The 139,157-nt window shown below is 41.1% G+C and overlaps 3 protein-coding genes across 5 annotated transcripts in view; 1 reads left to right on the top strand and 2 right to left on the bottom strand.

Annotated features, from left to right (window-relative positions):
* Positions 1–17,566: 17,566 nt before the first annotated feature.
* TAF3 (TATA-box binding protein associated factor 3) lies at positions 17,567–129,292 on the bottom strand. The gene is made up of 7 exons (XM_015629243.2): positions 129,049–129,292; positions 118,944–119,186; positions 41,418–43,234; positions 36,403–36,485; positions 23,012–23,267; positions 18,979–19,085; positions 17,567–18,209 (listed from the first exon to the last, which is right to left on the bottom strand). Exons 1-7 carry the CDS (start codon positions 129,212–129,214, stop codon positions 18,095–18,097), a joined length of 2,787 nt encoding a protein of 928 aa, XP_015484729.1. The 5' UTR covers positions 129,215–129,292; the 3' UTR covers positions 17,567–18,094.
* A 2,218-nt stretch (positions 129,293–131,510) lies between these two features.
* ATP5F1C (ATP synthase F1 subunit gamma) lies at positions 131,511–138,904 on the bottom strand. 2 transcript variants are annotated; one of them, XM_015628362.1, is made up of 10 exons: positions 138,788–138,903; positions 137,596–137,630; positions 136,536–136,667; positions 135,992–136,196; positions 135,349–135,492; positions 134,910–134,974; positions 134,138–134,293; positions 133,075–133,171; positions 132,213–132,250; positions 131,511–131,650 (listed from the first exon to the last, which is right to left on the bottom strand). In XM_015628362.1, the coding sequence occupies exons 1-9, from the start codon at positions 138,829–138,831 to the stop codon at positions 132,244–132,246; spliced, it is 885 nt and encodes a 294-aa protein (XP_015483848.1). In that variant the 5' UTR covers positions 138,832–138,903; the 3' UTR covers positions 131,511–131,650; positions 132,213–132,243. The 2 variants fall into 2 exon arrangements, with proteins under 2 accessions (XP_015483848.1, XP_015483849.1); XM_015628363.2 differs by lacking the exon at positions 132,213–132,250 and having other exon boundaries at positions 138,788–138,904.
* Positions 138,905–138,927: 23 nt separating this feature from the next.
* The window catches only part of KIN (Kin17 DNA and RNA binding protein), an 11,000-nt gene continuing 10,770 nt past the window's right edge, over positions 138,928–139,157 (top strand). For both annotated transcript variants that reach the window (XM_015628361.2, XM_015628359.3), the window contains exon 1: positions 138,928–139,111. In XM_015628361.2, coding sequence (XP_015483847.1) covers positions 138,998–139,111 — 114 coding nt within the window. In that variant the 5' untranslated portion in view covers positions 138,928–138,997. The remainder of the gene's footprint in view (positions 139,112–139,157) is intronic.

Genomic DNA, 139,157 nt, shown 5'->3' with positions numbered 1-139,157 from the left:
CAGGGACACGACACGGGGTGCCGGGCTGGGGACACGGGGTGCCGGGGACACGACACGGAGTGCCGGGCTGGGGACACGGGGTGCCGGGGACACGACACGGAGTGCCGGGCTGGGGACACGGGGTGCCGGGCTGGGGACACGGAGTGCCGGGGACACGACACGGGGTGCCGGGCTGGGGACACGGAGGGCCGGGCTGGGAACATGGGGTGCCGGGCTGGGGGTGGCAGCGTGTGCGTGTCCCCCTCCAGGCTTGGGGACCCCGGGAGGAGGAGCCCTGCCGACTTTTAGGGACGCGAGCACCAAAGTTGAGCTCTTTTCTTTTTTTCTTTTTTTTTTTTTTTGGCGTGTGGGGGGGAGGTGTGGGGAAGATGCTTTTCCTCACCCGACAACTGGGTCGGGAGGAGCCGGTACCCCCCGACCCCCGCCCCCCGGAGAACCTCGGGTGAGCAGCCCACCCCCAGGGTCACCTCCGCTCGCAGAGCCGGAGTAAAGGATGTTATCACGTCGGGAGGGTTATTAAACCGCTAATGAATGAGTGTCTGTGAGACTCTGGACGGGCTGGAGAGACTGCGGGAGGGGGGCCGAGGGGAGAGGAGGCAGAAAGGCTCGATCTTCATGCCAATCTCTGGAACAAATAGCTAACATTTAACGTTTACACCCTGCTTGGCGACGAACTGGCGCTCCACGGACCCCTGATCCAGGCTAAAATGTCCAGAAAGCCTTTGGAGAGAACAAGTTCCTAGCTATCAGGTTCTTCTGATCTCTCTCCTCCTTTCATAGGGCTTTGGTTTCAGGCTGGACTTGTCCAATGTCTGCTTTACCGCTGCGAGCTCCTAAATGAGTGTCAAGGAGGCGAATATCAAATAGCAGAGAGGTCAAGGCGATTTGGTTAACCGTTGGCTGGGCTGATGGCTTTAAACTTGTGTGGGAGGCTGGGGACGTGGCAGGGGGGAGGGAAGGGAAGGGAGGAAGGAGTGGGAATGGAGGGGAAATAAACCCAAGAGAAGTGAAAGCAAGGAGGGGGAAGGAAGAGGGTGGTGGCTTAGAGAGCCCCCAAAAAACCAGAGTCAAGGGTTTCAGCGTGGTGAAGGGCTGTGGAAAGGCTGGGTAGAGGGTTTATTGGTGGCCCTGGATACGATGGGGTGTCCCTGTCCATCAGAGCAGAGTGTGTGTGTTTGGAAGCATTTGGGAACTTTTGGGTGATGGATGAGTTTTGAGGGCATCCACATTTGGGCTTGTGCAGGCTGGATCCTGGGTGTTTTCTGTGGGAACCCCAGGGTGTGGGTGGGTGCACCTCAGATGAGTGGGTGCAGCCACAGGGGGTGGGAAACAAGGGTGATTTTGTAGTGTGTGGTTGGGGGGGGTCACACTGAGTTTGTGCTGGGGGAAAATCCACAGGTGCATCCGAGAAGGTGCTGTTGTGCAAAGGGTGAGTGAGGAGAGGGCTGAGCCTGGGTGGGGTTTGTGGTCCTGGGGGTGATGCTGGGCACGAGGGCTCTATGGACAGGTAGGACAATGCCCAGGTAGGACAATACCATCAGGGTGTTGGGGAAAAAGGGATGTACAGAAGTATTTTCCTGTGGTGATGGAATGGCAGGATGAGGCAGGAGAAGAGTCCATGCAGGGATGAAACATAAAGGGATGGTTGAAATGTGACTGTGGCTGGAGCTGTAGAGTGTGGGATGAGCTGTGCAGGGATGCAGGACCAATGTGAGGGACCAGGTGTGAGCAGGACATGCTGGGTGATGAGCACAGGGAAAACCTGGGGCTCTCAAGAGCTGGGTGGCCCAGTAATACTTTTACGGGGAAAATCCCTTCCTTGAGTGCTCTTGCACTGCCCAGCATGAGGGCACAGCAAGCAGTGAAGAAACTAAAGTGAAATTCTACTTTGCCTGCAATAATCATGTACTCAAAAATAAAATAAAAATAAAATATATATAGAGAGAGAAACTCCTGGAAGAAAAACTTTTCTATTACTGAAGTGGCCAATGAACAGAACAAATATTCAGGGCCTTTTCCAGCCACTCTCCTCAGCTCTGAGGTCACACAAGTCCTCCCTTCCCAGCAATCACATTTTGCTCCCAGCATCAGCAGAAAACTCACTCTGGTCCCAGGTAACGTGAAGCTCATCAGCTGAACCAAGGCAAACAATGGCCATAGGAAATGTGTGCACAGCCACACACGGCTGGGCAGCGCCAGCTCTTGGAACCACCACAGAGTTTGCAGTAGCTAAAACCAGGAGGGAGTTAATCGTGGGTGTAGTTCCCATGCCCTTGACCTACAAGTTGCAGAGTTCAGGAGTATGGTGCTGGCAGAAGAAATTCAGGTGATGCCACTGGGACTCTCAGGATAAAGCTGGAGTCTCCATACTGCCCTGGATTTTGCATTTTGAACATGTTATAAGGGGAGCTCTTTTCCTTCTGCCCTTCCTTTTGGAGGTAGAAAAGAGACTTCAGTGGGTTCAGCCCCTGAGCTGCCCTACAGGAACAAGGGATGCCATGACAGGCATTTCAATGAAGCCTGGTAAAGATAGGAGAGAGGATGGGGAAATTTCAGGATCAAATATGCATTGGAATATTAAAATAAATAAATAAAAAAATATTGTTATGGGTTGCATTGACTTGGCTGCTTGGGGCAGAATGAAGACCAGCAAGTGTGAGCATCACGAAAGTGTGTCCCTACAGAGAGGTGCCTCTTGTGTGTGTTTGGACACAAATGTACAGGGAATGTGTGTGCAGGGGTGCTTGGGCACGTGCACACCAGTGATCTCAGATATATTGTGTTATATATATAATATATATTTATATATAATATATTATATTTACATAAAACATCTATATCATTCCATAGGAGGCTGAGAGCCATAGGTCTCTCCATCACGCCTGCATCCATCCACACACATACACCCACCGAGGTTGCGTTTCCGGAGACATTCTCAAATAGAGCAGTGTAATTTCTCCGCTGATTTTGATTGACATGCTGTCCCTGGGATCATGTGTTAATCCCTTCTTCACTCAAGCCTTTTCATAACTCATTTCTCTCTGCTAGATGGAGACTCTGATGGTTACCGAGGCAACGATGATAGCACTAAGCCATTTCCCTCTCTGCACGGAGACCATTATTCCGCATGCATAGGCCATTTGCAACAAAGGTCGCCACAAAGTCATCCACAACACAGCACACGTTTATTAAACTTTTATTCTTTTTTTTTTTCCCTCCCCCTAACAGAGAAACTAGCCAGCATGTGTACAATATCTCTCACTTTTTTTTTTTTTTTTTGAGATCTTTGTAATATAGGTAATAATAACTGCAGCAGATATTATTGTACCCAAACTATATATCACACAGATCAGGGGCTTAGAGTTCCTGGTCTAGAAAGATCATGCTTAGATGGTGAGGTTTTGAACCAATGATTCCTATTTGTCTTTTGTTCTCCTATCAAATAGCAACTTTAATAGCAGTTGGAGGAAAAAACAGCCGACAGCAATGATATGAGAGCGGTGTGAGGTGAATATTTGAACGTAAAACCCACACAGAGCTTTGCCCTGCACAATTGAGCACCTCCCAAAACTGAATAACCATCAGCAATGACCGCCTCTTTTAATTTAATTTCTACCTGGCTCTTTACCTGCGCTTCCTGGCTCTGGGTGTAAGTTGAAGGGGGTCTTGTGGACCTGGCCCCAGGATATTAAAAGCCAGCTCTGGCTCTACAAGGACAGAGTTAAAGTGCTGCTGGAAGGGCCCCCTGCTAACCTGAGGGGTCCCTCCCCACCAGTGAGGCTTGCCCATATGGGGCCACGCTGCTGGATTTTATTTCAGCCCCATCCCTCTCCTCTGGAGACCGAACGCGATGCGACGCTTTGGGACGGCTTTTAGCGAGCAGCCCTTTCCCACAGGGAACAGCACGGATGGAGGCACAAATGCCTCTTCCTGGATTCATAGACATAGCATTGGAGTCAGCCTCAGTAATATTACAGATCTCTGGAGTCTGTGTTTCCACAGCCCCACCCCCTGCTCTGGTGGGTCTTGCAGCCTGACGGCAGCAGGGACCGGGCGGCTGCTCGGACAGTCCTGAGGCACCAGAGCTGCTGCGGATGTGAAAGAGGAGGAGAAGATGGTCCACGGTGATAAGCTCCCAGGACATTTCTATGGTGCCTCCTACTCTTCCCTGTCCAGACAGCTCCAGCTCTGCTCTGGGCTCTTATCTCTCTGTATTGCTGCACCTCTCTGGCCTCCCTCCTACAGAGTCCTGCTCAGCTTGGTGCAAACACACTCCTAATTGCACTGACCTGCCCCAAAGCCCTGATGCCATCTGCCCTCTCTGACTCCCATCACTGGCTTCACTGGTTCTAACACCAATTTCATTTAAATGCTCGATGCCGCCTCTTCAAAGCCCAGCCCTGGCTATTCCACTGCTCCTCCCTTTATTTTCAGTTTGGAAATTTAAAAAAAATTATAAACTGACAACCTTTAAATATTCAGTTTACTTTCCTGGATACATGGAGACGCTTAAACGACTCAGAAGTCCACAAGAGTCCAACCTCTGCAAGTGCATGAAGTATGTCCTGTGCTTGGAGATACACCTAAAGGAAAACACCTTCTGTGAGTAACCATCACTTGGAGGCAGCCACAGTGGTTTCCAAACCAGCCCCTGTGCTTGTTTACAACGTTTCTGTTTTGCAAGACATTCAAGCAGTCAGAGACAAACAGGAGTTGGGGTTAAACCTCCCAATCTGCCATTTATCTGGAGAATCACTTTCCCACTGAGATACAACCACACAGAGGGGGTGAAACACCACTGGTCCAGCTGACACAAGAGAGGCTGGTTTATGGTGTCAAGTGGCTCCTCTGCTGAGGTGCTGATTTAGCACAGGTATTTGAAGAAAGCAGCTGCCCTGGACCCACCACGGTTGGTGTCCAAGGCCTGTCACCTCCACCTTTGTGAGCTGATGTGGAGCCAGGGTGAGAATTGTTCCACTAGTGAGATATTTCACTGGGGGGGATCCAAGAGGGATTGATCCTGCAGGCAAGGTCCTGCTGTCAGAAGGATGCCCTGCCTCATGGCAATTTTCACTGAATTCCCAAACCATATCCAGCCATTCTGAATAAAAGCTTGTTACCAGTCAGACCCTTTTCCCCAACCCCTGCACCATCCAGAACCTTGACTACTGTTACATCACTCCTTTCATGGAAAGTCTCCAGTATATATTCCTTGATATTAAAAAAAGAGGCAAATAAAAAGGTATTTATCATGATTTCTGCTCATAATGAACTCTCCTATCTCATTCAGGGATGCCTGAGGCCAGGAATTGCACAGGCATATTTACTTGTGATGCAGCCCTGGGATGGTGCTGGGACTTTTGAGCGAAGCGTGGCAGGTATTTCCAAGCCCCCTGCACTAATTGATGGGCTCTCTATATATCATGCCAGATAAAGGGCTCTTGCACAGTAAATGCTGATGTTTAGAACATCCTGATAGTGTTTTGTTAACAAGAAGATAACAGGAGAGCAAGATACGTTTGTTTAGCTGCCTATAGATAAACCAAATAGGGTCTTTGTTAAGTTTTCATGACTGATGGCAGGTACTAAATGCGATAAATAATACCCCAGGTCCTGATTGGAGCTCCTGTAGCACAAATTCCAACCCATGGCACTGACCTGTGATGGGGGATAGAGGGGTTAAAGGCTAAAAGAGTGAAAACCTGGGGGTTTTTTTGGGTGGCAACCCTTTTTTCTGAACTGACAGTGGCCTGCTATGGCTTTTGCAACATCCCAGCAAAGTGGTACCCACCAGAAAAGCAGGGAATGAAAAAGATGTTGGTAAGAAGGTATTTATGGAAGCAGAAGGGCAGAGAAAATACAAAATTTTACAAGGAGAGGGTGGCATTGGATGGCACCAGTCTAAGATCATTGGTGCCCTGTTCTCAGAGGCTCTTCACCACCTCATCTAGGATGGGATGCCCCAAGAATCTTCGGAAATGAAGGGTGAGCAAGGCTGTGTCGCAAGATCCCATTGAGCAGATCCCAGGCATCCTTCTCCCCCCACCCCAGGAGGATGCTGAGTCAAGGCAGCACCCACCTCCCTCCCAGGTTTGCCTTCCCAGGGTGCTTATTAGCACTTCTCCCCAAACCACCTGCTAATTGCAAGGTGGGTCACTGCCAGCCCTCTTACAAAAGACAGAATTGTTATTGAGAGGTGATGGGGGGGCCCTGAGTCACTGGAGAAGAGGAGCCATGGGGTCTGCCCACGATGGTCCCCAGTGGTGTCCCAAAGGTGTCCCCATGAATGCTCCAACCTGCCAAGGCCAGTGACAGATCCCCAGCAGGGGGAGGGTTGTTCAGCCAGGCTTCCAAAACCTACAGCTGCAAAACCTGTCCAGGTTTGGAAGCCAGGCCATGAAACACCCCAACTCCTTGCAGCTGTTAAAAAGGATTATAATTACATTATCTTCAGCACCATCTTCCCTGAGAAGCCAGTAATTTGCTCTCCTTTTGTTTGTTTTCTTCTTCTTGTCTCATGTTTTGTTTCTTTCTTCTTTTGACTTTTAGGAGAGAAGCCTGCAGGAGCTGCTCTGAGCTGGTGCTAAAAGCTCCCCTGACCCTTGAGTTGGTGCCCTCCTGGCACATCCTGCTGAGGAAGGGGAGAAGGAAGGCTTCAAGCTTGACTCCATGGATGAAAACCTCTGGGATGCTGTGATTCTCAGCTCCTGTTCTGATGGAGACGAAACCAAAAAGCAGCCGTGGCACCCCCAAGCTGGTGCTGGTTTTGTACAAGAGTTTTGATGCCCAGCTGTGTGTAAATGTTTTGGCTCCCTAGGAATGGGGAATGAGGAGCTCAGTGTCCTGCTTTTCACTTAAGAATGGGATGGATCCATGAGGAGGTTGTGCAGTTTGGGTTTTGTTTTTCTATCTCAGCTGCTCACATGGGTATTTATTTGTCAGGGGTTTGTAAAACTTCTAAGGAGATGTAAAGAGCTGGAGAAGAAAGCACTGAACTACATTTGTGTGGTGTCCTGAATTATTTACAAAAATACCTGGACTAGCCCTGCTCCTTGCCCAGGGAGAGACCTAGAGCTGCTAATTTCTACTCCTACTTCATGCACTTCTCTTCCACCCAGAACTGGGGCCCTGCCAAACCCATTCCAAATCCAGAAAAATCTACAGCTCTCCCCAAGCAGAAATACTGAAAGAGGATGGAAGCTTTGCATTCAAGGCTGGACTATACACATTTAAGCACCCAAAGCTTGGAAATTGATGGATGGGGTAGAAACTCTGCCCTATAACTCATGGGGAAGATCCTAAATTTGCATTTCACAACAATAGGCAATGTGGGACTCACTCTGTGCTTCCGAGCGAGTGCTTGGCACCAGAGCTGGCCCAGAGCGATGGAGAGATGTAAATGAAAAGCTAGTGGATCTTCCTGAGACAACTTTGAACAGGCATCCAAAAAATGAATGTGTTTTCTTCTAATTAGGAGTGTTCGTTATATCTCATGGTGATCTACAAAACAAGCCACATGCCAGTTATTGCTGGTACAAGCACAACAATTCTGACTGTGGGAAAAAAGTATTTCCAGGCACGTAGGACACAAAACGTACTAAAGGCATTTTAATGACACTTTAATTAATCTCTAGGCATAGGTTAAACAGAGAATATCTAAAAAGGTGTGTATGTGTGTGGGGGGTAATAACGAAAGTTAGGACTCAAATCAAAAGATGCTTTAGTACCTGCATATGTTATTAAATATAATTATATTAATTTAAAATATCCCCACGCACAAAAAATGGTAAACTGGAACGAAGGTTGCAAGCAAATCTCAGTAAATCAAGGCTGACAGAAAAATGTATCAGAAGAATGTTATGATTATCATACGAACAAAAACAAACCTGAATAAATTTGGAGTTAAGGTGAGACTTAAGAAAAGAAATCCAAAGGCTCTAGGTGTGGAAAATTACCCAGTGGAGGCAGTTAAACCACTTCAACTCAGAGATGGGTTACAATAACTCAAAGAAAAAGCAAGTGTGGATTTAGAAACACATTATCCTCACCCAGGACCACAGAAATGGAAATGCCTTTCTCAGATATCTGTTGGCTGATAGAGTTTATTGCAACCATTTGGGAGACTCTCACTTCCAGTTTGCTCACCAGACCACAGTCCTGTCTGTGCAAACACTTGTGATAAAGCAACTGGGGTCTTTGCAGAGGTGCATCTTTTGGTTCAGGGAGAAATAAACCTGATTTTACCCCACATCACCACTTCCTACTCAATTCTTGCAAGGGTTTTGCTGAGCTCTACTTGCATCGTATCCCGGCTGTGGTTAGAGGTGCGTCAGGCAGCCTCGGGGGGAGCCCATGCACAGACATCTCCCCGTGCCTTTGGTTTGGAAGGACCTTGCAGAGGGATACAGACTTTTGCATGTCTGTTACAGGGAGATCTTGGCAGCTGAGCCCTGTTTTTGGGATAAAAACTCAACATAAACTCATGCCCCCGGTGACAGGTTCATGTAAAGGTGCCTGGAAAAGTACCTGGACAGGTACCCAAGGATGAAAGAGGCTCAAAGGTGTATTCTGCAACACATGTCACTACTAAAGCAAAAATTGGCTGCTGGAGGGGACCTCAGGCTTAGAAAGCAGAAGGAAGTTCCTCTTCTTGTACCATCAGGTGACCCCTCTACAGACACTGACCCTTCTTGGCCTCAGACATCTCCGGCACCAGTTGTCTGCTTGGCATCGATGGGAGCTCAGAGGTGCCTGTTCCCACCCTGGCTGTGCCCCTGACGTGCTCTGTGACCTGGCACAAATCACGTCACCGCCCTGCTTTGGTTTCGCTGCTCGTAACGCCAGCAGAAAACAAATCAGTCCTTGTTCGCGGAAAGTGAGTGATGCTCGCCCGGCCCCAGGATTTCTCCAGGCACATCTGATGGGAACTGCCACAGCTTTTGAGTCCCTAAGCCATTAAACAAATGCCAACGCTGAATAGTTACCTGGTTTTATTGCACTCTCCCAGCAATCACTGGGGACACCCAGCTGCCTTGCCCAAATGAATGGCGAGGTGGGATGTGCTGCACCGGGATGCGAAATTTGACTGGATATTTCAGGTTACAGAAGCATAAAATGGTTTGGGTTGGAAGAGATTTTGAACATCATCCTGTCCTAACCCTCCTGCCACAGGCAGGGACACCTTCCACTAAACCAGGTTGCTCCAAGCCCTGTCCGATCTGGCCTTGGACACTTCTAGGGATGGGGCATCAACTGCTACTCTGGGCAACATGTTCCAGTGCCTCATCAACCTCACAGTCAAGAATAATATCCTAATATCCAATCTAAATCTACCCTCTTTCAGGATAGAAAGTTTGGAAGATCCACCTCCAGAAAATGATATCAGGCACTTGTCTTGCACAGAGGGGAAATGTGGTGTCAGAAAAGTAAAAGTGAGGGACCCATTGCAAGCAGCAGGACACTTCTGATTGAGATAAAGATAACCCAAAATGGAAGTAAACAGCTAAATTACTATGTTGTTGCAGAAAATCAGAGTACCTTGGGGAAGGCAATGCCAAGAGCATGCTCAGTTCTGAAACTATTTTGCAATGTGTGCATCCAAGGCTGGATTCATACCAGGGGCCTGAGCAATGTGATTTGGCAAGTGTTAACTCCATGACCAGTGCATGCCATCCAGAAGCCAGAAGGAAAACAAAGATGTGATGCAGCTCTGCAGCCATTTAAGCATGGCTTTGGTAAACAGAGCGGGTTTAACACTCACCAGAGCCTCAGGCACGGGCTAAGGCACTGGCTCCTCCCTCCACCCACCTGCACACTCAGTGACTTGTACAAAACTTGGCCTAGTGGAGCTCTGGAAATTAATTTGGTCCCCCCTGTGTCTCTGCACCACCCTCCTTCCCTGACACCAAGCCAGCACCCTTGGTTCTGCTCATAAACACCACCAGACCACCAACCAAGACCAACTGAAAATGAGGAGCCAGGCAGGTATCCCAAGATCTGTACCCTGTTAAAATCCCAGGGAATGCTTTCCAGCGAGCTGGTGCAGCACAGCTTTGCCAACATGGGCACCTGGGTGTGGGAAGAATGCTGGCAGGGCGATGAACTCATTAAGGTGGAGCTCTGTCACCACCTCCTGCAGGAATCTGAGATGAGTCCATCGCTGCACTGTATCCTTGTGCAAGTGTGTGTAGGAAGGATCAGTCACTGGAGCTCCGCGCTCTCCGGCTCTGCACGCCAGAGCCAACCAGGAGAAATAGGAGCCCTTTCCATGTAAGCGAACTGATCCGGCTGATATCAAGTGACTCATTAAGGGCTTACAAAACTTAAGTAGACCATAGTGTTGCTCTCTAGTAGTGGGAACTTCTTGGCTTGAGAGGAGGATTTGATACCAGCCAAAAGCTCACCTTGGGCCTTGCCGGCATTAGCAACAGCAGATCTGCCCTGGGAGGTGCTTGCAGGAAGTTGCAAACTGCTCCTGTTTTTACTCTAAAGAATTAAGTTTTCCAAAGATGCAGGAAGATCTGGTCCTGCACTTGGCAAATGATGAACACCAAAGCCTGAAATGGGGGCGAAGAGGGGTGAAGGTGGAATCAAGCTGGACAACTACATCTACTCTGTGTTTTCTCAGTAGCTCAAAACATTTTACCCTCTGCTCTCCCCTTCATCCTGTTCCCATACAAGCTCTTTGAAAGAACGAAAACATCTCATGTTGATTAGATTAATTAGAGACAAATGTACACACAGATAGTGATATGACATGGCTTTAAACTAGGAGAGACTTAGATCAGTTATTAGGAAGAAAATTCTTGACTGAGCATGCTGAGGCTCTGGCACAGGTTGCCCAGAGAAGCTGTGGCTACTCCCTGGAAATGTTCAAGGTCAGGTTGGACAGGGTTTGGAGCAACCTGGAATAGTGGAAGGTGTCCCTGCACAGGGGAGTTGGAATGAGATGATTTTTAAGGTCCCTTCCAACCCAAACCCTTCTATGATTCTGTGATTCTATGATCTTCTGAATAGCTAAATAGTCATCTTAAACACATCTGTGTTGGAATCACTGTGACTTGGGTGCACAGTGCAAAACTAGCCCATCCTTACGGCCCCCACAGAAGGGTTTTTGTAGCCAAAATTTGCATATGAGAGAAACCATGGACACAGAGAATCAAATGGAGCAGGATCTGCTTCTAAAGAGTTTGGTAGGCAGATGTTTTTCCCATCTCTAAGGGACACAAGGGTTTTGCAAAATAGGTCCTTGTGATCTGATCCATGTAAGTAAACAAAGTCTTTATAAGGTTAAGTAGGTGCACAGTAATGGCTGCTTGAGCTTTGGAGGTTTGCTGTGAAACCTCCAGGTAGACTTAAAAATCACCCCAGATAGGATGGGCTTGTGGCACATGAAGTTTACGTTTAGTGAGCTTGGAAGACATTTCTCCATTGCAAGCTGTCCCCAGATTAAAGCATTTTATGTGACTCTCCCACTGGCTCAGCTCAAGGCATGGTTATACTCCCTAAACATCATCTCATGTACTAGAGAGCTATGACTCCTTCAGTGGGATCCCTAGCATGAAACTGATGAACATCCTTGCTTTGGGATTTTTTTTTTTTTTTATTTTTTTATTTTTTTTTTGTCAGAGATCCTGAAAACAAAAATTGCAGCATTTAGCCAGATACGACTGTGAGGGCTGGAGGGGTGTGGTTCCTCCTGAGCTGTGGCACTGCAAATCCAGCCTTTTAGAGAGTAGGTGGCACTGAGAGCCAATGGTCGGGCTGGGTTATTAGATACCAAGGCAAAGGCCTGGATTTTGGGCTTGACTGAGCATCTGTCTTTGCAGAAAATATAGAGAACAACAGCATCACTTCATCCACATCTTAATACATGCCAGCTCCAAGCACCAACGCAGACATTTCACAGCCCACAAGGCCCAGAGAAGGCAGCTATTGTACGAATTATGAGAGGCGTTTTTTGACGTCCCTAAAGTAATTTTAAGCAAGAAGCTGTTTCTCAGATAAACTCCACCAGATATCCCTGGAAGCAAAGAAGAGCTTGTTGGAAAATAAGGTCTTAATGTGAGCTCAGCTCCTTTCACAGAAAAGCTCAAAACCAGTGGAGAAAAGAGAGTTGGTTTCATGTTGGAAAAGTTCTTGGAAGAGGGTCAAGTAAAGCTTGCAAAGACAAAGAATCTCTCTGGTTCTGGAGGGTTGTAGATAGTCTCCAGCTCCCAACCTCAAGAAAAACACATTTTCAGCTGACGAGTGGGTTCAAGGACAGTTCTGTCACTGGGGAAGCTCCCAATAGCTCTGCAGTTTTATCCAGCCCTTGTGAAGGGTGTTATTGTCATTTAACCCATGGGAAGGTCTGGACTTCACAGAGCAGGAAACGTTATCCTCCTCCTGTGGATGGAAACTGGGACACGCTCTGATCCTGTGCCTAAACACACCACAGCACAACTGAGAACTGTGCCCAGCTTTCTTGGTAACAAGACCAATTTTCTCCATCTGAATCCATGCAATGGTGATCATGTGGACAAGAAAAACCCACAAGCAGATGTGTATCCCTATTTTACAGCATTTATCAAAAAGTGTTGTAAATTACAACTCAAAAATAAACAACTGCACATGATCTCTTGTCCTTATTTCCTAATTAATTTATGTAAAAAGAAAATAAAAATTAAATATTTTTTTCCAAATCTGGATGCCAAATTAAAAAAATTCCACTGCAGACAGTGCCCTGTCCCACACATGGGGAGGGAACAGCTTGAAGGAAGAAGGATGAAGGTCACTGGCACACAGTTAAGCAGCAGTGGCATTGGAGGCCTCAGGTGACACCAGTGCTAGTGACACACCATCACACTTGTCATTAGTCCCACAGCAAGAAAATGACAGGCACATCGAGATGCTGGCTTAGGGAGGAATTGACAGGCAAGACTTTGGAATTTGTAAACCAAATTCCTGCTCATGACAGGTGATGAAACCTAAATTTTTGTAAATGTGTTTCAAGTGTCCTTCCTCATCATCCCCTCATTTAGGCAATAAAATAACCTAATTATTTTCTGTTTGGTTTTGTAAAGCTGTTTTGAAGTCATTATGGGAGCATTCACATTGAAAACATAACAGGGAGTTGTGTTTATATGAAATTACTTTCTCATTGTGTTTTACAAATTGCATGGAAAATCTTCCATTTATCCCAGATTTACCTCACATTTTGTTTTCTGAAGAAAATTTGCCTTCTTGATCAAAGCTTGAGGGAGCAGTCACGGAATAATAGAAAGGCTTGGGTTGGAAGGGACATTAAAGATCATCTGTTTCCTAACATCTGCATCAAACCTAAACTGTGAGGATGTTTGGTGTGACCATGCTGGAATGGAAGCCCCCACTTGCTCAAGGCACCCAGCAGCTGCTGAGCTGTGCTGGCTTTGGCATGGGACACCAGACACCTGAGTAAAGAGGCCAGGACTCTGGAGCAGACAAGGACTAGAAGGAAAATTTAAGGCTGACTGCCAAGGGGAAACAGATGGTCTGGAGGTCCTCAGCTTTCCTCTCTCCCTGTGAGGAGTATCACAGGATTTAAAGTCCTGGTGCAAAAAGTCACTCCATAAGCATCTTAGAATCACAGAAACCTAGGATGACTCAGGTTGGGAGGGACCTTAAAGGTCATCTCATTCCAACCCCTCTGCCACGTGCAGGGACACCTTCCACTAGACCAGATTGCTCCAAGCCCTGTCCAACTTTGACACTGAAAGTTCCCAGGGATGGGGCATCTACCACCCCTCCAGGTAACCTGTCACAGTGTTTCACAACTGCCATCATAAAAAAACCTTCTCCTTACACTTACTCTGAACCAACCACCCTTTCGTTTTGTCCTACCGCCACAGACTCTGTTAAATAAATGTCTGACCCCCTCCTTCACCCACTGCAAACCTTGAAGAGGCTGAAGTAGCACCTTTGAGGGGAAGCACCTTTGGCTCAGCTGCCACAGCTCACAATTAATGGTTTCTGCTCACAGGAGCCAGGTACGAGCTGTTTGCTGGCTGTAAATCTCCCGTTACAGCCTCCTCTGCCATACAGCACACATGGATTAATAGCAGCTTTCTACTTTTGAGGTTACAGCTGATCCAAAAGTCCCCAGAAGAAAGGGCGACTTTCCTAAGCAGCATGACTGACAAGACGGCGAAGAGGGAGTTTATTCAGAGCATTATCTAATTCATTCCCCAGTGAAGGAAACTCATCTACTTTTGAGACTTAAAACTTCTAAAGAAAACTGCTATGATCTAAAGAGATTGGCCATAAAACTATTTGTATTGAAAACTTAGCCAGAATGCCTTTAGTGAACTTCATTCATTAACATTCTTCCTGGCAAGGTTTCCGTATCTCAGCGTTCATTTTATACTTTAATTTGGTTAGTAGGTCTTTGTTTAATCGTCCTATTGAAAGGAGAACAAAGAAGGTTTAGGTGATACAGTGAAGTAATACACTATATTTTATCTCTGTAAAGCCCAGACAAAGTCAGCAGGCTCTGATACCCTCCGATTTGGGTTCTTTTTTTATTCCCTTTCTCTTCCAGGACATTTGGAATCACAAATCAGTTGCAGAGTATAAAGATCCTCACTGTACTTAGCTGTGGACACCTTCAGAAGAGAAACACCTTGTCAAGCAGAGAAATGATGCTCTGAGCACAACATACAGCCCCAAAGGAAGATTATCTTGGGAAAAGTGCATTCCCATTACTTCAGGGATGGATGCTTTGCTTTTGTATCTATGTCCTCCAATAAAAATCAGTAGTCAAGATAGTTTCTTCAATTTCTGAGCTCTGTGCTTACTGTCTCGATATCAACATCATGTTTTTTCTGGATGCAAAACTCATTAACAAGCTGCAATTTTGCCTAATGACTAACCTGCTGTAGAGCCAGCACCGAGCATAGCGACCCACAGGCACAGGCTGCCCTGGAGGAGGATTTACAGGATAAAAAGGATAAAAAACTCTCCAAACGGAGCTGCTCCCCAGCCCAAACACTGGCTGTGTGAGTGGGCAGCTCCTGGGCTGCTGTAAACTGACACAGCTCCCACTGACTCCCAACTGACTCCAGATAAAAATCTGGCCCCAGAGTACTGGCAGGATCCTAGAAACTTTTCTCACGGAATAGTTTTTATGCTCTTTTCTTGAATATTTACGACCCATCCGCACTGTCCTGCTTAAATCCACTACACACTGTGCATCCATAAAGGAGGAAGATTGTACCTGTTTACTCTTTATAGTGCAGATGATGGTGAGCTGTCTCCTTACTGAAAACTAATTCTTCCTAAACTCTGCACCAGTTCTACTCAAACCACCCAGAGGCAGCACCCCAAACTGATGCTCCTTTTGATGAAGCTGCATTTCAAGGCAGGAAAACCATTCAGAGATTTGGATGCTCTCCCATGACATCCAGTGAGTAAACCAACCTTCAGCCCACCCACCGTGCCCCCTTCTCGTGGATGGTGGTGTCCAAAACACGAATCATAAAAGGATTCAGATGAACACAAATCCCACCCCTAAAATCAAGCAGTGACTTTAGGAAGCAGTCCCAACTGCTCCCTAATTTTCCATACACAAAATTTATGGAGTAAGGAACCTGTGAAGTTACCAGCAGCAAATACAAAGGTCTGGAGAATGAGCTTGCTCAGCACTGGGTGGGGCCAGGGTCTGTAAAGAAGGTCCAAGCCACATATCCAAGCTGCTCAGGGATAACCATTTCTGGAATGATTATTCATTTATGCCACTGATTCCTGATCCACACCAGCATAAGTGAAAGGAAGGCAGGCTCAGCACCAAGCGTGGTTTCAAACTGATGACCCAGAGGTGAAGGGCCCCTTCTCCCATTACTAATCCCCTCAGCAACACAAGCCTCCTGAAAATGATGCTTTGGTTTTATTGCCACAGGGGTCATTTATAAAATCATAAAAGCCAGGTTAACAAACCAACCCAGCAGCAGCAAGGCCAAGCATGCAGAGAAAGAGCTGAGGAGACATTGAACGGGAGAAGTTCAGCCCTCCCATGGCATCCTGAGTAATTCAGCTGATTAAACATGAGAAGTTCTGATTCATGGAGAGGAGGAGGAAATGCATAAACAACTTACCAAAAGCTAATTTCTTTATTATTGCAACCAGAAATGACCAAAGACGGTGTATTTTGTATGACTGCACATTACATGTGGAAAAACCCAAAAATCAGCATTGCAATATCCAACAATTCAAAATAAAATAGAATAAAAAAATCAAACCCAAGAACTTTCTTGACTGGTAATTAACAGGGACGGAATATAAATGAGATGGCATTGAACAAAGCAGGTAACAGTGCACTTTTAATAAACCAATTTCATCCATATCTCCACTGATTTGCAATTTAACAGTTCTATCAGCAAAGCCTCATTTCCCTAACTAGACTGGTACTTTTAAAAACATGACTAATTCACTCTCATTAATATCAATTTGGACGCATTTAAAAAATAACTCTTAATATCTGCACAACAGGCTAAAGGACAGTATTTCTCCAACATATGATGTTCTCACTGCATTGGTTTAAAATACAAATATCCCCAAATTAACCAATGCAATCTAAAATTTATTAGAAAACAAAAGGCATGAATTTTTTTTTAAGATTTATTCTTGTTTAGCTCTGAGACCCATTGCACTACAATGTCAAACACTTTTATTGCAGTTTCTCTGCACTTTCCCCTCGCATTTTCCACGGGGAATGTGACTGGGATTCAGTTTACTGCTCTTTTCAAGGGGATGCACAAAGAGAAGAATACACCTGCATCTCTTCTACCTAAATATGATGCTTTTGGCAAACTCACTAACCACTTGTTTAAAAAACCAAAAACAAAAAAAAAAAAAATAGGAGAAAAAGGGGAAAAAAAGTCCATCCCAGCTACAGATTAACAAGCTGTAGCTGCCACCAGAAGTGCAGAGCCCCCTGGCCTAAGCTCCCAATTCAGAAGGCATTTAAGCACATGTATAACCAAGTGTGGGAACAGGCTCCTTGAAGGCAATAGGATTACTCACTTCTTATGAAGTTACCACATGTTTAAGTATCTGAATCGAGGCCTAATTACGGTGCTGGCCACCTCCTCGTGCATGCACAGCTGGGGCAGAGCTCACCAATCCCTCACAGCCATGAGGACAGGCGTTTGTCACACGGGCTTTTAGTAGCTGCTAGGTTTGTACTCTTGGGCAAACGACAACAAAAATCCTCAAGCCCTAAAAAATAATTAAAAAAAATTACTTTATAAATATCAGGTATTTACACGTGTGAAAATCTTTTAATGGGAAGTGTTTTTACACACTGATGAAATGTACAAGCAATGAAAAGGAACGTTGACAAAGACTTTAAAAAAAAAAAAAACAAACCAAAAATCAAAGTATAAAATATATTACAGGTCCACCAAAAGAAATTCACACAGAAGAAAAAAACTGACACAATAGAAACTTTCTTTTTAAAAATAGAAGATATATCACAAAAGCTTGAACATGTTTATTTTATGTTAGTACTAAAAATCAAGGAAAAAAGCTTCATATATTCTCATCACAAAAATATTTACCAGCCACTTTTTATTTCCACATTATGATTATCTGGCTCAGCAAGAGTCGAGGCTGAACTGTATCCAGACTACAGAAATCATTCCAGAAGGTTGTCTCAGTTTACAACTTACTGCAATTTACATTTTCTCCTCCTCTTAGCACCTTACTGCAAAGGTTCAAGAGGGATTAATAAGAAATCGAGAAAGAAGAGGACAGATATCTGTATTTACAACATTCATCCGTGTTGCTGCCGAGCCACAGGAGCGGGAGCGGTCCCAGGAACCTCCGAAGTCTTCACAGCGCTCTGTGCAAATTCCCCTTGGCAGAGGAAAGAAATGGCATCAGAATGTACCAAAATCCAATGCCCCGGGCTCGGCTGGTCTGTGAAACCCAAGAGCCCCTGACCAAGGGCATCTCCTCGCCCCTGATTCACTGCAGAGACACAACCCTGGCAGCCGCGGGCAGGGTGGATCCCTCCTGCAGCCGAGTCGGGGCGGGAGGTGCCGCGGTGACCGCACGACTTCAGTCCCCTGCCAAGCCTTCAGTGCGCCCTGTGCTTCCTCTTCTTGTGTTTTTTATCCTTCCTTTTGTTGGCACACTTGGAGCAGAACCACTGCATCTCTTCTGGGGGTGCAGCCGTAAGCCCAACACAAGGCCTGTGAAGGACAGGAAAATATCACATCATCTCAGTGGATTAACATTGTTTTTGTTTCTTACCCCAAAAAATGCAACTTTCCAGTGGGAGACTAGATCTGGCCCTTGAATTAATACTGCAATTATCATTATCTTAATGAATATAATGATCGAAACCTAAAAAAACCTAAAAAACAATAATCAAAGCCTTGCTTTGAAACAAAAGAGAAAAATCAAAAGGATACTCAGATAAAAAAATGTTATTTCAGTAGAAATTATGAGTGCACTTTCAGGTGTAATAGACTAGACTTAAAATAATTTCAAATGCTTCTTTAATACAGCTGCAAAAACCCTTCTGATTTTATGTAGCTTTTAAAAAAAAATTCCTAAAAAGTGATTAATTTCCTCTAACCTTTTTATAAGAGCTGACATTTATATTACTGTTCGTACAATGCTTCATAATTTGAACTGTCTATCTGTATACACTGTGCTCATAATCCTGTAGTTCTCACAAAATTACCAGAATCAGCAATATTTCCCAGCAGTTTCAAAAACAACCGTTATCACCAATGCCCATTAATTAAAAAGTAACTCTCCTTCACAGCTTAAAATCTTCCTTTTCAAATTTCAGAGCAACAGAGATAAAAATATCTTCCAGATTATTAAATTGGACACAGTAAAGCTATTTAAATATTCCCAACGTCACGAACTATTAGAAAAAAAAAGGTTTTTTAATAATATAGCCCCAATCTGCCAGGCAGTGGCAGAGCAGGATGGATGAGAGGAACTTACCAGTGATACCAATCATCGCAGTCATCACAACCTATCATTGGACTGCCATCATCTGGCTTGTTACAGCCAGGACAGATCCAGATCTGGTTACCCCACTCGTCTCGGATCTGGTGCAAAGAAAAGCAAAGTTAGCTGGTTTTCAGGGCTAAGCAGGCAGGAAAATTGACATTAAAAAAAAAAAAAAACAACAACAAAAAAAAGGTTTCCTGCTTATCTGGCTAAGCCATTCAGCAGCCCCTGTTGTTATGTGTGAATTCTCTGATCATGAGAGCTCAGTGTTACGTCTTAATTGATTTTCCTACACTGCTCATGATGACAAAATCATGTATTTTCCTGCATTGTCCCATAAACCAGTAAAGCCAGTTACACCACCCGACCTAAGCATGGGCATTCACACACAGAGCCAGGGCTTAAGGACACAATTCCCTCTCTGTCTATACTTTTAAAATTCGACCCTGCTAATGGCAAGCAGGAGCCACGGCAGCCTCCTGCGTAAGATAACAGTTCTTATGTGCATGTAAAATATACAGCACTGTGTGTATATATTGCTGCATTACTTATTAGCCAAAGTCTTCAACTCCAAGGAGCTGATAAGATCAGGATATAAAAAAGTTGTTACTGAGTAACTTTCCATTCCCCTTATGACATTTATGTCACAGTACAATTTACTAAAGGGTAAATGAAACAAGAAAGGCAGATCATTTACAGTACTGGGCAGCTGCTCACCGGGTTCATCATATGCATTTTTTTAATGTTTATATCCTGCTTGACCCATTGTTTGTATTTTTAGATTTCCAGTGGTTCTTGAACAGCTCTTTGCTAAAAACATACACGCAAAATGTCACAGAATCCACCTAAAGGAGTGCAATTAACAGTTCAAAATGTCTGGGGCATTACCCTGACTCCATCACTCCTTTATGAAGATTTGCACATTATCGCTGTATCTCAAAAACAGAAACTGTTTTGTTCTCAGCTTTTGTACATTTACACGTATCTCAGGCAATAACTTTTTGCTATCTGTACAGCTTACAAAAATGATATTAAAAAGTAGCAGATAAAAAACCCCAAATGTTCTTAGTAAAAAAAAAAAAAGCCACTACACGGTGGTCTGTACATCTTACACCACTTCCTGAAAAATCAATTGGAATGTACCAGAGCTGCAACCAACACATCACTCTTCCCTGATTCCTCTTAAAGCCCTGAATGCTTCTGTGGTTTAAAACCCAAAAATACAAGTCCCAGGAATACTAACCAGGGAACAATCCCCTTCCCAACAGAGATACGGAGTAGGCACCATCATAAAATTAACTCAGTTTCCAAGCTGATTGATTGCAATAATCATTCCTATCTACCATCTAATCTCACATCTGCAAAGTAATTTTAAGTTGCTAGAGAAGCATCTGCTCCCCAGCTGAAGTGTCTGGGCTCAGAGTGAAGAGGTCCAGAGGCATTTAGGTGGGATAACCCTGCTGGAGAGTGAGGGGATGCTGTGCCATGGTGCTGCAGAGAAGGGATGCTGTGGGATGCTAGGCTGAGGGCTACAAAACCTGCCTGGACACCTGGCTGCACCCCCATCATCCCCCAGCACAGGCATCCCATTTCTGGTGCTGCCTGTTTTGGGCCTTGCCAGGCATAGGCAGCACTGACAGATGTTGCCCTATCAGAAAACAGACACCTTAACTTTTCCAAACTTAGTTTTTCAGGTATTTTTTTTCCCCCCTGCAGAATGCCTGCCTCAGGCTCTCAGGGGCTGGAGGGGGCAGGGTGGTCTATAATTACAGAAACCTCTGCCTGTTTGTTAAACAAGAACTTGGGCTGCTGAATAAGGATATTAAAAATATTGCATAACTTCTCATTCCTTAATGAGCCAAGGGTCATGCAAGGAGGGACAGAGTGGGATTGCTGACTGCTGTGCTAGTACAAACCACTGAGAACTAATGAGCAGAGCACATGGACTGAGATGCTATCCAACAGGGAGATGTGTATCCTTCCTTTTTTGAACTATAAAATCACTCTCCTCTCCTCCCCTGCAGAAGGGAGTTGTGCACCTCTGTCACACTGGCTCCACTCTTATCTCTAGAACAGCTTTCCCATGTGATCTGAGAAAAATCATTCTGTCTCCTAGATTTCCTTCATACGAGAGGCTAATAGTTATTAATCATTTTCTTCTTCCCCAACCTCTCTCTGAGCATTTTGACTTATAAACCTGTCACATCAGGTGTCTCTTTGCATGTGCACATAGTTGGGTCCTAATGCAGCAAAGCCCCGGTTTCAACTATAATGTTGTAAAATATCACTTCTCACAAGATCCTGGAGTGATAGGACAAAATGGAATGGTCTTAAGTTGAAGAGAAGTAGGTTTAGATTGTGTATTATGAAAAAAATATTTACAATAAGGGTGGCGAGGCACTGTACAGGTTGTCCAGAGAGGTGGTGGACTTCCTGTCCCTGGAACTGTTCAAGACCAGGTTGGATGGGGCTCTGAAGAACCTGATCCAGTGGAAGGTGTCCCTGCCTGTGGTAGGGGGGTTGGATCAAGATGGTCTTTAAGGCTCCTTCCAATCCAAACCATTCTGTGATGATCCATGGTTTTGTGAAAAGAAAAAATAACCTGGAGCCTCCATATCGTCTGAATTCTTCATTAAGGTGCTAAGAGTGTTATTACTGGAAGTATTCTAGGTAAAGTGCTAGGTTTATCTTTCTAAAACTAACGTAATGCCTAAATTATTTCTTTTCATAATTACAGAGGAAAATGGGATGTAGTGGAGCATTTAGGAAGTGCTTCTCTCTTAAAGGGAGCTACTGTAATAATAACAATGACAATAATAATAGTGACTGTAATAATAAGAGTGACAGTGGGTTTACACCTGTGATACCAAAAGTGAGGCTGTCCTGCACCCTAAGGATATGCAGAGCCAGTGTGACATTGTCCAGTGCTGTAACTAACTCAGGAGTGAAATGTAGCAGCTGCTTAAATAGAGACCAGTAACATGATACAGCAGTTTCAGTCCAGCAGGGAAGCACCTTTCTATTAGAAATGCAGGGTAGACTTATATTAGAAATTAATACTAAAACAAGAATCATAAAACTTAAAAAAAATAAAAATCATGCATATGTTGCAATTCAAGCACGGCAAACTCTGTAATAAAAGTAAGCTTTAGGTGTTTTAAATGGTGAGATTTTTAAACTGCAGCTAAACAAGGTGTCACCAATCAAGCTGGAATTTAGCCAGGACAGGGAAGATAACAACACTACTACCCTTGTGCTGCTTTTCAAGGATCAGGAATGCTCAGGACTTCATTTCACACAGCATCTAAAGCAGAAATTCTCAGCAGCACAGCAAGCCTTGTCCTACTCAGACATGTATCCACGTTCTTTTAGGGAATGCAGTTCCTACACCATATTACACAAGAGACTTTTCCAAAAGAATGAAGAATGCTGCCAGACAGAGGCCAAGTTCAGAGCACGTGTCAAACACACAAATCAAGTGCAGACTAATGAACAATCCACAGACTTCTGAGATGCACAAACATCTGCAATTTCTCTATGTCGAGGAAACCAGGAAAGAGATTAGTGCACCCTACACATTTCAAATGAGGGCTAAGTCAAGTTCTTGATGTTGTATGAGGGTTTTGTACTTTACCTGACTGACAGAAAAATCTATGGTGAGTCTGACATTTGAGGTTTCAATTCAGCACTTTTGAAAGCACCTATAAAAAACCTCCACCTCCAAAAATAAGTGGTCTAGCTCAGTTAGCAGAAAATATCATATGGGATAGAGCTGGACTTGTTAGAAGGAACTTAACTTTGGAATGGGAACGAATGAAAAATTCAGTCCAAGCTGTAGTGTTTAAGTTATTAACCCCTCAAAACACATGTGTGGAAACAAGGGGTAGATAAACAGAAGGTTGACAGATAGCAACATCAAGAATCCAAGAACCATCAGTCTGAGAGGATGAGCTACCCAGGAGCTCACCAATTCCAGAGAGGAATGCCCCTGGCGCTGGGACAGAGCACGGCATTTGTTACCTACCACGTAAGTACTGACGGTCTCGGTCACCACGCTCCGAACGGGAGCTTTGGAGCCTCCAGCTGCTGACACAGCTGGAGAGGGTGGTGGGATCAGGACTGGTGAGATGGTGGCCTGTGGAGGAGGAGGAGCTGGAGCTGGAGGAGGGGTGACGTGAACGGGAGCTGGCACCGGTGACGGCACAGGCGGAGGTGTTTTGGGCCGCACCGCGGGAGCGGAAGGTTTGCCCTCTGGAGCTGACACCACTTTGCTGATGACTCTGTAGGACCAACATTGACAATTGTTAGAGCTGATGGGAGAGAAAGCAAAGATCAATCACTGATGAGAGAGAGAGAGAAAATACAGAGCAGCTAATTCACGTCACCCTGGAGTCACCAAAGAGGCTGTTTGAACCCCACTGCTGCCATTGCTGCACCCATCCATTTACAGGATAAAGCACAGGGCCATTACAAAGTGAATGCCAGGACAGGCTGAGCCAGTCTGTACCTCACTGTCGTATAAATATTCTCTGTGGCTTTGCTAAACCTTGTTTCGTTAAGTTTTATTGCATTAGCTCAATTTGTGGGAAATATTAGAAAGGAAAGTTAATCAGCTGTGAACAGCACTGATTTTAATCTTCAAACTGAGAGACAATATCATCCTGTTAAGATCCTACATTAGGGGGTTCTGCAAATATTTGCTAGTTTGGTATTTCTTTCCCCAAATGTTTATGAAATCAGCAGTGGATCTAGTCAGGACAAATAAATGACGCACGCTATACACTCAGCAGTTAAAATATTGCTACTTACTGGAGTAGCTGAAGTAGACAGGATGTAGCTCTAATAAATACACTGTATAGAACAATCTTGCCCAGGAAGGGGGATACATAGAAGACCTAACATTTATTAATGACTGTTGATACACAGTGCTATTGATGTTCGTGCAATTTCACAGACAAGCCAGAAAAAGCCCTTACTATAAGGCTCTAGGTTAGAAAAATAAAGAGAAGGAAAAAGAAGTTTTAAAAAAAAACAGAACAAAAAAACTCCCAAAAAACCCCAATACCTCAAACAAAATATAGGTCTATCTTTTTTACCACATTTTGGTAAATCATTTAACTAATTTACTTATATTTGAATGGTAACTGTGGGAGTGCAATTAATTTGACAGGACTGTATAAAGAGGGTGATTTAAAGAAAGGTTAGACATTCCAGGGACAAAGATCACTTAAGAAAGTAAAAAATGCAGACATCAGTAGAGAAACCCTTACAAAAATCAAATTGCAATGACTCCTGAGAACCAGGAATGGCCAGCTCCACTGTCAACGGGAATTCTAAGTTCACCTTTAGAGTTTATTGCAACTCTGATACTCCAAAGGCAGTATCACTAGGATTAGAGACATTGTCTGAATTTCAAGTAAATAAAATTCCAAGCCATCATTTGAGAAATGGAATTGGAATTACACAGTATGTAATACCTTGCAGTGATAATGGTGTTTTTTCTCACAAGACTTGCACTACAAAATCAGAACAATAGCAAGTTATAGTAAAGCACACTTAGTAAAAGGAAACAAGAGCAAGGAGTTTGGTACTCCTGCCTAATCCCCTGCTGCAGCCTCACTTCTATGAACAAACAGGAGAAGAAAATCAAAGAGTGGAATCTAAAGGGTGATAGATGATTCTTCCATCAGCTACACTGAAGACATTCACACTACATGTCCCAGTGATTGCTAATGTGGGGCTCAGGCTCTGTATATGTGTCACTAAGGTGCCAGACTGTGAGTCAAAGCGCAGGAGTCTCAAGTTATGTTGTCTATGACTTGCAGAAGGAAGGAAGTCCTACTGTCAGGCCATCGTGGGAACAACCTACACATCAAAACCAGCCTCTTTCCCCTGTTAGTGGGGAACATCCAAAACCCCACTGTTATCCCCCACCAAAAAAGTTTTCTGTTTGGCTTATGATGTGTTTCTGGTTCAGTGAAAGTCCCAGTGTGTGGCTCCTGGGGCTCCTGCCAGACTGGCTATGCCCAACTCAGATGCTTCTTGTGTCTTCCCCATTCCACAGGCAGTGCTGGCTCCCAACACTGAATGCCTAAGACCTTGGTTGGTGCCAATACTCCCATGATTTGTGAAGTTATCCTCATGACTGAAGAGCCAACTCTCAGTAAACAAACTGTTAGCTATAATAAAAGTGATAGGGGCAGTCAGCAAAATATTGGCACAGCAGAAGTCATTTGGATGCTTTCAAACATCATTGCCCCTTCTTTCCCTGCCACCCTGTCCTACCTCCTGCAATAAACAAAGTCCTGCTAGGAGTTCTTTAGGGAGTCAACCCTCCCCAAGTCTAGACTAAGAAATCTATTAGCTAATAGGGCTTTAAACACAACTCTGCACACATTGTAAACAGTTTGAGAGAAGTATTAGCTAATACAATTTGAATAAAAGTGACCATGCCCAGCTAACATATGAAATTAAATTACAGAGTTTCTTGGTCCAAAGCCAGGTTCTCCTCCTGCACAGGGTCTTCGAAGCCACTCTGCTAATAACTGCAGAAGCTGCAAGGAACACCACATGTGAAATCTTCCAAAACTACAAATATTCATTAGTGAGCAAAACACACTCATCAATTGGCTGGCGTGCCTGATGTGTGCAATTAGGACATGTTCAGTATATAGGGCAGCTTGTTTATCTTGATTTTAGAGCTCAGTTATCAAAACAGGAGATCGGCATTTCGGAGCACGCTTGGGCCTACCACTCCCTTGGGCTAATGAAGTTCAGAGACTTTAGACTCCAGAGTGGAGAAATGAATGGTTTTGTGCTACACCATTAGAGGTGATGGAGTAATCTCAGCGAGGGTGGTTTAGCCTGTCCTGAAGAAGGGGCTGCACACATGGCAATATGGAGGTGGGGAGAAATCAAAGGGAAATAGCAGTCCCACGACTAATAATTACTGTTACTTCAGACTTGGAGAGAAACCTGATATCAAAACACTATGTAAATGATGGCAAGATTTATAAGCTCTGTTTTATAGACAGGAAAATTGAGGCACAGAGCACACTGCAAGTAGGTGGCTCTCACTGCAGCAGAGCTTCAGTCCACCTGGCACCTGAGTCCTGCTGGGATTTAAACTCTTCCTTGGGACATCACCACACATATATTGTTACCTTATTTCCCAAATGTGTTTTCATCTGTCCAAAATCATCACTTAGTCTGCAAGTACAATATTATATAAAACAAATTTTCACCTCCTTCTCCACACCAATCCCAGAACTCTAAAACTGAGGCTGAATGAGTATTTTTTTAAGAAATCAACCACCACCAAAACAATCAGAGTCCTGAGACAAAAACTCCATTTCTCTGCAGACTGCTTGCCTGGCAATGTAGCACAAACAGATTCTACACTGAAAGATAAAAGGTCAATTAAAAGTTGTTTTTGAATCAAAACAGTTCCTCCAGAATAAAGGGGTGTGAGAAAACCTTTGGAATAGATGTGGTAATAAGAGCCTCCATAAATTGTGACTACAGGTTACCACTCCCTTTGAAAAAAAACCAGAATTAATGTAAATACTGTGTATTTGGTTGTGTCCAATCTAAATTCACTTTATATTTCTTTCTAAATGCCAGCAGGAGCTGTCCTGCTCACAGAACCTCAGTGTATTTATCACTGAACACATGTATTGATTTGTCACAGAGTGCCCGGTAGTAAGCAAGAAAACATATCTAAAAGTAATAAAAAGGGGAAAAAACTAAGGGATGTGAAATTTAAAGTGGAAGGACAGAAGGACAGAGAAATCATCAAATACCATGATTACCAATTATTTTTCCATGTTGTTTTTTAATAACCCCTTTGCTGAAAGAGCAGAGCATAAAGCTTCCTGACAAAGGTAATTTTAAGTTATTTTTCTTCCTCAGAATCCGTTCCAGTGCAAACAGCATTTCAACCCAATATGAAAACTTAATGAGATCATCCATTGCCATTTCTGCTCAGCTACACCAAGGCTGTGCTGGGCCAAGACAGTAGTGTGTAATATCTGAATCTCAGTTGAGGAGTCAGATCTCATGGAATCAAAGAATGGTTGGGTTGGAAGGGACCTCAAAGATCTTCAAATCCCAACCCCTCTGCCATGGGCAGGGACATCTTCCTCTAGACCAGGTTTTTCAGAGCCCATCAAGACTGACCTTGAACACTTCCAGGGATAGGGAGTCCACCACCTCCCTGATCAACCTGTGCCAGTGTCTCACCACCCTTACAGTAAAGAGTCAGTGCTTATCTACTGGTTTAAAACTGTGTCCAACACTGCTCCAAGGGAAGGAAGAAAATAAAACTTCAGTTAAGTTTTTCTGTTTCTCAGTAGGGTAGAGTGAATGAAAACCCTTTTTAATCATCACTCCAGGGCAATCACCTTGTTCACAGCTGTAGCTCCAAACCCAAACAGGATGAACACCAAGTGTCAGCTTGCAGGCAAAGTGCAAATTCTACCAAGATTTAAAGTGTTGCAACAGGTCAGTTGGTTTCTAATCGGCTCTAAGTGGCAGAAGCTGTAACATGCTACATCTGGAGCAAAATGAAGCTCCAAGGTGTGAAATGGTTTCCTATCTTTGGAAGTAATTTATTTGATTTCATTCTGATCCTTACGGCTGAAAGCCCCATTGACTGCTTCACCTGAACACAGGGGAAAGACGTGCAGCAAAAGGAAATGGCTTTTCAAAAACAGGATATGGGCCACAGGACAGAATGATTGCTATGGGCAATGAGCTCCAAAAAATGATGTATCAATACTTTGAAAGGTCTAGTAAAAAAATCACAGTAATCTTTGTTTCTCAGAGGCAGAGCTCCCAAGAAGCTGTCTTTCTGCCCAGAGGAAAAAAGCAACATTTGAGAAGTCCTAATTATTTTCCAAACCCATGACTCATTATTAAGCAAGGAGAAGGAGCTAAATGGGTCTCTATGTGTAGGAAAATGACACTATTAACTGCACTGACATAACTGAAACTGGTGCAATTCACTTGGGTTATCAATCACCATATTATCTATTAGCTTTGACATTCTCTTATTGATATAATTCCTTGATGCTAGAAAGTGATGCAACTATTTTGTTACTGAAAAATCTCACACCTGGAACTGAGATTGTTGTACCAGAAAAAACCTAAACACTCTAAGGTCTGTGGCTAAGAGTGTAAAAACACCCACGGAAATCAGGAAATTTCCATATGGTTTGGATTCTTCAAAGATAAGAGGTGATTCTGAAAATTTTATTCCAGCCCTGGAGGAGAATCAGTGTGATTTAAGCTCTGATATGTAGGCTAATTCCCATATTACTTTTAGAAAGAAAATTTATTTGCTGTTTCATGCCCTGCTGTATATTTTATTCTGTGCAAACAGGTCATATTGGCAAAGAAGCTCCACAAGCACACACTGTAACCAACTTGAGAGTTTGTAGAGTGCCAGAATGCACCAAACCTCCAATGGAACCCCAAGCAATTTTGCAAGTGAAAATACTTCAGCACTTCAACCACCTGCTGTGTGGAATTCTTCTCTATCAAGGAAACTGAACTTCGAGCATTTATTCCAAGATAACATCCACTTTTTTAGGTGCCTGCCTCTTCCACATAAAGAGTGTTGACCTTCAATGGTGCATATGGAGATCAAGAGCTCATTCTCCATTTCAATGGAGCTGGGGAAGGGTCTGGAGCACCAGGAGCAGCTGAGGGAGCTGGGGGGCTCAGCCTGGAGAAAAGGAGGCTCAGGGGAGGACCTTATCACTTTCTAGAACTCCCTGACAGGAAGTGCAGGCAGGTGGGGGTAGGTCTTTTCTGCCAAGTAACAAGTGAAAGCACAAGAGGAAAGAGCCTCTAGTTGAGCTTGAGGAGGTTCAGATTGGATATCAGGGAAAATGACTTAATGAAAAGGGTTGTGAAGCAGTGGAACAGACAGCTGCCCATGGCAGTGGTAAAGTCACCTATCCCTGGAGAGATTTAAAAGACATATAGCTGTGTCACTTGTGCACACAGTTTAGTGATGGACTTTGCAGTGCTGGGTTAATGGTTGGCTTTGATGATCTAAGACATCTTTTACAACCTAAATTATTCTATGATTCTACTATTCTAATATTATGGCAAAGCCCTACAAACATCTGGACATTCAGTCCAGCTGACATTTCCAGCTAACTCCTTTGCTTTATGGACACATGCACTGCTAAAACTGAATTACAGGTTTTCTACTGTTTATCTTCCCATTACTTTAAGTGAAACAGAGTTCTGCCCTTGGCCTTCACCAGCTGTATCTGTTACACCCAGAGTATTTCTCCCAACAACCACAAGCACCTTTCTGTTGATGACTCCTAAATCTCCCTCCCATTTTCTCACCATTCTGACTTACACCTCTGGATGGTTCATTCTGACAAAACAAAACTGAGCTGGTAGCGTGGCGTCTTGGTATCTTTCATCTTTTTTTTTTTTTCTCTTATCATCAATAACAAACATCTTCAATGTTAAAACCACCTGGCACCAGCCCCTTCTGCTGAGTTCTCAAGAGCAAAACCAGAACCTGGTAAAACATGTTTATGTCAATGAGCTCTCTGCAAACTTTCTCTCCTATGTTCCCAGCAAACTGCCTTTCATTGCCATATGTATTGGGAAATGTTATGGGATGCATGGCCTAGGAGCTTGCCCATAAACCAGTCCTATATCCACCCTTTTTGGTGGGGACTGGTATAGAACATGAATTATATTAACTACCAGAATGTTGTACCAGTATGGGTTAAGAAAATCTCTAAAGCTGGAATTTTCAGCTTGTTACCAAGCTTGCTTTTGAAAGAAGGTCCTGGACTTGGAGACTCTGTACAGCTAAAGATCAATTGCTAAGGACAACTTCACTAAATTCAGGTAGGACCACCTGTTCTTTTGTGGCTGTTTCTTTATGGTCTTTTTGTCCACATCCAGCTCCCAGGAACCATCCCCCAAATTTTTGGGTCAATGGAGTTTCCTCACTTTTGTTTTAATACCTCAATAAAAGAGTGAATAAAATGAAGCACCTCTGTCAAAGACAAGAACAAATCAGTATCTTTCTCTTGCAGTCATCCTCTATGGAAAGTTTATTTTTGAAACAAATACCCATCTACCTTTCTAATCTTTCACACGTTTGATCAGTTTCTGTTGTGCTTCGTAAGGGCAGCTGCTCATGGCCATTTACACAAGCAATTCCCTCATGTGTCTAAACCTGCCTGAAGTATTTTTTTTTTTTTAAAATTGTGGTATATAGTATAATTTATTTTTTTTTACTCTTGAGCAATAAGCAGAAAAATCAAAGAATCTCACAGTAAGTTGTTTTGTTTTCTAATGACTCAAACCTTTTTATGGATTCACTTTTGGAGTCATCACCCAATGTGGTCAGCAGCAAAATGAAAATAATTTGCCACAGACTACTACCTACCATAAACAGGATGAATAATTAGCTGGGGTGACTTCAGTAATTAAAAAAAAATGAAGAAGAAACTTAAGGACTACATCTGAAGTTGTAAATTTAATTCATGCTCAAGGAAGAAAAAGCTAAATCACCTCTAGAAATATAAACAAAAATGATAATTTACTTGGTTTGGTAAAAGGGATATGGTATTCTTCACTTTTTTTTTTTTCCATGTAAAAGCTGCAATCCTGCAGCAAGGGAGAGGCTGGGGAACCTCCACCAAAGTGAAGGAGCCTTTTGGATGGATACAGGACCACACATGTGGATTTTACAGCAGGATTTGGGCCAATATGTTACACTAAAAAAGAACAATTGGGAAAGGGATATGAATCATAGCTGAGACAGTATCTTCATTAAAATACATTCAGCATTTAAAAAGGCACCAAAAATCAGTCCTCCAGCTCTTATAATTTAAAAGACCACAGAACAGAGAAATGTGGGTATGTCAGTAAATACACTCACAAAGATTGATGAAAGCTGTAAAGATCACTGGAATTCCTGCAGCACACCTTGGAGAGGAGCAAGATCATTTTTCATTACTTTGCCTCCTCACTTAGGTGGTCTATTGATCATATCAAAAATGATTTCACCATTACATGCTCTTTTACAGCAGAAGTTGGATTGACACCCAGAGCAGTAGTTCTGTCAACACACAGTTAACATGGCCTTTCCCTGCTAAAATAATTGGGATACCCATTAGCACAGCAATAAACACAGACTTTTACTGCTTGCGCTCTATTGTTTAATTTTCCCAAACAGTGGTTAGCCCTTCTCCATTTTTCTCCCTGAAGTATCACTTTTTTTTCCCCCTCCTCTTTAATTCCTCAATGAATTCTCCTCTGGAGCTTTCCCTTGAATAAGGAACGTCTGGCAGAGTAACCAACACCGCCCACAGCTGTGTCCCACAATAGCCCCATGCTGTGCCACTCTGTCTGTCCAAGGGTTTGGTCACGGTGCCTTAACTGCTCCAAACACTGCCCTTATTCATCAAAACGTGCAGAAGGAGGGGCTTCCAGCAGGATTCCTTTACCTGTTTCCCCACCACAAAACAGTGCAATAAATGGAATGGGTCATGAGCTACTTGGCTGGTAATGCAAACCTAAGGCTTGACAAGTCAATAAAAAGCCAATCCTTCCCTCCCCAGCCACACGTCAGGAGCCAAGGCTGGAGGCAAACAATTTGGATATGCCTGTACAGGGAGCTTAATGAACCCCATTATTCAGCTTTTGTGGGCAAACACTATGAAGACAATAATGTAAATTATCAAAGTCTGACAAGCGCAAAAGTTTCTTCACACCCTCTGATTTATCTGTATGAGAACAACCTAGTTAAAAACTGAGGCTCCTGAATATACACCAAAGATGATTCTGTAACAGTCAGGTGCATTCTTGGAAACTGTACAGGGCAGGATTCTAGTTTAACCCAAACCAGCAGCAAAGTCTTGGATATCCAGTTTTCCACAACTCACATAGAGCTTGAATAGTTTTAAAATAACACACATTTATGTTACAGCAGCAACTCAGATCCCCAGTGAGTTTTGGGGAGCACCAACACAGTTCTTGTCTAATTTCTTTCTTCAATAAGAAATTGTCAATAAGAAACATATGGATGTATTTGTTAAAACCTTCTTCTTCTCTCCTCCCTTGGTGCCATGACCTTTTAAAGTCTCATTGTGTATGTGTGTGTGCAGTTTTCCCAAGAAAATTCAATCTCTGGAGAGTTTGCAACTCAACTCTTTTGTAAATTAAGCTTGTTGTAGATAGAAGATCCATCATTAAGGCATCTCTTTTTTGGTGAGCATGCACTTGGTGGCACTCTGCATGCTGCAAGTGAAGTTATGAAATTATGTAGTTCTGTGGGATTTCAAAAAGTATGAGTGAAGAACTGATTTGCTGCAATTTTGTGTTGCACTTAAAATAACCAATTCTTCAGCAAATAGAACTGAAAGAGAGCAGGGTTAGATTGGATATTGGGAAAAAATTCTTCCCTGTGAGGGTTGTGGAACTTCTTACATGGATAATCAAGAAACTTGGTGTAATAAACTAGGTTCTCCTGTCCTCCCAGTCCCAAAAATATTCTTCTGGGTCACTGATATTTCAAAGAGAGGTCACATCTATGATCACAAGATAATTCCTTCATCTTGACCCTTGGTTTTGAGATCCTCTACACAGGATGTCAGGTGGTTCTGCTCATGGCTTTTGTCATGGGGGTATCATGAATGAGCCTCCACACATAAATAAGTTGGCTTTAGACTGATATTATCCTACCAAGTAATAAAGATTTTTAGTAGGGACAATTAAATATCTGGGTAACAAAATTTTTTTCATCCCTTAATCTTTTTAGGAATTTATCTTACAATCCATAGGTTGTTTATTATACATTTTTATAGGCACATACACATACATATCTAAGCATGTGTGTGATCTGTTTTTGGAGAAAGTCACGTACCTACTCACTTAAAAAGTATAGAAGACAAGGGGAAATTTCATTAGAGCAGCAGGTCAGGTTTACCAGTTAAACATTGTTAAAATGCCTGTCTTTCCCTTTCTTCCTGTCTGCTTTCCAGGTTCCCTGCTGATGGCAGAGTTATGATATGGGTCTGGAGCAAAAGTCTGAAATTTTAAGGTAAATTTGGAGACCTGATTTCACAAAAAACATATATCCTGCTTCCAGGACACAGAAACACTGAGACAGCACCCAGTGAGTAGTACTGTGCTTTGTGGTCTGGCATTAGTGTCAACACCATGTGTTTTTTCTTAAAAGCTGTATTTAAATGTAGAATAAATTTATCAGAAGTATCAAACATTACAGCATGTACTTTTGCTGAAGTTTATCTCAGTTGTAGTAGTAGCTGTAATGTCAACACCTTATCAATAGATATGATTTAAAAAAACTTTTATGTATGAAAAATGATAGTTCTTAAGAAAAATAACAAGACCAAAAAAAGCCATGATGTAATTGAGTAAAAGTATTAAACCCTACACATCATTTGCAGTTCATTTAAAATTTAAAAGTCTGTGTTTTTTATTTTGCTTGTTTTGTTTTGAAAAAAAGATAGCATCTCTAGTTCCTTCCTATACTAACTCAGTTAGCAATCTACCTTGATAACACTGGAATGGAAAAAAAAAAAAAAGTGAAAAACCCTTCCAACATATCATTCAAATCATATCTAAAAAGGTGGTCATAAATATTTTAGAACCCAAGCAAACCAATAAGAGCAAGGCCCATTAAGGATAAGATCTTTTACAACAAATTAAATAAAACAATTTATTGAAGCCTGGACTTGAGATAAACTAGATTTACTAGCTGACCTTTTATTCATTTAAAGAACAAAATTAGCTCTAATTGCATTAGAATGGAATCCAGTAAATTTCTTCTAATGTGGCATCCATGCAAGTATTGCTGTAATTGTTTACAACTAAGATGGAAATGCTTTGATAATAATCTACTTTCTTCTTGTTTAACTGTGCAGTTAAAACACTTGCAAAAAAACTCTTAAGTAGGACAGTTTTTCCAATATTGGTTTGTCCATCCTTCAGCAATAATACATTTTCATGTCTATTAACCCAATGTTGTAAATGGCCACTTCTTTTGAGCTGATGTGTGTTGTAAGAACATTTGCACTCCAAACAAGCCTGAATGCAGGTATTACTTTAAATCTGAGAGAAATATGTACTGTTATTCACAACCAAACACAAGAGAAAAGACTTCCCTGCTGCTGCCATCACTGCTTTGAACACTGGTCCAAGCAGAGGAGCCAAGAAGTCAAAATTACAAAATCACAGAATGACTTGGGTTAGAAGGGACCTTAAAGATCATCCAGCTCTAATCCCCTGCCATGGGCAGGGACACCTCCCACTATCCCAGGTTGCTCCAAGCCCTGTGCAACCTGGCCTTGGACACTTCCAGGGATGGGACAGCCACAGCTTCTCTGGACATCCTGTGCCAGGGCCTCCCCACCCTCGCAGGGAAGAATTTCTTCCTCATATCCCATGTAACCCTGCCCTCTGTCATTTTGAAGCCACTTCCCCCTACCCTGTCACTCCATGGCACTTTGTGCAGTCCCTCTGCAGTTTTTTTTGGAGCCCCTCAGGCACTGGAAGGGGCTCGAAGATCTCTCCACGGCCTTCACTTCTCCAGGCTGAAGAGCCCCAGCTGCACTGCAGAGGGATTTTGCTTCTCCATTTAGTTTCTGCTCATATAAAATTCTAGTAATCCTTAAAAATTTTCCTTGCACCTTTCCATGGAGATTCATGTATCTTCAAACAATCCCATGCCAGTAAACTCCAGAGACAGGCTAATTGAAACACAACATTTTTGTATGATAATTGCCAGGTATTTAGAATATCATTACTGACACAGATGAAACGTAAGTTTAACTTTCCCTTACTATAACACATCAAAAAGCTTTTCTTTCTGCCTGTTGAAATCCTTGATCTTGGATCCTTGGATCTCTTGAAATTATGAGATCCTCAGATGGGGGCCAAGGTGCCACTAAAGATGCAAAAATGAATTTGAAATAAAAGTGAGTTTCACAAAAGCACATGGAACAAGATGTCAGTATCTCAGACCCACTGAGGGCTGGCAGGGATGACAATGATGCACTCACATGACCTGTAGCAAACAGATGGAGTCTGAAGTCCCCTCTCAAAACATGTGTGGGTATGAGAAACAGCGTGGTGAGATAAGGTTGGAAGATAACTGGTGCTAGAATATGGCTTCAGAACTTTAATTCAGAAGTTCTGCATTGAAAATATGAGTTAATTTCCCCCATATAAACACTCTACAACCCATGAAAAAGCAGAATTTTAAAGTATCCATGGCTCCTCAAGAAGGAAAATGGATTTGTGGGCTTTCAAGGGACAGTATGTCCAGCCATGCACATTCAAATCATGCTCAGCAGGACAGACAAGTATTCTGAGAAAGCTGGAACTTTGTACAGCAACCTGAGGCACAGAAATTTTAGATCACACTCAAATACTTTGAAAGGAAGAAAGCAAAAATGGTTAATAATTGGGGTGTGGGTGTCCCTTAAAAACCAAGGAATGACTGAAGTCCCTTAGCAGCTTCAAACCAGTAAAAGTCATGGTTACTACTGGGGAGAAAAAGGAATCAGTGAAAAAGAAAATAATCATCAAAATCCCATTTAATTTCTAGAGCAGAAAAATTAGTGATTAGGGAGTTTAGTTCCTAATGGCTCCATAAGAGAAACAATTGCATTAGCAGTATTTAATGCAAGGAATGGAAATAAAACATCTGTGTGGTGCTCATATTTACCACTGGACATGAAAGTGTGCTTTGTGCCATGAAATCAACACAAAAAACCTGATTAAAAGAAACCCTTCACATACAACACAGGACCAGCCTAAGAAGCCTGGTGACGCATTGTTTCCCCAGCCTCTCCAGCCTCCTGTTTATGCTGGATGATCTCAGGATAGGGATCACCCTATTTATGCTCATCCAGTACAAAGTAACTATTATTTGTACAACAGCACCCAATAATTAGAGAGCTAATGAACCAGCACTTGAAATGCGTTAGGTACACTCATGAATAATCATCAACAGTTACAATAAAACAGATGTGTATAAAGGAATTCCAACTGTTATGTTTTAAAGCATAAAACAACTGTTAGCTGGGGAGTGTTGTGAAACTTAGCTGTAGGTTACACTCAGGATAAGCATCCATTACAGAAACCACACTAAATGTCACTGGAGGCATTGTGCCAGCCTAGATGGAGTCCTGTAATCCATGCCCTAGAAAGACATGGAATGGGACACACAGTAGGATGGATGGAAGGTGATGGATCTCACTTGGAGAATACACTTTGCTGTATAAATGTAATTTACCACTAATTTTTAAGCTTTTCCCACTGAAAAGAAGAGCTCCCACAAGTGCCAGAGGATGGACTGGGGTGAGCATACACCTCACAGATGGATTTATTTGTACTTACATCTTGTCTTGGCCTGCGCCCACTCTTAAAGTCAGCCGAGGAATAACCGGTGATGGAGCTGGAACAACTGGTTCCACCTTTATCTGTACAGGGGAATACAATCATCAATCAAAGACTGCAAGCAGATTCTCAAAATACATTAATTACATGAAAGGACTGATGGAGTTAACCAGAGTATATCAGCTTAATGAGACTAATCACTATTCTCTCACACTTCATCCCATGGCATGGATGGGTCTCAGTCTGCAGAGAGTCCCAGCCACAGCAATTCACAAATACAAACTTTAAGCTAAAAACATCAACTTGAGATTTTGCTGTATTTGTACCTCCTGATACAATTTGTTTGCAAATCTTCCTAACTAAGTACTTTTCTAGAGACACAAAACTTCACAGTTTGTTTCTAAACAATGACATGAAATGCTTTGATCTTAGTACTCAAACTTGTCAGACACCTATTGGTGTTTGCACATTTTTCTGATATTTAAATTCAATTATTTCCCAGGTTCATCACAAAAATATACCATGACTCTCTTGAATCAAAAAGAGAGACAAAGGAAGCAAATAAACTCCAAGCTGAATTTGCCAACAATGAATACTTTATGAAAGTTCTTATCCACACTGGCGTAACAGCCACTGCATTTTACTGCAATTAGGCGGAGGTTTTTAATGACTATTTTTGAGTGGCCTGGGATTCCAATCTTGGTATCTGATGGAGTTTAGACCACTTGAATATGTCCTTGAACTTATGGAACCAGTATATGCCAAAATTACCAGCTCCCACTGAGCTACTGGTTTGCAAAACCTGTACAGAATGAGCACAGATGCTACAGCTGACACTGTAATGATTCTCCAGGCATTCATTACTCAGCTTAGATCCATATATGAAAAGTGTATATACATTATATGTGTGTGTATATATATGAAGAGAGATGGAGACTAATCTCATTTTGAGTATGTGTGTCACCATATTTAATAAAACAACCACTTGGCTGAATCTGCTCCAGGAACTCAAGAGACAAAACTAATATGCATACATTAAATGGAAATCTGATCAAATCTCCAGTTTCATAAAGCTTTCACAGAAAAAGGGAGAGCAAACAATCAATGCAAAGCACAGAAAGCAGTGTGGGAAACAGCAGGCCAAAGTGGGAGGGCTCAAGTGGGACTTATTTTGAGAAAGGTAATAACAAAATCTCGTGCCAAGCATTTTGGCAAAAGAATTGGAGCTGCTCTCTAGGAGATGTCTAGGCCAGAGAGAGGAGAGCAGCCTGAGTGGTGCTCCTGCTCTGACAGAGTGAACTGTACTTTGCAATACAGCTCTCCATGGATATGGATTAACTGATTTCACAGGCCTCTCTCCACTCTTTGTTTATGTAGAAACATTTTTTGTTACGTCATTCCCCTGGAGTGTTGCAAGAGATTTTTTCCTCTGAAGCTTCTAATGCCTGCAACAATTTCACTGCCATCTTCCACAGATGAGTCTTTTCTGTTTCCCCAGCATCTTAACCTGTAACATCACCCACTGCTTACAGACTGAAACTGAGCCCTGGGTACTGGAGGCTCAGGACTATGGCTTTGCACAGGCTATTTTGCCTCTTCTCCTGCAGTTTCTCCTTCTTCTTTAGTGCCTGTTTTGAATACAGAATGTCTCAGGACAGGCACAGCTGCTGCAGCTTCCAGCACACAGCACAGAGAGATGCTCATGTCATTTATAAAGGTCCTTGGTTCTATTCTAAACAATGGTGGTGTGGGCTCACAGGGCAGAAGAAAAGCACATAAACCACTTTATGCTCAGATACCAACACCACAGTCTTCTGGGAGAAGAAAACAGGCCTCCACCACAATGCTAAATCTTACCCTTTGATACAAGAGGAGAGGAAGCATCTTTCTGCAACGTGGGTTTGTGTGTAGGGTTTACATCATCAGACCAGGGAGAAAACTAAGGAGCATTCACAGTTCCATCCTGCAGAGCTTGGTCTTCCTCTACACTGATGATGGGATTTTTATAGAGGAGCAAGGGCAGCTTACTTTGGGGCAGCTCTGGTGAGCCCTGCCCTGACGCAAGGATGTTTCCATTTCTCATGAAGCAGTTCCTCAACTACTTTAGTTTCCAGCTCAGCTTATTAAGGTTAGCTGAAACTGGGTCAGCAGCTGCTCCCTGAGCTGCTCAGTCACTCCTACAGCATGCCTGGTAATCTCTGGAGTAAAGTGGGGAGTAACTTCTCCATGTGTTTGCTTTTCATTTGGTGGAGCCTGCAAGGCAGTGCCCCAGAGCTCCTTTTCTGGCTCCGAGGGCAGCACCCAACACCACTGCAGGGCACGGAGCTGCAGGCAAGCCCTGAGACAAAGCTCCTCCTTCTTGGTGCCACCACCAAACACCCCCAGCATGAAGCCTTTTAGCTTCTGTTTTCTGCCATTTATACAGTGTTCTGTTTGCTGCTCTGTACCTTTCAGCTGCCTAGGGCAAAATTCCAGGAAAAATTCGATAAAAAGCCTCAATCACCCAACAGGATGGGATGTGCACTTAGACAGTAACTAGAAAAAGGCTCAAAAATGGGAATATTACAGCTGAGTCTGTCTTTTGTTTAACTACAGCAATATTGGAAATGGGACTCTGATATTTTCTCCTGGCCATCAGGAGATGAAACTGCAGCGAGCCCACGAACTCATCTCCCAGGCTGTGCTTACACCTCCAAGGCAGACGCGCTGTGGCAGATTAAACATCCAAACTGTAACTTGATCATTTGCTCTTGCAGCACAACTGCTGGCTAAATAAGTCATTGTGTGATCTAAAAGCTAAATTAAGGAAACATGTACTTTTAGGGGTTAAAACGAAAGAGCAGCATTCTGGAGTAATACTGGGAATTGGGGCCAGCAGAAGAGCATTTACAGTGGATTACTAAGCTTCCCAAATCACCAAAGAGGTAAAGTCCAGCAATATAAGACTCCTTTGTAGCTAACTAAAAATACATTGTCAGTGGATTTGTCCAGTTTTATGTATAAGCAATACTTCTTTCACCTGAACTAATACTAGTAGTCATATAAGCCCCTTATTGCCATGTGCTGCATTTTTTTTGCTAATCTTCAAGGATTTAGCTTCTTTGCCACATACCTCAGGGCACCAACTGATAAAGCTCTAACTCTCCATTTTTCCAGGACACCAGCAGTGCGGCCTTGCAAAAAATGAAAATCGCTCAAGAGATTTAAAGGGGAAATTTATTTTTAAAATCCTGACTTGCAGCAAAGAGGTGGATTTAAAAAAAGCTTATCTCTCAAGAATCAGTTTAAATTTTAATTCTATCTGGGGACTCTTTCATGCATTCTAGCTTTAAAGTTTATCTTTTGACAGGGACTTTTTGCCAAGGTAATGGGCAGCTTTGTCAATTTAATTTGTCCAAGTTTTTATTAGTGTTGAACTCCTTTTCCTAATATATATATATATATATTATGGTGAGTCTATACTGAAGCTTTACCAGTTTGTATTTGTTTATGTGTCTGTTTATCACTCTAAAGTAAACTTGACAGAGACAACTGCAGAAGAAATGCAAAACTGAACATATGCAATGAGGTAAAACAATTGCCTCTATTTTACACACACCCATATTTAATTTAAAAAATAAATCTCAGCAGAAATTCTCAACTAAATACTGCCAAAACAGCTCAGACACAAGGGGCAGACAGATAAAATGGGGAATCTCTGAAAATATTGCTGCAGTCTAAGAGCTGACATGAAATTATCATGGACAACTGGGCCACCACCCCACCCATCACCAACTCATCCACAGAAGACAAACTTTAGTTCCCCACATCACCCAGATTCTGCATGGACCATTTGTAAACTTTAAAAATATAGCACATTTTGAAAGCAGCACTTTGTTGCAAGTCCAGCAAGTAATGTAAGAGTGGCAAGAAAAGGAGAGTGAGGAATATCCCAAATCCAAGCGTGTACAAACCGAGTATTATTACACTCAAAGCAGGATGTAAAGAGCATCTTGGTAAAACTGGAACTCACACAGTGCTTCCTAAGGCTAAGGACAGAGATTTAGGAACTCTTGTATCCAAGGTTATCACATAGGAAGACATTCTCTTTATTTCCTTCTTTCTTTTCAATATTAACAATTTAATGCGTATTATAAGGTGAAGTGACAAAAAAATTAGAGCAAATCCTGAATTAGGGTAGCTGCTTCTAATGGGATTTCAAATCTGATAACATGCAAATATGCTGGTTTCATTTCTTAAATATTAAATATATTCTCGAGATTAGGTGATATTGGAAAGAAGAAATTATCTTTGGCTGATGTGAATCAGTAAGAGTTACAGGAATGCGAGGAACTCAAACCCCTTGAAAATTAGCTCTCCCCTTCAGTCTCTAAAGCACAAGACTCAGAACGAAAGGTGACATTTGAACACTTAGACCATAATTGGAAAATTATTTTCTTACTTCAAACAAATTGGTGCAGGGGGGCAGATTTGCTAAGAGAAGACTCAGCAGCTCTTTTGAGCATGTGAGATAATACTTATTTGAAGGCAGACTGCTTCTCATTTCTGTCCACCTGGGAATTTCCAGGCTTCTACAAACTTTGAAACAGCAGACTTTTAGAAGCAAAACGTAAAGTTTATATGAAAGGCATAATAAGAATAATAATAATGCTGCCCTTCTAGTGGAAAGCTACAGAACAAACTTGCTGCATCACAACACTGCATCCCTTTGCTGTGTGTGTTGCTGTTGACTCTGAGCTGAAGCTTTTCCAAGTGAAAAGAGAGTTGAGAAAAGCCAGGACAATCTCACATTTCAAATTCACAGAACTAGATTTCCACTGTTTTGTTTTCCAAAGAGGTGGACACTCTCTGAAGCTCTTGGTGGACACCTTCCTTGGAGCTGTTATTATTAAGAAACACCAAACCTGTAACCACACTTCTCCTCAAAGCTCTTGGACAATGCTCAGCAGCAAACATAGGAATCCATGTGAATTTTTCAAGCAAGTGTGCCATCTCAACTCATCCAACCAGCTTACCTTTTCATGTTTGTGTTTCTCCTTTTCTTTCTCCTTCTTTTCTCTTTCTTTCCTCTCCTTTTCCTTCTCCTTCTTTTCCTTTTCTTTGTCCTTCTCCCTTTCTTTCTTTTTCTTCTTCTCTTTTTTGTCCTTCTTCTTCTCTTTTGGTTTCTCTTTGTCCTCAAATAGTTTCTCAGGTAGCATGGGAGACAAGGAAGGTAACATGCTGGGAAGCCTCATGGCACATGGTGTGCTGAACAAGGGCATAGACATTTCTTTGGGAGGTAACACAAGAGGTGCTGATGGCACCTTTATCTTATCTTCCTTACTCTTATCTTTGAGTTTCTCTTTGTCTTTTTTATCCTTGTCCTTTTTGCCTTTCTCTTTCTCTTTCTTTTTATCTTTATGTTTTTCTCTCTCTTTTTTGGTATTGCCATCTTTCAACTTTACTTTTGTGTCAGCATCCTCAAAGTCCTTTAGTTTGAATTTATACGGATCAGGATCATCCTCTTTGAGTAGTTCCTTCCACTGAAACTTTGCTTCCTTGTTTCCTTCCTTGTCTTTATCTTTCTCCTTGTTCTTTTCCTTCTCCTTATTTTTCTCCTTGTTCTTCTCTTTATCTTTTTCTTTTTGTTTTTCTTTCTTCTTCATTTTAGTTTTCAGCTCTTTTTTCAATTTCTTTTTCACTTCTGTCGATGAAGCCAACTTGGTTTTCTCCTCATAGACTTTGAGAAGAGGCTCTGGAGTTGGAGGTGAAGCAGAAGGAGAGGAGAAATAAGTGAAGTTGGTAGGTGGATTAGAAGGTGTCCCCATGTTTGCCTTCCGAATGACCTCATCAATGGAGTCATCCATTGTCCATGAAATGTCTGAACTTGAAGTCCCACCTGAGGCAGGTATTGGAGTTCCTCCTGCCTTATTTGCATTATTGGCAGGAACAGAAGGTTTAGGAGTTGTAGACTCAGATATAGAAAGTCTTTTAGGACTGGTAAAAATTTCCCCTTCTGATTCTGACCCGGAGGAAAACTCGAAGGGATCCGGTTCCCGTTCTGCACACGCACGAGCAATCACAGCATCGATCGAATCATCAATAGTCTTGTCCATGACAGGGACTTTCTTCACCTGGTTGTCCATATTTGGCTTGGGGGCAGGCTCAGGTGGTGTCTGTCCCTGTTTCACTTGAATATTTTCCTTTCCTATCTTCTCACTCAATGCAGCCAGAGGGGTTTTACTTGGTGTTTCAGGCTTCACAGGTGGTTGTGGAACATGAGCAGGAACCTTTGGACTTTTGGGACTTTTTGGGCTCTTGGCGCGACCTGGTGACTTTTTCTCTTTGGATCCAGTTTTTGGTGAACGAATGGGACTCCCAGCTACCACTGGTGAGGGTGTAGTTTTCGGTGATTTTGTCTTTTGTCCTGGAGAACTTGTTTTGGACTTTGTTTTGGGTACAAACGGCTTTGCCTCTGAAGTTTTGGGGGTCGGCACTTGGGATTTTGCAATGGGAGCCAACATAGGTGGTTCTGGAGAAGGGGGGGCTAAGTCTGTACTGTCCTGAACGTGAACTGGAGAAAGCATTGGTGGTACTTTTTGTGTATTTATTGAGCTAAGGGGCTCACGTGGTTCCACAGTTCCGTCCAAGGGGTCCCCTTTGGAAACAGACAGTTTTGGCCTTTTCACAGGTGGGAATTCCTCAGCATCAGGACTTTCTAATGGTCTCTTGCTTAAGTAGTTCTCATCATTAATTGTCTCATCCTCTTCCATATCTCCTTCTTCTTCCAGTGGGACCTGCATGGCCTCTGCAGATGTACCTCCATCGGTAGGAACCTGCTCCTCTTCCTCTTCTGTAACAAAAAACATTTAGAAAAGCATTAGGATAACTGAAACAAACAAGCACCAGAGCAAATATTCATGTGCAGACAACTGGACACATAAGAGCTTCTTACTGGTCTGTGTGGAAGGAACAGGTGGCACCTCCTGTCTCACATCAGCCCCTGCTGGAACTGGGGGTGCCCTCACTGCAGTAACACTGAACCCATGAGCAAAGGAGAGGAGGGTAGAGCTCACCAATGGCAGAGCTTTCAGAACAGGTCCAAAGTGTCAGTTCTACCCAAAACCACCCAACTTCTACCACCTAACTTCTTCATTCATTTTTAAATGAAGGCAAAGAGGTTGAGGTGAAACATTTTTTGGTCTAATACAGTGTCAAGCAAAGTGTCAAAGTAAAATTAATCAGAACTGTCTTGCCTATATATCACACAGTTTTGACTACAGATTAACTACTAGGAAAACATCTTCTTAAACCTAGTTTATTCTTCCTGAAGCAGCACAGTCTGAAGGTTAAAGAAGAGGACTAAGCCCCATTCAACCTGCCAGGTTCTGTGTCTGATACCATCTTAAGAGCTGCTGCAGGTGGACATTATCTGTCATGACTATATGGGAATGCTCCAGCATCGTGTGTGTGTGTGTTGGTTCAGATTAGGAACTTGCCTTTGAAACTCATTTCCCCATCATCTCCCTTACTGTTGTTTTGTTTGCATCGTGGGACAATCCTGGAGTGCATAAACTGGTATGATATGCATATGCTGCATTCCTGCAGCAGTGAAACCAAAATGAAGGAGAAATCCACCTAAAACACTCCAGAGCAAATGGGCATTCAAAAACCAAAAATCAGCTTCTGAAAGCAAGATAAGCCTGAAATCTACACAGTGTAGGCACCAGACATCAACTATTCCGAACCACTGTGGCTACCACCTGTGTGATTGCGCTGTTTTTTTGTTTAATAACAATTTCTTTTTTTCCCTACATAAACCACCATCTTCACACCCACATGTGACACTATGGTGCAGAGAAAGGAGAAAATTCACTTGAGATCTCCCAACAAATCCACAGTAGATTTAAAAAGAGAACCTCTGATCTCCACAACCACAGCCAAGCACTTTATCCTCTTGGATACACTTCCTCACTTTCAAAATGGAATTATCTGAGCAGGAAAAAGGATTCCTAGTCCTGAATAAGAATGTCTACACAGGCATTAATGTGACACATTTGTATTTGCAGTAATTACATCATTACACTTCTGCTGGTTAACATTCCTACACAGACAACCTCATTTCACTTTACCCCAAGTTTCTGTTTACCTACCTGCAAAAACTCAAGACATTTTGTCTAGTAGGGTTTCTGAGGAAAGATATCCTGTGCCTCAAGATTCTCACATGAAATATGTAGTAAAAAACATTTATGAGGACAGTGGTTAAAACCCAATTTCTTAATGAGCAAGTGGATTTAACGAAGAAAGCACCAAGAAACTTGAAACATTCCACTAAATGCTATTTACAACTCAGTAAGACAGCATTTTTCTGAAATATCTATTTTCAAGGAGTTTATTTTCAGGTTTTCTGTGCTGGTGTTTCTCTACTGTAATGTGTCAATGCTCTGATTTAGGAGAGTTGAGTCAAGAGCCCTGGGCTGCAGCACAAATCTTGCCAGCATCACAAATTAAGTAAAATGAGCTAGCAAGTCTGGCTTTCACCAGGGCCCAGAGGATTTACAGCAGCCAGCCCAGAGAGGAGACTTTGCCTGAGGATAAAGTCTTAGCCTTCCGTGAAAAACAGAAATGTTAGGGAGTTAGGTTTTGCCTGGCTGGGCACTGACATTAAATTTTTTAAACTGCAAAGTTAGAGTATAACTGAGAAATCACTGTGGACTGAGCCTGCACCTGCTATGGGGAAAAAAATCTGCTTCCCCCATCATGGAAGTAATTTCAATCTCTGTTTAAGCTGCTGCAGAAATCAGCTGCCTTCAACCACTCAGAAGGTTTTGGGGATGAAGAATCAGCATTCATCAGATGTCACACAGCACTGGTTGCTACTGAGCAATTCCCTCCCAACCCCATTCCACCTACTTCAGCATTGAGAGTTTGTTTTCATTTAAAAGTAGGAGATAAAATTTAAAACAAACATCATATTTTAAAATTGGGATTTAGAGAAATCTTTTGCCTCAGCCACAAGACGAAAAGTATAGCCAAATTAAAATATTAGGAAAGATAGTGTTTTATGATACAGACTTTAGAGATAGGAACATTAACCATTTTAATGCAAGAAACATGGGAATAAAAAGAGTCAGTAAAGTGGAAAATAAACTACTGCAACAGTAAAAAATTTACATTTACTAGAAAAATCAGAATATTTATTTGCTAAAGATTTTTACCCAGTGTCCATTTAAACAGCCCCCCTCTTAAACTGTATCTGAGGGAAGGACGCTGCAATATTTCATATTTTTATAACTCCTTCCCATCCCAAGGTGCTTCTCATGTTTTACCTACTTAGGATTGCAGAATACCAGCAGCTGCTGGATCAAAGGCAAAAAAACAATTTCAGAGGAGCTCTGGAGAACAGGGACCGGAGTTCTGTACAATAAAAAAAGAGCAATGCTTATTTTTTTTTAAATAAGGCCAAGTAAAGTTTGCAGCGGGCCCACGAAGTTTCTGTGATCTTGTGTGGAGGTGCCAGGGAAGGGCAGAAAGGTTAAAGTGCAGTTTGTAGAGGTGAGACAAGAAATCGGGGTGTCTTGGCTCCAGCTTTCATGCACATTCCTGCAAGCCACAAAGACAACTTAGTAAGGAAGCAGAAGCATTACCATCCCTTTTATATGGACTTGGATTCCCCAAAACATCTGGAAAAAATTGCCTGGGTCAGTCCTGAACAATCCAGGGACTAAGGAAGTTCATGAGCACTTAACTCCTGACACACATTCACCACTTTTCAGACATGCTCAGATGACAATCTGGAATCCTATCATGGTCAAATGAAATCCAAATTTCTCTTGGAACAAGGCCACAGTCTGATCCTTAGCAAGGACTGGTTTTCTGCCAGGCAGCGCCTTTCAAACCTGAGCCACCACAGCTGTGGCAGAAAACAATGAAGCACTTTTTTTTTCCTTTTTTTCTTGTGACAGTGGAGGGGGGTAGTTAATTAGGGAAAGTGAAATTTCTATCTTGAGTTCAAGACCTACGTCTCTTTTTCCTCCCAAAGGATTAACACCAGAGCAAGAACTAAATATGGAAAAACTTCAGCTTTTAAGTGTTTGCTGCCTGACTTGGTGATGAGCATTTACAGCCACACAGCCACTTTCTCACCTTTGTCCATCCCATTTGCCACCTGGCACTTCTGGATGCACCATCCTTTGTGCACAGGATTGCTTTTTAACTCTCTTTACTGCCATTTCTCCCTATCTCCGGCCACCTTATTAATGATCCAGCCCGAGTTAGCATCTATAGGTCAAATGGATATCACCTCAGCCATCTGCCCTCATAACTCTCCCCTGTAATGAAAGGAGACTGGAGCTGTTTGGGAGGTTTCTCAAGATAACAGATACATTTTTTTTTGGTCGTTAGAGAAGTCAGTGCTGGATCAATATTAATGCTCACATTACTAAAGCTATAGAGAGCAATTGTTTATTATGTCAGCAGGCCCCCTGTGCAGAGCCTGGGTTACAGGAGGGATGAGTTCAGCCATCGCAGCAATGAATTTGTCCATCACTGAAATAAAACAAGCTGAGAGCTGTCAGCATTCTGACCATGAGACATCTGGTTGGAAAGGCAGCATTTCTTACCTGAGAAAGAGCTGGCTGTGCCAGGGAAGTGGTGGAATCACTGTTCCTGGAACTGTTCAAAAACCATGTGGATGTGTCACTTGGGGACATGGATATAGTGGGGACTTGGCAGTGCTGGGTTAATGGACTTGATGATCTGAGAGGGCTTTTGCAACCTAAATGATTCAATGGGTAACAATATCACCTGTGTCTATGTCAGAAGGCAAATTCACTTTCATGAAAGGATGATCTTGAAGTTAAGGGAGGAAAGAATCCACTTGTCTATTGACACAGGTCTGCAGGGTGATTTGGGGCAGGTCACTCCACATCCTGCTACCTTTCCATCTGACAATGATGATTCCATCTCACAGAGGTGCTGTAAAAGCTGAACTTGATAAATATCATCAGAACCCCAAATGCAAACCATGGGGATCTGTCACCACTTCAAATGCTGGAAAAATTCTTAAGCTCAATAATTCAGGCAAGAAACTGAAACTCCTGCACCTTTTTTAAGGAAAAACCACTAAAGAAGCTCAAACTCTACTTGGTACATCATGTTCCTGTGGCACAGCAGGGACCCCAGATCTAAGGGTTATTGAATATATATTTTCTTAATTTGGCCACAGCTCAGTTTCAGGACAGCAGTAGTCAACACTTCAGTAATTAATTTCCAGGTTTACAAAAACTGAGGGACTATTTGTCCCTGAACCTGACACAAGGGTATAAAGGAACAGAAATTCCGCCTTTTTGCAGAAAAAGAAGTGCCATCACCTGTACCACATTATCATGCTCACCTGGCTGCCTTGTCAGAGGAGGCAGCACAACGGGTGAGATAAAAGTGAAGGCAGGAAAAACAGATGCAAACCTCATCTGATTGAGTAGAAATGCACTTATGTATGGGCATTCTTCAAGCAAGAAAATCTATCACATCAATAAAATTAAAATTTTCATCATCTTAGTCATCACCAGACTTTTTACTTGGTAACATCAATGAGAAAACATAAGCACTGACAGCTAAATGGGTGTCCTAGAGGACATGGCACAGATTGGGACAGACAAAAATCTCTGCTCAGCTCCTGACCCTGCCAAAAACTTACCCTGTCTGTTGGCTGGCATTTAATTTAAGTAAAGTTCCAGTCTCTCTTCTGAAAACTGGATTAACATTTTGCTCTGTCACAGGGTGGTGACAGGATAAAACCATCTGGGTAAGACATGCAGATTTAAGAATAAATGAATATTTCTTATGTACAAGATGAAGCAGAGTCAGACATGCTGGCCTAAAGCTGGACACCACTTGCTGAAGAAACAGTAACTTGGTTTTAGTAACAGCAGCTCTTACCTCCTATGCTACATCTAATGTATTAATTGCATAAAGCTCTGGGAGGTAACAGTTCCTGTGGAAGCCAACTCTTGTTATTACAATAATGTAAGATTTAGGCATTTGGCATTTGATACTAACTGCAGTATGCCAGATAAACAGGATCAGCTATCAGAGTAAACCCATTATGGATACAATTCTCAAAAAGCAGATGTTTCCATGCAACTCATACATGCCTATTTTCAACTATTGAATTTCTTCCATAATAATTTTCTTTTTAAAAAGAACTTGAACATTTTTTTTTTCCTACGAGAATGCAAAATGACCAAGTAAGATCTATCAGTAGATCACAGAATTCTTTCACACATAGTTCTGTTCAGATCATCCTCTCCACTCATTTGCACTGCATGGTAACAAGTACCTGAGAATGGAAGCTGGAAGCATCAGGGCTTTTAAGGAAAATTAGGATTTTGGCAAGGAAGTGATCTGGCAGTGCCTGCACTAAAATCTCCAATCCATCTTTGTTTCCATGAATATCCTCCTTAGGACCACATGGATATCAAGGCTGATGGTTTCACACAGCCAGCTCAGCCTCTCAAATGCAAGGAAGGAAGGGATTGTTCCACCCAACATATGAAACATTTTAGTGAGAAAAAAAAAAATAGAAAAAAAAACTTCCTGCAGACTTCCAGAATAATTTTCCTATTGTCTAGTTAAAGCATGAGATGAAGCCAAAGATAAGTTTTTAGAAATTTTAAGTCATTAAGTCAAGAGCTTACATCCCTATCATATCCTAATAAGCAGAAGCTTTTGATTTCTGTTAAAACTGAAGCCTTTTTCTTGTGCCATGATATGTTTTATCTCTTTAACTTGTAATAACAATGGCCTTTTCCCAAAACAAACTGAAAGTGTGCTTGTAGTCCATAAAGGAAATTAATGGAAGAGGGACAAAATTCAATCCTGATATCCTACAGGCCAATATCCTGATACCTTAATGCAAAATGAACACACTGAGATACCTGTGACATGTGGGGCTTAGAACACTGGATTTCATATAGATGCTTGTGTATATGTTACATATATACATATATATATTTATAATTGTATATATAATTTTTCTGCTGTATGAACACAACTGACCACTGTTGTGACCTGTTTAACAAACCCTGACATTTCCCAGTTGATACTTTCTATGTGAAGAGAGCTGGGAAGAGCACCACCAAGGAATTCATCTTCCATGATGATCTCATGTCTCACATTTTTCCACTGACAGTGTCAGCAAGTTCATTGCTGTCCTTTCTCAGTATGTTATCAAATGTAAAACCCACCAATACATGAAAAAAAAAAAAAAAAGACAAAAAGAAAAAAAAAATGCTTTCAGGTATGGGAAGTGATTTTGCATGTAAGGAAAATGTGAACGGTGCTTGAAGTTAAACATCTCTACTTGTTAATCACACTGGAAAATGTTGCCCCAAATGGCTGGGTGGTGCCTTCAGTCCTTACTATTAGCCAGCACTGAACTTTGAGGTGTTCAGCAGGACCAAGACTTGGTGTATTAATTTATCAATCATTCCAGAAGCCCTTATTGACCTGTCCAAGAACCAATAAGAGGTCAATAAAACAGCCCTCCATCCCTAATGACAAAATACATCCAACCATCTGGAAATATGGATGATAGCAATGATCTGGTTCTGGAATCAAAAATTTCCAGGTTGATTCAGTTACCTCTCCATCCTCTCCATCTTGGTATGAAATCATTGGAGATGAACTACTGAGCACCAGTATGAGAAGAGAGTATTGATAGTTTGCTAGAAATAAACCATAATTCCTAAACCTGTAGTTCTACATTTAAATGGAAACTGTCCCATCCTTTCTTTTGCCTTGGTTCAAGCATTTGTGCAGGAGAATGAGGAACTAATCGAGGCTAAAATAAGAAAGATTATCTGCTAGTTTGGGCTAGAAGTGACCTAATGGGATAACTCAAATGGAAATATATCTGAGGGTCAAAGAGAAGTATTTTTATGCCCAGCTGGCAAAGTAAAAAACCCACTTCAAGGTAACACAAGCTAAAGGGAGTGGGGAAAAAGAGAGCTGTGAGGAGCATCACTCTGAGCATAAGATCTTGGCTTAGGATATAATGAGAGATTTTGGCTTCCACTGCTGCTTTAGGATATCAGATGCAATGAGAGTAACACCTCTTAGTAGTTACCAGTGGCTGCCCTCATTCTAATATTTTTAAAAATATGGAATTTTATGAAGCCAAATTACACAGGGTTCTTAAAATGACACATCCAGTTCCCTGCTGAAGACAGAATTGGCAGATTGTTATCTGTTACATCCACAATCTCTCTCTGACCTGGCAAAATATTACTCCAGAATTTGTGCTGCTACAGTAAGCAAAAACATGTTTCTGTCTAAATACAGCAAGGGAGACTTTATTTTTTCTTTGACTTTTAAGCAGTGGCTCAACATTTTCTGTAGCTCATGCACACACACAAACACACAGCAGTGCTGGGCTAATGGGTCTGGAGACTACAAACAGCCCCAGAAGCATCTTTAGGAAGTGATGGAATGAGAAATGTGTGAGATCCAGCTAGCTCCCTGTCAGCAGGGCAGCCTTGGCTCAGTCACTTTGGTGTTGCTCTGAATTATTTGGGATTGAGTCTCTCCCCTGAACTGTGCAGAGTGTAATGTGAAAACCACTGCAGTTAGATCAAAACATAGAGCCAGGGACAGAAAACCTCTACAACAAAATTTGTCTCCATGCTTTTTATTTCACTTTTTACTCTCTCTGGGGTGTATGATCCTTAAAAGAAGCAAGAACTTGTCCCAGAGTATGTGGGCAGGAAAAGAGGTTTTCTCTTTAAAGGAACATTTTGACTTCTAAAAAATAAAATTATTAGCAAAGACAAGGTAATTAGGCAATGACAATTCATAGAGTACAACCAATCAATAACAGAGTACATTAGCAAGACTGACAGAGGTGTGAAGCTGATACTTTATAAATGGCTCTATACTGACCTGTAAAAATGCAGCGTTTCCCTAACATTCGGCACAATAAAAAAACTAAAATGCTATATAAGCAAGCCAACCTGAAATGACACCTAGTATTATAAATGGCCTAATCTATATGTTAATACTGTTGTATCACATAACTGCAGCAAGACTAAGATAACAATATGACTTTGGGGTTTCTATGGCTACATCCTGGGCTAACGTGCCTGAAAGGGCTTGCTGCTGACACCACACAAGCTTTCTGAGTGCTTCTCTTTGGTTATTTATGATATGATTTATGATAACGACAACATCTCCTATTTTCTCCCCTCGTCAGATACAATAAATTGCCATCGTTAATCACCGTTCTTGCTTCAGCTATGATTACAATAGTATAATAGGGCCTAGCTATGGTAATACTGTGTATTAAGGTGTTTTTTCCCCCCCTTTAAAGAAATATGCATAAGTAGATCTTTGTAGCCAATGTCAGTACCTGTAGTATTTTAATAATCTTCCCAGGAGTATTGCTGGATGAGAATTTCAGTTACAACTGAGATTCAGCACTATTCCTCTTGTAAAGATCAAATTTACCATCTAAAGACTCAAAATCCACATAGTATTATCTGTATCTAATAATTTTCAAATATAATAAGAGGGGTTTATACGTATTTTTCTTGAGAAAAGGAAAGCAGGCCATCAGTCTTTTCACTTTGCACCTCTGTATCTAATCTTCCCAGCTGAGCTTTCCAAACCAGCTTTTCAAGTATCACAAATCTTAATAAAAACAAAAACACTGAACCTATATAAACATCTGGAAGGATTTTTACAGTGCTTTTCCTTTTCTATACTATGGTCTTGTATAAGAAAATATACTGTTCTACCTTCAATAAAATCCTAGGCTGAAAATCCCTAGGCTTTTACAAATATTTTAGGAAGCAACTATTTGTACCTCCTGGCAAAGGAACAGACTGAGTATTTATTGCACTAGGGTACCTGTATTTCTTCTATATTAATAATTTTTTTACCTGGCATTGCAGAATTTTACTCCTTCATGGATTTGCAGCCTGTATGTATATTTGGGTACTTGGATTCAGCAGTGAGAAAATACTGTGATTATTTAATGTCTTATTTTGCAATTGAGCTAAAGAACTCCAGAAACAGAAAGGCATAACCGTCCCATAGATACCACGTATTTCTTTCACTATATTACTTCAGATCCCATTCTTTCTCCCAGAAGTTCAAAATTTAACCCCCAAAAAGGTTGGGGTTTTTTGTGTAATGCACCTGTGAGAGCAGAAATGTGGTTTAAGCCTTATAGTTAGAACTGAAGAGTCCCACTTCTCATCCTCAAGAGTCCCAGAGACAGCAAGAGGCAGACATGATGGCATGATGGGCTATTTTAGATTGTACTAACAAGCATATTTGTATTTATAATGCTGCTAAAAATAGCTAGGGTGTCCTCCAGCCCGGAGTGACCCAACTCGTTACTGGTTTTGTGGCAAGGGTAGAGGAGATGGGAGGGAAGATCATGGCAATTCTGATCAATGGTCTCCTATTAAATAATGAGCTCATCTCCAAGTTCACAGGATAAACACAGACACTGCCAGGTGGGGCACAAAATCCACATGGAGAGAGAATTCCTCTGGCAATAAAAGTTTGTGATCAGCTACAATGACCTGTGTCTACCTTTGACTTGCTTTACTCCCTCAAAAGTAGACCTGGGATATTTTGGGTCCTAATCTCTTATTCACATGAGGGACCTCCTGCAAAAATCATTCTGCAAAAATGCAGAAGGAAGTCTTGGCTCAACTCAGCTTCGAGACCATCATCACTCTGGCTATGCAGGACAAAGATGCAATTCTGCTGTCTTAAAAAAGGCTCTGAGTGTTTAAATCACCTTCAAATAACTTTTTAGTTCAACAACTCATTTGGCCATTAATTGCCTTTCCTCTCCTCCTCCTCTTGTGCATCACTTGCAATTGCAAGGGCATGTTTGAATCCCAATGATAAGCTGCTCAGGGCAAGAACCGTATCTGTGTTTTCCAAAGTGCTTTGGTTACTTCTGGCACTATAAGAAAAACAAACAGAGCATGTATTTAAGAGATTCTTCCACTCATCTTTTTGTCTTCATTGGGTAAGAAAGGGAAATTCAGTATTTTCTCAACAATTCAAAAATATTTTCTGAAAAAGAGAAAGACTGGGATAGGGAGAAGTTTATTTTCAATAGATGAATTGAGAGATATAAAAAAAAAGCTAGCCAGGTCCTGTACTCTAGAATAAATTGGAAAAGCTCTGTCTACCCTGTTAGGTGAAATCCTAATCTGTGGTATTGATCCATAGTGGCACAACTTAAGAGATGCCACAGAAATTAAATTAAAAATAAATAAATAAAAAGGCTCTGCAATTGGCTGCAAAACTCTCACTAATGTAAATGGAATTACTTAAGAGTGAAAAAAAGGCACATGTTCACCTCCTCCCTTAATACATGTATACACACCATACCTAGAAGTGTTTACCAAATATTCCAGCTGTTGGGAATGGGTTGAGAGTATTTCTGATGCTGGGAATCCATTTCTTTAATGATACCAGGAGCAAATATGAATGTTTTTGCCATGTAGAGCAATGAATTTATACTCACAGTTGCTAACTCAGAAACACAAAGGCAGTGACAGCTTCCAACTCTGTCTAAATAGCACCCAAAGCCTTGAGGAAGATGTGCTGACCACACTTATCCTGGGACTTCAGTGCTCTGAACTGGCACCGGTGTGTCCTGGTACATCCCCCTTCTCCTTTGCTGGGATGAATTCTGACCCACAACACGAATCCCATAACAAATACAATCTTCTTGATCTAGCAGAGGAGGAAATCACTGATGATAAGGTTTTAATAAAGCTTGACAAGGCTCAAAATTAAATTTGCTGGGAAGGGTTCACCCCCGAAACAGATACTTTCAGGCGGTTTTCACGAAAGAAGCCACGGAGACTTAAAGAGAGGAAAATGTTTACTTAAAGAGTTTTTTTTCTTACAGCTACAAATCCAATTAGTGACTCTCTTTGTCTTCCAGCCTCTCTGCTTTATTCTGTACAGGAGCACATGTGTGTCCAGGCTCTCCCTGTAACCCTGCCCTGCAAAAGGTGCCCATGGGCAGAGAGAAAACTAATCAGGGCAGTGTGATCACCTAGCCAGCAGCGCTTCCCCGGCGACACTCCACAGCCATTTGAAACCAGATCGGGCGGCCTGACACCACAGAGGGTTCAAAATGCTGCTGTCAGCACCACGGGGAAAAAAGTGCTCTGAGAGCATGGGGTGACAGTGCTGAGCAATAATTCTGTGGGCAGCTTCCCACTCCAGCAAGGAGCCCGATTCAGGAGGCCGTAGGAAAATTTAAACCACATCCAATTTAAAACCTCTGGGTTTTTTCCAGTGACCTTATAATTTTTCAGGGACAACTGCTAAAATCTATTGCTTCTTTCTGTAGGATCTCATGGATCACTGCAACATCTTCAAATAAATCTCACTTTCAAGGGAGCTCAGGGGCTGAAAACACAGCACAGGAGTCAGTTACATTCTCTCACTGTACAAGAGCTTTTTTGGGAGACAACTGGAAAGATCTTGTGGGCTTTTACAAGGCCACAGCCACAAAACAATCCTGCTCTTCTGAGGTTGCTGCAAGGCTTTGTAGGACAATTAAGCTAAGCAAAAAGCAGTGACAATGATAATGAAAAAATAAAGGGGAGATTCAGAGATATCAGAGTCCTGCATTTGCAAAAGTAAAGGTGGGCATGGATGTGAAATGACTTGATACACTTCTCATGGTGTCACTTGCAAAGGACACACAGTAAGATACTCCCTTACAAGAGTATGTAGTGATAGAACAAGGGGGAAAAACTTCAAACTGACAGAGAGCAGGTTTGGATTAGATATTGGGCAGAAAGCGTTGTGAGGTTGGCTCTAGCACAGTTTGTCCAGGAAAGTTGATGCCCCATCCCTGGAAGTGTCCAAGGCCAGGCTGGATGGGGCTTGGAGCAACCTGAGATAGCAGAAGGTGTCCCTGCCCATGGGACAGGGAGTGGTGCACAGTGAGCTTTAGGGTCCCTTCCAACCCAAATCATTCTCTGATTCTATGACTTTTGTGAAAGCATTAAGCAAGTTTTAGAATATTGCCTCTGTTTAAAAACATTCCAACTTTTTTTTTTAAGATAAAAACTCACAGTTCTGACAAGGATCTCAAGGCACACATTTGTGTATTGCACAAAATTCAGCTCAAAATTCTAAATGCTGCTCTTTAGATTCAACTCCCCCTTTATGCTGCAGCCTTCATTTGGATGCAAGGGCTGCCCCTGTGCTCCCAATGACCTTGGCAAAATTCTTAAAACAAAACAAAAACAAAACAGAAAAAAAACCACACTAAAAAACCTTCAGGACCTCAGGCTCTAAAGCTATTTTAGAATTAGCTTTGAATAATTGTCCCACAATAGGAGTTTTCTTGATTAATTGCTTAAGATAAGGCCTCCTTTTCCTTGCTGGCCTCCAGTGACTCCCTCAACTTCCCATAATCACTTTTGTCTCAGTCTCCTGTTCACTGGGAACAGCTAAGAGAAAAATCAGAGATACACCAACTCCATTACCTGAGGATTAGCCAGGAGATAACCCTATGTATTCCATTACTGACCATTATTTGAGTAATTATTCAATCAAGTTTAGGCCATGTGAAAGATGCACTAATTGTTTTGCAGAGCTTGCCCAAGCTGTTTATCTAAGGGATGCAACTTGTGTCCTTTAACAAAACAAAAATGATGTGCTGATTGCAAAGGAAAATGAGAAGTGGCTTTGTATTGAACTCTGTATCGTAATTAGGCTTAACCAGGAGTTAAGGATCTATTTTGATCAAGTTTCCGCACGAGCTGGATTGGTTGCATACTTGATTACAGAAATTCTGCAGGATATTGCTTTTCCATCTGAATTATTTAAAAAATGGTACATGGCCATTATTTTTCTAGCAGTTTATGAGATAAGCATCCTGAATATAGGGAAAGCAGGGATAGTGGAGAAACAAACAAGCCAGTAGCCAGCAGGCTTAATTTAAACAAGAAACGTGCACACATCAGTACTAGACTCAGAGGGCTCGATACTCTGATTTAAACTGAATTAATGCCTTTTAGCTAAGTAATATTTTTCTTGGACACACAGAAGGAATGAAAAAAATCCAACAAAAACAAATTTAGTGAAGGAATTGGCTTCAGTAGGCAGTTTTACGTAACATTAACTTTCCACTCAGACATAAAAAAATACAAAACCCCTTCATTTCAGAGTTGTCAGATTCCCATGTAACCTTCCTGTTTCATGGACCTCAGGCTGGTTCACTACCAGGTGACTCCCTGCTGAGAGGGAACTGCAATTCCCAGGGACACCAGCTGATGATCCACAAAGACCCCAAAGAAGGCTCAGACTGAAGACAACTTCTTCATCTCGAGGTACAAAACTTCCCTTACTCGTGAAAAGCTGCAAAAGCATTTGTAGCTGACGCAGTTCATCTGTAACTTTATTTGCTCTGCTGCTTGTTGCCTCTCTTTCTAACCCCCTGTTCCATAAACTCCAGCCTTTACCACCTCTGTCTTCGTGAGTTTTGGAGAGTGGAGGGGAGATTTATCTTCAGGAGTGAGCACAAACTGTTGGTATTCTTGGGATTGAGGCAGAACGAAGCGCGCTCAGCCGTGGCAATGGAGCTCCTTCCAAGCCAGGATTAAAGCCAGCAGTGGGGAAACTCGAGTTTTAATGGATAAATTGTTGCAGAATACGCTCAGCCAAACATCTCTGCTGATGAAGAGGACTCGGAATTGGGTGGGGAGGGGATTACCATCCTGCTGTGCCATGTCATTTTTGAGAACACCTCCCTCTTAATTTAGTTACGTGCCAAACAGTGAGCAGCAGTTTGACCCAAATCCTATTAGCAACAACAATCTGCCATTCCCTCCTCTCCCCAAAATGGAATATGCTCTGGGATGCGTTACAGAGAAATAAATTGAAATGAGGGAGGTTTTCCCCATTAATTTCTCCCACTTCCCATTTCAAGCTGTAAATTCATGGGAGAGGGACCTGAATCAGATTTGTAAAGCAGGGACTTCACCCACACTGCTGCCTCGATAATCCGGAACACAAAACACTCAAGTTTTTCTTTCACACTTTTTGCTTTTCGTTCTGATTTTCTCTTTTCTTTCATCCTTGTATTTTTCTCTTTTCTGTGTCTTCATTGCAGGTGGCTCTGCCCATGGCAAGGGGTTGGAACTAGACAATCTTTAAGATACTTTCCAACCCAAACCATTCCAGGATTCTGTGATTTTACAATTCATTAACTGCTCCTTCCAAAACCCAGAAAATCACAGGATTTCTGTATTACAGAATTTTTCTGCTTTTTCTTCTCCCTCACTCTGAGCTTTCCTGAGCTTTCTCTTTGTCTAGCATTTAGCAGGAAGATAAAAACTAGAAGAAAGAACGCATTTGCTTTTTGCATCACTCAGGATTTTTTCATGAAGGAAACTGATGGCCAAAGGCCAGACTGAAGCAAAAGGTAAAGGACAAAACACTCAAAAAGCCCATGAAACATGGAACTATAAGACACAGTAAGAAGAGGAAGAAGAGGTAAAGAGGAGTTATACTAAATAAACATTTCTAGACCAAAATAAGGAAGAAGGGACAAGCAGATATGTTGTGGACACATGCTAAATGTGGGACAAGCCAGAATGTAAATGGACAGCTATTGTTTGCTGGTTTGTTTTTTTCCATCACATGATGATAAATGTTGCAAGTTTTGGCCCTCAGGATCTTGTTTAGGCAGAATCTCTTCCCTCCTGAGTTTTTCCATCTCACACCTGCCACTGTAGCTATTGGGGCTTCATTTCTTGTGCACATCCAGAAAAATATAAAAAATGCCTTAGCATACTCCTAGATAAAAACTACTCAGATATGACATAGCTCAGCAATTATTAAAAAGTAGAAGACTTATTCAGATCTCTGACTTTAGAGTAAGGCAGAGGATTCTTCTTCCAGCTGGGGTAGGAGATATATTTATTTCTCTTGAATGGCATCTCTCTCTCAGCAGAGCTCATTCCTCAATTCACCTTCTAAATCTTTTTCTTTTCGAGCTGGACTTTCATGATCATTATGGGTTCCTTCCAACTCAGAATATTCTACGACACAATGATTATTTTTACACAATATTATTCCCTAATAAAGTGGGAAATGGCAAACCCTTTCCTCTCTCCCTCCCACCAAAAACTGTCACTGCTCCCAGTGGCAATAAAGACAGCAGAACTTCATATAATGCTAGAAATCTCTCTCAAATATGGAATATCACTGAAATGTACAAAAAAAGACCTGCCACCCCTTCTTCTTCTGCAGGCAGCTAAAGAGACTTTGATAAGGAATTTCAAATCCAGAAACAGATCTGAATTTGTTTCAAACTTTAAATAAGACTCTGGCAGACATCAGATTCTTGTTGTATTTTGGAGCCTCGCCCCCTTTTCCACCATTTCTGGGCTAGAGAAATATACCCAAAAGGTTGGTGTGCTCTGTGTACGCCCAGGAATTCATGAAGTTCAACTAAAATGACCTCCAGAACCCTGGGATGAAGTAATAAGGAAAATGAAGCATTAGGTATTTTAACGCAGTAACAATTTGCTTCCTTTTGCCACAATCTGCTACCACAGGATAAATATCCTACAAAAATTTGAGATTTACTAAGATTTCCTGCTTAAATCTAAGATTTTACTTATCTGAACAGAAAGCTGTTTAAAAACCCTAGATGCCTTACAGGGAGAAAGATATATAACCATAAAAAGCAAAAACAAGGACACTGTCTTAATCCTTTAAATAAAAAGGGTGTGTTGTCAGGACTTGTTTCAGTGCCTTCTGCAAATTAAAAAGGGGGAAAAAAGTCAGTGATGGTCAAAAGCATAAGGAACTGGGAGGAGAAAAGACAAGTTACAATTTTAGTCAGGATACCTGAGAAACTGAAAAGATATTATTTCCATTTTCAATACGCTACAGCACCTTGAGAGAATAATACCCTTGACATACACCAGACATGCTGAATGACAGAGTGGCCAAAAATATCATTTATCATAAGCAATATGATTAACAAGCTCTCTGACTGCTCCAGAATAGCAGGTATTTAGGGACACAAGATGTCCAATTCAGAATAAAAGACAAACTTCATTCTTACTCAGGAGTAAGATTTTTGCCAAGCCACTGTTTGGGGAATTTTTTATTACCAGGACCAGATATTTCAGTACAACTTGCTCAGGGCATGGCCACGTATTTTTACAGGCTCTTCATCCACAGATGGGAAGGAATCTGCACAGACAACCAAAATCATTGAATCATAGATTGGTTTGGGTTGGAAGGGACATTGAAGATTATCTTTTCAAATCCCTCTTCCATGGGCAGGGACACATTCCACTACACCATGGGTCTCATCTACAGAGGAAAAAACAAGCAGGGCTCAGACATGACAAACTATTGATGTGTGGTCATTATCACGTAAAATACTGATGGCAGGGATGAAAATTCAAAGTCTAGGATGAGTTTGGAAATAAAATTCTGAACCTACCAGCTCACCTGTTTATTTAGAGAAGGTGTAATCTGGCTAATCAGATATTTTGAAAATGGTCAGAAGAGAAAAGATTCCCTATCTTTCACTGCCTGGATTAGGGGAGATGCCTTGTTCATCTGCGTTATGATCCTGCATCTCTCCTTAGGAGAGGGATGCTCCTCCTGCCACTGAAACTGTTGGCTTCTCCTGGCAGAAAGAGTAGTTTAATTCCTTGTAATGCACTTACAGCTGATTTGGGAATGACCACCACTTTACAGCTGATGCCCATCCAGAAAAGGTATATTTTTTTTATTTCAAAATAAATCACAAAAGGACTGCGAGATTTTAACTTTTGGTTTTTTCACCACATCCTTCTCCTCGTCTCCATCCCTGCTTAGTGCAGATTAGGACAGGGAGAGGGATGAATTATCTCTGGAGAACTATAAAAGATAGAATTGATTTTTGGTAAGAACTCCAAGGAAGTTCTTAATACCTCCTTATCTTGGTGAGTAATACAGCAATGTTCCTCCGCTGAGTGAGCGCCTATCCTCAGAGTTATCCTTGCCAATGTTATCTCTACAGAAAAGCAGCTTTGAAGGACAGAAAATAATATATGTTCCCCATTGGTTGCAAAGGAGTTGTGTCAAAACTTGAAATACAGAGTTTAGGTTCTACACCAGGTATTTCCATAACTTAGGGAGTTCAACAAGTTCACTGCTGTGATGCCAGCATGAGGCAGAGATAAGATTTTCCCATCTCACATTGTGGAATTTAGTAAGTGGGAAACACTTCAGAGCACCTGCACAAACCTAATGATGTGACATTTCCCAAACTCGCTGTCTTGCATGTTAATATTTTTATTGCAGTGCAAATTTGTGAAGCTTCTTTAAATAAATTTTAAAAATCCAACATATTGAAGTATTTCTTGAAGAAAGGCAGCAAATAGTAGATTTATAAGAGGAAGCAATTTCCTCTTAGACTGGTAAGGAGAGAGGGAAAAAACAGTCTTAGTTTTGGATGCACAAACTATTTGCCAGGACAGAGGCTCATGTACTACTGCTTTTTTCCTGACCACAACAATTTGTCTGAGAAGAGATCCTACCTCCTCTTACAAACTAACTGATCCTGGCTGCAAAATTAACAACACAAATATTAGACTGATAATTAAATCAGGAGTTCCACTCCTGATAATTCTGGGTACTCCCCTACAACTTCTGAGTTTTAGGTCAAATGGTTGATTTTATGAGAAAGTGAAGCCTTTGATTTAAAAGTTCCTGTTTCTAAGAGAGATGAGAATGGATTAAATGTGCATGGATCTCTGCACGTCACCCCTCGTGAGTTCGGGGTTATGCTTCGGTATAATAATTTCCTTTTTATTTTCAGCCCTTGACAATTAGCAAGGAGAACACATACAGAAAGTGTCTTGCAGCTCCTCTAAAAACAATCCTCTACTGCAGCTGAACAGCCTCTCCTGAGAGAAAGAGGAACTTTTTGGTCATCTACCGAAGCCAGTAATTCTGTTCTTCAGACTCCCAGGATTTCTGCTATCTGATGGAATATTTAAGCGGAGACTTCATTCCCCCGGTGGAGCACTGACGGCTCAGCCACTCCACTCCGGTGTTCAATGAGCTCTTGTGTTCTATTACAGAATAAATGTGATTTTCTGCCCAGCTGGAAAATGATACTTCTTCCTAGTGCAGAGATTTGTACCCCACTCTAACCCGTCTAAATAGGTCACAGTCACATTTTCACAATACTACCAATATATCCCTTCAGAAAATGCAAAAGCTTGGTGCACCCAGGGCAAAGACTATCTAATGTTGAGTACTGCAGACTCTCTCCTTAGCAAAGAAAAATAAATCAAACTAAAGAACATGTTACATCTCTCTATAAACCCTCTGCATGACTCAGAGGGTTGGAGGAGCCCTCCCATATCTCCCTGTCTCATCAGCTTTCCTATTTCAAGCAGATTTGAAGGCCCTGCTCTGCCAGTGACCAGCTCGGCAGTGCTTGACAAGACACAGCTCCGTGCCTGACTCCCACCCTCTATGAAATGGGGATTATTGATATTTTCCCCAAGTGCCTTGAGCTCTCTGAGTGTACCAAGAAGTCTTATTTATTCATTTGCCTGCTCCAAATAAAACAAGTTTTGTCAATCCTACCAGCACTGCTCAACATGGTGCAAGTCTCCTAAAAATATGGAGTCTGAGGTCTAGTGAGATGACTTGAGAAAGCAAGAAGTGTGATTTGTTGTTTAATTTCTTCTTCAGCTGCCTCCTGTGCATGCTTTTCTTTTCAGCATGCAGGCTGTTTTACCAGCCAAATGGCAGTAGGATATATAATGATCTTAAAGGTCTTTTCCAACCTTAGCAACTGTATGATTCTAATAAGTAATTAAGCACTCGATAATGTGCCCTTCAAAATCACATGTTGTTTTCAGCCACTGTGGTATAACCCTAGAGTAAGCTCAAAAATAGCCAGGAGAGTTAAACCCTGCATGTGGATAGACTGAAACTTCAGTGTCAAAATACATTTGAGGTAAAATGAATCAAAATGTGGAGAAAGGAGATGCTCAGAATTGATTTTTCCAACAAGGCATTTACAGGCACTCCAGACACAATCTCCACCTCAAACATAAAATAGTCATTGTGCTGATTTGTTACAGTACAACTTGCTAACGTATTTGATTCCACATTATCTGAAACTCTGAGTTATCCAAGGTCTCATCTTCTTAATGGAAGGGAATGTACAAAAGTAGAGCACTCACTTGAACACACAATATATTATCTATACAAATTGGGACTCATTCAACAGACAAACTCAAAAACCAAATTATGGTTGACTATCAATTTGATACTCTGAAGAAGAAAGCACCACTTAGAGCCTGATGCTTTATAAAGCCTTTTAACAATACATCTTGGCATTATAAAACATCAGATCCTGACCATGTCCCAGAACTTGCTAGAAAGCTCCCATGAGAAGAAAATTCTTGCTAGTTGACTGTTGGAGCTGAGACCTTACCAAATATTAAACAAATGCAATGCTGTGGGCTAAGATATCAATATTCAAAAAATGTTTCTTGGCAGAATACCCCACTGCTGTGCCAAAAGCAGATTCCTGCTGAAGCAACAGGCTGGGTATCCCAAAGTCAATCTTGGAAGCAAAAAACTCAGGAACCCTGCCTGAGACACTGATCCAGGAGACAGTGAATTTCAACTTTTATCTTTGCTTCACTACAGCTACCTCTAAACCAAGTCATCTGCAAAATAAATTCAGATCTCTGTCTCAGTTTCCTCACTTTTAAAGGCTGAAGAAGCTACTTGAGAATGGTGAATTCAAAGTCAAACACAGAAATATAACTTGCCAAATACACATACAGAAATGCAAATTGCTTTTCCATTCAAAGTCAGGTGCTAGAGATGTCACTTTTTATTGTGATGTTTCTATGTGCTAATAAATAATATTCTCTACAGCACAGGGAATTTTTGCCTTCAGCACAGATATTTTTGAACTCATACTTTCAGCAGCATTTCATAGGATCTTTAAACTGACCTTAAAGATCAACCAGTTGCAATCCCCCTGCATGGCCAGGGCCACCTTCCACTAGATCAGACTGCTCAAAGCCATATCCAGCTTGGCCTTGAACACTTCCAGGGATGATGAGATCCACAACTTCCCTGGGCAACCTGTGCCAGGGCCTGACCACCCTCACAGTAAAGAACTTCTTCCTCATATCCAATCTAAATCTACCCTCCTGCAGCTTATGGGCATTCCCCCATGTCCTATCATTCCATGCCCCTGTGAAAAGTCCTACTCCAGCCTTCTTGCAAGCCCCCTTTATATACAACTTTGTAATATTTTTGAAAAAAGCCCAACAAACTTTAATAAATTAAGACTAAATATTCCAACAATTTTCAGCAGAAATATTATTTTTTAATTTGTACTCAGAAAAAACCAACCTTCATTTGCCAACTCCTTTAATTAAAAATTATTAAAAACTCTTACTTGCAACCAGAATTCTGTAACAAAAATAGTAACCCCCACATCTCATTCTGCAGCTTTTCATCAGGGTATGAGCCAGACTTCAGCTGTATAGCACCAGACACACTATGAACAACACAGCACAGTACAGTTCACCAAATAAAAATTCAAGTCCACAGTGCAGTGACAGATACTTGGATGCTACTGGGCAGTTCATGTTATAAACAGAGGCATTTCTCTTGAAAGTTCAATAAGGTTGAAAGCCAAAACAGTGATATGGCATCAGGGATTTATCATCTAATAATAAAAGAGTGTTTGTTCCTCTGCATCTGCTTCGAACAAGTGGAGTCTCATGCTGAAAGAGCAGGTTCAGTAGGCATGCAGCTCTTCAATTGCACTCCTTATTGTATGCTTTATATTAAAGAAAGCAATTTAACTTTTGAGGACAAGAAAATTATCTCGAAACTGAAGTCCTGCCTAAGCTCAAGGCCAAGCTAGTAAAGAACATATGAAATTATTAAAAGGTCTTCAATTATTAAGATAGCTGGGACACTTGCAACAGCTGTAATTCAGGGAGGCTACACATTTTAATTATATCCCCCAGTGTCAGCAGGTTATAGCTTTCTCTCTCTATCATGCTAAAATTTATCAGGCCTGGCCTGTCATAGACTTTAGGGAAAAAAAAGTTTAGGCCACATTGCTCACTCCTGTTCAAATCATGGCAAAGCAGAACAAAAGTTCTGCTGCCCCACTGGTGTTGAAGCAGGGATAAAAACACTTGAGCACCCTCTCTTGATGATGCTTTGGAGATTTTTGAATACTAGGTGTCACTGAATCCATTCACGTTATTTGATAAAGTATAAAATAATGTGAGAATTTAAATGACTGTCAAAGCAATGTGAAACAGAGAGGCACCATCATCCAAGAATCCTAGAATGGTTTGGGTTGGAAGGGACATTAAAGATCATCTCATTCCAAGCCCTGCCATGGGCAGGGACACTGGACCAGGCTGCTCAGAGCTCCAGCCTGGCCTTGGCTGAAGCTGTGCTGTACCAGGTACACACGTGAATTAATTGGCCCCACTTCCATAAACAAACAAGGTTTCCTACATTAAAAAGTCAAGGTTTTGGGATCTTTGCCTCACTCCTTATCAAGCGTAAGTGAACACAACTGGACTCTGCAGAAATGATCTGGGGCAGCATTTTCCAGACCTCAAACTCCTACTCTTTGCTACAGTAGTAAACCCCTTCCCCACCCATGCAAGCTTTGATGCAAGGTACAACTCTGGCCATGTACAGAAGAGACAATCTGCTTGTGTGCAGCTAAAATTAATTCTCTCTATATAGATTTCTTCTAAACATTCAACAAATTTTAAGCAAAACCATCCCAAGACAGTGACAGGGATGTCTGCTAACTCTTGAAAGACTGGAGGAACTTTGACAGTGGATGGACTCAAATGCTGATCTGCTGGTTCTCTATGTCCTTCCAGAACTGAAAAACCAATTCTGGTTCCTTCACATGACATACAATGATTACACTTTTACTATTCTTCTAAAATACTCCTCTGGACTGTAAAGTATAATGTTACTGTACATGTAAAGTAAAATATTAGAAGTAAGTAAAATTCAAGGAGACAAAAATCTCATATATGCACAAGTACCCATAAAACTACACTAAGGATCAAAGTAGATATTAGGATGTAAATACCAAGCAAAACCAATATACTGTAGTTTTGTAGATCCAGATTTGCCAAATCAAACTCCAGCAATTCACTGCTCTGAGTGCAGAACTTCATGAACCACAATTTCCTGTTTGCAGAGTTAGGATAAGTCAAATATTAATGATATGGTGCACTTGAAAAAATAAATTGTGATAGTAAGACCATCATGCAATGACATGGGAGGATTCTATGTCCAGCCTCACCTGAACATTTTTGAGTTTAACAAGTGCAACCTCATATGTGTCAATGTTTAAAAGAAGGATGTAACATAACTGAATTTATGATAGCTTTTATTAAAGAGGCATCTTGGAAACCCCAGCTAACAAAAGAACTCCGTTGTGGTAGATGCTGTCCAGACTTAACCTGAAAAGCCCTCAGTCAGAACAGTTTACAAATCAAATATGGAAGACATACCTAAGCTGAAGGACAGGAAATATTACTGTAATAATACTGATTTATGGAGGAACTGACCTACCTAAGGTCACAAAGCAAGTGTGACCCCATGTCCCGAATCCCAGTCCATTAACTGCAAACTGTTCTTTGTCTTCCTCCTGAGGTGAGGAGTTGGCACAGCAAGGAAAGCACAGCTCCAACAGTCTGTGAAGGATCTCAAACAACTTTTTAAATGAGGTACATTATCTTTCATGGTGGATTAAAAAGGTTTATTCTAACACAATTCTTAAGAACACAACTGTACTGTCCCTTCTACACCATCTGTGTGGAATGTAAAGAAATTTAGCATATACCATTGTCCTACCACCCAACAGCAAAGTCTCTCTACATAATATTCTATTAATTTGCAGGATATACTAGTGTACTAAGTACACTTTTAAAGTATTACATCACATAAGCTGTTAAAACACCCATTTCACAGGTGAACAAACTGATATTAAATGATACAAGAAACCTGTTTGCTGGATCAGCTGACGGCTTGACACAAATTCAAGGAGCTCTTGAAGTAAGATTCTATTCATAATAATAAACTTGCAAGATGTGCAGAGAAACCTGTTTAAAATTCATTTAACAGGTTCCACACAAAAGAAAACAGTCACTCCAAAGAGAGCTGTTCCAAGACCTTCAACTTACACTGGCTGAAGCTGATGAAGAACAGCAAAACAGTCATTTCTAGGCTTGTGAAGAAGCAGCTGCCCCTTCAGTGGCTCTAAACTCTCCTGGGTGCTGAGTAGAGTTTTTAAATGTTTTAAATACAACATTTGTATTTAAAATACACAATTCAAAGATACCCTAGGTCAGTCCTAGAAATTTAGGTAGAGGTTTAGTTATGGTTTCACTGGGAAGTTCTATATATTTAAGCTGGTAGTGTAAATCATCATTATGGATGGTTAAACCATAAGTATCACAATGCCCTTTCAGCAGACAAGAGTCAGAAAACACCCAGAGCCTAGGAGCTGACAGGTGTCCTTGTTCACTTATTTTTGTCTCCATCTCCCAGAAAGAAAGCAAAAATCTCCCATTTTGGGTTAGCACAGAATCAATTAAGAACCTATTTTAGCTGAGTGGAAGCCAAGCTTTCCTCCAGGGCTAGGGGCCTTGTATTCAGTGACCAGAGGAATTTCTCCCTTATGTGACTCTTCAGGAAAGTTTCCTTGTGTGCACACAGGAGCTGGAGAAGTTCAGTCAAACCTTAATTGTTAGGCCACATTTTTCTTTAAAATGATTTTAGGTACCTTTAAACTTTTAATTTAAAGAAGTAAAACCAAATAAAAGGTCAGCTCTTCAAACATGGCCCATGTAAAACAGGAGCATTTATAGGGTTACAACTAAGGAAACAAGTGCATTTATAAGGCTGCAAGAGAAAAGCAACTTGAGCTTCTGCTGGAGGTGAAAGGGGTGGGAGGGAAGGGAACATAAAGAAAGTTTCCAGCAGTTTTTGCCTGATCTGCGTATTTTGACTTCTGATTTTTCTGTCTATCAAACAGCCACACACACAGACTCAACAAGTAACTCCCAACAGGGCTTGAAACCTATGCAGGAAAAAAGTCCTCAAAGTGCAGGCTCCTGTGTTGGAGCAGCTTGACTCCAAGATGCTGAGGGAGGGAGAAGGACAGACCACCAGGGTTAGGAACCCACAGCAATAATGCCTCAGCCTCCAGCTGCAGCTGGTCTGCAAGCCCCGCAGCTCCTAAACCAGGAAAGCACCAGGATATCCTTCCTGTTACCTGGAATAAACCCCATTTCATCCAGGGCTACTACAGAACAAAACAAGGTAAAAATTACAAAAGCAAATGCATTGTTCCTGTAAAATCCACAAGAAGGAGTTTTTCCCCCCTTCTGTGCCTGCAGCCTGGCGCCAGGGAACAAAACCCAGGTCCCAAGGACGGATGCTGTCAGAGACGATCCCATTGACGACACACAGCCATGAATGCCTTCTCCTCTTACTGTAAGGAATGAGGGACGGGTGGGTGGTGTTATTGTTTTCCCCCAATTCCATCCTCGAGCCTGTCATCGGGTACAGAAGCAGCTTTTATGCTGCAGTTGTACCGTCCCAGTTCCTGGCTTCTGTCAAGCTTAACAAAACCCAAGTACTAAACACATTTTATGCCTTGGAGTATCAAATGTTCTTTGCTATCAGTGGAAATGGAGCTCTGTTAATTTTCATTATTGCTTCATATGAAAATGTTAGCTCTATTCATATTCCATATTCAAGATGTTTAACCTGGGTTCACTGTATGAAAAGTCAATCATGTGTGCATAAATTCAATATATTTTCCCCATTTACTGCAGTACAATGAATATCTTACAGAGAGTGATGTTTGTGTCCTGATTCAAAAATATTATCTCTTTCTTTTGCCCAATTTATTTTGTATTTATTTGAGGTGAGGCAGGTATACTTGGGTTAAATAAGCTTTATCATAGCTCAGGGTTTATTATGTTTAGCACAAGAAAGAAATGCGGTGTAAGAGAAGGAAATAAAAAAATCCATCTTCGAAATCATGCCAGCAAGTGGGAAGAAACACTTTTGCTGATAAACAGGAAATCTTTTATTTCTAAAGTTAACATTCTTAAGTAAAAAAACAAACACTTCAGCTAAATTTGTGGGTTTTAAAACAAACTGTGGCAAACATTAAGGGAACTAAATAGAAACCATCTTTCAAGATGGTAAAACTAGGACAACTGCAAACAGGAGGTATTAAACAAGCCACGACAACCAACACACACAACAGCCAATTTTAACACAGATTAAGCATATCTGTGATCAAAACATGGAAAAAAAAAACCTTAGAGAAATGCCAATCAAATTATTATGTAATAATATAAAGTCTTTACTATTATTTATATTTCAGGAAGTTGCATATGCTCCAACCAGTGTCCAGTGTGCTCAGTGTACCCTACAACTTCCAAAAAAAGATAAATGAAGAGAATCCTTGCTCCAGAAAATGTGGGACACAGTCCATGACTACAGAAAGTGAGGGTAGAAGGGTGAAAGAACAATTAATTGATGCAGCTCTCCTTGCAAAACCAGCCAATATTGGCAGCATTTTGGCAGGGTTCAACTCTACCTCTGCAAAAGCACCAGTTTTGTGCTGCTCAGGGGAATCTTTCTATTCTTTTCTAAATTAAAATAAAAAAGTAAAAGCAGAAAACATCAGCCTTTGACTTTCTCCCTCTTCCCCTTTCCTTTCTGCAAGTTTTCTCAGTAATTTAAATGAGAGATCTAAAGGGAGTTTGGCATCTCTGTGCCCTGTGCTGAAAGTGAAAGCTGGATTTCAGATGCTTTAATAGCAGAACTGTAAAGTTTCTTTCCAAAATGAAAAGGCAACTTTGATGTATTTTTTTAACCAAAAGAAATCAACTACACACAGAGTCTCCTTTCATCAGTCTCTCTACTCTCTCAAGTTTTTTACCTGTTGGGAAAACAGACTGAGCCCAATTAGCAGATTAACACACAACATGCAGTGACGGCAAGGACTGCCCATATCAGGCACAGGTTTCTTATGGGCAAACATGTTTTTTTCTGCACATAAAAGTAAGATTTTTAGAGTTAGTGAAATGTAACATGTGCTAGGGGATAATAAGCACCGCTCACTGATGTCCATCAGGCTGCTACCCACCAGTGCACCCACTCTGGGGATGCTGCTGGTACAGCAGTGAGTACTGGGCAGACTGGGACGCTGGGGAGATCAGTTAATGCGTGAAAAGTGCTCTGAAACTGAAAAGCAAGATGTGCTAAATATTATATCTTATTTCAGCAGCTGATCAAGCTTATGATAAATGCAATGTATCTAAAAGAAAAGGCACACAGGTAAGGAAAAGGTAGAAATTCAGCTACAATATTTCTACCTGCAAAATACTCCACACGGTGACACACATTTTAACCACCTCCTACGGTACAGGAGGAATGCAAGCACCCAAACAAGAATAAAACTTTTCTTCAAAATATTGGGGTTGAGACATCAGCTGTGTGTTTCACTTAAGCATGGAGCATTTAAAGGAACTTAATATTCCTGCAAAGAGGCGATCTGGAGGAAGCCCTGCTCTAATTTCTCTCTTCTATTTAGATTCACAAACTGATGCCAAAACGCCGACAACTAAATCAACGCCAATATTGGGCTATCAAATTATTTACCTTTGGTGGGGGGAGATAAAGAGTTTTAACAGAGTGAAAGCAAGGAAGAAAAACTCGACTTCAAAGCAGAAACTAATTATGTGTTTTACTAATTACATTTTAGAAAGATACACAGGGCATTACCAACGAACCCTGCAAAACTGAAAACACAACTGTGTCTCAGGCTGCCTTGGCCTGGAAAAGAGCTCCTGAGAATTACCAAGGGATTCCTGCTTCCCGCAAACACAGCGCCACTAATATTCTCCAGATTTGCTGGCCCTGCTACGAACCATCTCAAGAAAATGTTTACATTAAAGTCGGGTTCAGCGAGGAGGTCAGCTAACTTTAAGGCTTTAAGAAATCAGCAGCCGTCTTGTCTCCTGAGCAGTGCAGGGGGATGGGGAAACTTTTTTTTTTTTAAAGAAAATCATTAACTTGCTACATGGCCAAAACCTCAGTTTTTCAGTCTCTTTTCATTTGCTGTCAGTGATGTGAAAGTTTTGGGGTTTTGTTTGATTTTTTTCCCCCCTCCATCTTTAGGTGTCCATCAATAAACTGTCAGACACACGGTGTGATTGTTGGGGCTGACCTGTGCAGGGCCAGGAGTTGAACTCTGTTTCTTGTGGGTCCCTTCCAGCTATGGTTCTATGATTTCCAAAGTTTCTGTGCACTCCAAAGCTGCTTTTAGCCCAAGCCACACTTCACATTTTAGACCCTTAATGAAAATAACCAGCACTATCACACACAATTAGCCACAATTTTAATCCAGTTTCTGACTTTTAAAGTGCTCATGTACATCACATAAACAAGATAAGGAATTTATATTGTACTTATTCAGCTTTTATTCTTTAAAAATCACTTTGATGAGTGCTGATTGGCTGTCAGATGATTTTCTATTTCATTCTGTACCACACAAGAATCAATACAATCTGCTTTTATTTGAGCCAGGCTCCTAAGCTTACGCCTTATTTGCATCTCACTACTGATAAATGATAGCAATAAAAGTGTGGCATTCCACAGGAAGAAAGTGAGATTACACTTCATCTAATTGTTTAAAGCAGGAGAAACAGTATTCCCACTCGGAAATAAATGCCTTAAAGGCTTCCACTGGTGTAATTGTACTACAAAGTTCTAACAGCTCTACGCTGAGCGAGAATGGCTGCAAATACAATAAAAAAACAGTTTTCCCTGTTCTTTATTTTTTTTATCACTATGTATATATGTAAACATATCAGAAAAACACTGCCTTGGTTAGAGGCTCTTGTAAGTAATCAAAACCCCTCAATGGTGGTTCTATGTAAGAGATTTTGCACTGTTAAATGAAATTAGCTGCTCCTTGGCCAAGAGCATGAAAGCAACTGGTGATATTTGCTTCTCCCACAAAACACGTTTAGCAGATCACGGTTATACAGAGAGTACAAAAATCCCAGAACCAGTTCCTAACAGCACACAAACACAGGGAAGGTAAATACCTGTGCCGTGTTCTGGTTCTGTCTCATTAACTTTAATTTATCTCTGTATTAAATGCAACTACTTTACCAAGTTAAAAAGCACAAATGTGCATGTGAGAGCTACACAGGGAAAAAGTGAGGTAGAAACAGACAAGTAAAATCCAAATTAGAAATAACTGGCTACAGAAATTATTTGGTTAAGTTAAAAGTCTGAGTTAGCACTGGGATTGGTTGCAGAAAATTTTCTGAAGGGATTTGCTGCTGTCCATTTTTAACTTGGGAAGCCAGCCTTTCTGCAGGGTCTGACTCTTTCGAGCAACTCCTTTTCCTGCTCAGTGAATCCCAAAATGATTTCCAAAGCCTTCACTCATTTTGACACAAAGGATACAGGAGACTGTTTAGACTCCTAATAAGCCCGGAGCCGTTAAAGCTGCACAGTCCTGTTAAACACGGGATGGCGGCAGCCAAGAAAACAATTCCTTGGAGAGGAAAACAGCCAGCATGTGCCCTCATGTAAAAATCACATTCCAGAGGAAAAGAACTTCTTTGGGCTGGAGTGTGACGTGAATTTAAGATGCTTATTGTGCACAGAGGGGCTCCATTTCCCTGGAAAAGGGACGTTTAGTTCACGCACCCAGCCTGGTTATCATCACCTGCTGAAGAGCTCAGTGCTTGGCAAGTGCTTGTATTGCTGTCATCTGGCAATTGGTAATAAATGGCAGGGATGTATTAACACAGAATCTTCTCTGAGTTAGGTAGGAAGTTTTTGAAATTCTATGAGAAACATTCCTTTTCTTTTTTTTCCTCTTCTACCAAAAAAAGCTGGACACCCCTTGTGAGCTCCTCAGAGGTAAATATAAAAATGTAAAATCACACTTGTGTAAAGTCCAGTTATCTAAAACTATACCATAACAAGGGAAAGAGCACAACTCAGTAATTAACACATCACCACGTATTTCTTCCAATTCAGCAAATTTACAGCTGAAAACAATTCCGCAGAACCCAATTTAATTACATTAAAAATTATGCAACTTATTTTATTAAAAGGGGATTGATTGCTCTACAAAGAATTTAGATCCAACAATGACCTTCTGTGCTACTGTAAAAGGTGTTCAGAACCCAATGAACATACAATAAGGCTCTAAACCAGAAACTAATTAGCTCACACACAAAGTATTAAATCTGTTTCACAAATTATGTAAATCATATAAAAAATGAGGTATAATACCAATGGCAAACTTTATAGTGCCAAAATGGAATAAGCTGTATGTATACCTGCCTTCAAATTAACTAAAGCAATTATACTGTAAAATCATTAGCCCAAGACATAGTTTAAAGTCAAGCTTTAATAACTTAATGCTACATGTATTTTCTAACCACAGAAAAAGCATTACATACATTTACACTTCCCACTAAATTTAAAGGAGGTTATGCTGCATTAAACCAAGCAGGAAAAATAAAGTATTAAAAAGAGAAAAAAAAAAAAAAAAGAAAAAAAGAAAGGGAATGCCAAAAATGTTTACTGCAGAAAATATGCACAAAATGAAACCATCATTTCCTCTGGAGCTTTGTTTCCCCATAAAAACAATATATTATTATGTTTTTTGTAACACTAGCACATCTATTCTAACTGTTACCACCAAAAATAATTTTTAAAAATAACTCTTTCGAACGATGAGAAAATAAAGCACTGTATTATATAATCCTGGCAATACTGTGAAATGCCAATTATCTGTTCTCATGGTTCTGCATTTCCTATGGCCAAAAAACAATCTCTTACTACTTCACTTCAGAGTAGGTGGAACAGCAGCTCACGGTCCAAGAGTCTCTCTCCACAAGGAGCGCGCTGTCCCCACAATCCCAAGGGATGCGCTGAAATGTTCCATTTTTTTAGCTGGGAGGAGTGCTCAGAGACCCCTGTGTGGAATCCTAATGGGATTTCCAACCTACTTTTCACCCTTAAGATAACTGCCCTAAGGCTTGATTCATCTATGTAGGAGTGAAAGAACTGCAAAAAAGGCATAAATAAAGAAGTTTTCTTACTCTGCTCAAAAGTTACATTTGTTATTGTCATTTTCACAGCACTGAGGTGTATAAGAGAAAGTTCTTTGTGCAGGAGGACAGAGTTTAGGCCAAGTGCTGTGATCATCTACCTGTTACTTTTCAAAGGGGTGGCTCTGCTCTTTCTAGGTGTAACTTCCTTAGGTGTGACTTTTCAAATGCTTTGGGATTTCCTCAGCATAAAACCAAGATACTGCGTGCATGACATGTCTGCAAATGCCACATAAAAACCACCTGTGTATCTGTTCTCCTGGCCTGATTGAGAATGCATTTTTTTGGGTGAAATTAAAAGCTGGAGCATAACTGAGATGCTGTGTGTGTGTGTTAAGAAATAAAGGTTATACTTCAGCTTTAACAAATAAAGATTTAAACCATTTCAAATTTGTCCTAACAGTCTGTTGACACTGTCTTTTAACTGACCAAAACACTTTTTGCATTGCTACAATTTATTTTTTTATTTTCATTTAAATGAAAACAGGGGGTTTTTTTGTATCAGTGTTGTTTGATACACCATGAACTACACACAGTGAAATTTGGTGTTTCATACCCCTTCCAAATAATGTCCTGTCAGAATACACCTAAGCCTAAACACTGAAGGAATGAACATGATTTTGTTGTGTCAGAGAGTAGGAACTGGTGAAGATCTTTCAAAAATCAAGTGAGAAGGGTAAGAATTTTTCCTGTTTCCAGATTGAGTAATTAAAACACAACTTTCTGAATTTGCTACAGAACTTTTAAATACTACAAATCCAATGGGAGACTGATCAGCAGTGAGGTCAAGTGACCAGAGATGTACAAGTATTTCTATGTGTCTGCATATCTGCAATCACTAATCCCATGTAACGAATATACACAGATTCCACATTTACTAGGGGCTGCTATAATATTGTTTTAATATCACCTTCCTACACACAGTACAAAACTGATGGGCATATGCAGGGAAGAATTACTTGGGATGAAGGAGGGAAAGAGTCACAGAGGGTAGAAACTGGGAAAATCTGGGCCATATCTGTGCTAACCTGTGGTGAAAACCAGTAACATCAAAGCAGCCAAGTGAGAAAGGAGGACTGCAAGGCAGGATCGAGGACTGAATCTTCTAATAAAATGCACCTGACTGGAAAAAGAATTTCCTTGCTTCAGAGTCATATTCCCACAGTGATCACGCTATGATAGAAATTGTCCCCTAAATATCAGCTGCCTCTTGATGTTTGTTGCATGACCACCTCCTTCCCCCTCTCCCAGACAGAATGTAACCACTGTGCTAGTTACAGTGACTGATGCCATGTAAATATTTAATACAGTTTAGGTTTTGTCTTTAAAATGCGTTTTTGAAAGCAAAGTCAATCAGTCTCCAGATCTGACTCCGGAACTTATTTGTGGAGAATAATTATTGAAAAGGAGACAGTCAAGGCAAGTCAATTTGTCTGCCTGGGACTCTAAATTTAATGGAAAAAATATTTGATGCTGTAAACTGCATTTCTAGTTTGTCAAAATAATTCAAAATTAGATTTTCATCATGAAAACAGATGCAACAAAGCCAGGTCCCTGACAGTATTTAATCTGTGCCTTTCTGACTTACTGCTCGAATCCCCACACATGCCAAACGCCACAGCACTTGTGAATCACTTAATCTGCTTCCTTTGAAACCCATCATCAAATGCTCATTTCTGCACAGTTAAGGGCAGGGTCTTTGTAACCTGTTTTCTTTTTTAAATGTAAATCCAGTGTCTTGAGAAGGTTGGATTTTTTTGGTTCAGTGTGTTTGTTTTGGTTTTTTTTTAAAACAGAATCCTATGAAGTCTTGTTCCATGCTTTTAAACAGTAACATTAAGTATAACATGCTAAAGGGAAAAGATGTCATGGATTTGAAAATTCCTTAGAGTGTCATATTACTTCTTTTACACACCTGTAATATATTTTTAAATATTTTTAAAAGAACAAAATTGCATTTCTGATATTTCTATCTGTTGTTTCAGCAGCACTAAATGTCTTTTTATCATCATTGAGAAATTTTTATTTTTAAGGGAAAACAGAAACAGAGAATGAATTAATAAGTCGAGACAGAGAATGAATTAATAAGTCACAAAATATCCTAAAAACACACAACAAGAAAAACGTAATTTCAACTGCATTACAGCTCCAATTACTACTTACACCCCACTTTCCTGGGTTGGACTGTATCTCGATCAATGATATCCCAGCTGGTTTTAGTTGAAAAAGTTTCCATTTCTATCTCTACTAATGGTGCCACTGATAAAGAGGGAGAAATCCATCGCGTCTGCCGCAGAACTGAAACTCCGTCGAGGGATATATATTCATTAACACATGCAGGAACTGAAACCGTCAGGGAACATATATATTTATGAACCCTTGCCTGTACACATAACATTCCAGCAGTATAGAAATCCAAATGGGGAAGCAAAGTGCAAGAAGCATACCGGTATTAAAAAATATGCCAGGGAAAGGACGGCAGATCTGCCATCTCTAAACACTGAATAAAAGATCAGAGGGAAGCGAAGTTGCATGAGAAACTCTCAGCTTTGCCCTATCACCCTGTACTACCATATTTAATTCCCACTTTTAATTTTATTAAGAGCACACTGTCTGCAGCTACAGATACACCAGTTAGACCAAAAGAAAATAAAATATGCAAGGTTAAGCACCCTCAGAAGTCGCTGCTGTAGCTCAGCTGAACCTTGCACTGCTCCTTCCCCTTGTTTTATTGCTCTTCTGATTTACGCTGACGTGCAGGTTTAAAAATACCCTCAGAAAGGTGGCAGGAGGATATTCTCACTCCCTATTTCTGGAAAACTTTGGCAGAGAATGAAGGCATGGCAAAATCATGGCAGCCTGTTTTGAACAACCAGTTCTCTTTTCTACACGAGCTGAGAGCACAACTGAGCTGATTCCTGCCGTGCCTGGGGACGGAAAGCCCAGTCAGGGACCTGCAGCCCGACCCTGTGAGTCCCAGTATCCCATCCCCATTCCCATCTCATCCATGAGCCCACAGGGAGCTCAGCACAATTCCCCACAGGCTGCTCCAGCTGGAAATTAACTACATTGTTGCAGGGAAAAAACCTTTAATGAAAACTCATCTGAACTTCGCTCATTTTGCTTCTCCCTCTCTTGTACGGAGGGTTCTGTTCCCTTTATGTTGGGGAGGGGGCACAGGGGAAGGCTTGAAAACAGTCCATAAACCACAAAAATATCCCAACACATGCACCAAGGCTGCAAAGTTTTTGTTTTCTTACATGTTGCTCCTTCATGCTTTAAACAGAAGAAGGTAAAGCAAAGCTAAAGCTAAAAGGAGCAAAGCTAAAAGGAGTGACTGTAAAGCACAACTCCTTTGACAGGGTCCTTTTCAAATTCACATTCATCTTCCAATGAAAGCCAGTCTGGCATCAAGGATTCAACAAGTTATATCGTAACAGAGTTCTTGTGTGTTTAAAATATGTTTAAAATGTTTAAAATAAACATTTCATCTCTTTGCGTGGAAATGGCATCTCTTTTAATTTACATGTCTGGAAACAAAAGGCCCTGAAAAAGTATACAGAAAAAGCTGGAAAAACCCTATCCTAGTTTGCAAAACCAAACTAAGATATACAAAGGAAATGAACCTGTGATACTATTGCTGTAACACAAACACTCGCTGGCCACCACCACCATTTAATTCACATTAAGTGCTTTTTTTTAATCCTGGGTTCTTCAATTTAGCAATGATGAGCCACATTAAAAACAAAAACTTAAATAATTGCATTTCTGTAGATTGTGCTGTGTTTAAGGCCAAAACCATCTGCAAGACTAAGTAGGAAAAAGCCTTTTTTGTTTTAACTAATGGATTAGTATAAATGTCTGCTGGAAGAACAGGGTAGAGAAGAAAAGAGGGGAGAATCCAAGGTATTTATACAATTTTCTTTAGGCACCCAGTTTAGATATCCAGCATTTTGAATCATTTTCCTTGAGGTGTCTGCCTGTCTGTTCAATGAATTTATAGGGAACTTTAATACCTATTTGTAACAACTTGCCAAACAACCTCAGTATCTGTGTTAGCCAGTGTAAATATTCCCACATGTGTTTAAAGTGGGTCCTGCACCAAACCCCTCAATTTTGATTTTATTTTTTTAATATTTAGACATAAAAGTCAGAGCTTAAATCTGCCTCCATATTAAATTTTAAAAGCTAATGAGATTATAGCCAAGCAACCCTATAAAAGCCTGAAAATACACTTTGTAGCAGAAATTGCGTTGTTCTGGATTAGTTTTTGAGTACAATTGCAACGTGAACTCTCCTGTACTGGCAGCACATCCTCATCTATTCATTCCAAATGTTTTGTGTTCTGTGCATGGCTCTTCCACAACCAAAACCAGATTTCCAGAGTTTGGTGTACCAAAATCCATACTCATGATACAACCAAAGCACACAATTTAGTTTGTGGACATTTTATGAACTGTGGAGTCAAATTAAAAGAGCTACCAAAAATTCAAGCTCCATTTCCTTCCTCTTCTGTCTCTCTATTTCTACTGTACCATGTTAAAAATCAATTTTCCCACTGGATTTCCTCCTGTCTAAGGAAGGGACTGATCTCCTTCTGATCAGCTCTTCAGACATAATTTGACTGGGCAACATGAAATTGGAATGGAGGCACAGGCTCCTTCTGAATGTCCTCACACACTGAAACAAACACAGATTGGGGAAATTCTGGTGTGCTCAGCACTCCAAAACCATGCTCCCATTACTCTGGAGGGGAAGATCTGGAGGGCTACATGAAAAGTTATTGCTTGGTGAGGGGGGAAATAGGTATGATGAGCAGCCAGTAAATACATAGTTTAAAATTAGTGAAAAACTGGCTAAAAATTGGGAAAAGCCACTTTTTAGATCTCCAGAAAGAAGAAACCACCCCATGCCATCAAAATGCTCATGGAGAGGAAACTTTGAGGTTAATGATAAGGAAGTGGATTCCAAGTGCTCTTCTTCTGCTCTTCAAATAAAGTCTTGCTGTCTTAAAAATACATTGCAATACAGAGTTCCTCCACCACAGTGACAGAGCTACATTGCTTTGGCACAAGCCAGAAAATCACAGGCATAATGTAACAAAAATTACTTCATTTGGTGTTATCCCCAACTCCAAACTTCTGGGAATTGATGGATGCTAGTACTGCTACTGAAAAAAACCTCAAACACACAGACATATACCTCTCACCATTCAAAGTACCATGACAACCCAATTTTATGGTGTATGTGTAGCTAAGATATTTTTCCTAGGCAGGATGCTGCTCTGACCTGGCTGATGTGGAGAGCAGCCACACACCAGAGCCATTGGAGGGAAATCTGTGGCATTCCATTGCTATAGCAGCTGCCAATATCACAGAACATCAACAAAGTTGATTCATCTATCATAACTTGGATTTTTTTTTTAAAAAAAAAAAAATTAAAGTCCCTAGGAAAACACCAATTATTGTGCTCTTTAGGGTCAGGTGAGAAGAAAGGAATAAAGGCCATGCAGAGAACCCAGGTGGGGAAGAGAAAGCACAGGAGTCAACCCAGCAGTATCACAGCAGTATTTCCAAATGGAAACTGGTTTCTCCTGTCAAAAGCTTTTGCTGTATCAATGTTTGGCAAAACTCACAGTTTCCTGTTAAAAGCCAATATCATTTCCTCCTGCTTCCCCTCCTCTCTCCCCACATGTTTTTAAACATTTTAGGTTGCTGCTGCAAGTGGGACCAACAAGCACAGCTTCAGAGAGAAGGCAGGAAAGTACTGAAGCAGCTAAAGCTCTCACTAACAACCCTGGAGGCAAAAAAATAACCTGGCATACATATTTTATTTCATTTTCTTCCTCTTCTGGGTTATGGAGAGAGGATAAAACAGCAAGGACCTTTTCTAGCTTTCAATAAACCTCACATAATAGTGATAGTTTAGCATTTAGTTTCCTTAGGAGTGATGAGAAAAAAACTCTAAGTGGTCTTTGCTATCTCTGCATTTTAAAGCTGGTCAGAAAATGGTTTTATGCAAAACTCTTCCCTATGAGGGAAAAAAAAAGGAAGTTTTCTGGTCTACCAGAAATAGGTAGTTTTCTACAGAAAGCAAAAGCTGTTTCAAGGAAAGTATTAATGCAACTGAGAACTTCATTTTCTGTTCAAGAACTGACTAAAATTTTTTAATCAGCTGTTACAACTGTTCAGAATTGGCCATTGTTTACTTCTTCCTGCATTACCAAATCCAACATCTGATGCCCCAAGACTGAGGCTTTCAGGGCAAAAACTGCCTCTTTGTGTGCACAAGGCACCCAGCAAACGCTGCTGGTGCATTAATTTAGGGAACTAATGAAGTTATGGAATATGGAGGTAATGAACTTTTTCAAGTGCTATTTTAATTTTTTTTTTTGTCATACAAAACACCTATTTATGCCCTAAAACTCTACCACCTATAACTGTAAACCAAAATATTCAACTGTTAACATTTTGTCTATAATAGAAGTCAGCTATCTATAATGAAAAATACACAGAATGGTCGCCTTTACAGTGACATTTACAGTCTTCAAATTCTCACTGAAAGCTTCACCCTCTGTAGAAACACCTTCTGAAATGCCAATACAGAATATTAGTCTCTATTTTACTGACATGCCACAAGAAACACCCACACAGTGTAATCTGATACATTATCACCTCAGAAGCTAAATGTGGGATCAAATTTACTGGGCCAGTTTCAATCTGCAGGGAACTGGAACAATATTATCATTATTATTAGTAGTAGTAGTAGTAGTTGTAGTACTACTACTACTACTACTACTACTACTACTTCTTCATTTGTGGTGCAAGTTTCGAGCTTTGTGGTGTATTTAAGGTCCCTTCATACAAGCCAACAGCACATCCTTTGGAAAGGAGTCAGTGGCAGAGAGAAGGTGGCATTTTGGTGACTTTGATTCCCAGGATAAGCAAAGAGAAATGATTTAAACCCAGTGGAGTGCTGATTTCTTTGCTGAAACACCTCTGCTTCTCCTCTGAGACACTTGGCTCCATTTGGCTACCACTGCTGTTGCCCGGGCAATTCAAGGGATGTGCCAGCACAGAAAGACGATTTCATTAGTGGCAGCATTAATTTTACACCTGGATCTTCACACATGGATAAGGGAGGTGCATCAATTTACTGTCCAACCTTTTCTCCCCCTGGCAAGTGTTCTCTGTGCCCTTGAAGGGAACAGAGCAGAGGACACCATGTCCAAGCTTAGGTCACTCCTTGAAAAAGCTTCTTCTGTAAAATAAACACTTATCAACTGCAACTCCAACACATCTCAAGCTGAGAAAATAATTAGTTCATGCTACAATTGCTACAAAAATGAAGAGGGAATAAATGACCGAATACAGCTCTGCACATGCACTGCTCCAACAACTGCAATCATGAAAAACATTCCTCACACTCCTTAGTCCAGCATTAACCAGAAGAAGAAGTAAAATGACAAATATTTCAAGAAAATATACATACTGAGGAAATATGCTTCACTTCCAGTGCTGAGGTGTTCTTAAATTAATTTGATTATTTTTCTTCTTATTTGGAGTACAGAACTCTGGTCCCACTACCAGAGCATCATTTAAACATCAAATGGAAACAAAATAGTCATGAGATGGTCTCATCTTGATAAAACAGGGATGTTACGTGGATTATATATATGTATGTGTATTTCTGTAACCACATGTTTTATTTTACCATAAAAGACTGGTTACATTGTCAGCCCATCTGGGGAAAAATCCAGTTCTAGTCACTCAAGCTTCACATTTGGTATCTCAGATCCCCTGCAAACACAGCAGGGCACAGAAAGGTCTCAGTGCTGCCTGCAGCCCTGAGCACTGCTCTGCTGTTGTTTTTTAAGAAAGTAAAACAACTGGAAAGTTGTTAATTCTGTTACAATTCATTTTTAAACACCCATGAGGCCAAAGGCTTCCAAACACTAATGCAAAATGCTAAACATATCAAAGCAAAACCAAAGCAAGTTTGACTCAGACTCTTCTGCAAGCTTTTACATCAAGGAAACATCCAATGAGCAGTTCAGCCCTTGAGGTGAGACTCCTGTGACACCACACCAGGGTGGTTTTAGCAGCTCAGGATCAGCAACTGCTTGGAAACTTAGCTGGAAAATGAGATACAGAGTGGAATCACGACTGCAGATCCAAACAGCAGAGATGTGGCAGAGCAGGGAGCAGCTCCCACCTGTCCACACCATTTCACCCAGCTGAGGAAGGAACATGGTGCTGCGTTGTGTGGATCAGCTTTCTGGAGCTAAAAGGCCAAATCTTGATCGAAAACATATTTATCAAAGAGTGGGGGAATGAAGAATGCTATCTATGGGTAAGGGGCGGACGCAGAACTTGATGTATTTGGGCAAACTCATGGACCCAAGGAATGGTGCTGATGAGATCCCTGCTCTCTGAAGCAGCGTGGTGTCACTTTCAGGCTTGGAGCAGGGGCACAGCACAAAGGTGGAAAGGACCAGGAGGGGGAGAGGAGCCTTGAAGTCAGAGGAAACGAGCAAAAATGAGAAAAAGCCAAAACGCATAAGGAGTAAACCATGGAGTCACTGAAGTGCCTTCAGTGGAAGGTGATCGCCACCTTCTCCCAGCAGCACCTTTAATCATCCTTGATGCAATTTCACTAAAGCAAATTCTATTTAATTTCATTGTGCCTGACCAAGCAGTGCAATTCCTACTAGCTGGACACTTTCTAGCCTTCATCACGCTTTTGCAATAGCACTCATTCCCTTGAATTTATCAGTGCATTTATCACAGCGGTTCCAAAAGCGCCAGCTCCATGAGGCAGAACCTGGTGCTCAATACTTTATTTGTATTCAGCAGATCGACCTTTGCATTCTGTCCTGGTACGCTGATAATTTCCCCTGTTTCCAAGAGAACTCCTACTGCCCTGACACACAATCGCTCCCTCGTTTAACGAGCAGAGCACTTTCCTTCACATCAGCTTTGGCCCCTGCATATTTATACATCATTTAGCAGCTCAACCAACTAAGTTTAACTCACAGATATTTAATTTTGTTCTGCTAGAAGAACAACAAAACTCAGCTATTTAGTTTAATCCCAAATTTCACAATGTAGTGATCCTTTTGAGAAAAAAGAAATATAAATTAATGTACAACAATCAAAGATCAATTTGAGAATCTTTATACACCGGATGCACTTGAAAAAATTAATAAGTATATTTACCTTGTAGCAGTGTGATTTTTACTGCCAATCTAAAGGACATCACACACACAATAAAAATCCCAGAGAATCTCTTCCTTCCAATTGTTTCAGTACATAATCACTTGCTAGTAAAGCAGAAGGAGATTAATGATGAAAGCAGATTATAAATTATACCAATGTACACAGAAATAGGTAAAAGTTCTACAAAAACACAGTTATTCAAGTTCTTCTCATGCGTTATTCTTAAAATATATTCATCATCATGTCAGTTCTTCCTTCAAAAGTCAACATTTCTTAAAGTTTGGGGTTTACACTTGCACTGTTGGATATTTTAACAGTAGAAAATGTGATCTATGTGGCATAATACATCTTTGGCTTGGACTAGATCCAGGTCAAAGAGCTCCATATTTTCAGCCCATTAGTCATGGGAATTACAAGTATTATACAGTTGCTTTTAATTGGTAGTTCATGCTCAACCACTGCAAACCAGTCTATGATTGCAAAACTAGCTAAATTATATTCTCAATAAAACATCATCCAGCCTGCAAAAAAAACCCCAAAACACCAAAAACAACCCTGTCCCAAAGCAAATTACATCTCACATGCATAAGTAAAATATAACTAGCTCCACACTCAACGATCATGGGAAAAATGTTGATGACCAGCCCTGACTGGCCAGTGGAGCAGAGCTCCAGCCCAATGCCACGTTCCACCCCAGCTCCCTCTCAAAGGAAAGTCGTTCTCAATGCTCGAGTGGTCAAACACAACATTAAGTAGCAAGCACTAAAAAGTTAATTGAATGTTTGCCAGGAGACGTATGTCCCATTTTTATACTGGATAATTAATTTCTTTGTTTTTATAAGAATTTTAAAGAGTGACCAACGTGCACCCTGAGGGTAATGATCTTCATTCAAGGGAGACTTCTGACTTTTTGTGGCACAGGACTTATTTGAAACTGGAAACGCTCCAAGATTGCTCTCCTGTAGGTACTCACTTTTAACATTACACAAACTCTTGCATCTATTTTATCTTAAGCAGCTGGCATCTTTGCACGTCCCTCCTAAGAGATGATCATTTTATTTCAAGGATCTCAAAAATAAATTTAACATTGTTTAGAAGCAAGGTGAGAGAGGCACAGGTGAAGTATCTCAGGCTGGAGGCTCAGTGGAAGGGACTATCTCTACTTCTAGTCATGTATTTTCAAATTACAAGACCTGTCCTTTCTCATCGTGATATTCTCTAAACCCTATTACACACAGTAACAGGGCTGTGCTGTTGACAGTGTGAGCTACTCATTAAGATAAACTGCAGTTTTGGGGTTTAAAAATGTTTTTCTTAAGTTACTATCAACCCTGTCAGGATTAATCGCTTTACAGTATACTTAAACTGTCAAAACAGTTCCATATTTAGAGCCAGAAAGGAAATATGGACTATTAGCATCTCACAACACAGGCCAAAGCTTCAACTTACCTACAGACTTCTGGTCTACTACTGTTCTGGAATAAAAATCCAGAATTATCTTTATCACAATTATGCTTTTGCTCTTTTCAATGAATGTTGCTGTAAGTTAAAACTTTAATCATTCCCATACTGTTGCCATCTGTGAGTAACTTTTATTGCTTCTGCAAACAAGGTCTTTAAACAGTCAGCCCCCTATATACAAAGAAAATATTGACAAGTAAACAAGCAATTTTGCCTCTCTCTTCAAACCCTCCCTGAGACAACTGCAGGAACTATTCCTGATTACAGCTGTCAGAAAATGTACAGAAAATGGCATTTAAGTTCCTTGGGCCTTGCCATTAAACATAACCAACTACACGAATGACCACAGAAACACCAAACTCCCGAACAAGCGAACTCTAAAATTTCTTAAAGCTTTCATCTGTTTGTGCTGTTTTTGGACTGTTGATTTTTGAGTGTCATTCCAACTGCTGTGTCATCTAAAATTATCTCAGTTAATATAAAGAGATGTTTTTTATCATCAATAAAAACGGAACTAGGACAGGAGTCTGAAAGAGTGACAGGGCGATTACATGGTTTAGCTGCTCACCTGGGTTGGCTCCTGCAGGTCTGAGCACGTTTCCACTCCAAAGGTATCAACAGGCATTCACTCTGCACAGCCACCTCCAAGCTCCTCATTGCTATCACTACTATAAGATCTTTAAAGAAGTTTTTTTTCACTGCCTAAATATCTGTATAAAAGCAAACTTTAAACTATCTGAATCATAAATGCCAAGCTGGTGTAAAGGTGAAGCATCTTTCTACCGCCAGCTGGACCTTCTTTGAACTCTCATCTGAATTGCTGGCAATCTTAGAGTGCCAGAAAAACAAATTCTGCCATCCACCTCCCTTCAGTCTGCTCACTGTGCAGGTTACCCATGTGCTGGTGTGGGGTGCAAACATTCAGTGTCAGCTCACCTTTCAATCTGACTCCTGGACTGCAGTTTTCCTGCTTGAATGAAACTCAGAGAATCATAGAATAGTTTGGGTTGGAAGGGACCTTAAAGCTCATCCAGTTCCAATCCTGTCCCATGGGTAGGAACACCTTCCACTAGACCAGGTGTTCAGGGCCCCATCCAACCAGGCCTTGGACACTTCCAGGGATGGGGAAGCCACAGCTCCTCCAGACAACCTGTGCCAGGGCCTTGCCACTCCACAGTAAATAGTTTCTTCCTTGTATCTAATTACCCTCAACATGGACATGGCAGCCCAGGTAAGCTCCACTGGTGAGACTCAGGTGAAGGGCACAAGGGCTGGTGTGGGTATTCCTATAAAGAAGACTCATCTTTGTGTTCTCCTTTGCATCTGGAAAGGTAGCCCACAGTTTTATGTGTTGAAAGTTCAGGGCTCCTGCCCAGTCAGCAAACTCAGCTGAGGGGAACTTGTTTGTCCTCCAGGGAGAGCACTGGGGAGGCACTGGGGCATCACCAGCACATGGATTGTTGCCTGCAGCTCATGGACATGTCCACACATCCCAGCTGGAGTGAAGGCAGCACCTGCCCCTAAGCAGAGCAGCCCAGGCCAGGGTAAAATCACCTACAGATCAGACCTACAGGTTTTCTGCAGGTGGATGACAGCAATTTCACTTCCGACCCAAGTAACGCAAACGAGAAGGGAAAATCTCTCTTCACACTACCAAAATTATAGAGAAGATGTAAAGTGAGTGCTCTTTTTGCAGAGCAAGAAAAACCTGTACTCTTCCCTCTCCCAGATTTTTGTTGACATAATGACAAATAAAAAAGAAAACCTACTGTTTCTTGTGTAAGTGAAAATATGTTTAACAGTGTATGCACACAAAAATATTTAGAAGCAGACAAAGCTGTGGTGATGATGAGGGGCTCCCCACGTCCCACCAGCAGCCCACAGCAATAATTCACTGTAACAGGTAAATGGAAAGGCTGGAGAAGCCCTTAGGACCTGAGAGAACGGCATGGAGATGTGTCAGGGGAGATTCAGGTTGGCTATCATGAAAAAGGTTCTTTCTCCCAAGGGTGGTTGGGCACTGGAACAGGCTCCCCAGGGAAGTGGTCAGAGCACCAAGCCTGGCAGAGCTCAAGAAACATTTGGACAAAGCTCTCAGGCACAGGGTGGAATTCCTGGGGCTGTCCTGTGCAGGACCAGGAACTGGACTCAATGACCCATGGACTCCATGATCCCTCCCAACTATGTTTTTAAGCTAGTGGGCTGGTGCTATCTTCTGCCTGAGGTTGTAATAAGCTAGGTTTATATGCTCTCTTCTGTTCTAAAATAAATCACACACATTTATTGATCAAATATGAATTAAATGTAAATGATTTCACAGCTGTAGCCTTTCTAGACCATGTACCACTGTGCTACAACACTGCCATAGTCGAGCTAAAGCCAATATTCCACTCACACTGGCAATTTTCCACAAACAACAAAACCAAGTCTAGTAGATGCAACATTTCAAAATGCATGTAAACTATTTAGATGAATTCTTTTTATTGACAATCCCAGGGGAATGGAGAGAAAATGATTTGTTTTACCCTCAGAGCTCAAAGCTCTCTTGGGAGGTAATTCAATTGAAATTTCACATTCAGTCTAGCCAGGCAGTGATAAACAGATGCTTAAATTAGCTGCATTACACCATAATCAAATATCTTAAGACAGGGGAAAAGTTTCCAATAAACAATGGGGGTGGAGGGAGCTTCCCAGTATTTTTAGAAGGAATGTTTTTCATACCTCTCTGAAGCTCCTGCAGCAGCCCCACTCCTACAGCCACAGAGGCATCTGACAATGCAAAGAATAAACACACAAACACAAACCCAAACACAACTGGCATTTCCCTGAGATCTCTGGCAGATTAGGAGACCTGCACCCCCAGCACTTCCTTTACCTACTACACTTAGAGATTTCTAGTCTGATGTTCTGCTACACAGCACTACCCTTTCCCCAGCTTTATAAAATTCTGCTCTAGTTTTCATTTGAACAAATTGTTGCATAAAACACCCTCACACAAGGGAGGAAGAAGTAACCAAACCGGTGCTGCCATCATTCAGCATTTGCTGCTCAGATCCAAACCCTCCCTATGGTTGGAACCACACCGAGTATCTCCATGCCCTGATCCCAACACCTGAGCTCCTTCCTCTCCCTCTCCTTCTTGGTCCTTCCCTACCCTGCTGAGCAAAAAGGCAGCAAGAACCAGATATGTGTTTTGTTCCTGCTCCAATGGTTGGAAAGGAGAAATATCTCCAAAAATGATGAAATGCTTTGTCCATCCAGGAGGGTGAATTTTTTTTTTCTGAGAAATTTTCCTGATTTTCCTGATAAATCCCTGGAAGGGCTGGTGGTGGAGTCACCGTCCCTGGAGGTGTTTAAGGAAAGACTGGACATGGCAGTCAGTACCAGGGTCAGTTTGACAAGGTGGTGATCAATCATAGGTTGGACTCAATGGTCTCAGAGGTCTTTTCCAACCTAATTCATTCTCTGACTCTGTAAATGGTCTGTTAGAATATTACAAATAAAAGTCATATATAGATGTCCCAACCAAATTTCCTAATTCCAGAAGCTAAGGGAAATAACAGATGGAAAGAAAAAAAAAGTATAGAAGGCATTTTTTACATTTCCCCACTTTGTTTTTCTACAAAGGGGTATTTTACATTTCTCTCTAGACTTTCTGTGCAGGTCTGTGACACTTCTTGAGAGATGCTGGCTGTCAGTGCACTTCCCAGCTCACACAGTTACCAATGTAATGTGCTTTAAGCACATCCAGAAGTTTCAAAAAGCGAGACAAAATAACCAAGATATTCCAATAATCAACACCTAATCCCTGAGGAGTTTTCAGTTATGGGGTTTGGTGCTCACTCAGTGTCACGGCAGACCCAGAGCCACCCCTTGGCATCCAAAAACAAACAAAATGCCCTGAAACAGAGGGTCAGGTTAGCAGAGGTCAGGCTTCCAAACATTGTGTGTTTTAGGGGTTGATGTTTGGTTTCTTTTGAAGTTCACTGCCACGTTCCTCATCAGTAAGTGCTCCTCAGCCTGCCCTGCCAGGGAAAGCATTTGCCTGTGCAAGAGGTTCACACAGGCAATACTAGAGGGGAAAATAAGATTTAGAATTCCAAACATCCTGGACTCCATACAAAGCAAGCTTATGTGAAAACTACAGCCTGTTATACTGAAGGTTGAAATAAATGTCATAATGATTCCTCTGGCTTAAAAAAACAACCCCAAGATACAAATTGCAGATTCAGCCTGATTGAATCACCCTGTGCATTATCACAACTGTAAAATCCAATCCAAAGTGTAAATGCCTCCTTGGGTTTGTAACACTCAAACCCCAAAGTTCCTATTTAATAAAATTTTTATTTTTTTTTTTTTTATTGGTCTTCTTGTCTAATTTAAATTTTAAGTAAACCCAAATAGCAATACTGGGGGAAATTCTTAAAAAGACAATTTGTCTGTCCTCCAGGTCAGCTACCACACAAGTTTTTCAAGCACCTTTGTAAACCAAGGACGTGTTTAGTAAATGGTTGCTGTAAAAGAGCTACTCCTACAAAGACTAGATTGTATTTTAGAGCAGTATGGAGCACCAAAATCAGAAAAATGAGGCTAAGAGCAGACAGTTACTTAGAGAAACTTGATTTGAACACTAAGTGAGCACCAAGATGTGTTTGCTGGATCAAATAAAATGTGAAATGTTGCATCAAGTTTCTTAGTCTGTGACAAAACCAGGCTACAACGTTAGACACTAGCAACTCCTATTGTAAGATAAATCTGGCATGCCTAAACATCTCTCTCTTTAAATGGCATTACTTCCATCACAACAGCTCAGGAAAAGTTGTCAGCAGTGTGAAGCAGGAAGGTAGAAGCTCCTTCTGCCCAGAAAAGGCAAATCCAGTGGGTGATGAGTACCCCTCTTCCGTGCCAAAAGCACCAGGGAAGGAGCTGCTTGGAAAACTCAGCAGCAGCAGCAGCAGCAGCAGCGTGGGAGCCCCAGGCAGCAGCACAGGGAGCACCAGCTCACAGGAAAAGCTTGATAGCCTTCACAACAACCCTAATGCTGCAGTTCAAGCTTGCCTGACCCCCAGGTTACCACCACACTGCAGGTGATGCCAGGGCTGTCTCTAGCTGAAACCCAATGCATCAAAGCTGTTGGTTGGGTTTTTTTGTTGTTTGTCTTTTTTTTTTTTTTTTTTAGGGGATAGCTGAGTTTTCAACTTGTTTTTACTTACAGGGTTAAGAATCTACAGTAATTGCAGCAGATTAAAAAGCAGCAAGGAAAGGGTCTTGAATCTGTCTTTCATGATGCTCCTTACATCTTTGCTTTTATAAACCAGACAGATTAAAAAAAAAAAAAACAGTAATAAAACCCCCTAAACCCACAGCTTTCAGGCATCCAATGCTTTCTAGTGCTAATATTTCCAAAGAGAATTCATGGCTTTAAAGACTCTGAATTAGAATAATGCCACAAAATCAGTAATTTAAATAAAGTAATATTTTAATTGATTCTGACATTCAGAGACATTTCTTGGCACTGCCACCTCTTTTTGACCTTTCACCCCAAGTGGGTTTCTCTCCAATGATGGGGACCAGAGGTTTATTGCTGTCTTTGAAGTTGAAAATGCACAGTAGCAAGATCTGGCCATGAAGAAATAAGGGGGACATTTCCTACTGATCATTCAGAGAACAAGATTTGGCCATGAGAAGTGCCATAAAAATCACTCAAAAATACTAAAGTAACATATCCAACACACCCAGCAAAAGGGCTGCAGAATCAGAGGCAACTTCAATTATTGTGGTTTCTCTTTATAGAAGGGTCAGGAAAAGAGAAAAAAAAATAAAAAATGACTGTTACATGACAGTAGAAACAGGATAATAAAACAGGTTATCTTATTACTTAGGAAAAAAAATACAAAAGAAGAGCTGTATAGGTAGAAGTAAGAGAAGATAAAGCAAAATAATGCATTTAATTCCCAAAGACAAAAACATTAAAATGCATCTTTAATTCCCCCCATCCCAAAAGCATACTACTAAATGCAGGAAATGTATTGCCAAAAACCTCTAAACTTTATTAAAAATCTGAACACAATTTCAGATATTTAGTAAGATCAGCCAAATAAAAAGAAAATTTCTAGGTCCTTATAATTCAGCAAGCCTTACAGAAAGAGGTAAGGGAAAACACGAGGTTTGGTTTGGGTTTTTTTTGAAGGGGTGGTGTAGGATACTCTTCCAAAGATCATTTCATACTGTTCTGTGATATACCTGGAATTTACCCATCACACAGAGGGTAACACACCAAATCTTCTATGAGGATACAGACCCTCACAGGAGGGAGGAACATCACAACACCTGGATTTCTGCAATATTAAAAGCAGTTAGAAATTTCTGTTGTTCCAGCTCCTGCTGACTTGTATTTTCACTTATGTTAATTACCAAATTCTGAGGAACGTGTTGGCTTCTGACTCATCCTTTGCATCCTCCTCCTCCAACATTCACACAACACACCTTTTTTAGTGCTGTCTAATGATTGATCATTTTTCTGATCAGCTCTCCAGAAAGCAGAGAACTATCTGTAATCATACACAGCAGTATGACCATTTTAATTTAGTAGCCTGCATGTACAATATTCCAAGTGGTTTGGTGATAACATAGTACCATCATCAGCAGATTATTCCTAGAGCAAAATAACCTAACAGGCAAATAATGTTCCCATGTCTTCCCAGAGTGAATGCTTAAATATTTCCTGAGTGCAGTGCTTTATTGGGAAATCAGACAAACAGGGCAAGAATTCAAGCAACATGTATGAGAGTGTGAAGAATGTGAAAGTCTGTCTGACAAAACCAAGAAAGCAAAAGAATATGTGAAATGTGAGAAGCTCATGCAAAGCTTCACAATTCTCCTCTGCTCTCACTTAAAAATAAAACTTATTTTGAAAACTTTGGGTTTCTGTATTTTCTGTTGATTGTGTGATCACTTGTTTATTTAAGCAACAGCAAGTTATAATCCTAAATCATTCATCTGCAGCCATTAGAGTATTTTATAAACTTATTATTATTTACAGTTCTACTTGGTTTGCTTAAACTTCATTTTCCAAAGCTGTGCAACATACATTTTAAATCAAGCACACTTAGTTTCATGTCAATTAAATATAAGCAGTCCTGAAATGAATAGCTGAGTACAGAAACCCCTTTACTCCTACCACACTATGACTGATGTAACTACTGCTGAATGAAGAAGTTTCTCACCCCATCACATTTCTACCCTCTTTCTCCCTCCTTTTAAGAGTATCACAAGTTGTCCTGTCTATTCAACACATTCATTTCCACAAATCTGTGACCCAAACAGGCACTTGAACAATTCTGATTTATATTTCTTTTACCCAAAACTGCTACCAGCACGCTTTTGAAACACAGGATTAAAAACAACCGTAAAAGAGAAAAAAAATACAATGCAATTTATTTGTATATCCCATCCACATGACAACGTACCTCCTTTGTCTAATCGACTCCCGACGAAAAAAATGGAGGTCAGGAGGTGAGATCTGAAGAGAGGATGGAGCTCAGTGGGACAGAGGAGAGCAGAAAGCTCCCCAGACCCAGGCAACACAAGTGAGATACTGTGGAACCACAGGAAGGGGAAAGGGAGAGACTAGAGGTCAGATCCTGGTGTTTTTGCACATCAAACTCGCGCCAAGGCTGGTATTTTGCGCTACCAGTTTCAAGCTGCAATCCCAGGACACCGGAGTCGAGGCTGGGATTTGAACAAGGCACAGGGCTGTGTTAGGGGAGACGAATATCTCGTGGGCTGCCCGAGCCCAGCCCTAAAGGGGTCCACAGCCAGGGCGTAAAAAATTGACAAGAAATCAAACAAGGATGAGAATGGAGAAAATGAAACACAAGAGCAGTTTGGCTCTTGCTTTCTGGCCTCGTAAATCCTTAGTTGCAGAAGAGAAGTCAGATGGAACAAAGCATAAAGTAGGAGGTGAGTTTAAACCATTTTTCAGGGCAGGGAGAAGGAAAGCTAAATAGACTGCACCTCTCCACCCTCATTGAGATGCAAACCACACAAAGGCGAAAAACTCATCTTGATGCACTGGTAGTTACGCATGTAAATTCCAGCGCAGGGAGCAAGATAAGCCCAAAGAATGCAGTTTCTCTCACCAGAAAGATTCAGCTTTGTGTATAATGTGTAGTCTAACTACTGTAACCATCAGGACAACTCTGTTTAATATCAATAAAGTGAGCAATGTGTTCGCCTCATGCTAAACGAGCTGAAAACCCAGAGCAACCAATTCCCACAACCTAGAAACACCCATACGTGAAACAGCATCCAACTTTGCTTTGATACAAAAAAACCCTTCTTTCCACTTCAGGCTCTTCTTTCTTAACCGGAGCAGAGCAGCAGAGAAGTCTGAAATGAGAGCCCACCTGTGCAGCGCAATGTGAACCTCAGTCTCCTCTCCTAGTGGAAAATAAAGTTTTATTTTAATAAGACAGGCCTGTGACATGCCCTTGTAGGAGGCCTGTATGGTAACACTGACAATACTATTTGCCAATCTCTTTCTCTTTCCTCTGCCTCATCTCTGGCTAATTTTTTTTGAAATTTTAGTTATTTTGGCAGCTGCAGAACACACAAATCTGCACACTGCAGAACACTAGTTTAGTTATCTAGATACAATTTTTTTTTTTTTATTTTAATCATTAACAGCAATTATGAAGCGTTGCTTTTGAAAGGCCATAATTAGGGATGACAGACAAACAGTGGATGTGGCAGGAAAAGATAGTACCAGTTCTTTGATAGTACAAAGCAAACTACCAAGGCAGCGTGATAGTACTAGTTTCATTCCTTTTGGAGTTCATCAGTTGTGAGCGATTGAATTCTGCCTCGTGACTGATAAATGCATATTTTGATTTGTTTCCCCTTGAAAGCCAAGTACTCTTTTATTGGCAGGCTGATTAAAGTGGAATTAAAATGTTCTCTGAGGAAAGAGGTGAAAACTTGTCACCTTTTCTGCAATGCTCTTTTTTCCCCCCTTAGTAGATAAGGGTTTTTCAGAGTCACAGACACCGGATACTTGGGGGTAAATTAACCAAACTAGTCATGTTTTAAAAGGACAATTGTTCTATTTTTAAAGCTGTCTTTTTCTGAATATTTGATTAGGGCTGTGTTACAAAAGATAACTTTTGCAAACATTCTGCTCTCCCCCAACCCCCCCCTTATTAATTTTACATTAAATTTCCACTCTGTTCCAGCGAAGCCTGTGTTGACTCCCTGCTCTGTGGAGGCTTCCTTCCTACAGCGATCTCTGCAGGATTTCAGCATGGCAGAGTTCAGCTACATCAGCAAACAGGCAGCCAGAAACCTCAGGCCCTGAGCTGAAGTGCAGCTATAAGCTTGAAAGAAATACAAATATTTAAAGACAGTGCAGAGAACCAATAAAAAGCAGAAAAAAAATATTCTGTGAAGCATTTACACGACATAAAGCTACTAGACGAAAATAAATGTGACCCTGGTGAATTTCCTATACCAGAAGTTTATGCTTCCCTCAATTTAAAATTTTCAAATAAAGAGACTAAGTACAAAGCCCTGGAGAGAAAAATAGTAGAAAGTAATACAGTTATGAGAGCAACAGCAGCCATTGCGAGTGATATTGTTATTCTCCATCAAGGAAGCAATAACTTTGATGAATAATCCCCTTAATGAACACCAAGATGGGGTTCTGCCTCCCTAATTAAATTAAATTAAAAGTGTCAGGTATCAAGCCTCCGCGGTAAAGACGAAGAGAAGCTACACAGCAGCTTCCCAACATGGTATTATCAATCCTGATTTTGAATCTCAAAGTATTAACAATAAAAATAAGCAGTCTCTGGTGCTCTGGAGACAGGAGGGGGAGTAAACAGACCTGTGAAAGATGACAGATTAATAAAAGACCCTGAAGTAGGTGACTGTGATAAAGGTGGAAACTTTCTCCTTAACTTAGCCCTTACCATGGTTGTGTCGTGTGGCTTAAAAGATCAACTACAGAAAGCAGAGAAAGCAAAATGAGTTCAAGCAAGCCATGGAGTCTTATCAACAAATTATCTTTACCAGATAGAAGGCAGATCTTCATTATTACTTTAGCAGGATTTTTCGTGGGTTAATTTTCTTACTCTCTATCTGATGCAACAGAAAAATACAAAGCCTGAAGGAAAATAATCCCTATAATTTGCATTTTTAAATGCCCCTACATAAAATACATATTTAAGCAGATGCATCATAATGGCTGGAATTATTAAGTTACATAAGTATTTAGAGAGATTATGAAATACTTATTGATTTAACTGCATAAATATGTACCTAGGGAAATTTATATCACAAATGAAACTGGCCAAAGCCACTCTGTCAAAGCCAAACCAAAGACAATTATCTTGTCAATAAAAAATTGAAGGTAAAATTTAAAAAAAAAAACCTATTAATGTGCTAAAAATAGAGCAATTTTATAATCATACCGGTAAGTAGGGGACAAGCCCTTAAATCCCTATACAGACATCCAAGTGAATGGAAAGTAAATACTTATTTTGATGGTGTCCTAAGAATCTGTTAGGATTTGGGAGAGGAGGAGAATAAAGCTTTACCTTGTCAAAAACCATGAAGTTGTACAATTTTTTATTTTCAAAAAGTATTTAACTGTATAATTATATAGGCCCTGTTGTAAACAACCAATTAGGGCATCCTCACTTCACTGACAGTCTTCCAAGCTTTAAAAATTCATTAGGATCTTGGCAATAAATATTGCCAATGTATTTTACTGTAACTATATCGATCCTAATGCACTTGACTTATCTATAGAGATAAAACTTATCTTGACCTTGTCGAATACAAACAGTCTGGACTAAAAACCTGCGATAGCCTCTCGTGGGGAAAACACACAGCAGATAACAGCTACAGGGATGATACAGGAGGAGAACATCAGTATTAATGCTTCAGACAAAACAGAAATTTGCCTGAATATTACCCTACCGAGCTCGTGTAAGGAGACACTAATAGGAAATGATATGAAAAGAAGGCTGTAAAAAACAAATACGCACATTTAATTAGAGTCTTCTTGGGCACTGTATTAGTCCCCTCAGAAAATACATGACAGAGATGGTTACAACCCTCTGCATAACAATATTACTGAATATGCTTTTTTTTTGGAGGCAACCACCTCTCTTTTTGAAAGTCAAAACCAGCTGTCTTGTGCTTCACTAAGAAGGAACTCAACCAACTTTTGCCTTTGTTATTCAAAGTTGCTGTTTCCAGCTGCAATGCCAGTAGTGACTGAAGACAGCGGCATTGGCCTTGAGACACAAACCCTGCTGCGGGCAGGGACAGACCCTGCACTGCCATCCCTACGGATCCTACAGCACCACCAAGGCACAGAGCCCGCAGCAGGAGCGGGATCAGGCTCCAGCCCCGGGATTTCCCCTGGAAGCCGTACGGACCCACACCGAACGCTTTATATTCAAACTCTTTGGTGCTCCTTTCCTTGCAATCCGCCTGCCTTCAGCTGCCGATAACTTCATTAACATTTTCAAGCAGGGAAAAAAAAATATTCCCCGCTATTTCTAAGGCAACAGAGATTTTTGGAGGAGATGTCTTCTGTGGTTGATTTTGAAATTAATGCAAGAGTATCCTGCCAGTCGGCAGCAGAGCGTATCCCTCGATCTTTAAAGCAAACTTCTCCAGGTTGTTCATGTAACTCAACTGGTTACAGACAAAGAGGCACTTTCTGAAAGAAACCTACAACGTGTTTTTTGCAATTAATGCTCTATGTATTTGCCAATTCAAGAGCCAAACACATCAGACTTCCATCTTCCAAATATCTCTCCTTTACAAGCAGTAAGAGGAGTCTAATGTAATGTCAGTGTTAAGTACTCTAGTACCTCAGAAAATTATTTCTTTCTGACACAATGTTTTGTAGTTGGTCCTCATAAATTATAAGAAAATTAGGATGTTTACAGAAATTTGGACAAGAGAACTATTTCTAGGTCACAGTAATTACTTTGCATTTTCAATTAATGAAAAATAATTATGCCTGATCACTCTAATTAATATTTTGATATGTTAAACAGCACCAATACATGACAAGTTCTTGCAAAGATCCGGAGGAAAACAAACTAAAGAAGAAAACAAAATCTGCCAAATAAAATCAATAGGTTTCACAAAGAGTTAAATATTATATGTTTCATATATATTTTTGACAAACTGCAAGTAGTGACAGTTCAAAAATACTATAATACACATTTGGATACAAATGTAAAATTATTGTGGCACATTAACTCTGCTCCTTCCCAGGCCATAAGCAGGAATTTTAAAGGTTTCCTATTTACTCTGAGTAACTAAATGAAAGTAACTCCATAGTTTTCTATTTCTACCTTTAAATATTGCTTAGCTTTGGGAGATAGCTATAAAACTTTCTACCTTTTGATAGGCAACAATATTTTGCATTGACTGAAGGCAAATAGAGACAAAAATAATACTATCCACAGCAGTGGCACAAAGAATAAGGCTCCATTGCTAATTATACAGGGAACTGAATTTAATTACATGGAGAACATTAAACACTTTCCAAACGGGGGGGGGGGGGGAAATCAAGAAAAGCTGGAGATGAGCCTTTCAAATGGCTTTAATGCTCCAACAGTGCCCTCTGCTGAGACTCCCAGATAGTGCTGGATCAGTGCTCCAGCACCAAACACCGCACACAACCAGGCATCGATAGTTTGGGATCGTTTCTGCCTAAAATTGAGCACCTCACAAAACCCAATTCAGCCAACTTCCTGCAGGATGAGTATGGCACACATGCAGTGCAGCACTGCAGTCAGCATGCATTCTGTAGTGAGAGGGCAACTAAAAATTTCAAAGACTGCTGTAGCTCAAACACATCCAAAAAGCAACATCTGAGGTCTGAATCGCTTCGGTCTCACAAGATCCATCTAACAAGGATATTCCCAAAGACGAATCTGTTTAGGATCCTGTACTAGAACACTGCTGTTCTTAAAATCCAATTTAGTTTGCTTTTGCATTGTGACAGATATGACTGGGTGATACCAGAAACACCTTTGAAAGCAAACAGGCTCTGAAATAATCTAAAGCAAATAACAACAAATCTGTTTCATTATTCAGTGCATTTTAGTATTAATTTTTTCAGACAGTAACTATATCCCAAAATATTGCTGTCTGACTCCTGAAGACAAACCAGTGAAGTCAATGCCATCCTAAGCACTGAGGAAAGACTGGATGATGTTTCAAAACTCCAGTTTCAGGTGGCCAAGTGAAAAAGGGAAAGGGGAAAGAAAACAGCAGGCGAACGATCTTAGCACAACTGAAAAGTGTAACATAGAAATTCCTGACAGCTCCCTCACCCTTCCTTTTTTCTAAAGAAAACACAGTTGGTTTTTTTTTAAGTCACCCCTTGGCTTTCTTACCTTAACCTGAGAGAATAAAAAGAGCAAAGAGCTATTTCTTTCCACTTCAACATGTTTTCTTTTTCTTTAACCAAATTTTTAGAATTTCCACTGATACAAATGAACTACACTTTTGAAAGTTTGAGCCTAGACTTTTCCCCAAATTCACAAGTTATTCTATAACTCTAATAATTAAATGGCAAATAGTTTATCACCTGAAAAAAACTGCAGCCACAAGCACCTAGATATTTCAGATTGTAGCTATAGGATTTAGATAATTTTATGGCTGCAGGAAGAAGATGATGCCAAAATTACCATGAATTGTATAAGCTCGTTTCAAACCAGCAGCTCCCTGAAACTCGGCTCCTCTGAGCAGCAGACTCTGCACTCTCCGGGTACTCAAAGAAGCAAGGGGCAAAGAGACTCAGTTAAAACCCACATCTTTCTACCCCAGTGACACCTTTTATAAAACTGGGGGGTATCTTCCTTTTATTTTAAAATTAGAAATTCAAAAAACTCCCCTATTCTTGAGGAATCCTAAATTTACACGGTTTAAAATAACGGGGAGTGTTCAGTGTAAAAACCAAACACAGGCTGGCAGTCCTGAGGTGAGGTTTTTTAGCACATCCTGCAGATTACAGCAACTTTTCCACCACCTCACAAGGCCCCTGGGAAGTGGCAAACTATCAGACCCTCATCCAGCTGGTGATGCTGGAGAACAGGAGTGGGATGCTCGCTCAGCTGTTGATACGGACTCCGATTTCCACAACCTTTATCGAGCACGGCAGCTCGAAATCAGGCTGCTAAAACTGGGTGTAAACATCCAGGGCTGAGAGTATCTAAAGGTGCTGATAATTTCAAAGAAATATGTGAGTTCTTAGCAATCCAAACAGCCTTTTTATTTACTACACACTGTGACAAACCCCTGGCTTTCTCCATCCAGCTCTGCCTCTGTTTGGCCTCTGTTTGATGTCAGCAAAACTGGAATATTTTGTTTAACTGTGCTGAAAAATTAGCTGCTTAAACACAGTACTATAGAAAAGGCTGAGATCAAAAGTGTGTCTTTTTCAGAAGTCTGGCACCTCTCCTCACACACCACTTCAATTTCAAATCTGTGTTTTGAGCCTAATTTTTATAAATCTCTCCACCCCCCTCAAGACAAATGACTGCACAGATGTAGCAGGTAAGCCTCAGCTCACTTCATATATTTAAGTATATATAAGAATATACACTTTTATATATATATACACATATATCAGTATATATACTTAAGAGTAATACACGCCAAAGGTTACATGGAGGTGATAAAATTACTTCAAGCCACATCAGTGCAGTAACAGCAATAAAAAAGCATATATTAATAAAGCAATATCAAGAATATGTGATATTGCCCTAAGTTCAAGCTAGACAAAAACATTTAACAACTTGCTTACTCAAAATACAATGCAAATGATGGTAGATTTACTGCTGCTGTTGGATCCTAAAGGTCCATTTTCTGCCTATTTAAATCTGTAGCCTTACAGCAATATCCTGCTTGTAGGTGGCTTGGTTTTGGCTTTCTAAAAGGAATGTTAATTTTGCAGGACAGTTATACAATCTAAAATCTCAACCCATTGCCTTCTAGTTGTTTTAGACAGGTAATGCCAGGAGTGATTAACTGCATTAAGTTATTCCTTTCCATTCCCCAGAGGAAGACTTTTAAATTCAGTATGTATTTCTAAGAAAACCCAATACACTGTAATTCACAGAAGTTCCCCGGCATAAACTCATCTACTTGTCAACAAATCTTCAGAGGTGATTGCACAATCTTCTGAATAATCACAATAATGAAGACAGTTCAGGGTGCAAAATACACAGATGCAGCAGGCAATAAAAGCAAAAAGCATTTTCTTCCTCTTGGGGTTAAATTAGGAATTTTTTAAGCAACATGGTAACTAAAAATGCATTCTTACTATCCAAGCCTCAGAAAAAAATCAGTCCCACCTTTTGTCCCCACAGAAAGTTTAAGCAAGTCCGTGTAATCAAACCAGCAAATAATTTACTACAGATCTATCTGCTCACTAATCTGAAAATCCAAATTTTCAGGAATTTTCAATTCAGATGGCACAGAAAGACATTCCCTGAACTCTGAGATCCATCTCAGGAGACACCAGTCTCTCTCGCTTCTTCAATATAATAAGGAGAAAAGGAATCCTGAGGGCAGCAGAGGGGAGGAAATGGGAAAGAGAATGAGGCAGGAGGCACCCCCCAAATTATCAGTGTTACCCACACAAACCTGAAGCTATCTGTAAATTCAAGTCATTTCTAGAACAAAGGAGCCCATTTTGGGAACAATTTTTTTCTTTTTCCCCCAACAAAGACATTTTTTTTTCTTTTAAATCAGGGAAAAAAAATTAAACTATATTTTACTCAGAAGCAATCTATCCACAGATTCCTAAGCAAAGGCAGAGAAGATGTACAGATGTCAAAGGCAGCTAAAATTGGGGAGTACAAATCCACCTTCCCCTGAGTGCCCCAGACACTGCTGCACCTACCACACAGATTTCACAAAAGGCACTTTGCAAAGTAGTTTTCTCCCAATCTCAGAAATCCTGGCCTCTGCCCATAAGTGTTTTATTTAGCATTTACTCAGGATATTTACCTCTGTGCTCAATGAAAAGGAGAGAGAATGCCTTAATTTCTGTGTGTAAGCTATCCCGATAAACAACCAGTTGCCAGTAGCTGGGATGTACATTGTAGCTCTTGTGATTAATATTTACTGGGATGAAGAATTCAGGCTTAAATATGAAAAGCAGGTTATTTTCTAGGAGTAAATTTATGTTTTTACCAGAGATTCATGCACTGCCTCAAACTAATTTTTAGTTGCATTTTCTACAACATGAAAATCAATACTAGATTTATCTTCCAGAAACAATTTTGCACATTCAGTAAAGGAATGTAAGAAACTTCTCCCAAAATAGTGTATCACTAACAAGCACTAAAAGGAGAACCTTTTATCCACAGATTACTCCTGGAAAAGGTAATGGAGTCAGCACATTTAAACTTTGGTCAGTAAAGGAAACAAAGTTTTCTCTATGTATATAATTTTAGCCTAAAAAGATGTTCTAAATTGGGTGATTTAAAAATTATTGAAAAGCACTGAAATTTCACCTCTCACCCCTCCAAACTCAGCCTACAATAGGACACCTAATAAAAAGGAACTAGAACAGCTTATTATTTTCAAATTAAATTATTAGCCAAACTCAGGAAATAAAATAACTCCTAAAATGCTCATTTCAGAATATAAATAACTTGTACATATAGGTTGTTGCCAAGATTGTTGCCAAATAGTGATGGCTATCAAATAAATCCAGACTGCATCATTCTTCTATGAAAGATTTCTACAAGATTCAGAAAAAAATCTGAAAGTTGAGAAAACAGAGAAGAATAATTACAAATATAAAAAAGTAACTGGAAGAGGGAAAACTAATTGTGACTGTGAGAACTTTAAGAGGCACTTACCAGGAACATTTTGCCTTTCTGGTACCTTAATATTAAATCTGTCCTTTTAGATTTACACACAGCAGTAACAAATGCTGTTAACTCCAGTCTGTTCATCATACCAAACTGCTCTCAGCACTGCAGATGAAGTGAGAACAGCAAGAAAAGATGCTCAGGGAAGATCATGAGCACCAGGGCTGAAATCAATCTTTGAAGGACACATCCAGCTTTCTGCATTCTTACTATCCAAGCCTCAGAAAGCTCATCTAGGACCTGATCGAGGTGATTAAATAGGCTGCTTCACTGGCAAAGTGGTCACATTTTTCTTCCCTTTTACCATCTGCACAAAAGTTGTTTATAAAATTAAGCCAGATGTTCATTAAAAAAAACCAAACCCATCTGCTTCTGTAACATTTTATTTCCACTAAAAATAACATTTCAGTATTTTCAGACATTCTTCATTGTTAGTTTTGTTCCTTGTATCCTCAATATCTCACATCAGGCTTTACTAAGGAAACTGATTAATCTTACTGAAAGGATAAGGGGTATATAAGCCAAGATAAGTACATTTAATGGGGAAAATAATAGGATATAATAGTAAATCTGTTATTTGATTTTTTTAAAAATACAGTTAGCACTGGTGCAACAGTATCAACATCCATGTCAAAACTTTTTGTCATGCTAAGGAAACATAAACATTCAAACTTCTCAGACCTCGGCCACAGCAACCAAATTTGGGTATAAAACCAGACAGAAAAATTAACAGCCAAAGACTCCTGCACTGTGCAGCTCTGCAAAGAAAACCTTTTTGCCATTTCAGACAAACAAAAAGTAGGGAAATAAAATGAAATTCTAATGAAAATAGACTGAAAATTATTTCCTTTTTATTCTTTAGCAGGAACTTTAGAGAAAAATATTTCTGTGTAAGGGCAGCCACAGGTTACAGCCACACACAGCTGGTCCCAAGTACAAATCCAGGGCAAGCTTCCCCAACAGCAACAGGGATGGAAATACAAACTGAAAACACTTTAAGCCTCCTTCTTTCTCTGCACCTTATGCTGTCTTTTCTGAACTTCTTGAACAGGTCTCCTTTTCAGGAGAAAACTGTTTCTGCTCACTTAATAATATTTTTACATTTCTGTAATAACACTTGTAGAGAAGAAAAGCTTTTTCAGTGGTATAAAACCAAGATATTTTATTTTTCCTTCAGCTTTTATTCACTCTCAGTAGCTGCAGATATTAACCACAGCTACTAAATTTTAGAATTATTATTAAATTTTAGAACAGCTAGTTGGTATCACATGTGTATCCCAAACCCAAAAAATACATACATAGCACAAAACAGTCTTTTAATATTGAAACAAAGAGCATCGGAATAATTTTGTCTTTCTCTTTGAGACAGTGTCTCAAACTATTGTGCTGTCTCTATCAGGAGTTCACTAATTACTAAAGCTACTTGTTATTACATGTATCTAATTACTACTATCAGTATGTCCAGAATACAGACACACTTCAAAAGAATGACCCTAACAACTGCCACTTCTACCCACAACAGATTAGGATGTATTAAGAAAAAAACCCCACTACAAGATTAGACAAGAAAAAAAAAAAAAGATAACTTGATCAATTTTCAGATTGTTCTGAAAGAACTACAAAAATAATAGATAACTGGAAACCATAATAGAAGCTTTAAAGTTCGACATCTGACAGTATCACAAAATCTTACTTGAAAAGTCTCGGACAAAAAATTAAACATGCTGAAAGAAGACAGGCAAGTGGTAATGAACAAGTGGGGAGAGCTAGGAAGGAACTGAGAGAATATCATTTAGGCTTTATTTAATTTATGGTTTTATTGTGGCATGTTCCAGAACCAAGGGTGAGCCCACTGGATGGAACTTGTCAGAAAGTGTCACCCGGCAAATGTGGCACAAATGTTCACAGAGAATGACAGCTCTGAGAAACATAAATAAAACCACTATGCTTAGAACAATGTAAGCTGATCTTGGCATGCAGGAAAAAGATATTTAGTATATTTCTATAAACTTGTTTATTAGGAATAGAATCATGGCATCCTTAGGAGTGAGAACTACTGGTACAAGGCTCTGACAGAGAAAAGGCAGAGCACATTTGACCATAGCATTCAGGTGAGTCTTAGTATTAGAAGATCCACAACAGAGCATGGAAACAGCATGGAGCTGTTTGTCAAAACAAGGTTCCACTTCCAACTGGGAAAATGGCACGCAAACTGGAAAGGGCTTAGGAAAATTTAGAATTCCAGAATGATGGAAAGATTGAACTTTAAGGGAGGAAAAAAAACAAAAGCCAAAAACATGCCAGTTGCACCTTTCATCCATTTCATTAACATCACAGGCACATATGTAGTGGTCTCTTGGCATTAGGAGTAAAGCACATTTAAACAGAAAGGCTGTGAGATCCTATCTGATACCTCCACTGAATCTATTTCATCTCCCCTAAAGGTTTAACTCTACTAAATTACAGTGACACAACAGTGAATGTTCAATGTTATATCCATTTTAAATCATGCCTCAAACATCTGTATTTCTCAGACAAAAAAAACCCAAACACAACTGTAACTATTACAAATACAACATCTTATGCCTGGATTCCACTTACAAGCTGAATTTCTGTGAGAAAGTTACCATAAGACTTAAGCTATTCGAGTTCACAAAATACTTCCTCCACATTCTTTTTTTTTTATTACTTAAATGCAGCTAAAATATAAAAAACATTTTGAATCAAAGTTTATTGAATATGTCATTGTACATAATAACCAGACTTTTTGTTGCACATGAAGAAGGGTTTAAAAATAGCAGAACTTGCAGCTGTCTGAAAATTCCATGTCCAATAGCCTTAAGTCATAACTTCTCTCAAATTGAGGCTTGGAACAATGCTGTAAAATTTTTGCACGTGTGGTATCTGAAGGGAGAAGAGTGATAGAGACCTTTTGGGCTTTTACACCTTGGGATTTTCTAGCTCATATAAAGCTCACCACACTTTCAAGTTGGAAATTGCTCTGAAAATAGAATGCAATCTACACCTCTCTGCAGTGATTTATAAAATATTACTGTTAAAACACTGATGTTAAAACTCAGTGTATAAGTCTGAACAAATATGATCACTGAATTTGCATTTAGCAGTAAATCAGATATAATAGCCAGGGTGAAAAAAACCACAGCTGTGTTTTTTGGAAAACACCTAATCTCATCTGATTGAGTTTTAACAGGGAAGAGGAAAACATCTAATTTTCCAGCATATCTAAAAGATTGATGAAGAGAAAAAATAGAGGAACACAGATTTTCTGTGTTAAATTAACAGACTCCTACCACCAACCAAATCCCTTGTTTTGCAGGGAGCAATGACATCTGCAAACCTATTTAAACTGAGTTGTATCCCTGTATCCCAAATGCTTGCTCAGCTAGCAGCTCTTTAACATGGCACTCCACCTGGACTGATGTATTCTGCTTCTCAGCAGAGACTCCTGCTCTTCCTTAAGTGATACAGAAAGGAAAATTGAGCAATAAATGTGGATGTAGCCTCTGAATAATGAGGTCCAACCAGATATCCTTACATGCATTACTGTAACAAGCTTGTGAGAAGAGCTTGGCTCTCCAAGGCATCATCTCCTGTCACCCAGCATCAGCACATCCTTGGCACCCCAAATTGATTAGGGTGCAACTGGGGACAGACCATGGTGCTGTGCTCTTCCCAGGGCTGCAACAGGAAGGCCACTGACACTGCCCTGATGGCTCTGGTTCAACTCCACAGTGTGGATTAGTGCCTTAGTTATTCCTCCAAAGTCTAGCACCTGCTGCAGCCCCTTTGTGGCTCCACTGTGGTGCCTCTCTTTTTTTGGTCTCCCAAGGACTACCAGGAGCAAACCCCTGGACCTCATGCTCCAAACTGTGCCACATGTATCACACACTAAGCTCTTGCTCCTCAGTAGAGATCACTGCAGAAGAACTACTAATACCACCTCCAAGAAGATACACCACGACTGTAGTTATCTGATCTCACTGCTCACACCGTCCTGAAACATTTAATTTTCCTTGCATGTGCTCATCTGGCTCCTCTCGGCTTCCCTCCTGAAGTTTCCATTCTGAAAGCAAGTAATCCTTCCCTCTGGATATATGCTTCTTTGTTTTCTTTTTGAGTGCTAGTAAGGAATTTCAAGTAAACTTAGAAATAAACACATTTAATTAGTTTTAATTAAAATGCATTTAAAATTACTAATCTTTTAGTGCTGCTAAATTCTAAAAAATACTAATAATTTATTAATTGCATAGATATAATAATTTAAAATATTCCACTTGTGCAATGCATTTCATAGCCACATAACACATAGCAATTTAAGATACTATATGGACTCAGACTAGGGAAAGCCTAGATTTTTCATCTGTATTATTTCCTTTGCCATATGTAACCAGATTTTGCTATTGTTATTTCAAGAACACATATTTTGCTGTAAATGAGACATGAACATAGAAGACAAAACAAAAACTGGAGAGAAAGTACTTGGGTTTTGCAGAGTAAAAGTTGCAACTTTGATACAGCACAGTGAAGGTAGGTAGGTAGAGATAGATTAAATAACATAAAAGAATTATAAATTATTGATAAGTATAGCAATAATATGCTCTCCAATAGAAGTGTGAGAGAAAAAATCTTGAAAATCTCCACTTATAGATATAACTTTCCTTAAATTACATCAGGAGGTGTGATGACAGGACAGCTCAGGTGCCTCACTCTGCAGCAGGAGGCAACAGGACTGACTATTGCTCTGGATTTTTGCCAAATGTCACTGTCAGCTCCGTGGTAATTAGGAATCTGTCTCTTTGCATGAAGGAGCAAGACTTCTCCTTGCAGACTGTTTCTTACAGAGACTGAACTGCCTTAGATATGTTCATGTACCATGTACCTCTGACCAGGAAAGGTTCCAGGTTTAACAAAGGTTTGGCTCATTAAAATGAAAAGGTTACAGCTCCTTCCTGATGCCACAGAAAGGAATGACCTACCCTTCACAGAGAGTATGGCACTAATGCAGCTGTTCAAAAAGCAACCCCGACCTCTGTGGGATGCTGGGACAACAAATGCAGGGAAGGAAACAAAGTCATCTTAATTCTGGAGAATGGTGTTTAGGTGTTACCTGATCACCGTCCTGTTCTCCCCCTGTTAATTTGATACTAAGTGGACAGGACATTGCTGGGATCTCTCCCTGTGGAGCTCACTTGTTCCCTCATCTCACTTGTCCTTTCAGAAGAAATTATCTGAGAAAGCCAAACTTACACCCATTAAGGCAGCTAAGAAACTGCAAAACTGGACACAGAGAGGCTGCAGTAACTCCGAGAAATCTGAGCTGTAGTCAGCTTGAAACAAGCAAAAAAGGAAGCAGGTTTTTAATCCACATCTAAGCTTTTCCTCAGAAAACCAATATCTAGAGTCTTCCCCCTGAGATACTACCAGTATATTTCTTCTCTTCCAAATGGCATTAAAAGGTAATAACAGCTTAATGCAAAGATGTGCTACACTGAGAAACAGATCTAAGACAATGAGGCTGTAGCAGAAAGCTCCTCTGCCACTTAACAATAGAGAGTAAGAACATTTTCAATTATTTTCACTTAAAAAGGAAGTCAGAGTCCTGTGACTGCATTGATAGGAATGATGTACACATACTTCTTTGCCTTGAACTAAGGAAAAAGGAGCTGGTTCTTTCAGATGGAGTGGCAGTGCACAGAAGTCTTCAGCTCTGCCTCCCTTTGCTCCTGATAAAAGCTTGGAGCAATGAACTCTCAGGAGATTAGCACACACACACACGCCAGCTCCAGAAACTTTAGGCAGCATACATGTTCCTTTGAGTCTTGTACATGTGTTGTGTATAATGTGCTCTTTTTGATATTAAAAAGTTGCTAAGTTGTTCTCAAGCTGGAAAGGGTTTTCCATTTAGATAAGGCCAAAGCTACTGCACAGCACAAGCACATGTGTAACACTGGAGTCTGAGAGCAGCACAAGCACTGGCCATTCCACCAGGGGCTGATAAGAATGATTCCATTTTTTACAAATCCTACGGGAAGTTATTTAACCCCAACATGCATTCTTCTGGTGGCACTGCCAGCATCACCTTCCCACATCCCACACCTTTCTTTCACAGGAGATTGTAACCAGTTGCCCTGTCCCTCTGCTTGGCTCTTTGCATTTAATCAGTCTATAAGTCCACAACTTTTCTATACATTGGCTGCTAAAAATACCACATGGCCATTACTCTCTACATTATGCACAGAATCAGCCCTTATATTCATGAGAAAGAAAGAAAATTATTGAGCTTAAAAAAATAAACATTTCTATTTGTCTCAGTTGCTTCATTGTCTTGGCAGCACCTTTGGCTCAAACACAGTTCTCTCCTCTGCAAACACAGATTTGACACCAGGACGGGCTCTCCTCCCTCTCATGAAAGAGCGTAACAGCTTTGCACTTATTTATCATCATTCACACACACAGGTCTAACACCAAGCTAGAAAACACACATGCACTGCTGGATTTACCCTGAAAAAAATAAATAGAGGCTTGCTTGATGCTTTCAGTGAATGGGACTGCCTTTAGCACAGCATCCCTTCAATTGCTGCTGAAACACAGGAATTGTGGTGGGAGGATGTGGCGGCTACTTGGCGGCACAGAACAGCACTGAGCTGTTTCTCCTCCATGAATTTGAAACTGCTTGGGGCATTTAGGTTGGCAGAACTCTATAACCCAACTGGAACCCTGCCAGCAGGGTTCACATGCTGCTCTTGAAAAGTGAGCCACCGAGGCTTTAATCACCACAAGTGGCAAGGACTTAATTTTTCATCTCATTTGAAATATGCCAGGCTCAACAGCAGACTGAGCCTCTTACAAAGTTCCATCTATTAATCAACACTGTTTCCTGCTTCACTGGATTGCCTTGGATGTCTCCTGTTAGGAGTCCTGCAGCAGACCTACTTGGCTTAGCCTGTGACCTAGGAAAATCTTAGCCCACAACGGCAGAGCACAGGAGACATTCCAACACACATGGCATATGGATCATTGATAAAATTCAACCTCCAATTTCATCTGACATTCCTCACTTTCCACACCAGTGTGAACATCTTGCCTTTAGCCAGGCAACAGGGCTAGATTTTATGACCACAGCTGTATCCAGGCTTCCCATGTATGTATACATTCCACTAAGGGATCTAGGAGATGTGACGGGAGCTCATCTCAACAGAGATGGTCCAAAAATACCTGCAAGGAGCTCAGCTCTGTGAGCTCATGTCAGAAGGAATTTCTGTGTGAAGGAAAAACTCCCCTAAATACATGTGCTCCTTGCAAAACTGAGGCTTTGAGGAAATTCAGTGTTTCAGCCTGAGTCACTGGCAATTCTAAACTGATTCTAAGCATAAACTGCACTCTGTGAAAATCAGCTTATCTAAGGGAAGTTTGTTATTTGCAATATCAGCATTAAGATATTATCACTTTTTAATTCTCACAAAGGTACTTTCCCCAAGAGTCCTAAAAAAATACACAATTGTGTCAATACATGCAATATTGTGACAAACCTTCACATGCTGGAGTTCATAAGTGTAACTGAACTATACAGCAACACCATGAAAATAAAATTCCACCGTGTTTTTTCAGATCATCATGACCAGTATGATTTAATACCATGGTTTTAAGGACTTTGGAAAGAAAAGTTAAGGTCTGATGCTACAGAAGGATAAACAGATGGCTAAATGTCACCAAAATCCAAAAAGATATTCCCTTGTAATTCTAAAGCTTCTTAAAATCCCCCCGAAATATCCCAATCCAAGATCCTTGTCCAAGGATATTCAATTTAACTTTACCTTTTATATTAAAAGACCCCAAATAATATATGCACATCTTGATCACACTGAAAATATTTGTAGAATATTTTTTACACAGCCCAATAAAAGGTAACTAAATGTAAACTTTGCTATTCTGAACATGTAAAGCCTGTAATACAGAAAATTAAATCTGCATGGCAAAAAAATATCGATTTTCTTTAAAACAGCAAAAGAAACAATTTATTTCTGAAAGATTACAGATGAGGTATCACCTCCAGCAGTATTGTGATTTAAAATACCCAGAGCAGAGAGAAAGCCTCGTGAGTGATTGTGTTAAAAAGTTTCCCATGCAAAACCAAACGCATCCTTGTTTCATATTTAATTTGCAATAGGATCCCCAGCAGCTGGGCTTTGAGAGCTGGTGCCTTGCTGCCTGCTGAGACGGGCTCCACACGAAGGGAGCACATGATTGAAGCCTAAATCCTCAGAGCTGCACCTCAGCTCCCTTTAAAGTTAATCTGGACACACTGGACTCCAAAGGAAATGAGAAGTGAGTTTCTCTCCCTTGCTATGGCACCAGGACTTCCTGTGTTTTAGCGATTGGTCAAGAACTATTATTTCCTCCATGCTATTCCCAATTGTGACTGTCAGACGTAATTAGCGTTGTCCGCACACAAGCACAAACTATTTGTTTAAATAAGCCTGGAACCAAAGTCCCACATGCACAGAAACCCAGAGAAACGTGGAGAAACTCAGAGAATATTAGGATTCAAATATGCTGTGCCTGAACGAACATGCTGCTCTAAATATTTAGAAATGCAAAGTTCATTTGCTGAGATGAATATCCATAAAAATCTATGCAAGATAAGGGGTATTAAAATTATTCACTCTCCAGTTCAGGATGGATTATTTGGCCAATCTGTTAAGCTGTACCTCTCAGACACCCAGAATCTGTACCATCCTCCTCCCCTCGGGGAAAAGAGCTCATAACGTTTGAAGAAAAGTATGCTCCATCCCAACCGTAGGAATACACATGAAACACAGAATCTTCCTTTAACACAGCCCTTTGGAATGGGAAAGCAGCAGACATCAACAGTGAGAATGCAGAGGGCAAACAAGTTCACCAAAGAAAATAAATTAAGCAGAAGGTTGCAGATTGTAAAGTGGCCAGAAGAAAGGCCATTTAAGTTGTTATCGACCTCTTTCAAACACACGCACGCGGAGCTGAACTTTAGTTTATCTCTCCATATAAAATACCACCCCTGGCAGCGTGGCGTCATCGCTTATAACCATCACTAAAAAATTAATCTCAAACCAAGTCAGAGAAATTTGTGACTTACTGTGTTACCCACCTGAAGACCCATTGTTTTCCAGCCTTGGGCTAAGTACAAGCCAGATCCAGCCCTGCTCAAGTTTAACACTGCTCCTCAAAAACACAGGTATGCTATGGTAGGCTTTGCTTAACCGACCCAAACAATGCACATTTATACACAACGAGCACACAGGGTTACATTTTACCCAGTCAAGCTGTTCAAAGAAACAGAATCCAAACCAGAGAAATACAGAAAAATACCATCTTGTCAAGTCATCAGAACACCATTAATGTTTCTAATGAGTGCAATTACAAAAATGAAAGATTCCAAAAAAACACAGCTAAAGATGAACTTTAATTATCCAAGCATCTGGCTGCATGAACCAGGGTCATGTCTCCAAATGCCTTCATATTTGAACTCTCCCTGTTATCCATCCAACTTTGCATTTCTCCAGGTCTTGAAGAATTAACTGGAGTTGGCTACACACAAAAATGAGTTATCCCTTCCTAATGACTTACCCAGTCACTAGCACTCTCTTTAGCTGGGAGCTGGAGAAAACGGGAGCGTGTATCAAAGGTGAAGACTGGAAGAAGATGATCTCTAAGGTCCGTTTCAACCCTAATTCTAAGAAGACACTGAAGTCAAGAGCTGTATGGTAAAGTTAAAGGGCTTATCTGTGTGTGGCAAAAGACAAATAATTCAAATGAGCTTTCTTAGTCATAATTTTAAAAATTAGAAGGCAGAATTTCTTAATCTTAACGTGGACTGTACCACACACAGAAGTTTATAATGAGTCATTCCCCTGATTAATGCAAGAGAGATACAGGGTCCCATAATCCACTCATGATCTTTGTCTAGACAACGTTTTTTTCTGATGTTGAGATCAAGGTTAGGCTCAGCTACACTTGAAAATGTGCACAAAACACCAAGCAGTATCTATTCCCAAACAGCTCCCAGCATGGATATTTTTCACAGGAGGTTAAGAAACATTTCAGACGTTTCAGAGGTGTTAAACTGAGAAAAGTTACTCTCCAAGCAACAGTTCCCTGGGCAGTTGTGTTATTCAGAACAACTACCTGGAGGGCCAGCTCCTGAATTCCAGGTGTGAACCATTCCCTGTGTCCATGTAAATGCCACAGCTGCTAATAAGTAGCAGGAGGATGCTGGCATTGCTTAGGGCCACATGTCTCAAAATCAGCCACACATATGAGGTCTCAACTGACAGGTTTTACTTCTACATCCTAGTACAAAATTAACGTTTGCTTGGACTGAGACATTTCTCCAGAAGTTTGGCACAAATTCCCATGCAGGGAGGTAGCAATCAAATTTGTGGCTTTGCTCCCAGTAGCTAAAATGATTTTTATTTGTTTTTTAAGTGCCAGGAATCACTAACATGTTCATTAAGTTAAAGCATCCTTGGTGGCAGAAGTCAGAGAAAGAAAGAAAAGCATTTGTTTAAAGAAAAATAGGAAACATTCCTGCATGAAAACACTGAATAATAATAAAGTTACATGGTCAGCCCTTAAAATAGGCCAGTTGTGCTTCTCTTTTATCCTGCTTAAAGAATCAGGCAGACTTTTCATTTCCCGCTCTCTTCCCTCAAGTCCCCAAAAATACTCAGGGCAGTTGGAGAAAGTTTGAAAGGCCCAAGAACAGTAACACCCAGCTATCAGACAATAACCTAATTTGAAACTTATGCTTTCAAAGGCACAAAGGTGTCTGATGATCCAGCTGAAATAAAATCCTCGAGCATAGCTGCAGTAGACAGTGCAGGAAGCAACACAGGCACTAAACAAAGTCACACATTGTCAGAAAAGGGAAAAAACTGATCTGACGTGACGAGTCAAGACAAGTGACAAAAGTTTTGCTGAAAAAGGATCAGTAGGAAATTAAAATCATGACAGCATTTCTGTTCAAAATACACAAGACAATAGAATCCTTTTATCACAAAGTCCCATTTTCTCCTCCAGTTTTATTCGAACCAAAATTGCAATTTGCACATCACAATGCAGTGAAAGGATCCATGACTTTCATTCCCATTCCATGTAAATAATTTACTGCAAAAGGCTGGCTTTTATCAGGCAACTTCTGTGTTTGGCAGTTTTTATTTTTGAATCCTAAAGAATCACTAACTTGTAAGTTATCTAAACAGGTCTGAAAAACAGAAAAATCTTTGTGAGAAGGTTTTAAAAGAATGCTATCCCCTTGAAGTCACATTAGCTTCATTTCAATTGCTATATGCAGCAAATAGAACTAGATAGCTTAAGAAGCTAAACCAATAAATTTTCCCAATGCTGAATTTTTATAGTTAGTTTTACTAACTCCTTGCTATTACATGTAAAAAAATGGAGGCAGTATCTTTATAAAATTTATTTTCTGATTTGCTTCATGTATAGCCAGGTTCCACCTGGTTTATTTATTTTAAAGCATAAAACACTTAAAATACCTCAACAAACAAAACCATGAAAATTCATCACAAGCCTCTCCTACAATTAAATTAAAACATTTTTAATCCATGTCCTCCATTCCCCATCTCCAGCTGCTATTAAGTTTCTTAAAAAATAGCAAGAGTTTTGTTTTATTTTTTTTTCCAAAGACATGACTTATTAGAAGCTACATACTAGTCACCTAGACAATATAAAAATAGTGCATGTGTCTGTCTCCATAGTCTACAAATCCCATCTATGTGATTTAGTTCCTACCACAGATAAAATTTTACTATGGCACTTATTACATTGATTTTTATTTTTCTCCAAGTGCTGCAAATTAACGAAGCTCTCCTGTGAAAATCTATTTAACTCCACATTAAAAAAAACCCCACAAACTTCATTAAATCCTTTTTTGCAAGATTTCACTGGAAATTGTGCTTTCGATTATGATACAACTCCTTAAGAAAAGGCAGAGATAGAGTTGTCCTCCCAACTACAGCTTTATCAGCACGCCTTCCAGAAAAATTATTTTTCTGTCTAATGGCAAGATTTAAACCAGGCACATTTTCTGTACACTTTTTTTTGTTCCTGTCTCATATTTTCCTTTTTTCCTTTGAAACCTTCCTCTCCTATTGGCTCCTTCCCAATGCCTTTCTTCTGGCTGCATCTCAAGCTTGGCTGCTTTTCTCATTTTGTCTGTTTCTCCTGTTGCTCCTTCCTTGCTGGGCTGCTGCAGATGTGAGGATCCATCCTCACAAAAGCAATCAGACTCTCAGTGCACTGCACACACAGGTAAAGGATGCCTGTGAGTATCAGCAACCAGGCACAGCGAGCAGCCAGGAGCAAAACCTTCACACTCTGGCAGGGCTTTAACTCTTCAGGCTGCTGGAATACACAGTACCTGTCTGTCGAGGAGTGGTGGTTTCCTAACCAACTACACTGGCAAAGCTCTGTTGAAAAGATCATTGCTGTTTTAGAATCATTGGTGCAGCTGCTAGAGTGAGGGAGAATTAGTCTGTGGGGTTAAACTAGAGCTGGGGAAAGGCAGAAAGGTCAAAAAAAGACAACAGCAAGACCTGTGCTACCAAAATGGCAAAGTGATCCCCAGGATCCCTTTAAAACCCCATCACATTCTGATTTACAAAGAGGGACTGGCTTTGTTTAACCCTTGGAGAAACCAGAGATTGAAATCACTCTGGTCTGAGATCCATGATTTGCTACATTCCATTCTAGACCATGGCCACAAAAAGCACTGCCAGGCTGAAGGGGCAGTGACAATTTTTAAGTTCTGCTCTATTTCCCACTGGAGCTCGACACTAATGCTTTTCATCACCCTGATGCTTAATGCTTTATAAATTACAATTCTAGCTCTGGTAGAACCTAGACACAAAAATGTGTTCTTTTGATTAGCACCTTGCTTCACCAGCACCCCCAATTCTCATCAATTCAAACGAGATTTGAAGCAGCTACCACAGCATTAAAAAAACTAGAGATGTGCTGAGGTGAGCTGCAATTTGACAGCTGGGTTTCCACGCTTCCAGGTGGCTGGAAGCATCAGGTTTTGGTAGGTAATAGGTCCTAACATCACATCAACAGCAAAGAGGGGAAAAGGCAGGACTGTAAGAAGATCAGCAATTTTATGCTTTGATCTGACAGTGAAATAAAATGCTCTGACAGAAAAGGCTACAAATAAATCTGAATTTGTAAACTGTGCCAAGAACTTGTCCTGACTCAATGATCAGAAATACAATGACAGTGCTTGAGCATACATTACCAGGAATGAAAGACAACAAAATTTAATGCCTGGTAAAAATTACATTTGTTCCCACGCCATTTTTAAGGAGAAGGAGCTGAACCTCGAGGAGTGGGAGTGAAGTGGTTTGAAGCAGAGGAAAGAAAAAAATGCAGCTGGAATCGCAGAGAAAGTCTGACTCTCTAAAAGTAACCCTTCTCCCCACAAAATATCTAAACTAGTGGGAAGAGACTCTCACGTTTTCTCCCTCATATCCTGCTGCCATGCACCTGCACAATTAGAGTGTAAGAGAGGAGTAAATGTCTAATGTAAATACCACAGACTGTGAACAGTACTGCACACACAAAACCAATGTGCTTTCTTCAGTTTTACTGACAGAGAAGCAGGGATGGACTGCCTGTGACTTCAAAAAGTCACAAAAAGAGAGCAGTTGGCATGAAGTGGTTATTTAAAAAAATAAAAATTATTATTATTGTTGTTGTTATTATTATTAGTAGTAGTATTATTATTTTTAATGAAATTATAGCAAGAGGCAGCAAGTACAGGTTGAGATTAATTCCAGGAAGCTTAAAAATAAGGATACTGTGGCACATGAAGATTCACAACGCACTTTTCTTTGTTTTATTCATGGAGAATGGTACATGTTCTTACAACACTAGGACTCTCAACATTATCACAAAATGTAATAGTGATTATTATTAGCTGTGGAGAAGTATCTGGGCTTTCTCAGCTGGCCTAGTTTCAGCACATACGGTTTTGCTTCAAATGCAATCAACAAATTCTATGAAGTTGATTTATTATTGCAAAATGTATGTTCTCTTGCATTAAAGCACAAGAAATAAAGCATGACCATCATGTTTTGTAACTAATTTATTTTTTTCTCCTTTTTTAATCTGTCTTACAACTTTACCATGACATTTTAGTGACAACAGTGCTAAACTAACTCAAAAACAAAAAGGAGAGTAATTAAAAATAGGCAGACAGTGAACATCATGATACATTGCCATAAAATTATCCCTTCAGTGTCCTTTGTAAAAATACTGCTAAAAATCCAACATTTTCCATGGCAATACTGAGCCAGATTGTTTTATAATATGTAGAATTATATATGCAGATCCTCACAGCACAAGCATTTGGTTAAAGCTTGCACTCCACATTTAAGGCAAGGAAACATTTTCTGCTTTCTTGGAACAAAATTTGTATCACAGAACTTCTGACTGACACAACTTACAGATCCTGAAAACTTATTTGTCTTCCTCCCTTTCCCCCACAACTTCAGGAATCACTCAGAGCTCTTTCAGAATTTCTTACTGTTGAGTACAATAAAAGAGATGGCTCCTCTCACACCACAAGGGCTTTCTGCTCTTATGGATTTTCTGGCAGTGATAAGCAAGATATCTCTGTGCTGCTGGGCAGCCTCTGCCTAGCCTGAACAACCACCAGTTCTGGAGTAAGTGGAAATAAGAAGTTGGTTCATGTGCAGAACTAAAAGACTTTTGGGAAGGAGGGCAGCAACACCTACTGGTCGTGGCGCAGACTGAACACTGCTTTGGTTTGGTTTTTAATTTGACAGCACTGAAAAGAGTTTTTTCTTACTAGAAGTTGCGGCGACATTATTGCTAAAATGTATTAGCACTCATAATTTCTGACCCCTAACAGTAAATAAATATTCATAACTGAGCTGAGCTCTAGGCTTTGATATAAAATGAGACATAAGGAGTCCTGCTGATGATTCCTTAAAGTCACTGAAGGATTTACATCACACACCCTAATGTACACAAAGCCTTTCTCAATTTCTAATTATTGCCTACTCAAAGCAACTCAAATATTAGGGACTGAACAATCTGAGCAGTCTCATCTTTTTCCTACACTATAAAATACTGCAAAGTATTCAAATGGCTTCTGCAATTCTTCAGTATTTTTAACATGCATTTCTTTAATCTCCAAAAGTAAGTTTTTCTTCCAAATATTACTTGGAATAACATAGAACAAAACATATGCAGCAGTTCTGTGATGCACCTCATCCCCTTCAAAAGCGAACCACAGAGCATCAACACCATTTTCAGAAAACACTTCAATTCAAAATTAAAATGTCCTCAGCTGTAAATTTTTTAAATCAACTATAACAAATCTGCATTCAGCAACTGTATTTAATGCTTCCTTTAAATTTCCATTTAAAAAATATTTTATTATTTTTTTCAAGTTGTGTGTATCTATAGGTGTGCTGATACACTACCCTTAGGCATCAGAAGTTTTCCTGGTTCTCATCCAACTTTGGAAATAATATCTTCTTGCTTCAGGTGTTAAAAGGATTCATACATTATTTATAAGGACTGCTAAAATCTAACTCCTGGATCTAACTTGCAAGAGAAAGAGTATAAAAAGTTACATATAGGAAAAAAAAAAGAAAAAGCACAACTGTCCCCATTTCAATTTTTAGCCTCTCTTTGTATGTCATGTATTGTCAGGCTGAGTCTGAACTCTCCTCTCTCCCTCCCCATGCTCAGATATTTGTCTGCAGCTGTTTTGAGCCTCGCTGGATTTGACTTTTCTTGCATACTTTAGAGTATGATTTTCCAAGGGAAAAAAAAAACAAAACAACTGCAACACTGCTGGGCAACTTGTTACACTTCAAAGATGCCAGATTCCTCTGACAGAATGGTGTTTGTTTACCTCCTGAAGAATCAGGCCAAAGCAAGTAGCCAGAACAGGGGAGCTAAAATCCCCATTCACTTCTCAAAGTCTTCTTCCTCTACTCTTCTTTTATATATGCCACCTACACATATGATATTTATATTTTGTTCTCCTCTTCCTGGTTTGAGAGAGTTCATTGTTAAATTTTTAGAACAATCTTTTTAACAAACTTCACAAGGGTGAGACTTCAGGATCTCCTTACTAATTTAAGAAAGTATTTCTGTTTTGAAAGCAGTTCAATTTCCTGGGTTGTATTAAGGCAAGAAACAGTTCAGTGTTTCAATAGTAATATAGTTACCAATAAAATAACATAAAAATTACATTTTACTATAACAATAATAAAATAGTTATCAATAGCAAGAAATGCTACTGATCTATAAAACACAACTAAAAGAAACAGAAAATTAAAGTCTACAGAGCCTCAGAAATACTCACCAGGATGAGTAAATCCTCACTTTGTTACTGGAATGAGCGTATTTGTTCAGAACACACCAGACCCCAGTACCTGTTCCTCAGCACAATTTCACTTGCTCTAACTGGAGTACACAGCAACTGCATTTTTAGCTGACCATGATGTAAGAGAGCCTGAACATACACTTCCTACAGCTTGCTAAACTACTGGAATACTGCCCCATGCCACACTTGTAGCAGCACAGCAATGGATTTCTTGGCCCAGCAAGGTGATGTTGCTTATATTCATCCTTATGCTGGGCAGGGTTTTTACACCTATTTCAACAAGCAGACTTTGAGACCTTCATTCTTAAAAAAAGAGCAATATGCACAATAGAGCATGATATCCCTTCTGTCCCCACACAATTCTAAATCAAGTATCTTGTGCAGGTTGCACCTGTTCATTACACTCTTGGAAAATTAAGTTCTTCTGTCTGGGATTTTTATGCCCACTACCTTACATATATTTATTTCCACACAAAGTACAGTTGTGTGCTGTTCACTATTCAAAGGGCAAGTCAAACTAGGTCATGTTTCTTAAAGGTTTATCTTATTAGCAATCAAGTCTCATATAGCTGAAAAATAGAGAAAACAAGTATGCTTTTTCCACTTCCACAGTGAAAATTCTCAGGTTATTTGCATCTCAAAGCACTTGTATAGTTGGTTTCATTGTTTCCTCAGCTGGATGACGAAACCCTAATCAATGTTAGCAAAGAGAATTAAAAGCCAGTACAATGCCTCTAAAATACTCTTCCATATTTTAAAGCTGAATTCATTTTAATTGGAAAAGGAGGTTTTTCTGCTTGGTTGGGTTTGGGTTTTTGGGTGAAATTTGTCACAAGTAAGGAGAAACAGCTATCAGGAACAGGAAATGCTGTGCCAGTCTCACAAGCCTTCCTTCTACCTTTACCAAATTACAGAAGCCCTTGCAGGAGGCATAAGGGGGAGGCTAACACATAAAAGGTAATGCAGAGCATTCATTCCTATTGTCATCTCAAAACTTAAAATTTAGAATGCATTATTGAAACATGGGGTAACATGGTGAATTTCTGGCACGAGTTAATCTGGAAGGAAAGTAAGAATGGTGGAGAACAAACCTGCCACAGCACTGCTACCTGTTTTGCAACCCTGCTTGGGTAGCACCCCATGGGCCCTTCCTGTACCACTGCCACAGGGCAGCACAGCTTGAGCTGCTGGAGGATGCCCACAAATACCCAAATACACCAAAACTGAAAGCAAAGGATTGATTTCACACCTTCTTGAGAGGAGACAATAGGTGGCAGGTAATCAGGGATGTACTCCTTCCTCTCTTCTGCATCCTTACTTCCCAGCTGGGGGAACTGGAGGACATTGTTCTTGCTGACAGGGAACGAAGGGATTTGATGTGCAAAAGTGACAGGTTCAATATTGTGTATGTAATCTTCCAGCTCATGCAGGTTAACCCCCATAAGCTTGAAGGCATCGCCTACGTCATCCAAAATAGGATCTGTGCGGCCATCTGGAACAAAAAAAACAACAGAAGAACAATATTTTCATACAAATCCAGGTTAAAAAATATTTTCATACAAATACAGGTTAAAAAATTCGACCTGAAGATGCTTCAAGATTACAGTTCCCCAGCTCACCACCAGTAGGAGAGATGGATTGACTACTCCACAGTTTCACCAGCTTACTTTCAGGAGGGTTTTGTTTTGAGCCATCACTTTATTTCAAATCATACCACTGAAGAAGTGCACTCCAGGAAGCAAATCAAGCCCAAATGAAGGAGCAACAGCAGGCAGCTTTACCTGGCAACAGTCAATTAACACCACACAACCCCATATGCAGAAAGCGTTCTTTATCAGTACGGAACAGATCAAACATTATTTCTCAACCTAGAAGAGCAACAATTTCATTTTTTTGAACTGACTGTAGTTTACAGAGAGAAAAGGAAAAAGAAGCCTCTTGATATAAAAAAAAAAACCTTCACAAAGTATCTTTCCACCTGTAGATGAAATCTACAGGCTTCATAAACTATGAGCCACTTCATCTACTGGTTAGCTACTCCTGGATAAAAGAGAAGAATATTTAGTGGTCTGATGAGGACAGAATATTTTATACTATACTTCAGGGGCTGATTTTTTGGGGTGGAACTTAAGTTTGATTCTACAGGAAAAATCTTTTTTTCTTCATAAAAAGTACAGTGAAACCTCACTGGCCAGGCAGTCAGGATATTTATTTAATAAGATCTCCAAGAAAATAGTCCAGCAGAGGATGCAGTTTGTGCTATACAATTAATTTGGCTCAAAGCTTTAAATTACACTTGCAGAAGCCCAAGTACCTCAGTTTCCCTGGCTTGACAGAGGAAAATCCCTCAAAAGGCCTCCGGAGGGAGAACTGGGCACCTGACTTCGGCAGCCAAGGCACCACTTCGAGTCTCTTCCTGACTTTTCATAACAACAATAACCCAAAAACAATGCTGTAAACCCCAAACATGATTTTAAATGCAATAAAATGATATACTGAATTATTACAATTCTGTAGAATTGGCTTATGAAGATATTACATCCCTATATGATGATAAGCTGTGATTTACTTTAAAAAGTAATTATGGAAAAGCAGCCTGTGTTTATTGAAAGAACACAATGGCTATTGTGGAGCCCTGGCTCCAGAGAATGGGGGGATGCTCTTTTGTTTGTCCTTTAACCTAATCTCTTCTTGGTTTATCTTGAAGCTGAGGCAGCTGAGAGAGCTGGTTCTCACATCACTGCATGAATTCCAACCCCCAGCCAACTCACGCCTGCAGGTACGTTTAGAAAATGAGAATTTTGTTCTAGAATTTCCCTTCTTAAGTCTTGCAGTGAAGATAAGGATAATACTCAGATTATGGGGTTGATTCTCAGCTCTCCAACACCGGCCTCTTGTGTGACTCCAGGCAAGTCTCGCTTGTGTTTTAATTCTTTCCACAGCTAAAAGGAAGATCAGACCAAGTTACTGCCAGTTTTACCCTCCTGTATTTAGAATGTGAACTCTGAGGGTGAGAAGCAGCTCAGAGTTTGTGTTTGTGTAATATACCTGGTACAAGTGCAATACCACTTTGCTCTACAAACTCCAGACTTGCATGCACATAATTACACGAGGATATCAATACTGCAGAGTAGTTATGAGACCCTTATACTTCTTTGGGGGGGGAAAGTGTATTTTATGCTTAAAAATTAAATTCAGATAATTGACACCACTAAGAAATTTTGTGTTGTTGCTTCTAGTTGCTCTTCAGGCTATGAAGATACCTATGAACTCACTGAAGCATTTTCTAAGGTGTCAAGATTTAACAGGTACAAGTTTGACAGACAGGTGAGAAGAAAAACTTGGGGAAAACTTTTCAAAGGTCTTTTCCTTGATCTGCACACCATCTTTTTAACCTCCAGAAAAGTGTGCTGACATGATTAGCAAGTGATAAATGCTAAAAAGGAATTCTTTCTACAAGTGCTTTTTAAGAACACTTGGAAAAGAAGCAGCTACTAAGTGTAACTGAAGCATGGAAATATTTAACAACTGTATCATGAAACAATTACGTGTGTTAGAAAGTGGGTTCAAAAGGTGACCAAAAAAACCCCAAAGAAGATTCAATTTTCCCACAGCTTTGACATTTGCCTCCTAAGAGACAATGCCAAGTTTAAAGTTTGATTGAAAACTAAAAATAATGTTTAAACCTGCACATGTCAGAGGGATGAAAGGATGGAGCAGTTAACCCTTCTTTTCAGGACAGTGTCTTCAGTGATAAAAGTGTTTGAAAAAAGTATCAGGTCTATATTCATATCTGTATTTAAAATCAAACCAGTTGGAAACTATCACAGCATAAAAATGCATTAAATGTATTTCTAGGTTATTCATCAAATAAAGACTATACACTTTTATTTCAACAGTTTAGCATTTCTCTTCACTCTCTGGCTTAATAAAAAAATCAGTAAAATAGCAGAAGCCAGACACATGAAAGGGAATGCTGACAAACATAACACACTCTCTCCCGGTGTTTCATTTAATCTTAGGATTCTTTCTGTGAGTAAAGGATGCCAAGAAAAAAAGTTAAATCTGCGCATACTGAATTTATCTCATTATTCTTCACATATCTGTGCTATCCTCAGTTTAAAAATTCAGATGCTGAAGCCTCCCAGTGAAATAATTAATCTAATGTCACACAGCAAGTCAGTGCCAGATCACAGACACTTCAGAGATTTGGTTTCCAGTCTCTTGCTGTTCTTTATACCACAACAGTTTAAATACTATCATTGTTCAGGGCTGGGAAGAGAAGGAAGGAGGTGGGAATAGTTTATCCAGCAAGTTACAACTCTCATCCCTTTACCTCCTGAACAGTGAACTAGGAAAATACCTTTCTCACAAGCTTTTAAGCTGCACTATCTCCCAGAATGGGAACTGTACTCCAAAAGTGGTAAAGCTGTGGCAGCAGCAGAGCTAAATTAAGACCATTTGGTCTCAAAACAGCCCACTAGAAACCTGTGGGAATGGTCATGCAGCTACGATATTCTCAGCCTCCCTGGCCATGAGAATAAGCACCAGGTGAGGAAGAATCTGCATGTGGAACTGCATCCCAAAAGAGTACTGGACTGAAATGATGGGCAGAGAGAATCCAGGCAGAGCAGAGTGTTTGTGTGGAAAGTTATCCAGCCCTCAGCCCCACTGCTCAGTATCACCTGCAGATCAATCAACCCATCCACAAGGAAAACCAAATCAAACACAAGAATGGAGCACTAAACTCTCATACAAACAAGGGTTTGGGCTGGGGGGAAAAGGATTTCTTAGAAGCTCTTAAAGCCTGGCTACCTTTGCAAAAGACACAAGAATTCCTCCAGAAAACAAGCTGGCCAGTGCTCATGTCATCCAAAGGCACTGTGAGGGGGTTGTGTGGAATTAGGGAACTGTCTTACTTGCCTTAAATTCAGTCTCAGGACCAGCTGATTCCCTTTTGCCAAACTCACCCCCACCACCTCCTCCTTCCTAGCCCAAAGTTCATACAAGTGAGTGAAAATTTAACAGGCAAATAAGTACAGAACAGAAAAGCCTTTAGTTTCATGCCAGGTCTCTTAAAGGAAGCAACTACAGTTCTGTAATAAATATACTGAGAAAAATTAATGAGTCACCACCCATGCTACATGTACACATGTTATAAATAGCTCAGCATTCCCCCTCATGGATGCTGTAAAAGAGATTTTTTTTTTTTTTAGATTTTATTTTAACCAGCAAATTATTAGGTATAGCTCCTTGGTATTTTAATTACAAGCTCTATCACAGATTCCCTGTGCTCCAGCACGTCACACAAAGTTACTCCAGGATAAGTGTTTCAAGAAGACAACATAGCTTTCACCCAGCAAAGTCGTAAGCATGCACAATAGATTATTTAATAAGTATAGATGCCTTACTTAAGGCATCTTAAATGGGGAAAAAGGGGTCCTATTAACACAGTTACCAGTCAGGCAAAAGCATCTTCTTGCTATTGGTGCTCAGAGTCTGCTACTTCTCCCAGTAACTTCAGAAATGTCAAGCAAAAAAACACATTGTCCTTCTTTATATTATTAGCCAGTAAGAAGTTAGCTTAAAAACATCAACACTTAAGGTTATAAGGACATAAAATGTACTTATAATGAATGTTACAGGCCCAAGATAGATCCTTGTTATAAAGTCATTCAAGGACCAGCAGTGGGAATCAGCTCATTTAAACTGATCACCAAAATCTAATCCTTTGATACGGATTATTACTGTAGAGTGGTAAGAATGAAGTAACTAAAAAGAACAAAACCAAAGAAAACACATGAGGTAAACTTAACATTATAAAGAAATAAAAAATTGGCTGATGTCAGGTGAATTCTCTCCTCTGTGGTAATTATCAGTGAAAATATTGGACTGCTGTTTGCATTCTTCCTTTGCTATAATGAAGGTTAAAGCAGAGACTGTGCAGACATTGGAGCAGCTTTGGAGCCAGTTCTGCCTTGGAAAATATTTTGCAATATCAGCAATTTTTCCTTCCAGTTACAATACTGTGTTCACCAAATCAGAACCTGCCTTTTAACAAAAATGCAGTTGCATTAATAATACCAATTTCAGTATGGTCATTAATATTTTATATGTATATATAATTAGTATGTAGTCCTGCAAGGAACAGGGACTTGGACTCAATGATCCATGTGGGTGCCTTCCAACTTGAGATATTCTACAATTCTATGTTTGCATAAAAATAATCTTCAAAAAAAGTAGTCAAACAATATGAAACTAAAGGCGAACTTTTAAACTTTATTTCCTAACTGCTAGCAAATTTCAGGGGAAAAAAAAATAAATCAGAGAATATCCAAGCATAAGCTCAAGACTGAAAACTGAAAGAAGGCAGAGGAAAATCCACCTCTAAATTCAAAAAGTTCATTACCCAGCTTATTACACTTCTAGTTGTACTAGCAGATAATCTAAATTTGTCCTGATGAAATAAGTCCAGGTGCCCTCAGTGACAGAGTTAAGTAGCTTCTATCTGACTGGTTTTTAGAGCAATGTAACAGAAAAAAATACTTTGGGGGGGTGTGAACGACAAGTCCCCTCCTCATCCCTCCCGTGAACTGCACCACTCACATAAACAGACTGGAAACTGAACTGCCTTACTGGATGTGCTAAGAGGTAAAACAGGACATATTCTGCATGTCTATAACACACCACCCCACAGCCAAGCTACATTAGCTAAATTCATGGCAAACAAAGCAGATTCTGATCTGTCCTCGTGGACAGCTCCCCAGTGTAAAAAAATCCAACCTATACCATTCCAGAGCAGGTAAATCAAAGCACCAGCTCTGCCACCCCTCTATCAAAGCACCTGAAATAGCAGAGCAAAACAAAGTGGCACCTAACAGGGAGCTTTTCCCTTTTCACCTCTCCTTAAAACCAACAACAACAATGCAGAACTCTGCTCTCAGAAACCACTCTACATCCGTTTGTTTTGTAGCCTGATACCTTAATTACATACTCCAACACTGGTTTTCAAATATTTAATTTCAATTTTAGGACAAAACAGCAGACAGCATACTGAATAGAGCTCCTTTGACAAGCTTTCCACAAATTTGAGCAGCATAATATGGTGTACTTTAAGAGGAAAACCCTGATTTTCTCCCTGTAAGTTCAGCCTCTCCTCCACCCCCAACACAGCATTCAGAAGCATTTCACGGCATCAAACACATCTCAAAACCACTTTGCAAATCCTTTTGCCTTCTCTTTGCAGCCACAGAAGCTCCCATCAACTACAGCTACTGTAAATGCAAAGAAACAACAGCAGAAAAGTAATGAAAATCTTGAATGTAGCTCTCCTAATGGGATGTAACAGCTGGAACAAAGATCTAACCCAGCTGGGAGAGCCATAATTTTCTTCTGCAAGTGAGAGAACATGTGAGCAGCGATGACAGGCTTTTCACAGCAATACCACGGTGTCTCAACTACGTCAGAGTAAATCCATTCAGTTTGGAACACAAAGATTATGTCCCTCAGCTGACAGCCCTGCTAACTCAAACCCCACTGGTTTGACTCCGAGATAACGCCCTGACAATGAAGATGCTACAATTGGAATTTAATTAATTCTACTTATGCAAAACCATGGCAGAATTCAGCTCATTCATCCAGAGCTGGGTTTGTACAGTAACTTATTTTAGGAGCAAAAGGAAACAATTCTGAAATCACAGGGAGATGTCAGCTCAATATTAAGATGTCGTTTTACAAACCCTTTTAAAGAAAAGAAATACAGGCATCGTTTTAAGAGAGGTGATACAAAAAATACCACATCACTGGCACAAACACAGCATATTCCCCTTCTCCTCAAAGATAAACAAATAAACAAACAAATCTAAAACCACCAAACAAAGATTGTGATACTTGTGGTACTTCCTTCCCCACTCATAGAGGCAAAAAATGCCTTTCCCACTTTCAGTAAGCAAACCCAAAGCAAGAAAGGTGTATCTGAGCTCTACAAACCTCCAATCCTCAGCACCAAAAAAATTATTTGCATCATCTCTATGTCTTTTCCTCCCAGTCTTAAAAACACTGCAGCAGAAGCATCTTCCTCAAAATTTGTAATAACTCTATGAAAGGACAGCTCTGACCAAACCTAGATGAGCTGCTTTTTCACCTCATCAGTCCATCCTCCTAAACCCTCTATGTTGTCTCCTTTAATTGCTTTAAAGATAGTCTCTGTGTGGATTGGAATACAAACTTCACAGCTGCACTTGTACTGTTGGGATATATGGGTTAATATTGCACTGTCCCATTTCTAGACTAACTTGCTCTCAAATTTGGGGAAAGTTGTACAAGTAAACCTATACAACCTGAGAAATCCAGTTTGCAGCATACAGTCATTCCTAAGCTTGATTACACTGGCACTGTCGGACTTGATCTCAATTATTCCTGAAATGATGAAGCAGAGCCAGGACCATCACTCAGCTCATCACTTTGCTGCATGGGGGATCCCTGCAGCAGTGAGAAATTCCCTTCTTCAGAGAAGGGACACAACCTCCAACAACAGCACTTTCAGGCTGTGGTTGCTCCTCTCCTGACCAAGCCACTCACACTGCACCTCCCAGCTCCACACACTCTCCAAATTCACCCATGCAAAGGAATGCAACACACTCAGACCTCATAGTTCCTTGGATCTTGATGCTGCATCCAATCCACCACCAGCTGACAGCAACATGTGTCTGATATTCCTCTCACCTGTGGCTGTGACACCTCATTAGCACAATTCCCACAGCTTGGACAGTACTGGCAAACATTCCCAGTGATGCACTTCAGGGCTGTGATCCCTGTTACCTCTCCAGTAATCTCCTGCAGGCCCAAGCATATTCTCTGAACTGGTGGTGGCTACAGCAGCCCCCAAATCCACTTCAGGCAATCAGTTATCCATCCCAGCTCGAGCCCCTGCCAGACTCAACTGACCCCTGCCCCAGGGGCTCTCCAGGACTTTCTCCTCCACAAGTACAGGACACATGGAGCAGCAGCTGCCCACAATGCCACAGCTCTTCAGCATGCCAAAGGAAGGGGGAACATGTGCCTCTTGGCACAGGAGGCACAAGCAGCCCTGGTTTTCCAAGCACACAGCCTATATCCACCTCTCCAGGGTACCCTTGCTCCCCAAAGTCCCTCCACTATGGAGATCCCCCTTCAATTCCTTCCTACTACTCACAGATCCAGCAGGAGCACAGCAGCCCCATCTATCCACACAAATCTCTGCCACATGACACCCTCTCTTCCCCACATGTAGGGCAGCAAAGGCCTCCACACACACAGACTCATGACCCTCTAACCACACCAAGAGCCTGAGCCTTGCTCCTCATTCCCCACATTTCCTGTGTTTAGACCTGGCAGTGATCCTGCCTCTCCCCGAAGATTGTCACCCCCCCACCCCTTCCCAACCCATCAGCCTCCTTTGCTGACATTCCCAGACCCAGCACACCCCTTACCACCCTCTCAGCCCCACTGGCAGCATTACTGACCAAGCAAGAAACTGGACATCCCATCCTCCAAAACCCCAAGTTCTGCAGGTGCCAGCAGGACATCCAACCCCTCAGTACCTCCACCTCACTCACAATCCCAAGGGACACACAACTGCATCCTCGACTGTAGACCCAGACCCAGCAGTGGTGCTCGCTTCTGACATCAACACCCACATTCCACACTCGTATGTGACCCAGACAGCAGTCCTTGGCACTGATTCCCAGGCCTCTCTTCTTTCTCTTCTCCTACTTGCTGTAAACTCACCCCTTCCATGCTCCCACCCCAGCCCCACCTCACCCCTAATACAGTGAGGCCCTGGGCATCCTGCACCCCACCATCACCTCCAGCTCCTTCTGTATCGCTTCAATGGCAGTGTTGGCTAACTCCAGTCCCCCACATATCCAGTGAAACCTCTTCCTCTGCATCCACGTGAGGACACTCATACCTCATGCAAGTGCACTAAATTATCCTCAGCCCCAACCCACCCCTTCTGCACTCCACAATTCCCATGTGCAGCCCTGCCACACTCCCACATTCTGTACACTACAGCTCCACTTCCCCCCCAAAACATGTTAATGTTAGTGCATCCCTGCCTTCCTACATTCCCCATACACATGTTCCCAGCCCCACAGCACCACTGCTTCCCATCTCCACACAAACATTCCCAGAGCACCCCAGCAACAGGACCTCCCATGCAGGAGGGAGTCCAAGCCTTGCACCCTTCATCCTCAGCACTTCCCCTTGTGACAGAACAGTGAACCCCACACACACCCCCTCACCTGCACTGGGCCCCCACAGCCCCCTCAGCACTGACCCCAGGGCACAAAAGATGACCCAAAAATGAGCCACAACAACACAGCACCACATCCTCCATGTACACACCCCACCAGTAAAAGGGGCTAGCTGCCCCTTCTCCCTCCAGTTCATCCCACTCCCAGATTCAGAACATCCCAGCAATGGGGCCAACAGTGCCCTCTCCCCCTCCAGTACTCATGTCTCTCCCTCCCCAGCACACTGCTCACCGTAGCCAGAGAGAGTGGGACAGCACCCCCATGTCCCCACACCCCAGACCCACTGCCACAGAGCCTCCTGTTCTCCAACTCCAGCCCCACAGCCCCAACTCCTCACCCACAGCCAGACCCACTGCCCCACAGTTCTCCCTGGCCCCAGGACCCCCTTGACCCAGCACTGCCCCAAGGCTTCCCTCCCCGTCCTCTCAGTCCTGTGTACCACTGCACAGCCTGGCTCCCCTTCCCCACAGCTCCCAGCACATGGGCTGATCTTCCCCAAACCCACATCTCACGTTCACTGACCCAAAGACCCCAGCACTGCCCAAATCCCACCTCCCTGCACTCTTCTGCCCTGCCCAAATGACCACAGCTCCGTGACCCTGCCCTGCCAAGCACCCTCAGCTCCTGGCACTGCCTGACAAGCAGCAGCTTCCAGCTGCTCTCCCCACACCTCCACAAAGATACCCCACAGCCTTTCCCCACAGATCCCCACTCAGGGTCCCCTGTGCTACCCAAACCCACCTACCTGTACCCCCCTGCCCTGTCCCCCAGACCCCTGCCCAAATCCCACCTCTCCGTGCCCCCCTGTCCTGCCCCCCAGACCCCAGCACTGCCCCAAACCATTTCCTCGTGCCCCCCTGCCCTGCCCAAATCCCACCTCCCCGTGCTCCTGCCCTGCTCCAGCAGTGCCCAGCGCCGCTTCCTTGGCGGGATGGTCGAGACTGGCAGGGCTCACGGAGCTCACTCAGTCCGGACCCTGCTCAAGCAGGGCCACTCACAGTGGCCTCCGAGGACCGTGTCGAGCCGCATCCCCCCAACCCGGCCCCAGCCCGCACTCACAGAGCTCGCAGTAGCGGTGGCAGCCCCGGCCCAGCCCCTGCAGGTACCGCTGCAGCACGTCGGTGAGGAGGTCGCAGGCCGATACCTGCACCGAGTCCCAGCCCAGGGCCTGGCAGATCTGCGCCACCGACACCCGCAGCAGCCAGCGGGAGTAGGTCTCGCACATCCCGCCGGGGCCGGGGGGCCGCGGGAGCTCTCACGCACCGCCCGCCACCGCCGCCATCGCTGCCGCCATCTTGGCGCCGCCCCGCCCCCGGCAGGCAGCGCCGCTCCAGCGCCGAGCGCATCGAGCGGGGCGGGGCGCGGAGCGCGGGAACCCGCCCGGAGCACTCAGTGCCGCGTCCCGCAGCGCGGAGGGGACACGGCGGGGTCGGCATCGTGTAAATACATCAGGATCAGCACCCAGCTTCGCTAAATGTCTCCCACCGCCTGAAGGGAGCTTACAGGAAGGATGGAACAAGACTGTTTACAAGGGCAGGTAGTGACAGGACGAGGCGGAACGGCTTCAAACTGAGAGTAGTTTTAGATGGGATGTGGGGAAGAAATTCTGCACTGTGAGAGCGATGAAACACTGCCACAGGATGCCCAGAGAAGCTGTGGATGGCCCAGTCGTGGCGGTATTCAAAGTCAGGTTGGATGGGACTCTGAGCACCCTGGGATAGTGAAAAGTGTGTCTGTCCATGGCAGCGGGTACAAGATGATCTTTAAGGCCCCCCCTAACCCAAACTATCCTGGGATTCTATGATCTCTATAAATAATCTCTCTACCTCTAAATAAATATCTCAGTATATCTCAGAGACAGCTGTCAAGAGGATGGTGCCAGACTCTTCCAAGTCATGTCCAGTGACAGGATAAAGAGCAATGGCCATAAACAAAACCAGATCACAAGAAGTTTCACCTCATCATGAGGAAGAACCTCCTTACACTGAGGGTGCCAGAGCACTGGAACAGGCTGCCCAGGAAGGTTATTTTTCTCCTTTTTAACTTTCCAGCTGGATGGAACACCAAATTTGCAGCAACGAGGAAAAAGTGTTTCTGGGTAAGTTTTTTAATTGGGGAAAAAAAACAAAAATACAAGCAGGGAGAGGACTGAACTACTGTGGCAAAAAAGGATCCAGAAACAAAAATTACAGTAACTGAGTGCTGTAGGAGGCACAAGGAGGAGCAGCAAAGCTTTTTACTCAGTGGTGGCTGTGGAGATACACAACAGCTAAACTGTAACTCAGTGGTCGCCTGTAAGTAATCAGAGCATGGAGGACAGAAAGGTAAATAATAGAACTCTAGTATTAAAACCTAATTAGTTCAGAAATTAGCACTGTGGTTTATGAGTAGTCTGTTGTATCAGTCACATTCACATCTCACATCTGCAGCCTGAAGAGCAGAACCTGGACCCAGAACCAAGTCCTGAAGCTCCTGGTTTGGTCAAAAGCTCAAGGTCCTGAGGGTGGTGCCCCCAGGGCTCCATACTGGGACCAGGACGAGCTTCTCTGGACAACTTGTGCCAGGGCCTCAGCCCCTTCACAGTAAAGAATTTCTCCCCAATATCCAAACTATCCCTGCCCTCCATCACTTTAAAGCCACAGTCCCTTGTCCTGTTGTTCCATGCCCTTACCCAAAGTCCCTTTCCTGCTCCCCTGGAGCCTCTTCAGATGCTGAAAGGTCTCCCTCAGACCTTCTATTCTCCAGGATGAAGAAAACTCAGGGTGTCTCCACAGAAGAGCTGCGCCAGCCCTCTGACATTTACATTTCTATACACACACATTGACCATGCTATAAACTGCATTCTAAATAAGCTCTGTAGTGACTCACCTAATCACATCAGTTAATTTTAAAAATTCAAAAGCTGTTAACAGTAGCAATACAAAATTCAAATAAGAGAGATCAATGTTTTTGGGGAATAAAACAGAGAGTACAACAGAACTGATAAAGGAGCCTAATAGCTTAGGCCTGATCAAGCAAAAACTGCGGGAGAGAGACACAGGTCCCTGGGCAATAAGTGATCAAGAAACAAGTTGTGAAACTTTGTGATAATGTTACCAGGTGATGTCAAGAAGAATGTGTAAGCAGTGGAAATTGTTACCAAAAACAGAACCCTATATAAGTGCCATACAAGTAAAACCCTATAAAAATGCCTTGTATACTCAGTAAAATTGGCTTCTGATCTCGACTCGGATGTCCCCATCTCTCAATTGCTGGGTAGACATTCTAGCTGTGTGATGCAGAGGTTATTCCAGTCTCCTTCAGCCCACAGTATCTGTCAAAGTAGGTCACTTTCAAAGACCGGATGAAGCAAAAAAATCTCTTCTACTCTTCAAAAGAAGTATTCACTTACATGTTTCATATGGAAAATAAATTAAAAATGTAGCACACAGACTTTTAAAAAATAAAGTTTCAAAGCACACCCAAGCCCAATCCAGATATTTAGACTCCAAGAGAATTTGCTCCACATACAACCAAAAGGATCTGTTTCATGGAGGTGGTTTATTGTAAGAATTTACAGATTTCTGGGGCTTTTCCACTTCTTCACAAGATAACAGAGCAGTCTTGTTAACACAGACACAGGCAAGCTAAACCACGTATGCTCAGAAGAGCTCCTCTTCACCTGTAAGGAAAATTGAAACAAATTAAAACCCTCTCATCTATTTACGTATTTCTTTTAAACTGTTATCTTCCCTAATTTGAACACTTCATTAATATTCCTTACCCTCCCCCAAACTATTCATCAGATCTATTTTTTTCTTAAATTTTAAATTTCAAAATTTTCCTTACATTTTAGATTTTGAATATGTTCATTTTAATACAGAAACCTCTTTAGGTACCTCTTACATACAGACATTTTTAAGTAATTGTATTCAGTCAGGCCACTATGCAAAAATTCAAACAATAATTGTAAATTAATCCAGTAATAGAGAAAAAAAAACCCACAGAAAATTATAACTCATATAGGATTATGCTCCCATGGACATACTTTCCTTAAAATTACTGAAAATCAAGAATTCTTTGTCTAGACAGATTCAAAATAGAAATGTCCAATTTAACAGCTCTTTAAGAAGAAAAATTTCTGTCTGACCAAGACCACTCAATTTTGACTTCCTCATCTGACTTTATATTTTCTGTGTTAATTCATTTTAAAACACAATCCAGTTTCTATGAGATAACTTTACCTCTTGGATTTGGCTGAACCGCTTTTCCCGATTAATCCCTGGTTATGGTATTATGAGAAAAAACAAAACAAGCAGGTTAGGAAGCAACTCATGCAAATTCAGGCAAAACTCTGAATGGATTTATGACCACAAATGTATTGTGAGGAGCACAATACAGCACCAAAATAATATAAAGTACATATTCCAGGCATTCTGTAAATACACAGGATACGAACACATGTATTTCCATACAGAGCACAAATTTTTAACTGTTACAGTAATACACATGAGCTACATGCAGTTACAAATTGTGGTCTAAGCCCACACATTTGTAACCTGCAGCACACACCTGCACAAAACCTCAGGCTCAGGCAAACAAGCAAAATACTGAACTTCAAGTAAAATACATATTCTGTAACAACAGATTCTGGAAATACCCTCCTTGCAAGTCCACCCCCAAACTCTCAGCTTCTGAACACATGATTTATCTAAAAGCATTTCAGTCATGACATTTGCTCTCCCCAACCCAACACTACTGGGCTACTTGATAAAGCAAGGTAGGAAACATCCAGGTAAAAGGGACAAGGGGGGAAATCCACCAAAGGCCAGGAAGGAGGAAAACCCTCGCCTCTCCAGGCAAGGATGCGTGGTGAGGCTGAAGATCTATTTTACCAGCTTTTAAACTGTATCTGCTCAAAAAAACTGCCCAACTTCGCTCTGGTTAGTAGAACTGCGCAAGCTGAAAAGCTTGGGAGCGAGCCATGCCAGGGACTGCCTTCCCTCTGGTTTTAGGGCCTACAATCCCATGCTTTGCCCGTTACCCTGGCAAAAAAACAGCACATGACTGCAACAGCTCTGACTGCATGTTCCTACAAATACTCACAGAGCAGCAGCACCAGAGATGATCTCAATAAGCTCCTTGGTGATGACGGCTTGACGGGTGCGGTTGAACGTCAAGGTCAGCTTGTCAATCATCTCGGCTGGAAAAAGGCAAGATTGGAGTTTTAGCACAAAATGAGTGAATAAATAAAGATAAAGAGAAGGTGTATGGGCAGAATATCCAAGTAAGTATCTGCAAATATCCAACAATACCACTGCAAATATCAAGAGGCTTGGTGCACCTGACATTTTTTCCCTACAGGTAATATTAACAGGAACCAATCTAGAAACTGAGAATTCAGCTTGTCAGTTAAACATCTGCAGAACAGCTGGCAGACTTGTAAACAGGTATGACATAGCTTATTGTAACATAACACAAGCACACATCATTTGCTTTGAAATCAGATTTCACTGTCAATTAACTACATTATTATTTTCTTCAAGTTGTGGCAAAAGGACACAGATTTTTCTGGGTTTTTTTTTTTCAATTAATTTGAAACACAGAAATTATCACCTCTTTCTCTCTAGCTGGTCATCAGAGCCATGCCTACCATTCCAGGCAGCCCAACTGTACATCACATCAGCTTCACACAATCACCAGTATCCTGCCAAGGAATACTCTCATATTCTCTACTTGCTCCATGACAGGTAGTATTTAACTATTGTTTAAGTTTCCCCATGTTTAAATTGTGCTGCACTAATTATATTTGGTGCATGGGTTGGTACAGATTTATAAAAATTCAGGAAATCCTCAGAGCAGCCACATGAGAGGAGCATAGAAAATATTTAGCCATTACAAGATTAGTTTAGTATTTCATATGTCTTTTAAATAATCTGTTATTTCAGTTCCAATCCGAGGCTCATTTCTAGACAGCAATCCCTCGTCATAGGGACTAAACACAGTACACGTTTGAAACAGAATCTCAGTTGAACTGGCTCAAAAAAAAGACTCAAAGTGGAAGTAATATAAGAAATAGATGACTTCTGAAGCCAAGAATTACACAAAGGGAGGTCAGCACTTTCCTGCTGAACAGCTGAAGTCCTGGAAAACCCAGGCAGTAGCTTACAAGCATTCTTGCTGGCATTGTCCATGGCAGTCATTCTGGCACTCTGCTCACTGGTGGTGGATTCTTTCAGGGAGTAGTACAGAATGTTTGCTAGTGTGAACTCCTGGTAATTTCTCAGCACATCAGCATCAATATCATCATAGATACTTAGGCTCTCTGCAAAACACGAAAGAGCAGGCTTAGAGACATCCAAGATTTATTACTTCCAGGAAAATACAATGACATGGAGAAGATTACTTGGCTGGGCTGTTTCAATACTTAAGGCAGCACAGAGGGACTTCCTGCACATACTATTTGCACCTTCAGAATCTCTATATTAGTTATAATTCTGTTCACTAATTTATGTGTTTTAATTCAATTTAATACTAGGAAAGTCAGAACAAAGCAAAATACATTATTGCCACATTATGATTAACCTTTCCAAACAATGCAGCAGAAACATTCTGGGGTATTTTTAGTGACCAGTGAAGTCACTCACTACTCAGGCTGTTCAGTGCTGAAAATTTTGGAACTGACAGAGCTGACGTACACACAATTCTTGCTTAAGACAGAATCTCAAACCAGAATTTTATCACCTTTACTTTTAACCTCCTTGTCCCACAGTACCTTTGTAAGCCAGTCTTGGACTGATCTTGGCCAAGATAAAACCATCTGTTAAATTTATGATACAAGTGCCATAATAATATGTTTTAATACCATATTCCCTTTCTCAGAGTACTTTTCTTGTGATTTATCACTGCATGTAACTGATGGTTTCTAGCTCCCTACTTACCCGAACTAGCCACAGTTTCAAAGGAGAAGATTGGTTTCTCATCGGTCTTGTAAGAGATGACAGACCTGTAGAAAAAGAGCAAAACAAACTGTTCAGTTCAACTAACTCTAAACTGAATGGTTCAAATTACAATAGACAACTTCTGGATTTCCCATGCCACAAAGTTTTGTGATAATCCTGATGAAAAGATCTTGGATATCACCTGAAAATAATGATGTCCTGATTGTAAATATAACAGCATTCACTATATATATACACAAGTCAAAAGAGAGTTCCAACCACAGCTACTAGAAAAAACAGCCCAGTCCTTCACACACAATAAAATCAACAAGTGAACATGCCAAATCACAGCCAGTTCTCATATAACTTTATTAGGGCAATATGCTCTTTGAAGCGTTCTGCCAAGTATTTTTCCAGTGAAGTTTCAGTTCAACCTTACCTGAACCGATTGTAGATGACAGAGCCTTCATCGAATTCAAACCCAGAGTTTAACAGCTCTAAGGCAATGACTGAAGCATCTCCAAAGCTTGGAGGTCTCCGTCCCACTTCTTTGAATGTCAGCAGGAAATAGTTGCTGTGTGTTCTGCAGAAAAAAACAAACCTGTCTTAGAACCAAGTGGATGTGCTAAAGTACAACGAGGCAGCAAGACTGACTTACTAGAAGTAACTGACTGTAACTTCAGAGTGTTCAGAACTAAACATTTTATTGAATTAGGGTCGGAAAGAAACTTTGCCTTTAGTTAAATTATGATAGCTTCACAATACACACACGGGTAACAGCACCAGTTGCCAGCTTTCAGACTTTTATTTCAAAAAATAATAGTGCTGTGCAGCAGTTTCCCAAATTGTGAGATTTACAAAACCACTTTTAGCATATTTGCAGATTTTTCTTTTTACAGGAACTTGAATTTAGCACAGTTCCCCTTAAATGCAATTTCCTGTCAATGAAGGAGTCAATAGACAATCAATAGAAGATTGTCAAACAATCTTCTAAACAGCCTTGAAATCTCTACCACAGAAAAAAAACTAAACTCCAAACTAAACTCTTTTGCAGTGTGAGTTTTGGGCCTCATCCTTTTTACCTTTGAAGCAGGCCTCTGATCTTGTCACCTACTCCAACCACCATAACCTCTTTCCCTGCATTTGAGAGGTTGGTAATTTCATTCTTCAAGGTTTTAGCAATGGATGTATGGATAGCACCACACAAGCCTCGGTCAGAGGACACACCAATAAGGAGATGCTTCTTCTTGTCCTCAGGTGCCTTTATTTCTGCTTTCTCATAAAGAGCTGAAAAAAAAAATTTACATTTTTCAAGGGTGCCAAAAAAAGAAAGTAAGTCATAAAAAGTGCTCTGAATTATTCTAACTAAAACCAATTATAAAGGGACTCCAAATCTAAGCCAGATTAATTTTATCTCCTTTCCAACTGTTCCAAGTTTGCACATGGTCAGACCAGATGTGAGCAAGAAACAATTCACAACTGATCAGATGTCACTCACTGAAGTTCACTATGGAAATTCTTTTGGAAACAGACTACTGGAAGGTTAAAAAGCCTTGGCATTTTATCACCACTATGAAAACCTCCTCTTCTGCTCCCCCATGACTAAGTGCAAGAACTTTCTCTCACACAGAGCTCCTGTTCCATAGACTCTCGCAGGCTTCAGCTCCCTCTCAGCTCTTGCATATTTAGCTGCAGAAACCATCTTCATGGACTTGGTGATCTTCTGGATGTTCTTGATGGACTTCAAACGCCTGGTGACTGCAAGGTTAAGAGTTGAAGGTCATGGACTGTACTGGGCATAATGACTCAAACCCAAACAACAAAATGCCAGTAAGAGCCATACAAAAATATTTTGCCATATTTTTCAAAGAAGAAGAAATAAATAAACAGCAAACAAATAAACCTCATAAAAGGTCTCAGTATTTACAATAAGAGTAAGAACGTGGCTAACGCATTCATCTTTACAACAGAGATATTATTTCCTTCAGACACTACAGTCATTTAATATTTATCCTAACATGAAGTCTATTTACTATTCTCTTTGCTTTCACTTCTACCTGTTTCTGCAAATTTGACAACTGAGGTATAACGTCATCTTTCACAGATGACAGAGGAAACAAACAAACAAAAACATCCCCATAGTGTGAAGACAGAAAAAAAATCCTCCTCTGTTTAAACTGTGGTAAAATGACATTTATAAAAACACTAATGGAAAAAGAAACCAAAACATAAACCAAAAACCAAATAGACAAGCACAGTTCCTAGGCAATATCCCTATATGAGAGCTATGAGGAATGGCTTAAGGAAACATTATCACACTAAAACCATTCAGTCAATCCTTTTTCCCCCAAATGCTGCATAAAAGCACAAGGAAATAAACATAAGAGAAACTAAGTTAATTCTTAGATGTGAGCAGAAATCTGGTTTAGAACATATGAAAAAAAATTATTTAAAAAATATATTTGAGTATAACTATAAAAAGAAACCTGAATTACTGCCAAAACCACTTCAAGCAATTCCTTTTCTGAAGGACATTTGTTTAATGTAATTAGCACTGCAGGCCTATATATCATTGCTATGTATCAGAATAGTTTTACCCAACAGAGGCTAAACAGAGTTATATTTTAACATATCGTTTCCCTGCAACATTTTTCGTCTCTCAAGATCAGACAAAACCTTTACTTACTGTCTTTTAGCGTTGCCATATTCCTGACTTGGCCCCTGAAAAGGAATGCAGGAGAAATTAGGATAATTCACTATCTTTCCAGCAAACCAACACCTGCAAAGGGCAAATCCCTTTCAGAGTGATGAAAACTCAAAGATTTGCTGTTTCTTAAAAAACATCTCTGGCAGAGACAAGCCACGCTGACCCATGGCCTATAGGCACACCTTCATCCTTCCCTCATCTAAGACCTCTGAGATCATCAAGTCCAACCTATGACCAAACACCACCTTATCAACTAAACCATGGCACTGAGTGCCACATCCAATCTTTCTTTAGACACCTTCAGCGACGGTGACTCCACCACCTCCCTGGGCAGCCCATTCCAATGCCTAATCACGCTTTCTGTGAGGAAATTGCTCCTAATGTACAACCTAAAACTATAGCCTCGTGTCCTGCCGCAGGCTCCTGCCAGAAGAGGCCAACTCCCACCTGACTGCACTCTCCTGTCAGGGAGTTGTGCAGTGGTAAAGTGACTCCGAATCTCCTTTTCTCCAGGCTGAGCTACCCCAGCTCCCTCGGTCGTTCTTCAGAGGACTTGGGCTGCAGATCCCTGCCCAGCTCTCTGCCCTTCTCCGGACTCGCTCCAGCACCTCAATGTCCTTCCTGAACTGAGGGGCCCCGCAGCGGCCCCAGACTCGAGGCGGCGCCTCAGCAGTGCCGAGTACAGAGAAAAGCTTAATGCAATATCCACAGCCTTGGGTAATGGCACGGAGCAAACGAGGGCATTGGAAGGGCAAATTAGAAACAAAACCAATAATTTTAAACGAAGCTTCATGCAATGCAATTAGTTTCTAAAGACTATTAAAACGAAGATTTGGAAGCCGTACCACTTCCTGGCCAGAGCAGGGTCTCCTGCCATGTACAAACCTGTCCTTTAACCCTTGCCATTCACCCATCCCGGCCTAGCGCTCCCACCCACCGAGAACAGACCCTCCATCCCTGCGGGACCCCGCTGCCCTCATCGCCCGGTGCCCGCTCCGCCGCCACCCCTCAGAGCCCGCAGCCCCTCACGGGCCGCCCGGGGCTGCGACCCCGCCGCCCCCCGGCGCCGCACGGCCGAAGGAAGCCATCCCCCCTCACTCCGCAGAGCCGCCCCGGCCATCAGGACGCGCTCCCCCGTCCCCACAGCGCCCGTCGCAGCCCATGCCGATACCATTGCGGCTGGACCAGCGCGACCGCGGCGCCCCGGGCGAACATGGCGGCGCCTCCACCACAGCCCCGCTGAAGGTCAGCGCGCCCGCAGCGCGCCTGCGCCGCCCCGCCGGGATCCGCTTCCAGGGCGCCGCCGCCATTTCCGGAGGGGGCGGGATCCGGAGCGGCGCCGGCTCGGGAGCGGAATCGGGATCGGGACGGGACCGGCGTCATGGGGAAGTCGGATTTCCTCAGCCCCAAGGCGATCGCCAACCGCATCAAGTCCAAGGGGCTGCAGAAGCTGCGTTGGTATTGCCAGATGTGCCAGAAGCAGTGCCGCGATGAGGTAACTGGCGGCGCGCTGGGGCGGGGGGGTCCCTGTCCTTCGGGTG

The sequence above is a fragment of the Parus major genome, chromosome 1A, assembly GCF_001522545.3.
Source record: "Parus major isolate Abel chromosome 1A, Parus_major1.1, whole genome shotgun sequence".
NCBI classification, from domain to species: Eukaryota; Metazoa; Chordata; class Aves; order Passeriformes; family Paridae; genus Parus; species Parus major.
The sequence above is the reverse complement of the archived record's forward strand: the minus strand, read 5'-3'. Positions and strand labels throughout refer to the sequence as shown.

Coding starts and splice junctions, on each gene's coding strand:
- ATP5F1C (XM_015628362.1), bottom strand. CDS start 138,831: ATGTTCGCCCGGGGCGCCGCGGTCGCGCTGGTCCAGCCGCAATG. Junction 137,631..138,787: donor GCGCTGGTCCAGCCGCAATG/GTATCGGCATGG, acceptor ATTCCTTTTCAG/GGGCCAAGTCAGGAATATGG. Junction 135,493..135,991: donor ATCAGAGGCCTGCTTCAAAG/GTAAAAAGGATG, acceptor TTTTTTCTGCAG/AACACACAGCAACTATTTCC.
- TAF3 (XM_015629243.2), bottom strand. CDS start 129,214: ATGTGCGAGACCTACTCCCGCTGGCTGCTGCGGGTGTCGGTGGCGCAG. Junction 119,187..129,048: donor CCACCGCTACTGCGAGCTCT/GTGAGTGCGGGC, acceptor TTTTTGTTCCAG/ATGGCCGCACAGATCCTATT. Junction 23,268..36,402: donor GGCGCAGGCCAAGACAAGAT/GTAAGTACAAAT, acceptor TTGGTCCTACAG/AGTCATCAGCAAAGTGGTGT.